Genomic DNA, 144179 nt, shown 5'->3' with positions numbered 1-144179 from the left:
TGAAATGTTCACTCAGGACTGCAATCAAAGAATTACTTTTAGATTCTTGCAGTCTGGTTGTCACTGAATAAAGACTCTTAAATTACAAGACATTGCAGCGACTGTCATTTATGTGAGCCTGCAACACTTTCACCTCAGTTAACACTATGTATAAGGACAAGTCAGAAAGTGTTGCTAGGCATGTTCCATGTTACAGAGGCATATTTGATTACATAAAATATGTTACAGTATGTATCTGGTTTCAGCAGATGACCGCAAGCAAATTCTCTCAGTAAGACACTGGCCCTCGTCATGTTTAAGTATTTTTTAAAAATGGTCCAATCCAAACAGTGACTTCCAAGGGGGATCTGCAGTGCCAGCTATAGAAACGGCAGAGGGGTCAGCTCAGAAGGTTGCTTACTTGATATGAATCCCACTTGATAATGGTGTATTATTATGGATCCTATTGGGCAGGAATTTGTTGAGAATGGTTTCTGTCTATGTTCCAAAGGGAGATTAGTCACTAGTAGTCTATCTTGGAGGTGTCTTTGCCTGGTTTGGTGTCAGGCCCAGGCTTGCTTCATGAAGCAAGTCGCTAGATTGCTGTCCTTGTATATATCCGGGAACTGTACGTGTAGAATCGATGTGAGCTCTTTGAATGGTTGGTAGAATTCCTGGTGAACCCATCTGGTCTTAGGCTTCCTTTGGTTAGGGATGTGTTAATGTTGTGACAAGAGAAGGAAGAGAAGAATATAGAAATAGAAAGAAGATATACTGAGAAACAATAGCTTCACCCTTTGATATTTTTGTTTATTAAAGGTGTCTATGATTTTGTAGTAACACTCTTGGACTTAATTTATATTGTTAAACTTAATGATCCTTTCCAATATGACAAATAAAAATTATATCTTTTCAATTAGAATTTCATTGTCTTGATAATTTTTAAGTAAAAAGCAAACTAGTTACCACTGAGTCCATTCTGACCCATGATAGTTCTAGGCATATCAGAGCAGAGCTGTAATTCACATGCTTTTCAAAGACTATGATCCTTTGGAAGTATACCACCAGGTGTTTCTTCTGAGAAGATTCTGGGTGACATAACCATCAATCTTTTGGTGAGTAACTGACCACTTAACTACGTACATCAGCCAAGGACTAATCCATTATTTTTTCTTTCCCTAAACCAGTTTGAATCAAGGAGTATTTATACAGGTCCTTAACAATTTTATAGAAACGAAGATTTAAATTCCTAATTTTCACCTATTCTATTACTGCCTTTTAAAAATAAATAAGAGCTGTATTGAAATATACTTCATGTATCCAACATGTCAACACTTCACATTGTCCAATCCAGTGGTTTTTGGTTTATTTTCAAAGATGTGCAGTCACCATCACTGTTTAATTTCAGAACATTCCATCACTCACCCTGTGTTAGTCAGAGCTGGCCAGAGAACCAAATTCAGGGAGACACTCATATGTGTAAGCGAGAACTTTATATCAAAGAGAAATTGTGCATTAAGAAAACATCCCAGCCCATTCCAGATCAAGTCTATAAACCCAATATTACTCTATATGTCAATACTAGTTTATACATACCTCTTTAGACTCACACAGCCATGCAACCATGTTGAATGCAGGAAGATCACAGGCTAGTGGGTGGAAAGTCTTATGGATCCAGTGATGGTGGAAGCATCTCAACACTGGCATGGGTCTCCATGTGGCTCCTCTAGCTCCAACATTCTGGCTCTACCAGTGTACTTCCATATGGCCTTTCAACAGGAATGTCTCACAGAGAGTGTCTGTGTTCCACCTCCATCAAGTTATTTATCTCCTTTGTGCGTCCAAATGAAGTCATCAAGCTCCGACCTAATTGAGAGCCTAGACTCCACTCCTTCGCAAGTTGATAGGAGATTATGTAACTGCCACACCCCCCAACGAACTCAATAAACATTTATAATTACTTCTCATTTCCTGTTACACCCCAGCATCCGGTAATAGTTCATCTACTTCCTGTTTCCATGGCTTGGTTTGTTCTAGATATTTTATATAAGTGAATCACACAATATGTGACCTTTGTACCTGGCTTATTTAACATCATATTATGTTTTTAAGATTCATCCACGTTATACCATATATCAGTACTTCCTTTTTGGTGACTGTATAATATTCCATTGCACATATATATGACATTTTGTTTATCTTGTCATCAGTTGTAGTAAAACTACTGTAGCAACTCAATGGTTAACATTTTCAGAAGCTCCTCAATTGTTTTCCAAAGTAGCTTTATTATGTAATAATCCAACCAGCAATGTATGAAGCTTCCAATAGCTCCATATCCCTGGCAACACTCACTTATCTTCAAAAGAAATTTGTTTGTCTTTTCAATTCCAGTCATCAGAGTGCTAGGCCACTGCAGCTTTCATTTGCATTTAACTAATGACATTGAGTATCTTTTCATGTATTTATGGGTCATCTTTAAGGAGTATGGGTGGTGCAGTGGGTTAAGCATTAAGCTACTAGCTTTAAGGTTAGCCGTTCAAACCCACTAGCCACTCCTTGGGAGAAAGATGTGACTGTCTGCTCCCTAAATAAATACAGTTTCAGAAATCCTAAGGAGCAGTTCTCTTCCAACCCATTGGGTTCTATGAGTCTGAATGGACCGGATAGCATGGCTGGGAGATTTGCCATTTTTATGTTTTCTTTTAAGAAATATTTGTGCAAATTTTGCCCATGTTTAGATTGGGTTATTTGTCTTTTTATTGCTGAGTTATGAGTGTGTTCTCTGTATTGTTCCAATTTTAGCATAAGTGCTGTCAGCAAGCAAAGGTGTTACTTTGAGGATGAATGTGTGCCTGACCCGAGTCATGGTATTTTCCATTGCCTGATAGCCCTGTGAAAGTCAGACATTGAATAAAGAAGACTGATGAAGAATCAAGGCATTTGAGTTTGATGCTGGAGAAGAATACTGTAAGTATCATGGACTGTTAAAAGGACAAACTTACCTGTCTTGTAAGAAATAAGGCCAGACCTCCACTCAAGTACTCCCTCAATGCAAGAATACTTTGTTCTATGAAACTGGCATTCCATGATGCTCACCTTTCTGACACAATCGCTGAAGACAAAGTGGGTGCATAAGCAACTGTGATAATGAAAGCTCTTGGTGCCCGGCTATCAAAAGATATAGTGTCTAGGGTCTTAAAGGCTTGAATGTAAATAAGTGACCATCTACCTGAGAAGCAACAAAAGCCACATGTAAGAAGAACACCAGCCTATGTGACTACGAGGTACCAAAGGGATCAGTTATCAGGCATCAAAGAACAAAAAATCATATCATTGTGTGCTCACCTTCCTGATACAATTTCTGAAGACAAATGGGTGCATAAGGTAAACAAGCGGCCATTTAGCTAAGAAGCAACAAAGCCCACATGGAAGAAGCACACCAGCCTGAGAGATCACGAGATATCGAAGGGTTGAGGACTCAGGCATCAAAGAATAAAAAAAATATATCATTGTGAATGAGGGGGAGTGCAGATTGGGGACTCAAAGCCCATCTTTAGGCAACTGGCCATCCCCTTACAGAAGGGTTGCGGGGAGGAGACGAGCCAGTCAGTGGGCAGTATAGCAATGATGAAACATACAACTTTCTTCTAGTTCTTAAATGCTTCCTGCCTCCCACTATCATGATCCCAATTCTACCTTACAAATCTGGCTAGACCAGAGGATGTCACTGGTACAGGAAATCCAGGACAGATAAATCTTTCAGTACCAATAATGAGAATATCAATACCAGGAGGGTAAGAGGAAGGTGGGGTAGAAAGGAGGAACCAATCACAAGGATCTACATATAACCCCCTCCTTGGGGAATAGACAACGGAAAAGTGGATGAAGGGTGATGTCAGACAGTGAGGGAGGAGGGGAAATGAGGAGCTGATGCCAGGGGCTTAGGTGGAGAGCAAATGTTTTGAGAATGATGAGAGTTATGAATGTACAAATGTGCTTTACACAATTAAAGTATGTATGGATTATGATAAGAGTTGTATGAGCCTCCAATAAAATGATTTAAATAAATAAATAAAACACTGAAGCATGAGAAGAAAAAAGTAATTAAAAAAATCACAATTAAAAAAATAATAAGGAAGGCCAGAATGCTCCTTGTAGGCAAGAATGGCAAGATTTCATCTTACATGTTTGGACATGTTGTCAGTAGAGACCAGTCCCTAGAGAAGTACGTCATGTTTGGTCAAGTAGAGGGGCCACAAGAAAGAGGAAGGCCCTTAAGAAGATGGATTAGGTTGAGAATGAGGGTGTGTGTGCAGAGTGGGGAACCAAAGCCCATCTGTAGACAACTGGACATCCCCTTACAGAGGGGTTACGGGGAGGAGATGAGCCAGTCAGGGTGCACTGTAGCAACTATGAAACATGCAACTTTCCTCTAGTTCTTAAATGCTTCCCCCCCACCAGAAGATGTACACTGGTACAGATAGGAACTGGAAACAAAGAAGAAGATGGATTAAGCCCGTGGCTGCACCAAACAGCCTCAAGCATGGGGAAAACCGTGAGGATGGCACACCTGGGTGATGTTTCGCTGTGTTGTGCATAAGGTTGCTATGAATCAGAACCAGCTAGATGGCATCTAACAACAAGAAGAAGGCTTTAATTATCCTGGACACTAGATATACTAGAAAAACCCTTATGTAATATGTAAATATCTCCTCTCATTCTGTACGTTGTCCTTTCCCTTTCCTGATGATGACATATTTTATAGCATACAGATTAAAAATTTGATGATGTCTCCATGACCTTGTTGTTTGCTCTTCTGGTGGCGTATCTGATAAACATAGACCTAAGCCAAGATCATGAAGACTGGTTATCATTTTTCTTCCAAGAGTTTTATAGTTTTAGCTTTTGTGATCTATTTTAAGTCCAATTTTTGTATATGGTGTGAGTAAAGGTAAAAGCTTTGTTTGATTTTTAAATCATTTTATTGGGGGCTTATACAACCCTTATCACAATCCATACATACATCCATTGTGTAAAGCATATTTATACATTTGTTGCTCTCATCATTCTCCAAATATTTGCTTTCTACCTGAGTCCTTGGTATCAGCTCCTCATTTTCTCCCCTGCCTCCACATTCCCCCCTCCCTCATGAACCCTTGATAATTTATATATTATTGTTATTTTGTCATATCTTACACTGTCTGATGTTTCCCTTCACCCATTTTGTGTTGTCTGTCCCCCAGGGAGGAGGTTATATGTAGATCCTTGTAATAGATTCCCCCTTTCTACCCCACCTTCCCTCTACCCTCCCGGTATCGCCACTCTCACCACTGGTCCTGAGGGTTCATCTGCCCTGGATTCCCTACGTTTCCAGTTTCTAACTGTACCAGTGTACATCCTCTGGTCTAGCTGGATTTGTAAGGTAGAATTGGGATCATGATAGTGGGTGGGGGAGGAAGCATTAAAGAACTAGAGGAAAGTTGTATGTTTCATCGTTGCTACACTGCCCCTTGACTGGCTCGTCTCCTCCCTGTGGCCCTTCTGTAAGGGGATGTTCAGTTACCTACAGATGGGCTTTGGGTCCCCAATCTGCATTGCCCCTCATTCACAATGATATGATTTTTTATTCTTTGATGCCTGGTACTTGATCCCATCAACACCTCGTGAGCACACAGGCTGGTGTGCTTCTTTCATGTGGGTTTTCTTGTTTCTGAGCTAGATGGCTGCTTGTTAACCTTCAAGCCTTTCTGACCCCAGACACTATATCTTGTGATAGCCGGGCACCATCATCTTTCTTTACCACATCTGCTTATGCACCCATTTGTCTTCAGCGATCGTGTTGGGAAGGTGAGCATCATGGAATGCCAGTATCATAGAACAAAGTGTTCTTGTTTTGAGGGAGTATTTGTGTAGAGGCCCAACGTCCATCTGCGACCTTAATACTAAACCTATAAATGTATGCACATAGACCTAGTTCCCCATCCTCATATATAAATATATTTACATAGGTACATGCCTGTATTTAGACCTCTATAAATGCCCTTTGCCTCCTAGCTCTTTCCTCTAGTTCCTTTTACTTTCCTCTGGTCCCACTATCATGCTCAGCCTTCATTTGGATTTCTGTAATTCCTCTTGGTTACATTGCCCTTGATCAAGCCCTACCAGGGGATTCTTACACCTTCCTCACCACTGATTTTGGATCACTTGTTCCCTTGTCCCTGGGTTGGTTAACACCACTTCCTTTCCCCCACCTACCCCTCTCCCATGTCCCCCTGGAACCATTGGTCCTATTGTTTTCTGCTCCAGATTATTTAGCCAGCCTATCTTATCTAGATAGACCGCGTTAAAAGTTTTAGAACCATTTTTATAAAACAGAAGAATTCTTAGGACACCTCATCAGCATATTTTCTCCCTTAGTTTTAGCCCATTTTCTTTCTACAGAGGTTTGTTGACTCCTTCATTCCATTAGTGTTTGTTGAGCAATTAATCTGTGCCCCGGCAACTTGAGAGTGCAAAGGAGTGTTTTGAATAGTTTCCATTACTGAGGTGCTCACAGTGGAAGAACAGGAGAAGACAGAGAACAAGGGACAGTTTGCCAGGTGGACAAGGGTAATCGGGGAGAGGTGTCATTCCAGGAAAAGTGGATGCATACGCAGAGCCGGTCACAGATCCCATGAGGATAAATGGTGCATTTGCAAAAGTGAGCATGGGGTTGCTATCAAATATGTGGTTGTTATCATGCAATGTATCACATTAGGGATTTGTGATGCGATTCTGGAGGCAACAAACAAAGGTTAAAGCCTAGGAGGCAGCGGAGATGAAGCAAGGAGGGGGATTCAAGGAATATTTAGGAGAGTCAGATTGATGAGATTTGGTGATTGCTTTGATTTGGAAGATACAATGAGATGCCTTCCATCTGCATTCTTAAATGTAAAGGGTTTCTGGTGCCACTTGTGACATATCGCTGGATCAGCACCTGTTCCTTTCTGTCCCTCTCCCCCTCCGCCTGTTCATCCTCGCTCTCCTTCTTGTGTTCTTTCTGCTTTCCTTTTCCAGCACTTTGGTAAATTTATCTGGACCAGTCTATTTCAAGCTGCAGAGAGAGAGACCCCAGAAAGGAACCCCAGAGCCCAGGACTCGTCCTTCCCAGCACTGCTTCCCAGCCCCCCTCTGGGGAGGCTTCTCCCTGTGTTGAGGACGCACAGATCCCACCAAGGCAACAGCATTTGCTTTTCTGCCTGGTTCCTTGGGAAAGAGCTGCGTAGGACCAGCACACAGATGCTGCACACGGAGGAGATGCTGCTTGTTAGCACAGGAAATGCAGATAACTGGCATGCTTCCTTTCCTTGGCGCTCTGAAAACAAACTGCCATGGAAGGCAGCTTTCCCCTCAGTGCAGCTGTGGCTCCCGGCACTCAGTGTCTTCTCCGGGAATGGAGCTGATCCGGGAAAGTTGACAAGAGAGAGACAGTCCAATTGCATCTATAATCCAAGAGCCTTTTAGAGGACAGGGCATCATACTAAGTTCTTTCCCTAGACCAGGTAGGAAGGAACGTCAACAAAAAACCCTCAATATGATGAAATCAGAGCTTCACACAACAGCTTTCTAGAATTTAATAACTATGGTTTTAGAGGAAATTCAATGGAACTTTGAGCACCACTGAGTTGGTTTTTTTTAAGCCTTGTGCTAAGTGTTATGAGTGGAAGTAGAATGATGATGGAGACCGTCCCTTCCATGAAAGAGTTTACCATCTATTGAGAGCGACGTCTAACTAACCAGCCATAGAACAAAAGAGGATCACATAAGAAGGTATGGGGAGGAACAATGATGGGTTATTGCATATGGAAACCCAAACCTGAAACCTGTGCTGTTGATTCCATTTCACCCTGACTCACGGTGACCCTGTGCCTTACAGAGTAGAAATCCATAGGGTTTCCTGGACTGTGATCGGTAGGCAGTTCTTCTGTGTTGCCCCTGGGGTGTTTGAACCACCCACCTTCAAGTTAGCAGATGAGCCATAGTCATTTGCCCCCTCCAGGGACTGTGTGCACATAGAAGGAGACACTCATTCTAAGTGGTCTTTAAAAGAAAACTTTACAGAGAAAGTACTGCTTCCGTGGATTATGAAAGATGAGATGCGTTGAAGGAGGAGAGGGATTGGCGTGGGGGTGGGGAGTGCAAGCAGGATGGCGAATGCTGAGGTAGGGAAAGAGTGTGTGTGGCTGGCGAGGTGCCATGAGGAAGATAAGGCTGACAAGTAGTTCAGAGTCAACTCATGGAGGAGTCGAGTGCTATGTGAAGTAATCTGAGGAGCCACGGTGGCGTGCAAAGAATACTTTTAGTCGTTCTTAAAGGTCCTTTGCGGCTGCTGTGTACTGCCTAGTGGATTCCAACTCTTTCATATAGGGCTTTCTAGGATATAATCTTTCCTGTCATTAAGAAAGGTGCTTGCCAGGGTTCTCACTCTCCCCATACTTACACCATCTGTACGCTGAGCAAATAATCAGAGAAGCTGGGTTATATATAGACGCATGTAGCATCAGGATTGGAGGAAGGTTTATTAACAGTCTGTGACATATGCAGACATACCCTTGCTTGCTGAAAGGGAGGAGGATTTGCAGCACTTGCTGCTGGAGATCTAAGATCACAGCCTTCACTACGGATTACAACTTTACAAGGTAATGAAGACCAACCTCCTCACAACTGGACCAATAGGTAAGACGATAAACAGAAGATTTTGAGGATTTCATCTCGCTTATATCCACAATCAGTGCTCATAGAGCAGTAGCTAAGAGCCCCAAGGACACACGGCATTGAGCAAATCTTCCACACAAGACCTCCTGAAAGGGTTGAAAAGCCAGCATGTCACTTGGAGGACTAAGGTGCACCTGACCGAAGCCAATTTATAACACAGATAACAGAGGTAAGGAGTTTAGCTAGGTTGTCTAAATTACTCATGAATCAGAGCTGACGGAATGGAAACCGACAGGAACAAAGCTGCGACATCAAGTAAGAGTTCCAGCCTGTGGGAGGCCAGAGCTCACACTGCTCCCACGGAAATACACTTTCCCCGGTGTGAAGAAAGGCTCAACCTGGCGAGCTATCAGCGTGATGTGTGGCTGCCTTCAAGGAGTTAGATCATCTGCTATCTTTAAGGTTCGAGGTTGCACCGGGCAAAAGCTACCAGCAGGAGGAGAAGTCCCTGAAGAGGTCTGGCCCGGGGGCAGGGGCGGGGGTGGCGGGCTTCCTGGAGGCAGCTGAGCTCCAGCTGGGTTTTACTAGAGTGAAATGAGAGGAAATTCCAGCGGTGGACAGTGTATGACACCGCCCAGAACCTTTCCAGGATAGAACTTATCCCCTCAGGAATTTGATGTGCTCTGGACATGACCCTCCGCCGCCAGCCTCTATGGAAGGAAACACACTCAGGCAGGACCTCCTTGAGGAAGTTCACACCCATGGGCCAATTGACATCACACTTACTACCAAGGGGTGACTCTTCTGGCTCTCCCAGCTCTCCAGCAACCCCTGTTATCATCATGAGGCCTCCTGCGACGGGCATCGAAGCCCAACTTCTTCCTCTGCCGATTGACATGCTCCTTCCCTCCCCTTCCCCCAGGTGCCCACCTAAGATCAGACCAGAGCAGACCAAACCAAAGCCACTGACACAAGGTCTAGTTCAATTCATAGCAACCTTATGTAGGCGTTGCAAGACAGTAAAGTATGTATGAGACCAGATCATCTCATCTTCTCCAGCAAAAACTGGTGGGTTTGAACCACTGACCTTGTGGTTAGCAGCCCAAGGCCCAACTCAGTAACGCCATGAGGGCTCTAAGCACTGTCTTGGAGTCATCTTTCTGGAGACCCAACCTGTGGCATCCAAGTGACCTTGAGAACCTTATACTGGAAAGACTGAATCCTATGGATGCCAGGGTGCTGCCTCTCTGTTTAGCGATCAGGGCAGTGAATAAGCTGGCATACACGTTTGAAGAAGAACATCACAGGAGTCGAGCTAAGTTTTGAGAAGACTTGACCTCATCTTTGTTGCAAGTACTAATAGTCGCAGCTGAGAGGGCAGGGGCAGGGAGGCCGATCTAGGGCAAGTCAGTTTGAGACAAGTTTTGACGCCCCTGTGACCCACCAGCTGGTGGTAATAAATAAGAAGCTGAATCAAAAAGGTAGAACATGGGGATGCGAAAGAGGAGCTCATTTGAGACAGGCGGGAGGCTGACTGTGTGGGAGTGAACAATGGCTAGGAGACAGAAGCTGGGTTTCAGCCCCGAGGGCCTGGAGGCTGATACTGTCTTTGAAAGGAACCAGGAAGTATTTTCTCAGAGTCCTGGGGGACAAGCTTCTGGAACAGCTCTGGTTTTAAGTTGTAGCCTTGCTGCTACGAGGGAGTGTGTTGGCAAGTCACTTCACCTCTCAGCGTCTGACTGTTGTTGCCTTTTCATTCGTAAAATCTGGGCAATGCCGACTTCATAGTGCTAGTTATTGCAAGGGAAAGAAATGAGAAATATCACAAGGCATTTTAAAATAAGCTAATAGTTCAGGCAGTCTGTCTCTGGGTTACAAAAATTCTTACAAACAGCTCAGCCCTCACCTCCCAAACTTATATGAAAAATTTGAGGTAATAGTTGGCAATAATGAATAGACACCACTTGGCTACATGCATTTAAACATGATTATTATTACACTGTATTATTATATAATAGATATTATAGTGTATCTGAAAGTGTTCCTTTAATGGTTTTTAATGCAAATAAACCCACCCACTGCTGTCGAATGGATTCTGACTCAGAGCAGGGAGACCCTATAGGGCAGACTAGAACTGCTTTGTAGAGTTTACAAAACTAAACCTTCATGGATGCAGGCTGCCTCGGAAAGGTACACTCTAGAGCACAAACTAAGACAGACCTCTGACTAACTGATGTTAGATACGAACCCTATACCCAACTGTGCTGACTTAGGAGTAGAGCTCATTGATCATCTGAGGGTGGCCTGTATTCAGTAAATGGTAACGAGTTGGTACAGTACAATCATTGCTGTGTGAGAGGCCTTCAGGAGAAGAGAGCGCGTGGAGGAGAGAAAACAGTTGAGCTGGCCTGGGAAGGCTCGGGGGACCACAGTTGGTTAGGATATGGCTTCAAGGGCTTCCGTGTTTAGAAGCCTAACCCTTCTGAGGAGTTCTTGGGAGATGCAAGTGGTTAAACGCTGCTGCTAATGAAATACCGCAGTTTCCTTCTCCCCGAGGAGCCTCTCGCAAAAGGCCTGGTGATCTACATCTGAAAAAGCAGTCTTCGAAAACCCTCTGGATCCCAGTTCTGCTGTGACTTGAAGGGTGCAGAAGTGACTTCGTGGTAACTCACCTAACATCCTAATCACAGAGATGAATCCATTTATCAAACTGTCTCTTGCTCTTGAGAGTCGATGTGTGTGCCAGGCATGAAAACTGCTGATAAATGTCTTTCATACCCACAAAAGGCCAAACGATGCCCTCTCTATTATAACTAGTTTACTAGCAGCCAATTCTCCTCAGGTTTTGGCAGCTTATGGTTCTGCTTTCTCTAGAGATCTGTCATTCAACTACAGATCAGTGGGTATTGTCCTGAATGAGCAGTTTTTCTTTTTGTTGTATCTTAGAGACAAGAGGACTGCAGAGCCATTTGGGGAAAAGAGATGTTTCTGGCTCTTTGCTTTCCCAGAATGTACAAGAGTTTTAATTGCCTTTCTTTCCCTGTGTTTGTCTTGTTTCAGTGTGTAACTAGTGAATCTTTCCAATATTAGACCATGGCTAAGAAGACTGGTGGACTTCATGGTTAAACTTGCTGCTGGATTTTGTTTGTTTGAACTTCTCTGAGGTCAGCCATGGGATCAATTGCACAGGAAGCTAAACAACAGGAAGAAAGACAAAGGAACCCCGTGCCACCTGGTGCAGGAAGCGGACTGTCCGACAGTGATTAGTAGCTGCACTTCTTCTGCCTTGGTGCCCGACAGCAAAGCCTATGTTCCTTTGTACAAAGGGATTTTTTCTTGGCTTTTCATGATTCAGCTGAAGTAACTTAAGCATTCAGATACTTATAGTAGTGTCATCAAGACTCCTTATTATATGCTTTAGGAAAATTGTGTATTTGATGTGATACTCAACGGTTGCAGGTTCAGGCATGAAACCTTCAAGCACCTTGCCAGTTAACCAGTTACCAATAAGTGGATTCACTTATGGCAACCCACATATGTCAGAATAGACCTGCCTTCCAAAGAGTTTTAAATGACTCAGTTGTTGGAAGTAGATGGCCAGTCCTTTTTTTTTTTAATGCTCTAATAAAAGTTTATTTAAAGATGTTTAAATTTGAATGTCACTTAAATTTGGTTTTTAAACTTTTCATTGTGAATTAGGTGAAAGTTTACAGAGCAGAACATCAGTTCTACAGTCAACATGTCACACAAATTATGTTTCAACGCATCCATTGCATTTCCCTCAACGTGCCCCTGCTCCGCCCACTTCTTCCCTGCGTTCCCTTTCCGCTCCTCTGTCTTTTCCCAGCCCTCTGAACTTTGTCCTGTTCCCCACGAGATCTTAAATGATTGGCTATTCTGACACGGAAGTGAGTTCCATTCCAGGCCTGATGGATGGCTAAAGGTCTTGGGGAGGGCGGAGGTGGGGTCGTCCCACCACTCTCTATAGGATTAATAAGCCTTTTATAATTTTGAATTTTCCCCCACATTCCTCTTACACTCTGTCCAGGACCTTCAAATTCATTCCTTTTAAGAGCACTTGACAGTGGGAGCCAGATAACACCTCCTTCTCTTGTGGAACCTGATGTTTGTGTGGTCCTCATTGTTTCCCTGTGTCTTTCAATTTCTACCATCATTTGTTCCCCTGGATGGGGAGAGACCCACAGGTGCACTTTAGATGGCTGCTCACGTGCTTTAAAGACCAAGGTCACTACTCACCAAAGTAGGCTGTAGACCACTGCCTTTGTGAACTACATCATGCCAACTGAACTTGATGCTCCTTGAAATTAGGGTTCTGATCTCCTTAATCTAGCCATTCACTCCCTCAAGGTATTTGGTTGTCTTAAGAAGTTCATAATGGTAGATAGCTAGAGGCAGAATTAGGCTTGTCCCTCTACATGCCAACGCCTCCCTCCCCCCTTACAGGAAGTTGGAAGCTGCCTAAGGCTGGAGGGCATGCGCACATTAGGTTTGTGAGACAGGAAGCCGTAAACCTGGGTGGGACTCCATCTAGGCCAGGTGAATTTAATTCAGCCATTGGGGTCGACCACGCCTCCCAATGGGTGGAACCCCCCTGAAGTCTCTGTGGCTCCCTCTCCCAGGGGCTGCCACAGTTCAGCCCGGCCCGCCTCGGTCCAGCTTGTGTTCCATTTACTGTAATGCCCGAGACTGCTTCTAATCTTTATAAAACTCACTTGGATCACAAACCAGGCTCTGATGTGTGTAAATTATTTCTTGCGTGAAGCTATAGCCGGAGGAATTTTCCACTGGGGAAACCTCGCGATCACTGTTCCTCCTTTATGCTCCATCACAACACTGCGTATCTTTGCAGCAATAGTAAGTACACATATGCAAATGTCCTGTGAAAACTATATATGTATTGGTGGATACATTCCCACTTTCCCGCCCACAGCTGTCAGCCTGCATGCCTATCCACTCTTAGATCATCACTCGTGCACAGCTGTGCATGTAACTGTTTCCCTCTGGTGCCTTTGACTCTTGAATGCCTCCCAGTGTCAGTCTTTTCTTTTGAGAGGCTTTGGGCATGCATTTCAATCTTGAGGTAGTTTATTGTGCGAACCTGGCCGATAAACACAGGTGGGGTTAATGGAAGGGCGGAGGGATAAATGGCTTGGTGAGCCTCGCCTTTCTAGTTCTCGGGTCTCTTGTTTGTGATGGTTGGACCAGGGCAGCTGCCTTAGCTGGCAAGGTTCACTTCCTGCAAGACATCCCCAAGGAGAAGCCACCTGGACCTACCCCGATGCAACCCTGGTTGCTGGAGCATTCGTGTGGAGATCCCTGTCAGCACTGAGATGCTTACATGTTCACTGACTTGGCTTTCCTCCTGCAGTCTGCATCATTGTGTCTGTTTTGTAAGATGGAGGATTGTTGGCATCGTTGTGTCTGTTTTGTGAGATGGAGGAGGATTTTGTGGCCTGGTGCTGGACATATGGGTTAATGGGTCAATGTTGGACTTGTGGGCTTGGGCAGCACTGGGTTGGGATGTTTTCTTGATGCACGCTTAACCTTTATATAAAACTCTCTCTTATACATGAGGTTCTGTGGATTTATTTCTCTAAAGTACCCAGACTAACTTAGACTAACACACTTTTGATTAGCGTCTAAGTGCAGTCACTGTTTACATCACGCAGAGACTTGGGCACTTTGTTGCTCGATTCCACTGAGTTGATGCGGACACGTGTGGCCCCTTGTATGACAGAAGGAAACTGCCCAGTGCTGTGCTATTCTCACAAGTGTTATGTCTGAGCCCACTCTTGCGGCCACGGTGTCAATTCATCTCCTTGATGGTCTTATCTTCTGCTTTACCAAGCATGATCTACTTTTCCAGGATTGGTCTCTCCTGCTAACATGTCCAAAGCACATCACCATCTTTGAACCTAAAGAGCATTTTTCATGGACAGATTTCTTTTCTTTTGGCAGTCTCTGGTACAATCATTATTCCTTATAAACACGGAATTCAAATATATCAATTCTTCAGTCTGCCTTATTCATTGTTCAACTTTCACATGCATATGGGGCAACTGAAAGTACCATGATTTGGGTCATCTTCAAAATGACATCCTTGCTCTTCAACACTTTAAAAAGGTCAAGTGCAGCCGATTTGGCCAGTGTACTACACCACTGGATTTCCTGACTGCTGCTTCCAGGAGCATTCATATTGGATCCATGTAAAATTAAATCATTGATTATGAGGGAAAGGCCAGGTTTGATAGGTGCAATTGTACATTTAAAATATATATAAAGATTATAATAAAGTCATAGAGAGGATGAGAGATAAAATGGAGATTGAAATAATGGAGTCAGACACATTTCATGGTAGCATGCTCACTCAGCCTTGCTTGGTGGTCCATGTGGAGATGGGAGAATGGAGGGCAGGAGAGAGGGGGAGGAGAAGGAGGAAAAGTGGAAAGGGACCAGGGAGCAAGGAGGCGGGATGAGGGGGAGAGGATGTGGGAGTGGAGAGACCAAGGAGAATCTTTCTTGCTAACCCAGGCTTATATACCTTTGGGGGGGCATGCAAGCTCCCTAATTACAGGTAAAGACATACATCACAGGAAGGAGTTGCACTATAGGTTATACAGCAAAGAGAGGGGGACAATCTAGGGATATATATACAACAGGAAGGGGAGGGATTGTGGGCACATCTGTGACAAGAAGATCGGATCCTAGATTCTGGATGGCAGCCTGACTTTGGATGTCACTGAGCAGGTTTGACCTGTTCTCTGGATCTCCATAGAAGCCATTATCAGCTGGGTGTAAACCCCACCTACAGGGACCAAACTAGTGGTCACAAGCCTTTAGGGAGAAGTAACCCATTGTCCTTAACAGCAGGGAGTGGCCCTATCTGTGGTGGGACCAGACAGTAGTCTGGCAACTGACTGCCTTCAGGGAGGTAACTCGACAATCATTTACCATTAGCTGCAAGCAGTGTCCTAAGTCTAACATGTATTTGGGGGAGACGACTTGGGAGAAATCTTTCTGTTTCCCACAATTGACAACTTCAAGTTTTTCTCTGTTTATCAAGATGTTGTCTATTTGTCCAGTTTTGAGGATTTTGGTTTTCTTTACAATGAATTGTAATCTATACTGACGGCTGCAGTCTTTGGTCTTCCTCAGCAAGTGCTTCTAGACCTCTTTGCTTTCTGCTAGCAAGATGGTGTCACCTGCATACGCAGGTTGCTCATAAGCCTCCCTCCAACCCTGCTGCCATGTTCTTCTTCACATCGTCCAGCTTCTCAGACAATTTGCTCAGAATACGCAATAGTGTAAGGACTAGACCCTGAGGCATGCGTCTCCTGATTTCAAACCATGCAGGAATCTTCTCTTATCCCATGACATGTTACATATGAGCACATAAAATGTCCTGGATTCCCCATTCTTCAGAATGCCTTTGCATGGTCAGTAAAGCACAAGTAAATATCTTTCTGGTGTTCTCTGCTTTCAACCAAAATTCATCTGATATGAGAATGTCCCGAGTCCTTTTCTGAATCCAGTTTGAATCCAGTTTGTCATGAACTGCTGCAATTGTCATCGAATTATGTCATCAAAAATTTACTTGCAAGTCATATTAATGATATTGTTCACTAATTTCCACATTCTGTTGGGTCACCTTTCTTTGGCATAGACAAATGAGTGCTTTTAATGCTCCAACAGCTTGTTAAACATTTCAATTAGTGGTACGCCAATTCCTGAAGCCTTGTTTTTCTAATATCTTTAGTGCAGCTTGGGCTACTACTTCTCATTAGTTCTTGATCCTATTATCTCTTTTGAATTGATTTGAGTGCCAGCTAATTCTTTTCAGTACAACGGCTCTGTGTATTCTTTCGTCTTCTTTTGAAGCTTCCTGCATCATTTGATATTTTGCTCATGGAATCCTTCAACATTGCAACTGAAGGCTTGAATTGTTGTTACTTCTCTCAGACTGAGATATACTGAGGATAGTCTTCCCTTCTGGCTTTCTAACTCCAGGTCTTTGAACAAACACGTTAGTAAGTAGTGGGGTGGGGTTGGGGAAGAGCCTGAATTAATAAAATAAATATCAAAATATTTTTTATTAAAAGTAGTTAAAAAATCTTACTAACAAATTCTACAGAATGGAATATTGCCAAGTTAGGACATACCTTAACTGGATATGATAATTTTTTTTGAAGAGAAGAACAATTGGCTACATAGAAGTAGGTGTTTTTCTTTCTTCTACACTCAATACATATCTTTTACTGTCAGAGTTTTCTCTTGGTTTTGGGTCTGTAGATCCGATAGCTCTACACCCACATATCACAGGGACCCCCATGCCCACCGTGTCTCATACTGAACACAGTGTCTTCACTTCCCTTTTTCACCCCTGGTCTTCCACTCACTCACTCACTCACTCACTCACTCACTCACTCACTCACTCACTCTGGCAAGCCAGAAACCCAGAAGCCATTCTTGGATATACTTTTCTCCCAATTTCCACTCTACGTCGATGACTATTTTAGTTTAATTTTATTTTCTAAATGGGGAGAAACTGGGGCAGCCAGGTCCTCAAGGCATGGTTTAGAAAATGGCCATCTTTCAAGAGTGAGTTGCCAAGGGCAAGATTATTTCAGATTTAATAATGCATTCATTAGTCAAATAATGTTTATTGACCACCTAAACATCCCAGGAAGCCCTTGTGTGGTACATTGGGTTAAGCATCAGATTGCGAATCTCAAGATCCATGGTTCAAACCCACCAGCAGCCCAGTGGGAGGAAGCTTAGGCAGTATGCTCCCATAAAGAGTGAATCACAGAGTGATTCTCCTCTATTCTATAGGGTTGCTGTGATTTGGCATCGACTCAGTGGCAGTGGGTTTGGTTTATAAGTACCAGGGAGATGGGACAAAGTCCTCACCTTCAAGAAGTGCCCAGCCTGGTGGGAGAGACAGATTGAAAAGCAGATGATTGCTAAAAATAGAGTAGTAACCTGGTATGGCAGTCCTAAGGCAATTCTTCACAGTCTAGGGTCAGGTAATCAATGGGGCAGGCACTGGCTTCTAAATGCATTATAATTTAAAATTGCATTTCCTGGCCTACCCTTAAGGTTGAGCACCATTGTTTTCTCTGTATATGATCCATTTTTTACCATTTATGGAAAAATCACAATATTAAAGGTAGATACTCTGAAGCAAATAGAGAAGTTGTCTGATGTTCTTTGAAGAATTGATTTCCTAAATCACACACACATATCCTGACAGATAAGGTTTGGAATGTTTTCTTGCAAATCCCCTTGTTTTCTGCTAATCTGTACCTTCCCTATGGTAAGCAAGCTTCCTTCTTGCCCTCAGGGAGGTCAGCACGACATGATAGGATTTGTATGTTCAGGCACCATCCTCCTCTTTAATCATGTGGAGTTATTTTTTGGTCAAAACTAGAGAGAAAGTCTACACAGACGGACAGAGGGAGTTACATGTAGGCTTGCAAATGTGAGAGCGGTCCAGGGACATGGAAGCATTAGAGTATACAAATATTGACGAGTAAAGTCTGGTTTCATATTCCGTTTGAGAAAGTTATTTAGATAAAACTACTCTATGGTTGTGAGCATGACTCTCATTCATGAAATATTAAATGCATGGCCTTCAAGCCCAATTCAACCTTTATATTGCTTTGCCAGGTGGCAGCCCAAATGACCCAAGAGCTTGGCCGAGTGCTTTAAGTTTTAAGTGGCCAGCAGACAGATTAGAAGCTCCTGTAGATGTAGGGGACGGAGGATCCAGGCCGTGGAGTTAGAAGCATCTCTGCGTGTGAGTCTTGCCTCTGCATTCATCAGCTGTGTTTTAGTAACCGATTCCGTTCACTTCTCGAGGAGCCCTGGCTGCCTCGGGGTTTATGGACTGGGCTTCTAGCGGCACCAGTCAATACTTCAAGATGATTCTCCTTGGGAGAAAGATGAGGCTTTCTGCTCCAGTAAAGAGTTGCTACCTTGCCACCCCACGGGGGCAGTTCTACCCTGTCTCATAGGGTCACTATGAGTTGGAATTGACTTGATGGCAGATAGGGTTCTTTTAATCCTTTTATTGAGAACTCTTACAGATATTATAATATTTCATAATTCAATCACATCAAGCAAGCAGTAATGCACAGTTGCTACCACCATCAGTTTCAAAACATTTTCTTTCTGCTTGAACTCCCAATTATCAGCTCTCCTTTGTCCCCTCTCTCCCTTACCATACCCCCCAGGAACCTTTAAAGAATTTTTTTGGGCCACCTCTTACACATCCAATATATCCATTCACATTCAATCCTGTTGTTAGATCCCATAGAGCTGGGTCCCACAGTCATCAGCGCTCTCAGTTCCCTATTCACCCCCCCCCCCCCACTCTCTTCCTGTGCCCTGAGTTTTTGGTTTGGGACTGGGTTTTCTCATCTGCAAAATAAGGGATGTACTTCCTAGTTCACTGATGTACTCCAAAGATCAAATACCATAATAATCAACTGATTCCCAGATGTTAGGTACTGTTTGTATATGTTCTTCTTCACTGTTTTTTATTTATTTTTTATTTATTTCCATGCCGTACACACAACTCAACAAGGAGCCTTCGATATCATCGGTACTTGTTCACATTGCTTTTTTAATTCGGCAGTTCTCAAAGTGTGGCCCTCAAACAAGCAGCATCCACATCACCTGAGATCTTGTTGGAAACATAAACACTGAGCCCAGCTTAGGTCCCTGGGTGGTGCAAATGGCGTGGATTTAACTCCTAACCTAAAGGTGAGTAGCATGTGCCTACACAGTAGCTTCATGGAAGAAAGGGCTGGCTATCTGCTTCCACAAACAGCACAGCCCAGAAACCCTACGGCAGTTCTATTTGGTAACATGGGGGGTGGAGGGGTCTGGTCTGGGGTCAGAATGGACTTGACAGGTTTGGTTTGATGTCAGACACACTGCCAGGGAGGTCCAGGGGCCTGCTTCACTTCAAGGTGATTCTAATCGGTGTGACGTCTGAGACCCACTGAAAGTGTCTTTGTTAGGCTGGTCAATAGAGAATCAGGTTTGGTGACAGGAAGTAAGTGTATTTTAATGATGTAAAAGCTGTCTATCGATATTGCAATCTAGATAGGCAAATGGATGGGACTAATGTTTATTAGTCGTTACCAGGGGTGAAGGAGTGCTGGTGGCATAGTAGTCACCTGTTGGGCTGCAACTGCAAGGTCAGCAGTTCAAAACCACCAGCCACTCAAAGGAAAAAGATGAAGCTTTCTACTCCCGTAAAGAGTTACAGTCTCGGAAACCCACAGGGGCAGTTCTACCCTGTCCTGCAGGGTTGTCCTGAGTCAGAATCAACTCAATGGCAATGAGTTTGTTTGTCTGAGTTTTGTTTGTACTATGGACCAAGGAGAGGAGGGAGAAGTCACTGCTTAGGGGGCATGGAGTTTCTGTTAAGGAGGGTGAAAAAACTGGAAACAAAGCAGTGATGGTTACGTAACATGGCAAATGTAATGAGTCGCTGGATTGTACATGTAAAAACTGTTGAAATGACAGATGTTTTGTTATCCATGCTTCATAACAAAAACATGTATTTTTAAAGCTATCCAAAACTGCAGGGTGATTTCTATCCAATGTTAGTTTTCCCCATAAAACAGTAAAGAAAACTGTTTCGAGCAGGAGAATGGTTTCCTTTTATCTATTGAAGAAGAATGCAAATTTAGCTTGATTCAGGAGTTTACATAAGATCCTGGATTGCCTACACTGAACTGAGTCATCCTTTCTTCAGCTTTTGGTCTATAAGCATTAATCACAGCCTTTATACACTAATGATGACAACACTGTCTACTCGGTTCTTGAAAGATGTGGCATGATGGCATCTTGTCCTGCTATTTTTTCTGATTACAAATATTTTCATCTTATTTAAAGGCAGTACCATTTGCCTATTAAGAGCCATAATGGTTCCTCTTAATAGCTAGGCCCATTAATCCATCTCTGTTTATCAGTGTGGAGCCCTGGTGGTGTTCTGGCTGTCGACTGGACTGCTAACTGCAAGGGCGGTAGTTAGAAACCACCAGCCACTGCGCAGGAGGAAGATGAGGCTTTCTACTCCCTCAAAGGTTTAGAGTTTCAGAAACCCACTGGGGCATTTCTACTCTGCCTTGCAGGGTGGCGGTGAGTAGAATCTACTCGATGCCCGTGAGTTTGAGAGTTTATCAGTGACAATCACGAGGCTCCACAGGCATCAGAAAGGTCAGTTCTATCAGTTATCAGGCATCAAGAACAAAAAAGCATGTCTTTGTGTGTTCACCTCCCTGATACGATCACTGAAGACAAATGGGTGCATAAGCAAATGTGGCGAAGAAAGATGATGGTGCCTGGCTATTAATGCTTCCTCCACCCCCACCCCCATTATCATGATCCCAATTCTACTTTGCAAATCTGGCTAGACCAGAGGATGCACACTGGTATTGATAAAAACTAGAAACTCAGGGAATCCAGGGGGGATGATCCCTTCAGGACCAGTGGTGTGAGTGGCGATACTGGGAGGGTAGAGGGACGGTGGGTTGGAAAGGGGGAACCAATTACAAGGATCTACATATAACCTCCTCCCTGGGGAACAGCCAACAGAAAAGTGGGTGAAGGGATATGTCGGACAGGGAAAGACATGACAAAATAATAATTTATAAATTATCAAGGATTCATGAGGGAATGGGGAGTGGGGAGGGAGGCGAAAAATGAGGAGCTGATGCCAGGGGCTTAGGTGGAGAGCAAATGTTTTGAGAATGATGAGGGCAATGAATGCACAAATGTGCTTTACATAATGATGCATGTATGGATTGTGATAAGGGTTGTATGAGCCCCTAATAAAATGATAAAAAAAGAGAAAAAAGTTACTTTTAAAAATAAAGTTTTCTTGTTATAAAAAAGAAAGAAAAAAGAAAGGTCAGTCTTACGACCAGAGTTTCAACCCATGGCAGACTTTTGTCAGGTCTGTTTCTCATACACTTTATTTAATTTTTTTTATTAATAAGAAGAGTTTAATTTACGTATTTTTCAAAATCTTTAACCCAACTAATCTTAGAATCAGAAATAACAAAATACAAGCATAATTGTATATCTTAATGAATTTTCAAAAAGTAAGCATTTGCATCTGGAGTGAGAACCAGAATGTTTTAGGAAAAGGAACACCACCCCCCACCTCATTGTAGTATGTTAATGTTAAACCTAGGATAAAGAAGACTTTGTTATGGCTTATTATCTTTTTAAAAAAACGTTTTATTGGGATAAAATCCACATATCATATAATAGTTCAATCATTCTCATAGACTTTCATCTTTTTATCATTCAAATTTTGTGACTAATCAACATTAATGAACATTTGTACCTGGTGTATGTATTCAGTTCTGTATGTGATGTTCTGTGTTATTGACTCTTACTAAGCCTCTTCTGAGAAAGACATCAATCAACCCCAGGGTGCCTTCTGATGCCTCGTATAAGCTTTGATGTTCATTTGCCCTTTGCTGTTGAGAAGGAATCCAATAAACATGAATAGATTCTATATGTAAGGTACATTCCTTAGGGCAGGGCCTGATGCTTAACAAAAGAGTGGTAGAATTTTATTTCGGTGAGTTGAAAGAAGCACTAAATGCTAACTGAATGAGTAAGTCAACATTGCTGATAAAGAGGAGATTATTTGTTGTACTGGGGAGACATGTGTGCTGGCTGTGGTGTTGGAATTTGGGCCCCCATGAAGGACAGGTTTCAGCATAGCTCCCAAAGACAGGTTAACAAGAGAGGCCTGGTGTCTGCTTCTGAAAATTAACCAATGAAAACTCTGGATCACAACAGAGTATTATGTGAGATAGTGCTGGGAGGTAAGCTCCGAGGCTGGTGGGCACTCAAAAGACACAGCAGCTACATTGAACTCAAGCACACCAATGACCATGAGCAGTGTTTCCAGTGGTTCCTGGGTGACCATGAGATGGAGCTGTTTTCATAATGACTAACAACAATAGCATTAATTGTAATATACTGTGTTACTCTAGGTAGACTAGAAACAAATTCAAAAACATGCTTATGTGTATAAGGGAGAGGTTTATATATAAGAGCAATTGAACATTGAGAAAACATCCCAATCCAGTCCAGTTCAAAGTCCTAAGTCCGATATCAGCCCATATGTCCGACACCAATCCATAAAGCCTCTTCAGACTCAGGAAACACATGCAATGATGCCAAATGCAGAACAATCACAGGCCAGTGGCTACAAAATGGTGGTAGAAGCATCTCAGAGCTGGCAGGGGTCTCCACGTGACCATTCCAGTTCCCAGGGCTGCATCAGGGTAGGTCCATGTGGCATCTCCTCAGGGATGCCTCGCAGGAAGTCAGCTTTGTCAGTAGAGAGTCTCCAAGGGAGTCGCAGAGAGAGAGAGGTGTCTTCGCCTCCAAGGAGGAAGTACCAGATTTCCTAGAATTCTCAGGAGAAGGCCATGCCCACACAGAAGTCTCATTGGCTATCTCCAGATTGACAGCCTAGACCTCACCTCTACATTCTTAATCCTTAAATTGACACCAGATTAGGTGACTACCACATACACCAAATATGAAACGCACTGCCATCAAGTTGGGTTTTCCAAACTGAAACTCTGTGGCTTTCTCCCAAGGAACAGCTGGTGCATGAGCAACCCAATGCTCAACCATGATGCCTCAGCAACCCTATGTAGTTGCTATATCCCAGATATAGCCGATGGTAGCCTCATCTTTCTCTCAATGTGGGGCTGGTGGGTTTGAACTGCTGACCTTTTGGTTAACAATAATGCTTACTCGGAAGTGCCACTAGGGCTACAGTATCAATTGCACGGCCTAACCAAAAATAACCCCATCTTTTCCTGATGTCTTGGTCTTTAAGCCCGTTGCCTGGGTTATTTGGGGTGCAAATTCAGAAAACTGCATTGGATAGAATGTATCAGTGTTAGTTTCTTAGATATTGTGTCCCACTATATTTTCAGCTATTAAGTTATACTAATTTATACATTGATCATCCTACTTTTGAATGAGAAGAATTCAGACCCACAAATTATAGGATATAACAAAAAAGGTAAGAGATATTTTTAAAAGAATTAGGCATTAAGGCAGTGGTCCTCAACCTTCCTAATGCTGCAACCCTTTAATGCAGTTCCTTATGTTGTGGTGACACCCAACCATAAAATATTTTTTGTTGCTACTTCATAACTGTAATTTTGCTACTGTTATGAATCGTGATGTAAATCTCTGGTATGCAGGATGTATTTTCACTGTTACAAATTGAACATAATTAAGGCATAGTGATTAATCACAAAACAATATGTTATTATAATTCATGAAGTGTCATTTTACCTCCAATACTGCTGCTTTCAACACAGTAGCTGCTTTTAACAGAGTGTCTACTTTCAACACAGCAGCTGCTTTCTACACAGTAGCTGCTCTTTGCATAGTAGCTGCTCTCTACATATGTGTGACTGGCCCACATAAGTACATTATGGCACCAACCCTGTCACACACACCTGTATTTGTATGGCATGTGTGTGATGGGGTTGGCACAATGATGTCATCACACCGGGTACTCCGATGTGGGTGTATCTGCATGTGGGTAGACCCGCCTAGAGATGGATAGAGGAGCGGTGTCTCAGTTTCTAATACTATCGGAAATATGTGTTTTCCTATAGTTTTAGGCAACTCCTGTGAGAGGGTTGTTCAACCCCCAAAGGAGTCACAATCCACAGGTTGAGAACTGCTGCATTAAGGGATTCCCAAGGGAAGCTGTGTATAGACCCATAGTGTCTAGTTAGGGATGCATTGAGCTGTCAATCATAATCTCAGTAGTTTGAACCCACTAGTCACTCTTCAGCCTTTAAAACAGTGGTTCTCCACCTTCTTAATGCCGTGACCCTTTAATATAGTTCCTCATGTTGTGGTGACGCCCCAACCATTAAATTATTTTTATTGCCACTTTATAACTAATTTTGCTACTGTTATGAATCAGGTGACCCCTGGGAAAGGGTAATTCTTGCGACCCATGGATTGAGAATCACTGCAAAGCTTTGAGAATCCAAAGAAGGCAGTTCTCTGTTCTACAGGGTCACTGTGAGTAAGCCTGGATTAGGTGGCAGCGGGCTTTTCTTTGTGGCATGCGAGGCTGTGCCAAACATACAGAGACCACAAGTTGGATACTGCAAAGGCGGAACACAGCAGGAGAATGGTGGAAAATAAAAAAGAAAATTGAAAAGGTACATATACCGAAGGTCTGAGGACAATAGTTTTGAAAATGTAAATGTTCATAGCAACTTTCACGAATACTTGGAAGGTCTAATTGTTTCCTCTTCAAATTATGCAGCAAACATTTCCGAACACATTTTAATATGTAGAAACATTGGCTAATTCATGTTAAATGTTTCAGAGGTGAGGTTGGCTTCACAGTTCTTTATAAGACAAATTCTAGCTTTTAAGAATTTCTGTGCACAGGTGGAGAAATTGTACCATCTTATAATAAGACTGGGACATTTGGGTTTCAGAACATTTGAATCTTCACTTACTGTCCCAAACTCACTACCAGTCAGTTGATATGACACAGCGAACCTAGAGACAGAGTTGAATATCTCCTGTAGGTTTCTGAGGCAATAAATATTTATGAAAGCAGAAAGTATTATCTTTTTCTTGTAGAGCAGCTGGTGGGCTTGAATAGCCGACCTTGGGGTTAAGAGTCAAATGCATAGCCCACTATGCCACCAGGGCTCATTTGTTGTATGTAACTCTTATTTCTAGCCTCTTTTTATTCATTCATTTATTCATTCACTTATTTATTTATTTGAGGGTTGGAATCAGCATTTTATTTCAACTTTCTGTTCTTTTTAAAGAAAATCATTTTATTGGGGCTCTTACAGCTCTTAGCACAATCCATCAATCCATACATCCATCCACTGTGTCAAGCGCATTTGTACATGTTGCTATCATTTCCAAAACATTTTCTTTTTACTTGAGCCCTTGGTATCAATTCATTTCCCCCCTCCCTCCCTGCCTCCTTCTCCTCATGAACCCTTGTTAATTTATAAATAACTTTTCCCCCCCATGTATTACACGGACTGCTGCTTCCCTTCAGCCACTTTTCTGTTCATCCCCCTGGGGTGGGATTGGGGGTAATATGTTGATCATTGTGATGAGTTCCCTTTTTCGTCCCCCACCATCCTCTTCTCTCCTGGTATCACTACTCTCTTATTGGTCCTGAGGGGGTTTATCTGTCCTGGATTCCCCGTGTTGCGAGCTCTTATCTGTATCAGTGTATATGCTCTGATGTAGCCAGGTTTGTAAGGTAGAATTGAGGTCATGACAGTTGTGGGTAGAAAGCATTAATGAACTAGAGGAAAGTTGTATGTTTCATCTGGTGCTATACTGCTTCCTGACTGCCTAGTCTCTTCCTTGTGACCCTTCTGTGAGAGGATGGGCTTTGGGTCTCCATTCCATCCTCCCCCTCATTCACATTGATTTGATATTTTGTTCTGGGTCTTTGATGCCTGATATCTGATCCATCGACACCTCATGATCACACAGGCTGGTGTGCTTCTTCCATGTGGGCTTGTTGCATCTCAGGCAGATGGCCACCTGTTTACCTTCACCCCTTTGTCTTCAATCATGTTGTTTTCCCCCTTTTAAAATAACAGATTGGAACTCTCTGCTATTCAGCTACTGATGAAGGTGAAGTGATACTTGGGGAAAAGTCTACCTTCCCATGCAGTTTATACTGTTCAAATATATCTTTGGATCAAAGGATACCATGTGAATTATGATGTGACCTAAATATTTAGTGCAACACAAAATGCTTTAAATAAAGCCAGTGTCCACTTCCTCCCTAGCTAACACTGCGTCAAAATATCCTGATTTTTTTTAATGGGAGAGTAGAGTGAAGAGTGGTATATGGCATATGTTCTATATCTCAAAATCTAGAGTTTATGAGAGAAAACTATCATCCGCATTTGGAACAAGCAGGTCAAATACACCCAGAAACACCAAAATGTGTTGGCCAGTAGTATTTGTTATGAGTCTAACATGTGCCAGTGAATTTGCTAAAACCATCTAATTGGATTCCTACAAAAACTCTGTGGCAGATATTATTTACATTTTGTAGATGACAAAATTTTCTCTAGATGAAACCAAAATGGACATGTAATTAATGTCTGATGCTGGTAGGCCCAGAGAATCTGGAAAGAAGCCCAGTAAGCGTGCTGCTGGTTCATGAACACGGCATCCGGGGAATGGAGTACTGGCAGGTCTGCATTTTGCCCTTCTCACGCTTCTCTAGTTTCTAAATGTCTTCAAAGAACCCAACACAGTTTTCAAATGGCGTTGGTGAATTTTGTATATATAAGAAGGCAACTTTCTGAGATCCAAGGCTCAAAGGTTCGGTGAGATGGAGCGTTCAGGTTTTGTGGGTCTTACAGAGCTCTGGTGGTACATGGGCTAAATGCCTGCTGCCTCAACGGGTTGCAGGTTTGAGTCCATCCAGCTCTGGTGCAGCGCTACTCTGTCACATGGAGTCACCATGAGTTAAAAATGAGCTTGATAGCACCGTCCAACAGTAAAGGGGTAGGAAGTGTACTGATCATATGCACAGGGTTAAAATTCCTGAGTTTGATGGAGGACAGCAAATAAAATTAAACTGCTCCCTTTGTCACTCTCAGGTAGTCTTTAGAATGTCAAAATAAAGCTAGGTAAATTGTTAATTTGCTTCAGTGAGTTCAATGGAAATCCAAAACTATATCCTGCTAAGATTTTTTAGATAATACAATTTTGTGGAGAAAACAATGGACATTAGAAAGAGGACACACACAAACAATATTCCCATTCTATTAGAAGAAAATAAAATTGGAAAGGATTGACATACTGTGCTGAATTTCTTACATTTCTTCTTGTTTCCTGACAAACTAGATGTAGTCAACATCACACTCGATTTTGAACACAGAAATATTTTAATCTCGGGTGCTGTCTTGTATAAAATTATTTGGTAAATTCATACTTTGGATCAATGGCCTGCTGAGTAACAATGATTTTAAAAATTTATATCCTTTTGCAAATTGTATAAAATTTCTAAACTCTGCTGATTTATTTTTAATTTGTCCAATTATCTGACATAACTCTGCTTTTAAAATGCCACCTTGAGTTTGTGACACGGTCCCACCCTTAGCTTTTTGCCAGCGTTCTGCTTGAGCTTCTTCTTGGCTGCATCCGCTTCAGGAGCAGCTATGTCATCTTTCTGGTGGGAACTGCTGTTGAAACACGCCCAGAGTAAGAGAAAATTGGATGATCTTTGGCTTTCCACCTTTTGTCCATTTTCAGATTTTCTTCCAAACGTGTGCCATCAATGGGATATATGGCCTTAAAACGGTGGACGGCCAGTGCTTTCTTTTAAATATTACCATCAGGAATTCTACTGGATTTTCAATATCATTCTTGATATTTTATGAAGGGGTTTCCTTGGGACAAGGTTGGGAAAAGGAAGACTGTCTATCAGCATGCTAATTTTCCTCAACGGACACAATCTCTTTGTCTCCAAATCCTCCTCCCACCCCCCAATTCTTTTAAAAGATTGAAAAGTGAACAACTTTTAACGATCACCTGCTGAACAGATCACAACTCCTCACTTTGGGGCTAACTGTACTCGCAGTTTTGTTAAATCAAGACTTGGGATTGGAGGGAGTCTCAAGGAATCTTTTATGAATACTGAGATACGGAATCAAGTGAACACCACAAAATGTGTCTAAATCTTTTTAGACACTCTAAGCACTTGATGTGCAATTTCTAGGTTAATCCTTGAGATCAAGGTCAAATATGTACAGCTAATGCCCAAAGTTTAATTTATAATGTGTCTCTTACGTCAAAATTCTAAAACATCATATTAATTGTTGTGACTATTTAGTATTCTATAAGGTTTGAATAAAAACTTCATATAGAACCTTAGTAAGTTATGAAATACATGCTATTCAGAACTTTTAAAAGACTGTTATAGGCACTTCTACTAAGTGAAATTAAGGAACTTTCGATAAAGCTATAGAAATAGACTCAGTGGACACCTTAAATTTCATTGTACTTCCCTGTTTTCATGGTTGACCAGTGGCAGTGGCAAATACTGCTAGGCACTACATGGAATGACAAAGCACAAGACTTAAGAGATCTAGGAGCGATCTGTATGTTTTTAGCACAGAGGGATTCTTCGACAAGGATGCTGTCAGAATTTAATGGTACACTGATGTACAAAGTCCTCTGCAAACTGATTTGCTCATGTTTCATTGTACAGAAAATCCCACCTCAGTGTATGCAAGCAACTCTTTGATTTTCAAACTCACTAATCCCCATGGAAGGATGACCATCATCATCACTCCAGCACAATTAACCTTTATAGAGAAGCCTTAGGAATGGGGTCTCTACTTTTAAAAATGTGTTTGAGAAACTACTAGCCATTTAATATTTTTCCTAGTTCATTTACTATTTTCCCATAATTAATCAAAGGAGCTATGCTGGCTTTGTGGCATAAGCATTTTTTAAAAATAGGATTACTGTAAATCGGAAATGACTTGGTAGCAGTATTTGGTTTATAATTAATCAAAGAGCTGTAGTAGCACTGTGGGTTAAGCTTCAACTGCTAATTGCAGTTAGTAGTTCAAACCTACCAGTCACTCTGAGGGAGACAGACGCGGCTGTTGGCTACTGTTGAGATTTAGTCTTGGAAACCCTGAGAAGCAGTTCTACCTGTCCTCTAGGGTTGCCTAGAGTTAGAATCAACTTGTTAGCAATGGGTTTGTTTGTAACATGTAAAAAGCACCCCTAGGAACTTTGCTTCAACTCATAAACTCTTCACAACTCAGTGAGATGCGTGCACTCATCATTTTTTCTTTTAAAAATCATTTTACTGGGGGCTCGTACAATTCTCATCACAATCCATACACCCATGTGTCAAGTACATTTGTTGTCATCAGCATTCTCAAAATATTTGCTTTCTACTCGAGCCCTTGGTATCAGCATTTTTCCCCTCTCCCCGCTCCTCCCAGAACCTTTGATAATTTATACATGATTTTGTCATGTCTTACACTGTCCAATGTCTCCCTTCATCTACTTTTCTGTCGTCTGTTCCCCAGGAAGGGTTTATATGTAGATCCTTGTGATTGGTTCCCTTTCTACCCCACCTTCCCCTTCCTGTATCTCTTTTCTCATTATTGGCCCTGAGGGGTTTATCTGTCAGGATTCCGTGTTTCCAGTTATCTGTACCAGTATCCTCTGGTTTAGCCAGATTTGTAAGGTAGAATTGGGATCATGATAGCGGGGGTGGGGGTGGAGGAAGCATTAGAGAACTAAAGTTGTATGCTTCATCATTGCTATACGGCACCCTGACTGGCTCATCTCCTCCCCGAGACCCTTTTGTAAAGGGATGCCCAGTTGCCTACAGATGGGCTTTGGGTCTCCATTCCACACTCCCCTTCATTCAAAATGATATTTTTGTTCTTTGATGCCTGATCCCATCGACACCTGATTACACAGGTTGATGTGCTTCTTCCATGTGGGCTTTGTTGCTTCTGAGCTAGATGGCTGCTTGTTTATCTTCAAGCCTTTAAGACCCCAGATGCTCTATCTTTTGATAGCCGGGTACCACCAGCCTTCTTCACCACATTTGCTTATGCATCCTCTTTGTCTTCAGCGATTGTGTTGGGAAGGTGAACATAAAGGCATGTCAGTTTAATAGAACAAAGTGCTCTTGCATTGTCACCCATCATTTCTAAGCACTTGGCTTCCCTCATAAAGTCCTCACAACTCAATCAGATGCGTGAGCGTTATCCCTAATCACTGCTTTCACCTCTATTCAATGCATTCGATGGATTTTGGTATTTTCTCTGATTGCCATACACCAGATCTCTGGAGTGGTTATTACAATACTATAAAGTACTCTTGTGCTTTTCTAGACTTTGGAGGAGAGAAGGTATAGATTCATAATTCTCACCCCAGGGATGATGAGAAACAACCTATGGAGCACCACACTGAACAGGAGGAAAATGCTGTGTCTATAGCCACAGACCAACAAGAAAGACGAGGTTACCCAACGCTCCAAAGCAAATTGCACCTAAGCATGTGCTGCAAATTACATCTGAGCATGCGCCTGGGGTCCCTGTTTACCTTGCCTCTTCAGTAGTTATTCCCCTAAAAGAGCACGTAAACTTTCCAGGTGGCCAACCACATCGACTTCAACGAGCTTTGGCGTCAGCGTCAAAGCATGTGGCTTGGACATGGCTTTGGGATCATTAACCTTTTGGCACCGTGTGTCTTTCTCCCTGCTTCCAAAGAGTTTGTTCTGGGTTCCCTTCCTTTGGGATTTGCTAGGACACTAAGCATTTGTGAAATCTGCTCATACCTAGAAGCTGTAGTGCTGTGTATTATTTTGCATTTTTTACGAGGGTCTTGGGCACTTGCGCCCTTGGCAGGAGCACTAATTTGGGGATTTAAAAGTGCTGGGGCCGCTCCATGGAAGTGATTTTGCAGATGGTCCTGTTTATTACACCGGAGACAGCTTGCCTGCGTGTGGAGCCAGCATGCTGGGTGGCTGCAAAGGGAAACTGGTGGCTGAAGTTCTAGTAGCTACATGTTAATTCAAGCGCACAATGTGCTTGAGCTCCCAGGAGTTTGTGTAAGGTAGGGGTCACAGCAACATATTAATTTGTTTGGGGCACAATGGCAAAAAACTTTAATTAACTGAAAATTATCCATGCAGGAGGGGGATTAACTTCAATGCTGAGCGCTCCTTAAAAATAGGAGCCGACTTAAAGCTGTGGGTCCGGCACTAATCCAATTATTGAAGGCCTTACACAGCACCATGAATAGTATGCTCTTTTACATGAAAATTTGAAAGGCCCAGAAAGGGAACCACACGGGAAGAAATAACAGGGCCGTGTCATGAATTTCTGACATGTGGCTTCTTTGGGCAATTTTTTTCACTTCTCATTAAAGTTTCAGTGGATTCTTCTCTCAGCACTACCACCAACCCCAGTTTCCACACTCCTCGAGACAATAATTCACTCACAAAGGAAGCACATCTGCAACTTCATTAATAACCAACTGTTTTTTATTAGGGCATATACATTTGTGAAAACTGTACATTATACATTTTGGTTTCGAGGATTATAAATAGAGGAACTCATAGGTAGGGAGTTCTTTTTCACAGCAAGAAACTTTAAATAACGAAAGTCGTGGTTTATTAAGGTACATCGACAGACCTCATGTGATGTCCATAATGTAGTGTACAGTGTAACAACCCGTTAGAAAGAGCCTCTCATGTAAAATACAGCTGTGCACGTTTTAGAAAAATACCAACGATTTGAGCTTTGTTTTTAAAAAAGCTTATAAATCATACATATATTTATAAATGGAACCAACATGCTCACCTTATAAACATATCCTTTAGTTATCTGTTACCCTTTTTTCCCCCAAAGCGATACATAGTTTAAATAAACACTTAATAAGATTAAATACTTTATTTAAAAAACAACCACCGCGCGTCTTTCCCAGCATAAGGAGCTACGGGGTCAGGAAGGTGCAGGGAGAGTGTGGAGACCGACCGGAACTTCAGTGTTTGTTCTGGGGTAAAAGCGGACTTCCTAAATCAAAAATTCAAAGCAAAATGTAAAAAATAAATCATATACAAGTTGCAAGTCTCATGTGCGTGCTCTCCCTCTCTGCTTTCTTCTTCATTCCCTATTGGTCACATCCAGGACTATCCACCTATGGTACTTCTGCAAAAGCCTCTCCCAGGGCCAGGCCAGGCCAGCGTTCACCAACGCACCAACTGTCTGTCTCTTCGGCACTGCGAAAGCAGCTCCCAAAGTGGAAAGGCTCTTTGACTGAGCCATGCAAGTCTCAGAAGTAGTTAGAGACGGCTCCTCCTCTGCAAAGTCGTGTTTTAAAGAGACTGAGTAAGACACCTTTCCTCTCCCAATTTCTCTTTTAAATAGTACTCTGTTTTATGATGATCATGTAATTACTGTAAGTAGGCATGCATCTGAGTAAGGAAGAATAAATTATAAAATAGCCAAAATCAGATTATGTCAGAATAACAAGAGACTTCCCAAAGACAAATATTTAAATTAAAAACATCAAAGCCTTTAAAATGTGAAATAAAACTACAGATGGACTTGGAGAAGTGTGAAAGGCATACATGTCAAGAAACGGGGGTTTCACAAGGCTTTATGCTCTACCTGTCTGCATTCAACGAAAAACTTAGAGCTGGGGTGGGGGTGGGGGGGGGGGAGAGCAGCACAGCTATAAATAACATCTTGCTTAACTTTCATGGGAATTAACATAGCCACTGACAAGATTTTATTTGGTTGTAAAGTACGTCAGCACGGAAACTGAATCCTCTCAGCACTGATTACTGCAATCCATGCACAATTTGGACGACAGTTCTTAGAACGGCTGTCTTTCTGCTTTGAAAATCTAGTACCTCTTAAGGGTGTAACTGACGCCCCAGTCGGGTCAAAAGCATTTAAAATGAGATTATGCCTTAGGACGATGGGACGCCTTCCACCGGCGAGCACTTTCAAAGCTAACCCACCGTTGACAGGTTCAGGAGCACACATGGCGTGGTGCACACTGCATTTGTGTCCAGATAAACACAGTTTCACCAACATTCTGTTGTTCTGTCCGTTGAGGTCCAACAGGTGGGCTTCATCTGTCCGGGACTGTATGTTGGGTGCCGCTCTACCTCAGATTGAAATAAACAGCAAAAATGAACATAATCGTGCACAAGCAATGCAAACGTCGTTCCCAGAACATTCCGGGAGATGTGAAAGCAGCAGGTCACGGCATAAGACTGGTGAGGGGTGCTGCCACCTACTTCTTCTACCGAGATAGGAGTGAATGTTGGAAGCACTTCCACGGCAACACAATCCTGCGAGCGCATTCTGTGAGCAGTCCTTTCCCAGCTCCCTACTGACAACGTCAGACGGTAAAATAGTAAGGCAGCTGTTGACTTCCATCAAAAAGAGAAAAACAAAAATCAGCTCCATACAGTCCCAGTTGAGTCACACTCTGCAAGGGCGGATGGCGTGGCCTGATGGGCTGCTTCAGCAGATTTCAGAAAATTATAAGGTTTTGCTCTCCAACATGGCTGTTTGCTTCAGCCCTGATAGGACCCCATAGCTGCAAAGCACTCCCAGGGGGAACCGAACAGGTTCTCTGGCTGAATTTTCCAAGTTGCCTCTCTCTTGCAATCCCATCCTAATTGCAAGCCTCCTTCCCTGTGTCTGAGTTTGACTGAGTGAGGTGTGCTCCGTAAAAGGCAGATGACAGCACAGTAGAGAATGGCGGGCTAACCCCACTGCTTGACATGACTTCACCGAGGGGTCAAAACAATTCTATCATGAGGAAACCCTGCTGAATCACATCCAGGCACAGCCAAAATTAAAGGGAAGGGCAATAGGTAGTTGTAAAAATGAAAATTTGAATCTGAGACAACAGTATATATTGTTATCTTCCCGAGAAATTAAGGCTGTTTTCTTACCTGTCCTCATTCCAATCAAGTCAGAAAGTGAACAAAAAGAATGGCTAACCCGATATTCAACAGCATGACCAGGACAATCATGACTGAATTTGGGCCCTGGAAAACAAGCAAACAGAATAAAACAACTAATAACTTTTCCATGTTAACATCAATATATACATTAGTTCACACAACCGTGCATGTGTGTAAAACAAAGCAAAAGACTAAATAAAATCTTAATAATGATAGAAACTCTAAAAGGTATAAAGTGAAAACAGCAATGCTATGTAGTAAGATGGAGCCAGGTCTGAACTTTCCATTAGGGACTAGTATTGATTTATTCTAAAACTGATCCTATACAAAAACTTTCACTTTGTTCTTTCAAATTGAAAGATGACACTTTGGTCTCTCGGGCCCAGGGACTTAGGAGCTGGATCTCGTCCCTTTTGTTGCTACAGCGTAATTCCGACAAGGAGGCCCTGGAGCTCAGACCGGCAGTTGCACGTGACAGTGAAATCTGTAGGACAATAAGCCTCCAAAGAAAATTTCAGAAAAAAACTCAAAATGCACTGTTCAGACTTGTTCCTGGTACCCTTTTGGGTCACTTTTCCATCTTGAAAGTTAAAAACTGCAACTTGGGAAGCCAAACACCTTCAGAAGTTATTCTGCAGGTCTAATTCCTCTTTTTTTCTGTTGGCAAACTCCCCACGGCAGACATCAGGTTATGTTTAACACACTGTAATCAGGTTGACTCGATGGCAGAAGGTTTGGCTGGGTTCATAATAAAGACTACATAGCTCTTTGTTTCTTTAAACAAAAAAGCAAAAAAGCTCCTCTTACCCATCTTTTCAAATCTTTCACAAAGGCAAATTCTTGGTGTTTACTATAAAAAATAATACCTAATTTTTAAAAAGATCCTTTTATTGGGGGCTCTTACAGCTCTTATAACAATCCATACATCAGTTGTATCGAGCATATTAGTATGTATGTTGCCATCATTATTTTCTGAACATTTAGTTTCATTTTTTATTATAAATAATTTTATTGGGGCTCTTACAACTCTTATAACAATCCATACCTCCATGATATCAAGTAAATTTGTATATACATTGCCATCATTATTTAAAAAATATTTTCTTTCTGTTTGAGCCCTTGCTATCAGCTCCTTATCCCGTCCCCCGCAGCTCTCCCCCTCCCACCCTCGTGACCCCTTGATAAATTGTACATTATTGTTATTTTCATATCTTACACTCACCACTGTCCCCCCTCCCTCACAGTTTCTGTTGTCCCTCCTCCCCGTAGGGGTGTGTGTGCGTGATGTGTTGATCATTGCGATCGTTCCCCCTTCCCCCCCTGCTCTCCTCATCTTTACTTCATTCTTAAATCGCACTGAAAGCCCTCTGAACTGGCCATTAAAATGATATCCTTTTAATTGTCCTTAATTAACAGATGGGGCAACAATCATATCGGAACATTAAAAAAGACAATATTGAAACAATGTTACAAGCTCCTTTGGTGGGGGGGCGACTAGACTGGCCCAACTGCTCATCTACTAAGGCCTGTGATTGCCGTGCTCATGCAACCAAACGTCAGCACTGCCACTGCGGCATCGACCCCTGGGGACACTGGAGGGGTGGGGCAGAGCTGCCCCTCTGAGGTTCCTGCTACGTCTTTAAAGGAACAGCAGCCTCACCTTTCTCCTGAAAAGTGGCTGGTGGATTCAAACTGATAACCTGGGGGTAGGAGTCCTTGTCGTCCATTAGACCACGAAGGCACCTTAGAGTATCAGGAAAAGCTAGATCCAAATCAAGTGTTGATCCTGACCAGTTGCTCTTTCAGAAAGGCTGGATCCCAGCTTACTCGGAGCCTTTTCAACTGCGGCTCATTTGGAACACTTAAATCCCAGGACTTTTCTGACTCAGAACATAACTGAGGGAATCTTCCATCAGCTTAATTCAGGATGGAGATTCTTAAACTGCAATGATTTCCACATACTGTGATTAACTTTTCTCTGTGTTAGAACTTTGGGAATCATTTTAAAACCTGATTTTAATTCACAAGTCCCAAAGGTAACTCGATGATAAGAAAGATGCAGAGAAGCAGACTCTGGGTCATAACAACAAAGAAGTAGAGTTTTGGTTTTACGGGAGTCCCACGGAGAGAGAAAAGAAAAGTCAACAACTTTTACAGTGCCCTGAACCTGTAGCTCTGCTCCGTAAAGACGTTTTTGTAAGGCTCTGTGATTTTTCTTGAACCCTGTCGGAGTCTGTATAGTCTCTTGGCTTAGAATTTATTATCTTCCTTTGAGTTCTTGCTTACGCGTCCCTTTCCTGGCCATCCAGATACAATGCTCACGCTGTCAGCACTAACGGTTCCATCCACGGAACGCTCACACACACACTCACACTCACACACACACACACTCTCACACACACACTCACACACAATGCTCACGCCGTCAGCACTAACGGTTCCATCCATGGAACGCTCACACACACACACACACACTCACTCACACACACACACACACACACACACACTCACACACACAGTTATACACAAGGGGGGGGTCACAGGTTTTGAGAGAAAAATTTTGTTATTGCCTAATTTTATTTTTCCTTAAAGATTTTGAAGCTACTTCATATTGTTACCATACCAAAGTTGCTCCATTTATAAAGCTATTTTTAAAGAGGATTCAGCAAAGCTAGGAATTAACCGGCAATAAAAGGTGCCAACAGCAACAGGTGTAAAAGAAAATCTGGAAAGTTAGGTTCAGTAGGCAGATAGCAAGACGTGTCCTCTGTGTTCTTCAGCTACCTGGGCTGGGCACAGCCTGGAGAGCTTTCAGATAGAGACCATGAATATGACTGTGGTGGCCAGGGGGAGCTTAAAATAGCAAAGGGGAAACAATCACAACAACCCCCCCCCCAACAAACAAACACCAAAACACCAACAAACTACCCATCTTGCTTTTGTTTTTCAAGCCTGATTGGGACAGGGGCAATCCAAAAAGCTATCATGGGGCAGTGTCCGTCTTGATCGGATGCCGACCTTCTGAGAGGTGCAAAATAAAGCAGAGAGAGTCCAAGACAAGCACAGAGGTTAACCCCACAAATGAATCTCTCCTTTGAAAGAGGGACTGCCGTTTACTGAAAACTGCGAGGTAGTTTCTGCTGGCTGGCTGGGTGTGGTTTATGACGAAAACACAAAGAGCGCAGTGTGCATTTACTGCTTTTACTATTATTTATTCTGACATGATGTGACTGACAGAGAGCTTTAGACCTCGCATCAGTTCGAAGACCAAGTAAATCTCAAAGCACACGTGGGTGCTGATCTGAGCTGTGAAAAGCGCAGGCAGGTTTCAGAACGGGCCAGGCTTGGATTGCAAGACCCTTCGCTGCTCTATTTAGATAACGTGGCTCAAAGTTCCCACCAGAACTTCCATGCTGTAAAATCCTACAAAGATTTTGGTACCACGCTGATAGCACTCTTGTGAGGCGGAAGTCACAGCTTCCGGAGGAAGGCTGGAGAGTAATCCCGGGGAGAGGCTCCCTGCTCCTACAATGCATACAAGTAACGAATCTGCTCTAAGATTTAGCCTGCGTCCCAGAAGCCTTTCTGTACTTCCAGGAGATCAGAACCTCTAGCATCATCGTGAGGATGAATCAAAAATCCACGAGAAAAGAGTATCAGTTTCTGCTTTTAACTAGAACCGGGTTGAAACAAATATAAACCACAAGCTTTGGACTACCTGCTCTATGCCGGGTATTTTGAAAAGAACTTTGTAAGCATGAATCCATCTGGTCTGCATAATCCTGTAAGTCCAGAGAAAACCAAGGCACAGAGCAGGGAGGATGCAGACCCAAGCTCACAGGGAGGATGCAGACCCAAGCTCACACACAACAGAGCTGGGATTTGAACCAAGATACTTTGGCACCAGAGCTCCTGCTCCTCACAAGTGTATGCTGTGCCAACGACGGAAGCTGGTTGACTGGAATTCCAGATTCTGTGTGGTCGTCACCCCCCCCCTCGCCCCCCAGTAATGACTCTGATTCAAACTGGATTTCTTGCTCACCCCAAGAAAAGCACAAATTAACTAATTCTGGTTTCCCCCCAAACATCGGCTCTAGTTTCAATGGATTTTCCAGTTGTTATCTGTCTAAATTACATGGCGTCTCTCCATCTCAGAAGTGTATGCTGCATATTTTGAACTGGCCTAAAACGTAAACGTCTTTATCGTGCCAGGATGAATGAATGAATAAATAGTAAAAGTGAAGGCAGTTAATATGCACAACTGAACACTGAATCGCGTGGTGCTCTCTGCATGTGTTTCACGTGCGCCTGCTCATCGACTACCTTTCGGACCACGGTGGCCTCTCCTCGCCCAGGGGAGAAAACGGCTATCAGGAATGGGAAAGGCACAGGGAAGACACGGTTGAGGGTGAGATTTCCACAGGAGGGTGTTTAGTCCATGCTGAGATCTGTTTTCAGCCTCAGCAGAGGCAGGTGGGGGCAGGGGAGCACAGGGCTGCTCACACTGTCTCTCCCCATAGGTATGGGGCCAGCCCCAGCCGCCCCAGGCACCCCAGCTAGTGGGTGCACACGCAGAAGCCACATGATGCATTTTCGGATAATGAGGCTACACATTTAGCAAGTATTCCCACTAGCACTGTTGGAGGGAAAGACGGCTGTGTTACTCCACTCAGCCTAAGACACTGGCAACCACCTTTCTGAGAATTCTGCAGGCTGACTGAATCTGCCACCAGGCACCCAAAGGAACAGAGAAGATGGCCCAGCAGTGTTTGGGCTTGCTTCATCATTTTATTAGGGGCTCATACAACTCTTACCACAATCCATACATATACATACATCAGTTGTATAAAGCACATTTGTTCATTCATTGCCCTCATCATTTTCAAAACATTTGCTCTCCACCCAAGCCCCTGGCATCAGCTCCTCATTTTTTACCCTCCCTCCCCACTCCTCCTCTCTCATGAACCTTTGATAATTTATAAACTATTATTTTGTCATATCTTGCCATGTCCGATGTCTCCCTTCACCCACTTTTCTGTTGTCTGTCCCCCAGGGAGGAGGTCACATGTAGATCCTGGTAATCGGTCCCCCTTTCCAACCCACCCTCCCAGTATTGCCACTCTCACCACTGGTCCTGAAGGGACCATCCGCCCAGCACAGAGCTTTCTGGTCCAGTAAGTACTACCGTGAGTTAGCAGAAGCCTATTCAATGATGGTAACCGGCATCTGCCAGAAACTTGAACTTGCACATCCTGAGTCATATCAAGACCCAGTGATTTTAAAAAAAATTATTGAAACATTTCAGTCCTCATTTGGGGAAGAAAAAAATGTTCTGGCAACAAAGCATAGCTGGCTAATAATATAAAATTCAAACTATTTATAATTCACAATGCCTAGAAAAGATGTACAACTGGAATGCTTCTGGCCGGGGACTCCAGGTTACACAGTTTGTGCTTCATTTCTGCACTATTTTACTATCATCTAAGGATTTGAACATCACTCTGTTCAGCTACTCATGCTGGGATCCCAGATTCCATAGGCTTTTCCCCTGCTTTAATTTTAGTTTGGTTTCTTTTGGGTGTTAAATTTCATTTCTGTTGGTCAATAAGAAGTGTTAAGAATAAAATGTTGAAAAAAAAAGAATAAAATGTTGACTTCTGTGATGTCACAAAGATGAAAAGAGTGTGACTTTATTTTAAAAAGCAGCTTACGATCCCCCAATACAATGATTAAAAAAAACAAAACAGCAAGGGTTTTGAGGCTTTGGCTCATGTCATCGGGTAGTAGCAGTTGCTACAGAGGACACTGTTTGGTAAAGTAGGGGGAGATGGTGCCGGCGATCATGAGAGATGTCCTCAATGAGACGGCCTGACAGAACAGCCGCAATCAGTGAACTCAATCTGCCAACTGTCATGGAGATGGTTTAGGAAGGGCAGCATCTAGTGGATTTGAACAAAGCTGCCATGAGTTGGAGCCAACGGAAGGGCAGCAACAAGATACGCACGCTGTCCCTATTGTCTAGCTCTTCCGTCTACGGCTGCTACGGTCAAAGGGAAGGTGAAGTCTCTGGATGACAGGGGAAGCCCCACATCCATTTTCAAGGTCCCCATGTGGATTAAGCCTCTGGTGAATCCCCTCTGATCAGTGACAGGATGTAAATAGCCATTGTTACAAATGCAGTTAAGCTAAAATTTTACACACCACCATTTGATCTCCCTTTCAACCCACTGAAAATTTGTTCTATTTTCAATAGTTTCTGCTTTCTTTTCAATGGCGGTTTTCCTCTGTTTTATTTTGTTATTGGGTTTTCCAGGATGGGTAAATCAATAGAGATAGTAATTGGATTAATGGTTTATTGGGGGAATGGCAGGGGAGGCTGGGGGTGGAAATGAAGAACTAATAACAATGAGCCCGGGAAAGATAATGTTCTAAAATTGCTTGTGGGGATGACTGCACAATTCTCTTTAGTATGACTGAACTATTAAATTGTCAATGCAGCTAACGAAACGGTTAAAAAAATAAAGGTAGAGACTCCTTGCTATCTGTAGCTGGAAATGTGGCAGGCCCTTTGGCAGTAGCTGTGACTCCTTCTTAGCCAGCAGAGCGTTAGCTACCCTGATCAAGCCGCAGAGGTGCTGGGAAAACGCAATGCTGTAAGCAGAGGGAAAGGGCTTATGGACAGGAATTAGCTCTTCGGTGGGTGGCTAAGCGACTATGGAGGAGTGTCTGCCTGCGAGCTACCAATGTGTTAAAAGCTTTATTAGAAACCTCTGTTGTTTCACGGGTGACCACGCAATTCTGATTCATAGAGACCGACAGGGCAGAGCAGTAGCCCTGGCCCCACGGGTTTCTGAGACTAAATCTTGACAGGAGTAGAACACCTCACCTTGCTTCCGAGGAGCACCCGGGGGTTTTGATGTTAACCTTGTGGTTAGCAGCCCAACCCATAACCCACTCTGCCACCAGGCCTCCTCCCTCGGCTGTTAGCACCGTGCACAGTAACCCATGCTGTTCCTAGAAAGAACCACAGCAGGAAGGAGGGGGGGGGGAGGAAGAGAGACTTCTTAAAAAGACTTACTGAATTGGCTTCTTTTTCCAAAGAAGAGCACGAGTTGTTGCTTGCTGGATTCTTTGGTATGGCAAGGTCAGACTTCTTAGCTTTTGGCTCAGCTTTGCTTTCTTTGGCAACTGGTTTTGTCACAGATTTAGGGGGACTCCACTTGTTAGGTGGGGGCTTGTGCACCAGTGCTGAGGACACCTGGCTGGACCCCTCGCTTTCCTCGGCATCTTCCGGAGGGTGCTGGGGTGCGTTCAGCTTCACGTAGTAGCCGTGATACTGAGAATGCAGCTCCCCGTTGCTGGGGTTGGGGACGTGATGGCGGCCAGAGTACTTGGACTGGGGTACCGGGGCTCCCATCTCCTTGGAGGGTGCCTTTGACATCAAGGGCTTATTGACGATGGCGGTCACCTGCTCGTCAGCCACGCTCTTTTTGTCTTGACTGAGTCTTGCCCCTGAGCTGGGGTTTTGCTTCTTCATGGGCTTTGGGGAGGGGCGCTGGGGAGAGTGGCTTTGTCTGGGACTTGGCTCAGGAGACTGTGGGGGCGTTGTACCTTTGCGATAAAAGTGAGGCGATTCCTTTGGGGATGGTGGCTTTTCGGGTACCTTTTCTTCTGGATTTTCTTTAGTATCTACACCTTCCTGCAATCTCTGTTTGATGTAATCGGGGCCTGCAAAAACGAAAAAGAGCAAAAGAAAGAAAGTGAAGCCACGGTCAGAAGCTTGCCGATGAACACTTCATAATGGTACATTTATGTCAACTGATGTAGACATGCCCACATTTTCTTTGTGTCCGATTAAACTTTCCCCCCTTTTCCTCTTAGCTATACTTAAAAGGTTTTGACTCCACATAAGCATGTTTCATTCCCCAATTGAAAACAGTATATACCACCATTTCTATTATTCAGAGACACAAAGGTTGAAAAGTTCTGACTGCCCAAAGAATTGCACTCTGCTTACCTACATGCAGAGCCCTGAGGGGACTTCACGTTAGTGGAACACTGGCACCCAAACTGTAATGATCCTGCTCATTCAAATTGTGTAACAAAACGAGAACGCCAAGCACTGAATCTATACACCTGAATAAAGAAACAAGCGGGTTTTTTTAAAATGTGTTTGGAAATTTAATCAAGTATGTGACCTGCAGGTTCCATAGCTGTCTCGATCCTTCCTCAACGGTCACGTAAACTTCCTAATCAGGAGCACGCGCTTGGGTTCCGTTATACTACAGACTGCGACTTCCGTGGCTTCATTTCCTGGTTGGGAAAACTAGGGATTCCTATCGGCAGGGTTTCCCAGAGTATCACAATGGGACACTGTGGCTGTCTTTGGTTCTATATTCTGATAGAGATACACTCCCCACCTCCGAATGTTTCAAGACTTGTTTATAACCATTATGTTATTTTCCTAAGAAGCAGCAATTTAAGAAAAGTGACTCTTTGACACATAAACCACCCCCATCACTCCCAACCAGGGGGACGAAGAACAGAAATATGGGTGAAGGGAGATGGTGGTTGGTGTAAGATATGAAAATAATAAGAATTTATAATTTAGCAGGGGTCACGATGGTGGGAGGGGAAAAAAGAGGAGCTGATACCAAGGGCACAAATAGAAAGTAAATTTTTAGAAAATGATGACAACATGTGTATACATTGATGTGTGGAATATTATAAGAGTTGCAAGGACCCCCAATAAAATGATCTTCGAAAAACAAAGAAAAAAGAGAAGTGACTGGTGTGTTATGATGGGAGGATTTGGGGGGCCGGGGGGAACAAGCGGAGTCGTGGCACCACAGTTGGAACGCTTAAGGAAGTCAGAAGCAAAAATCAACCCCCCGTGACCTGCAGCCGATTCCCACTCAGGCAAACGTATCCAGGGTGTCCCCCGCTGTACAGGAGCATATGGTCTTGTGCGTCCCCTGGGGCGCGGCTTGTGGGTTCCAACTGCTGACCTTGTAGTGAGCACGTAACACGTAACACATAGCCACCTATGACGTGGGCTCAGTGGCCTGGAGAGGGGGCTGTGCTGGGGCTTTCAGAGTCAGAGTTTTAAGTCTGTTCCCCTCCTAGGTGCTTGTGACAAGGCCACTGGATCATCAGGCTGTGACACCAACCATCATCACTAGATACAAGCTCCATGCAGTAGACCCTCCTCTTCACAATTGATACCAGCCGGCAATATGGTCTCTTGAGTAGTCCAGGGAGACACCTTTCCCACCCACTGCATTGGCTCAATTCCTTCTCCCTTCAACCCAGTCAAACTCAAAAATTTATAGAGGAACTTTTGAAGTTAATGACCTTTAAGTGTTTTTTTTAAAACAAAAATTCCATGATGCCTCTTTACACTTGTAATTGGTTTTCCAGTGAAGGCTGGAATAATAATTTATGGTAATCAGGCCATTTGCCAAAAATGTAGAGCCTTACCAAAATCCTAGGTGTCACTATCCTGATACTACTAAGGTGGAAACAGAGCAGCTTGAAAGCTGCGTGTCACAGAGCTCCTGTGCATCCTGAAGGTGGTCCTGTCGTGTGGAGGCATGTAATGTGAACGTCAGAGCTGCGGGCCGCTGAGTTTTCATTACCACAGCTTGTAATCAGATGGCTAACCGTACAGTGTTTCTCGTTCTCCATCCTAATTTGCCCCTCAGGAATTCTAGTTTCCCAAATGTGTCCAAATGGCAGGTTTAAATTAAAATGGCATGCATCCGTTTGTGAAGAGGAGGGTCAACTGCATGGAGCTTGTATCTAGTGATGATGGTTGGTGTCACAGCCTGATGATCCAGTGACCTTGTCACAAGCACCTAGGAGGAGAACAGACTTGAACCTCTGACTCTGAACGCCCCCAGCAAAGCACATTTCCAAATGTGGTTAAGTGCCCCTTCTCCCATTTTAAAAACTGGCCGTTATCTGTTAAATCCCACACAAAGAGATGGCGGCAAGGATTCTTAGTCAAGGGGCAAGCATTTTACTTGAATGAAGAAAGGCAAACACTCAGGACAGCCACAATCAATCGACAGCGGGGAGCATTCATTTCAGAATTCTTTCTTGGTGCCCTGGGATGAGAACGTAGCACACAGAGAAAGCAGCAGGAACGAGTGATGCTCCCGCCCCCTCTCCCACCCGCCCCCGCCCCGCCTTACTTCTTGAGACTCACTGAGAACATTTACACTGGATTTCACGAAGAAGCTCATCACTATGCTTTGGGAGAATAATGTCTACAAACTCTCGTCTGGGATAAAATATGTTCTCTGGTCGAGTACAAAGGCAGTGTCTTGTTTACATAAGGGGCTTCCTTCCACAAGCTTTCGAAAAGAATCAAATCAAAGATATTGATATATTTCCTCTCACCTTTCTACCCAAAGTGTCATCTGACTGAGGCGGCCTGACTTGCACCTAGCTGTTATTTCATTTTAAAATACTCCTGAAATCCCCGTGTAGGCATGATAGAGATGTATGTGCACAGATCATGAAGAGTCCAGGCCGTAGAGCTGAGGGACACGGGTAATTCAATAAATGTGAGTATAAGAAAAACTATTGATCATAATGATTTAAATTAATAAAATGACTTTTAAAGGTCAGCATTTTAATAAAATCTCCCAATACCTGCATACAGAACACAAAAAGAATGCTCCCTGCCTCTTAATTTATACTACCCACCACTCATAGGCCAAGTAAGGAATAATTTGGTCACTGGAGGAATGTGTATTAACAGACCGATGAAGCGATATTCTGGATTCCATTGATTATGCAGCTTGTTAAATCTAGTAATTCTCAAATATCAGACATCTGATCTGCTGCCTCTTTGATATAGTTTTCTTGTCCCAAGTATATCAGGAAGAGCAATTCTAACACTGTTACTGATGTTCACTCTTCTAAGATGTGTCTTTCAGGCATATTCCCTTGGATTGATCTAAAGGGCCGGTGACCTAAAGAGCTACCTAGAATTCTTCTAGGACCAAATTTCATATGAAAAAAAAATCTTTTGTTCATGAGGGTGCTGGGTGGTGGAAACTAGTAGAACTTGACTAGTGACCTAAAGGTTGGGGTTAAACTCACCCAGAGGTGCCTGGGGATGTGCTGCTGTAAGCTCACAGCCTGGGGAGCCTCACGGAGTGTGTCTATAGGACTGACTCGTGTTGGAACAGACGTAATGACAGCTAACAAGACGACTACTGTTGTGCATTTAAACATGCCTTGGTTCCCGAAGCAGTGGCTCCTGCACCTGTGCTCCCGAGAACGACTCCCAATAAAATGATTTAGAAGAGAGAGAAGCACTAAGAAAAATCTAGCTAAGGCAAAGCCTTCTCCTTAAAACCCCCAAACAAAACTACATCCTTTCTTAAAACCTATAGTTCACCTTCTTTCTAACAATGATGATTAATTAATTTGACAAGAATTAAATGAGGCTGATTTTGTTACAGGCTTTTTGGATATTCAAAGTATTAAAAAGTCTTCAAGAAACTACAAAACAAACAAAACCATCTGAAGGGAACACCTTGGTATTTACCAAACGCTCCAAGTGATTCTGTGGTACCCACTCACAGGTGCATGAAAGAGTGAGAAAAAAAAAGTCACATGGAGGTGGACCTTGGTTACATTTAACCCTTGAAGCACAGTGGTCACATGTTGGGCTGCTAACCCTATAGTCGGCAGTTCAAAACCATCAGAGGTTCCATGGGAGAAAGATGAGGCTTTCAACTCGCCCCCAAAGAGTAACCGTCTCAGAAATCCACAAGGGCAGTTCTACCATGCCCTACAGGGTCACCATCAGTCAGAGTTGACTCGATGGCAGTGAATTTCTAAAGAGGTGGACTTAACTCCAACTTTATGCAACTCAATCTAGTTGGAGTGGTTCGGCCATAGCACAGGCCACTGAGGACGGCCAGCCCGAGGAGGACACAGTTCAGTGTTGCACAGTAGGGTTACGTGCTTTAGAAACAAAACCTTTAGGTCAGATGGCAGAAGTGTTTGCTGGACTACTTCAACTTGGAAGGCCCTGGTTGAGCTTGCCACTTGTTCTGCATAATAATCTGTAACTGTGATGGCAGAAACACCAAGTTGATGAAATACAGTGGTCCATTACAAGGACTAGTCAGAATCCAGCCAGGGAAGGAAAATATACAAGGAGAGAGAGTGGCTGCAGTCCGCAGTTTCCTTTCTTTTGGAGACAGTGGCAAAGAATTATAAGGGATTCCCCCTCCCAAGAGATTCCCCCCATGCTGGGGAATCATGCTGGGAAGTCGGACACAGTTCTTCAATTCCCTGACATGTTACCTAATATTAAACAGCATTCGGCACACGTCATCCACTAACTCTGAAAGGTTGATTGTTACAGTTGGCAAAAATGCTCCCACCAGATACGGCAGATGGCTAACAGCAGGGCATCGAGCTAGTTCTTCGTAGGTAAGCCTCAGTGGGTTGGAGGCGGGCAGGAGCACCAGGAAGATACCCCAAACACATGTCCGCAAGGACAGTGCCCAAATGAAGTGCTTTGTAGCACCAGCAGTGGCCTTTAGATAGAAATTAGTTGTTTACAATGGAGGCTGCCAATCAGAGAGAGGACAAGGCTGACAGGTTCTATGACAGCGAGTCATAGGATCCCATTTCTATTCTGTGTGGAAAGACTGTCTCTTTCCCATGGGACTTTATGGCGACATCCGTAACCATGTCACAACTGAGAACCCAGAGAAGGGAACACCTGCTGCAGAGCCTTGTACACACGACCCATTTGTGAAACTGCATATACTCTAAATTAAGTGTTAAGAACCAGTAATGTGTGATGTGATTGAACTATGAAATGTTATGGTATCTGTAAGAACTTCCAATAACAATTTTTTTAAAAAAGAGAGAACCAGAAAACTGGAGAACTATTCGTGTCAATTGATAGATTACTCAGATTCCTTTTTTCTATGAAATATTTTATGTAGAATTTGGGGTTTGAAAGGTGAGTTGAGAGTCATCTACTCCAGCACACTTCCCTTTTGAAACTCTGAATCTTAAGAATGACAGGCAAGGGTAAAAATGATACCAAGGGCTCAAGTGAATAGCAAATGTTTTGAGAGTGATGATGGCAACAAATATACAAAGGCGCTCGACCCAATGGATGGATGTACAGATTGTGATAAGCGATTTACAACCCCCCAATAAAATGATTTAAAAAAATGACAGGCAATCATTTAAAGAAAATACGCTTTGATTTCTAAAGACCTCTGATTTATGTCAGAAGTAGCTAATAGCGATCCGTAATCACTGATACTATGAAAATACTGCAGTGTTCTCCTTCACAAGTGAATGATCGGTGTGTTGTGAGAGCATGCAGCCTCAAACACAGCTCAACAAAGCTGACTGAGGATGTTGCCCAGGGAGCAGGCCGACTATCTCCCAGAGGGTTCAAGGTAATGAAGGTGCCCACGACAGGGCAGTGTTTCTGTCTTTTTTTTCCATCAGCGATCAGCTCCTTCCCATTAGGACCTACACAACCCATCCTTGTCATCCTGTGGTGTCTTGAGCCTTGTCTTGACGCTTGGTGGGACGTTGCAAATACGAGCAGGTTTCAGTGGCGCTTTCAGACTCAGACAGGCTAGGAAGAAAGTCCTGCTGATTTCCTTCTGAAAATGAGCTAACTAGAACCTCCGGCATCACAAAGAACACAGCCCGCCCGGACTGCAGGCTTTGGATATGTCATCAGGAGGAATCAGCTGTTGAAGGAGGAAGTCAAACTCGATGAATCAGGAGGTCAGTGAGGGGAAGGGCACCCCAGTGAGGAGAAGGAAAGGCACAAGAGCTGTGCTAATGGACTTGACCGTGCCCGTGACTGTGAGGACATGTGGGATCAGGCAATGCTGTATCACGGGCCCAAGCCGGCTCGATGACAACAAATAACCTGCAGTGGTCTACCTACACACTCACAAGCATACAGCTGAATACCTTTTAATTACTTAAGACTTAACAGTGTGAGCGATAAAGCAATCCCAGGTGGCTACGCTTCCCCCTTGGTCTTTAAGTGGCCTGTGCAGCAGTGCGGTTCCGCACGGAGAGGGTGTGATTGAAGAGAGGTGCTAAATATCTGGAAGGATTACTGAAAATGGACAGCTGACCCCGATAGCATCCAAAACACAGATGCTCACAGACATCCCGCCTCCCAGGCGAACCACTTCCATGCACGACACATACCTTCAAAACAAGGGGAGCATTTACATCTGAGCTACGGCAATGAAGTGAGTGGCGAGGAACAGGGCTTGGAAGCCCTTTTAGAAAACAGCTATCTGATTCGATGCCCGGGGAACGCAGCCTGGCAAGCATGAGTTCCCCTCCCGGGGCAGGTCAGTAATCTCCGTACAGTATACAGAAGGCCTTCTACGCAGCTGCTAAAGGGAGCGCTGGCCGTGGGTCAGAGCGGACTGCAGCCATGGCCCACAGCTCTTGTCCTCAGCAGGCTCGCTGTCATCATCACTGATAGCACTTATATGAAGCTGTTTCAGGAAGAAAGGGTGGAGTTTCATTTCCCCACAATTTGTTGTTGCTGCAAATGCTTTTACACACCACAAAGGCTTTTACACACCACAAAGGCTTTTACACACCACAAAGGCTTTTAAAAGCCACTTAGTGTGGGAAACTGCAATGGTCTTCTGTATCATTTACCTCTTGGTAGCACCTCATGGAAAGCGGTCGGGGCCCTCATTCTTCAGCAGAATGCACACCTACACTTGTCATCGAATTGTCATCTACAGACAGCAACCGGCAGTTTGTTTTCTTTCACACAGCTCAAACCCGGGCTGTTGCGTGAAAGGGCCTTGCCTATAATGGCAGCGGTTCTCATGGGCAGTACTGCCAGGGAGGAGCAGCACAATTACTGCTTCCTACCGTTTGTACTCCCAGGGCGTTCAATTGATGAACGCTGGGACAAAACCACAGGTGCTGACCCAAGGTCAAACCAATCCAAACGCAGCCTGCTGCCGTGATGTGGATTCTGATCCACAGTGGGACTGCTTTATCAAGTTTACAGGAGCAGACAGCTTCCCCGAACTGCTGACCTTGGGGTGAGCCACCTCACGGGGAACCCAGTGCATCCTCGTGGCTCCTCACACTGGTATCAGGACGTGTGGGATCCTGGCACTAAAATGATGATGCTGACAATTTCTGCCAGAGGGCATTGGAAGTGGCAAGTTTTCTTTCTTAACAATATATATGACTATTAAATGAGTTAAATTCAACCCAATGGTATAGAAACGATGCACCGCTAGACAATATCCCATTCCCACTGGTTGTCTCCCATGGGTCTGAGTAATGACAGAAGTCGCTCGATGATGACCGCAGCTGTCAAAAGGCCGCCAGGCTACCCCTTTCCGGGCCCGTCTCAGAGGACAACCATCTCTTCTTAACCTGGCTGTTCACTGTCTTCCTCTGCAGAAAAATCACGCCCTTCCTGTTTCGATATGTAAATATACGGCAGGCGAGTGGCCGGCTCTTAGACGGATCGCGCTATTCTCTTCACTGTGATTCACCTTGTTCATTTGGCCACAGCCACGCTACGTGAGTTCCAGTACAGTGTCACCTTCATCTGAAAAACATGTGTTGCACACTTGTGTTGTGCAAGGGGCTGGGCTAGGGCTAGGGTGCTAGTTAGACACTTGGATTGACTGAAAAGCAATATGGAAAAATAAGCTTTCCTATGTAAGTCCATTTCCCTTTTATCAGCATTTTAGATTCTATTCCCTTGGCTAGATTAATGATACTATTATTAGATATCCCAAGTGTCCCCTGCAGATTACCTATTTCTCAAGAGCCGGATAATGTTACCCCTGAAGTGGACCAGGGAGAGAGATATATATATCCCTTAGATATATGAATGGATTTTGAGCTCACACTTAATTGTACCAGTCAGTTTTTCTGACTTGGCCTCATTCACTACTTGCTCTCTTGAAGCGATCATTGAAGATATATGTGTTATAGCAAAGTATGATGAAGATAGCAGGTGGTGCCTGTCTACCAGAAAGACTAGTGTCTGTGGTTTTAAAGGCTTATATTAAAACAAGCAGCCATGTAAGTGAGGTGTCAGCTAAGTCTACAAGGAAGAAGCACACCAGTCTGTGTGAACCAAGGACTACAAATAATTAAATCCAAGACCAGAAGAGGGAGTTGTACTAATTTAACTTATGAGCACCTGTTTGCAGACGCAATGAAAGCTCAAAGTCTATTTGTAGAGTACCCACAAGGATTAAGTCTCTACTGAACTCGCTGTGGCCACTGACCAGGGATATGACTGGTTTCTGTCTTCAGACTGCCTTAGAAAATGGATTATGGCAGATACAGTTAGTGTGGGGCCATCTCAGTTAACTTGCTAGGCTTTGACTCAGTATAAGGGCTAGTTAGATAGCCTTCATTGTTATGTAAATGTTCGCTCACAGCTCTCAGAGAATTAAGAGAGCTAAATTGTGAGAACTTCTTACCATACTTTGAAAGACTGAAAAAAATTCTTAATAAATTTGTTCAGCTGTTCTTGAAGCAACTTACCAAACAGACATTTTTTTCTCCAAGTTTACCAATAAGGTTACAGGCTCAATTAAGCCGCTTTGCCCTTCAGGCTTCTTACACTGTATGATTTTACAACCTTGCAATTGTTTCTCCTGGTTAACTTCACTCATTCCTTCCATGCTGGATTTAGATTTTGGACTTGTTAATTAATGCTACAATGTGATTGGAATGTAACTGATTTCTGTGTAACTCCTTACCTATATAATGTAACATTGCATGATTGGGATTTGATTAGGAAACATTTGCAAGGGGTTTAAGGGAAACATTTCATTGGATGTTGGTCAGCTTAAAAAGGATATTTTCTATACATTCAAAGACAAGCTTGAGGCATCTCCTGGCTCTGATATAATTAAGCAGTTGGTGAGTGGCATGGAAGGGTTGGACCCGTGAGCTTGGGTGCAAAGTATCTCACGTAGCTTAAGTTCCAGTCTGACTGTGTTGTTTATCATCATAATTGTGATGCTTGCAGTCTCCTGTCGCTTCTAAAGGAAGCTGAGAGATGTGGGAAAAAAAATGTTGCCTCCGTGACACTATCGAATCTTAAACCCAATGCAGAGAGGGGAAATGTGGGATACTAGCACTGTAGGGAAATAAAACTGGGACTTACTCCCTGACTTGAATGGAGGGAAATCTGGAAGACTAGAATTCCACGGCTGGAAGACTGCCACTCTGGTAGTTGGTGATATAGTCCAGGTACATCTTCCTGCAGTTGTCTAAGTTTTCCAAACAGCTTCTCCCTTAAAGCTGTGCTGCAGAGTGAGCACATGGTTGATTCATTCTCCCTATGGAAGCAGACATTCTTATTTGGCTCTATTTTCTTCCCGCTGCGGCACCCAGCCCCTCTCATACCTTCCTCCAATAGCAGATGGGCATAGGGGACTTTATCCTCCATGCCTGAATTCAAAATGTTTGCTATAAGCCTGAATTTTGGGCTACATTAATTGGATTATGAAGATTTGACAGTTTTTAATGTATAGAAAATAGCCACATCGCCCATGTGACTTTTGAATTTTATATATAAAAACAAAAGGGGGACTTGTGGGGGTAGATCACAGGCTTACAGACATCCTCCCTGAGGGCAGTTAGTCACCAGACTACAGGGTAGGCCTTGCTCCCTGCTGCTGGGGACAATAAACTATTTCTCCCTGAGGCCTGCGACCAACCAAATGTTCACACTCTACCAATAATGGTCTCTATCAGTTGAGCCAGGTAACAGACAAAACTGGCTCTGTGACATCCAAAGTTAAGTTATCTGCCCATCTTATCACATGTATACCCCCAATCCCTCCTCTTACTATTACATGTATGTCCCTAGACCACCCCCTCTAATTATTGTATTGCCTATAGCACAACCCCTTCCTGTGATGTTTGTCCTCACCTGTAATTAGGGGGCTTGCATGTCCCTAGAGAATATAAAGCCTGGGCTAGCATTAAAGCTCGCTCTCTCTCTCCCTCCACGGGGACCACCAAGCGGGGCTGAGGTGAGCATGCTACCATGAATCGTGTCTGACTCTATTTATTTCAATACTTCACTTCTATCTCTCATGCTCTCTATAACTTTACTATGATCTTTACTTATTATCGCTGTATAATTGCGCCTACCGGACCCATAATGATGTGTTAGGGGCTGGCTTCCCTGACAAGTTAGCTTAAAAATTTAACACCTTACCATTTGTTTTCCTTCTGACCCATTTTCAATTGGTTCTAGTTTTTATCCTCTGCTTTTTTTAGGATTGACTTTCTGTTGTTGTTGTTGATGGGTTTGTATTGTTTGTTTGCATGATTTCCTTTATATGAAATCCAGGATAATTAAATCAATAGAGACAATAACTAGGCTAGTGGCTCTCTAGGTCATGACAGGTGAGGTTGGGGAAAAGTGGGAGCTACTAACAGTGGATGAGAGAATGAGGAAAATGATCCCAAACTGACTGTAGTAATGATGGTATAACTTTTCTGTGTGAATAATTTTATTGGGGCTCTTACAGCTGTTATAATAATCCATATATCACATGTACCAAGCACATTTGTACATATGTTGCCATCAACATTTTAAAAATATTTTCTTTCTACTTGAGCCCTTGGTTATCAGCTCCTCTTTTTTCCCCTGCCTCCCTCATGATCTCTTGATAAATTATAATTATTATATTCATATCTTACACTCTCAGCTGTCTCCCTTCACCCACATTTCTGTAGTTCGCCCACGGGGCTGGGGAGGGGTGTTAAACATCGATAATTGTGATCAGTTCTCCCTTTCTCCCTCCACATTCCCCCTACCCTCATGGTATTACTACTCCCATGGTTATTCCTGAGGGGGTTTCTCTGTCCTGGATTCTGTGTGTTGAGAGCTCTTATCTGTACCAGTGTACATGCGTCAGTCTAGCTGGGTTTGTAAAGTAGAACTGGGCTCATGACAGGGGGGTGGGGGAGTGGGTGTGGGGGATGAAGCATTAAAGAACTAGAACAGTGGTTCTCAACCTTCCTGATGCCGCGACTCTCTAATACAGTTCCTCATGTTGTGGTGACCCCGACAATAAAATTATTTTCATTGCTACTTTATAACTGTAACTTTACAACTCTTATGAATCAGGTGACCCCTGTGAAAGTGTCATTAGACCCCCAAAGGGGTCCCGACCTACAGGTTGAGCACCTCTGAACTAGAGGAATGTTGGGTGTTTTGTCAGTGTTATACTGCACCCTGGCTGGCTTGTCCCTTCCTGTGACCCTTCTGTGAGGGGATTTCCAATTGTTTACAGATGGGCTTTGGGTCTCCATTCTGACCCCCCATGTTCACATTGATACAATTGTTTGTTTTGGGTCTTCTGATGCCTGATCCCATCGACACCTCATGATCATACAGGCGGGTGTGCTTCTTCCATGTGGGCTTTGTTAGATGGCTGCTTGTTTAACTTTAAGCTTTTAGGACCCAGATGTTATATTTTCTAATAGCCAGGCAGATGGTACAACTCTCTTAAACTATAGAATTGTATCACATACAAGGTGTCAGTCAATAACTTAAGAATTTTTTTGAGTTGGTCATGTTCATCAGTGACTTTTTCCTCAAAATTTGTGCAGTGATCTTTAAAAGGTAATGCACATAAAGTGCATTATCTCCCGACCAAATTCCTTTGAGCTTCAATTTAGGTATGTTTACCAAACAACAGTCACTATTAATTACTGACTCTTCTCATACTACTAATGCTGGGGTTACATGTGCCTCTGAATTTAGGGTATTTTCTATATTGACTTCAGTATTGCTAACAGTTTCTTGGAATCAAATACCTCTTTTAGATTCTGGTTTCATTTGACTATAGCTCAACATTTGTTATTTGTGTGTTGCTTGGCAGGGAATGGGGAGAGAGGAGATACACTGGCCAATGACCCAAATCCCTAGTGCTACATTCAGACTTCAGATTTTTGTTAACACATTCTCGTACTTTTTGTGGTATTGGTGGTGTAGGGCCAGTGAATTAATTAATGTGGCTCTTCTAACTGAAGTCTCTAACTCTCCAAATGACCTTTCTTTGCATGGGCCTGGTAAGAAGATGGTGGTGGTGGTGGGAGGGGAGGACGCGAGATTATGATAGGATTAACTTGTATGTGTGAATAGGATTCTCTGGCATGTTGTCCTGTTGTGTATAAAATGAGTCCTCTGAGAAGCAGGAGGAAGGGATGTCCTTATCAGCAAGAGCTACGAGCAGAGTACTTCCCAGTCCACATAAAGCTGAGTGCTTCAGTGCAGGGGGGCTGGCTTGGGGAGTGGTATGCCCTGGGCACTTAAATGGGGAAGCTGGGTTTGTTGACCCATAAAAGTGGAGCTGAGTGTCTTCAGGCTAAGGTTTACAGGCTAAGGTTTATAGGGTGCCTCTCACCACCAAATAACATAGGGAGCTGAGTGTGCTGAATGAATGCTTTCAGGCTGAGGCTTATAGCAGAGTGGTAGGCCCCTTTGGGCATTTATTAGCAGACTTGACTGAACTTTGTAACTGTGTTCTGATAAACAACTCAGCCCTGAGCATGTCTCACTGGTATTACAACTTACCTTTGTTTTAAAAAATCCTCTAAGCATGAATTTTGCCTGTGACTTCTGTGTGGTCATTGCAAGGGCTATTACAACTCAGAGAAGTGAAACAGAGAATACGAAAGCATGCCAGCTGGGACTCAAGAGGCACCGGGCTTGTAGTTAAACAAAGAATGATACAAATGATACACAAAAACTAGAGGCCAATGGTTTTGCTCCTACATTCCTTCCCATCACAGGAAGACGGGTCTTACCTGGTTGGTAGAAGTCAGGTGACAGCTCCCTGGCCACAGCTCTCGCGATATCGCACTCCTGGCGGGCGGCCAGTGCAGCTTGGTCAGCAGCATCTGCTTTCGCCCTTGCATGTGCAGTCCTGCACAGGACACAATAGGTCAGTCAGCAAAGGCGGCACCCGATGCATGAAGCACAAACAAGCAAACCTTCTACATCAGACGGATGCTCAGTACCATTATGGCTCAACACCTGTAATGGCAGGCTTCAGGACCCTACCTTTTGAGGAACATAGGTATAGATGGACTCAGACCTTGCTAGAAATGAAAAACACAAACAAGATATCCATCTGCTGCCAACCAAAGCTGGGTTTCCCAAACCCTCTGGATGAACTCTATTGACTTTGGTTGACATTTCCTCCCAAACTTACGGAGAGCAAAAGAAAATCTATGACTTAATATAATGCTCACGATTTTCAGTGCTATGATAAAAGCAGTGTAAGAATTTGATTCAAAGAGATCTGCCCTGTGGTGTGCTGGTCAATTGGCTTGGAAACGAGACAAAAGCCCAAGTGATAACTTTGCCAGCTGTGATCAAGTTGATTCATAGTGATCTTGTGTGTGTCAGGGTAGAACATGTTTCATCGTTTTCGGTGGCTGGTGTGGGAGTAGACCTCCAGGGCTTTGCTCTCCACGGACCCTGGGTATACTGAGACCTTTCAGTAGCAGGCTCTAGGTTCCCAAACCCGACTCATCATTGGAATCACCTGGGGATCTGGGGAAACTAGATCCCTGGCTTTTCCTCCTCGAGATTATTTTAATTAGGTTTTAAATGGAGACACCACCCCCCACCCTCAGCACCCCGCCAACTGCCCAAAACAAAAAACCCCACCCAAACCTCTAGGTTGATGCTGACTCATAGTGACCCTGCAGGATAGGGCAGAAGAGTTTCTGAGACTCGAACTCTTTACAGGAGTCGAAAGCAGAGCAGCTGGCAGTTTGACCTGCTGGCCGTTAGCTTAGCAGCCCAATGCATAACCACGGAGCTATCCTGGCTGCGAAATGAAGCCCAGGAAAGTGTCATTTCACCAGACCCTCAGGTGATTCCAATGCTCAGCGGAGTTTGGGAACCCAGGTAGATTACCTGTTTGCACTCAGGAACTTTGTTCATCGTTGTGTGCGGTTGATTCTGCTTCTACAGGGCGGAAATCTTTGCAGGAGATTGCTAAGGGTTTTCTCCCATGCTACAGCTAGTAGGTTCCAATCACTGAACTTTAACTTAGCTGCTTGCTTTAACCCTTGCACCATCAGGGCTCCTTGCAGGCTGATTTGTTGTTGTGTGCCGTCTAGCTGGTTCTGATTCATAGCCGCCCAAGTACAACAGAGCAAAACACTGCCAGCCCCTCAGCCATCTGCACAATCGTCGCTATGTCAGAGCCCACTGTTGGCAGCCATGTGTCCATCCATCTTGCTGGTGGCCCTTTTGTGTTTTGCTCTCTACCAAGCGTGACCTTCTCCAGAGGCTCGTCCCTCCTGATGACACGGCCAAAGTAAGAGAGACAAAGATTCACCATTCTCATTTCTTAGGAATATTTTGTCTGTACTTCTTCCAAGACAGACTTGGCTACTTTTCTGGCAGTTCATAGTTTATTTACTATTTTTGGTGAAGAATGTAATGCAAGGGCATTCGTTCTCTGATCTTCATTATTCACTGCACAGCTTTTGTGTGCTTATGAAGAAACGGAAACTACTACAGCGGGTCAAGCACAATCTCTGAAGTGCTAGTTTTGCTCATTTTTTTGCAGCAGATTTGTTCAATACGATGTCATTTGACTCCCGATTGCTGCTTCCATGGGCACCAATTATGGACCCAAATAAAATGAAGTTCTTGACAACCTCACCATATGCTCCATTTATTATGCTGCTTATTGGTCACGAGAATTTTTATGTGAAGGCATAATCCATATTGAAGGCTGTACTCTTGAGTTTTATCAGCAAGTGCTTTCAGCAAGCAAGGTGTGCCATCGGAAGTTGCAGGGGGTTAAGAAGTCCTCCTCCAGTCCTGCTGTTCCAGCATCTCGGATTCTTTGTGCAGCGTCCACATGGAGTGTGGGGAAAGAAAGCAATCTTGGTGCACACTCTGTCTGATTTTTAACCATGCAATATACCCTAGTTCAGTGCAAACAACTGACTCTTACTCTGTGTTCGGTTTCCATAGGAGCACAGTTAAGTGCTCTGGAATTCTTATTCTTTGCAATGCTGTCTCTAATTGGTTCTGACCCTTTCCATGGTCAGGGAAACAGCTTTCTGCTGTTCTCTTGTTTCGGCAACGAAGCGTCTGATATTAGCAACAATACACTTCACTTCATGCCCCGTTGGGAATCCAGCCTGAATTTCTGGAAGTTCCCTATCAATATATTCTGCCATCATGTTTTGAATAATCTTCAGCAAAATTTGTGCTATATTAATGAACTGTTTGATAATTTACACATTCTGTTAGATCACTTTTCTTTGACTTGAGCACCGGTAAGGTTTGCTTCCAGTCGGATGGCCAGGGAGCTATCTTCCAATTTTTTTGGCATAGAAGCGTGAGTGAGTAAGCAACTCTAGAGTTGCACCCATTTGTTGAAACATTTCAACTGATCTTCTGCCAATTGCCAGGGTCTGGCTTTATGCTGATGCGTTCAATACAGCTTGGTGTTCTTCCTTAAATACCATCAATTCTTGATCATATGTGGCTTCCTGAAAAGGTTGAATGGTGACCAATTCTTGGTACTTTGTGTATCATCTTGTATTGATACCTCCAGTGTCATTCTGTATTTTGGCCATGGAATGTTTCGTTTCAATGTAGCATCCCAGGGTTTGGCTGTTTTCTCTAGTTCAGCTTGCGAGCTGCCTGTTCTCCTTTGGTTTAACTACAAGTCTTGGCAAGTTCATCATAACACTACACAATCCGAAATCTTCTGTGTAGCCCTTTTACTTCATCCTTTCTTTTGGTTTAGCTACTCAATGTCCAAGAACAAGTTTCAGAGTTTCTCCTGAGACCTATTACAGTCTTTTCCTTCCTTCCTGTGACCTTTATGACTTTACGGCTTCGTCACTTCTGATGTTCTTGATGTCATCCCATAACCTGTCTGGTGTTGGGTGCATAAAGTCTATTCTTGAGATGGTCTCTAAATTTAGGTAGGATATATGCAAGGTCCTCTTGGACCTGTTTTAATTTTCTTCAACTCAACTTAAACTTGCATATGAACAACTAATTGCACATTCTGAAGTCTGCTCCTGACCCTGTTCTGATTGTAGAGTTTCTTTATTGTCTCTACAGATGTTGCCTGATTTCCATGGTGTAAATATTCCCACCATGATAGATTTCAAGTTATTATACTTGTGCAATTGAACATAGAGTTGTGAAGGGAAACACATATTTAGTTTTAACCATCCTAGAGGAGCAGGCTCTAGCACACTGCTGCATCTGTCCCGAGCACATGCTCAGGAGGGCTACCAAGGAGCGTGCTTAACTGCTCTTGTACAAAACCAAAAGGAATCAGGCAGAGCGGGCTTTTTCAGTCTTTCAGCCTTTCCTTGGCCCATCTTCACGCATTCAAACATTTATCCACCTGGAGGACAAGGGCTAAGAAGAGAGCTAGGGAAAAGAAAGGGTCTTCTTATGACAGTGGTTCTCAACCTGTGGGTCGTGACCCCTTTTGGGGGCCAAACAACCCTTTCACAGGGGTCCCCCGATTCATAACAGTAGCAAAATTACAGTTATGAAGTAACAACGAAAATCATTTTATGGTAGAGGAGGTCGCCACAACATGCCCTGGTGGTATTAGGAAGGTTGAGTCCCACGGTCTTATTTTAAAAAAATCATTTTATTGGGGGCTCATACAACTCTTACACAATCCATCCATACATCAATTGTATAAAGCACATTTGCACATTTGTTACCCTCATCATTCTCAAAATATTTGCTTTCCACGTAAGCCCCTGGAGACCCACTGTCTTATGATGACAGAGGCTTTATATGTGGATTAAGTGCCAATAAAACTGTAAAAAAAAAAAAAAAAGGACATGTACAGTAAAAAAAGAGAATTTTAGGCTAACCATTTCCAAAAGGAAAGACTTTGTTCAATTACCATTCAGATGATAATTATGGGCATCTATTTCTTATAACTTTATAAATCCTCTATTATACCTTTTAGTACTGGGGAGGATTATAGGAACTCTGTAATAAAAAGTCTAAAAGAGTTGTTTGAACTTATTTTAGAGACACAGATGAGACGAGAATTTCAGAAATGGCATTGCGTTCTAGTTGGTCTAAGTACAGAACACTTAGACCAGGTGGCAGCTGGAGGCAGCCAGCAAACTGAATGCCTGAGGCTACAGGGAAAGAAAGATGGAGAAGTTGACCAGGGGCCTGTGGGGCTAACTGGTAGGAGGCTCTGTTTATGCAATTTTCCAACTTTCTCAACTGGGCTCATTTCACTCCTACTCAGACCAAGTTGAACTTAGAGAGGGCTTCATGATCATTTGCACTTAAAATTTTTTTAATCCTCTGTCATATTCCCAATGCCTAGAGCAACTATGTGTGAAGTACAGGATATATAGTTATGTAATACAGGACATACAATATTTTGTGAAGGGTCACTTGGTGAATACAGGATTTGAACAGCTAGGTAGTTGCTAAAAAAAATAAATGTATCCATGTTCCAACATCACACTGTTGTTTCGGAATCATGGAGCATGTTGTAGATGGGCCTTTGTCGACAGATTGTTGGCCACAAAAGGGCTGGGTGTAAAATGGTACAAAAACCAAGAGGGGAAGAGCACATTCCTAAGTGGCAGGCTGTATGTAGTCGCCCAGACATGGATGGCTATGATCTTGGTAAGAGATGATGCTTTAGTCCTGTGTGTTTTGGGGTTTGAGATTCATGTATACAATCTGCTATGTTCTTTCAGTTTCTCAGAATCCCAACTGTTTTTTTCCCAGAATTATTTTCAACTCTATCTGCTATTCTTAGCTAAAGCCTAATTATGTCTGTGATATTATTAATGAAATTGAAAAGTCCAGTTATGCTGCCTTGTAATATCTGCTGGCCCCTCTATGATAAATTTATAACACTCAAGTACAAACAATTTATTCTGATATACGCACAACACCACCATTGTCAAATAAAATGGTAGAATTTTCACCACCACTTTTTCACAATATGCAATCAAAACAGGGGAGAAGGGATAAACACAATTTGATCTTTCTACACATATATTTTACAAGTACAGTGTCAGTGGCACTCTAAGTGACATCTCTACTCAGGTATAGAGTACCTTTGCTTTTTGCTGGCTCTTTCCTGTAAGATCACACAGGAAGGTAGGACCCTTCCATCCACTTTACCTCCCTTGCTCTGAGATATTGCATAGTGCTCTGTCAGTGCAGGCCAACCACATTCAAACCTGAAAGCAGAGGTCTGTTCATGAGCTTTGGATAGCCCTGGGTTGTAAACCAAAAGCAGGAGAGAAAAGGCACCCCACCTGATGTTTGCTTTGTGTGTGTCTAGGTCTAGCCCAGGGCTAGAGAAATCTGGGCCCAACTCTGGTTCATGTTAATGACTTCATGCGTTCAAATCTTAGGCTCAGTTCCAATGCTACACACACCCCTTTATCAGACGCTGGTAAGCTGTACCATTGTTTATTGTTCCCTAGGTTTGGATTGGGGATGGTTCGGGTCAGTCAGTCTAGGCAGAGAGCCTGAAGGTCATCACAAATCTCCAAATACCATTGTCACATATAATTTTTCCCATGAGAAAAAAGAGAAATTTTATTATGGGATCAGCTGTAGATTTTCTTTTTATTTCTAAAAAACAAATCTAAGTTTTGTTGAGAGTTACTACAGATGGGTGAAGACATTCATGTCCAGAAACAGAAACGATGTTGCAGAGACCTGGTCTTGGACCGGAGTCCCCCAGAACCTCATAGACTCCTTCCTGGACATGTAAGTCACGCAAAGGTCAATTGAGAACAGTGGAAACAGTGAATGTGGAATTTCTGATTGCAAGGCATTGCCTGCATCTAAAAGAAAACTTAATTACCAATTATTTTTCAAATCAGAAATTTGATAAGTATCTAAGTTTTTTATCCCTTTAATGACTGAGTGTTTTGTAAGCAGTTATGCCCTTTTACTGAGAATAAAATAATCTGGCTTTTCAATTTTTCTTAAACCAAATAATGATTTTGCAAAAAAAAAAAGATTCAACCATACATTATAAAACTATATACAATATTCACAAGTTTAGCTATTTCTACTTTTAAAAATGTTCTCTTTCCAATAAAATGCTTTAAAACTGATGTTTTTGAACATCTTTCCCCCACATTTTTATATACTAAGTCAAATTTAATTTACTGATTTCTTAGGCAAAGGCTAGATTCTAATTGATTTAAGGGAAAATTGGTCAAATATAAAGGGTTAAAAGTAATTGGTTAATATTTAAAGACATAATTTACTTGGAGGTGCTAGTATATAAAGAAAATTTATCAGTACAATTTAAAAATCTGAGCAATTGCTCAAATATCCAAAGTTCATGGGGCCTGGTTATCAGAAAAAAATAGTACTAGGGGTCTTAAAAACTTGTCTTAAAATAAGCAGCCATCTAAGTAACGTGTCAGTGAAGTCCACATGGAAGAACACACTAGCCCATGTGACCCAAGGATTGTAAAAAAAAAAATCCAAGATCAGAGGAGAGAATTGTGTTAGAGTTTAAATTCTGAGCCTCCAGTTTGCAGACAGCTATGGATGACAGCAAAAAGTCCAAACTCCATTTGTAGTGTCCTCATGAGGTTTTCCGAGATTGTAACTCTTTACTGGAGTTGAAAGCCTTATCTTTAATGTTTTCTTAATCGCTTTATTAGGGGCTCATACAACTCTTATCACAATCCATACATACATCATTCTCAAAACATTTGCTCTCTACCTAAGCCCCTGGCATCAGGTCCTCATTTTTCCCCTCCCTCCCCACTCCCCTCTCCCTCATGAACCCTTGATAATTTATAAATTATTATTTTGTCATATCTTGCCCTGTCCAACGTCTCCCTTCACCCACTTTTCTGTTGTCTGTCCCCCAGGGAGGAGGTCACATGTAGATCCTAGTAATCAGTTCCCCCTTTCTACCCCACCTTCCATCCACCCTGCCAGTATCGCCATTCACACTACTAGTCCTGAAGGGATCATCCACCCTGGATTCCCTGTGTTTCCGGTTCCTATCTGTACCAGTGTACATCCTCTGGTCTAGCCAGATTTGTAAGGTAGACTTGCGATCATGATAGTGGGGAGGAGGAAGCATTTAGGAACTAGAGGGAAGTTGTGTTTCATCGTTGCTACATTGCACCCTGACTGGAAAGCCTCATCTTTCTTCCATGGAGTAGATCCTGGTGTCAAACTGCTGTCTTTGCAGTTAGCAGCCCAATGTATGACCACTACAGCACCAGGCTCCTTAGCAGCAAATAGCTGTCCTTTATTTCATGGCAAGGGCTCCTACATTCCTTCCCTCTAGAGGTAGTATCAAGTTACACAGATAAAAATGCACAGGAAGGGGCATGATATGTCTATTAAAGTTTAGTATATGCTTTCTAAGAGCCCAAATTTTCCCAGGATATTTTATCGGGATACAGGCATTAAAAGCATCAAGTCATGGGCTACGATGAACCTACAACGTATACATCACACACTTCCTGTTAATGAAGTCAACTTGCATTGCTTTACCGATCAGAAATGACTTCAGAGAACCAGAATTAATATCAGACCTTTGACTTTTATCAATGGCAGCTAACAGGAATCAAGATTCATACAAGTAATGTTTATAAATCTTTTATAAAATTTCCATTTTTAATGATGAAAAATCCTAGGTGATAAATTTATTAAGGGTTTAGTGCCAAGCAAAACACGGGTCTTGGATGATAAACTGGAGTGCTTCCTTCTAACAGCAAAACACCCAATGGCCTCAGGGCGCCTCTGACTTGGAGTGACGCTCTAGTCTTTCGGAGGCTGTGCATCCTCACAGGGCTAGATCGTCTCATCTCTCTCCCACACAGCAACTGCTGAGTCCAGGCCACCAACTGGAAGCTCCGCCGCTGACCTGACAGTGTCACCGAGCGCTCCTTTTCCCTCATACAATGAGAACTAAATGATTTATTGTTGTCTCTTTTTTTGCTAAGGGTACCAGGAAACCTAATTATCCTCAACATACGTGCACAGTGATCTTCTGTAGAGCCAATGTCAGGAATGCTCTGGTGTAAGTGAATCATCATCAACACCCTGCAAACGCTTTTTGGAAACTGGTAGGATATTTTTAAAAATCCTGGATTAACAAATTCTTGTTATACTATTTTTTTCCCTGAACCTTAGTTACTCACAGTGTCGCTAATACTCAGGGGACATATGAAATAACCTTGGGGGAGAATCTACTTTTCCATCTCTTTCATAAGATCCTCCCCTCCTTCCTCATATCCAGTACACTTTCAACTTTGACTAGTAAGTTTTAATTGTTAAGAGCTTTACAGACTATTTCCTAACACTTGACCATAAATTTAATATGTTTAAAGGCAATGTTATCTGATACCTGGGCTGGCTCCCACGCACATTTCGAATCTGCTGTTAGAATATGTACCAAATGACCGGGCTACCTTTCATTTTATTCTAGGCTTTATACAGTCTGAGGGGCTGCCTTCCCTGATAAGGATCCAAATGCATTAAGCAAGGGATTTTATTTTCCAAATGACTTTGGGAGAAGAAACTCAAAACCAAACTCACTGCCACTGAATGGATTCCAAATCATAATGACCCTACAGGTCAGGGTGGAACTGCCCCCATGGGTTTCTGAGACTGTCACTGCTTATGAGAATAGAAAGTCTTGGATTTACTCCCTTGGAATGACTGGTGGTTAGGAAGTACAACAAATAACCATTATGCCACTGTGATAGTTACATAATCTGTTGTCAATTTGAGGGTTAAGAGTGTATGGGTGGAGTCTAGACTGTCAATCTGAATATAGCTAATGAGACCTCTGTGTGGGCATGGCCTTCCCCTCAGAATTCTAGAAATTCTTGTATTTCCTCCTTTGAGGTGGGAGACATGCTCTCTGTCTGTTCACTCCCTGAGAGATGCTCTACTGACACATGGCGCTAGGCTGATAGACCGTTCCCTGGGAACTGGAGGAGCCACGTGGAGACCCCTGCCAGTGCTGAGCTGCTTCTACTGCCTCTGGATCCACAAGACTTTGCACCCACTGGCCTGTGATCTTTCTGCATTTGGTGTCATTGCATGTGTTTCATGAGTCTGAAGAGGACTTTATAGATTGGTATTGGACATATGGGCTAATATCGGACTTATGGACTTGAACTGGACTCGGCTGGGAGGTTTTCTCAATATTCAAATGTTCTTGTTTATAAAGCTCTTTTATGCACACGAGTGTGTCTATGAATTTATTTCTCTAGTCTATCTGGACTAACACAGCCACCAATGTGGGTCACCCTAATACAAAAAACATTGTTAAAATCATTACTATTAAATGAGACTGAAACTCAAAATATAATTGCCTGATGTGTAAGGAGTAAGCAAGCATCCTAAGTACCCAGAGGAAGTGAGAAATGACCAAAGGTTAGGACCCAGCAGTACCAGTCGGGCACAGTAAGGTAACAGCAAAGAAAGAAAGAAATCACTAATAAGCATTTCAATGAAAGGAGTGCAGAAACTCTGGAACGTGAAATCAGGCTCCATGCCTGTTCTGCCAGCTCTTAAGAGAAAGCCTGACACCGAGATTGTCCTCAATAGTGTCATCAGTGGCACAGATAAGTGACTACAAAGGGGATACCAATAAACCACACCCCCAAGCTATCTAACTGGATATCCAGACGTAGGATATTCCTACAGAGAAAGATTTGCCACTGGGGAGATAAGATGTTCGTTTTCAGGTCGGTGCAACTGCAAATCCCGAGCATGTGCAGCTGACAAGAGGGGCTGCAGTGCAAGCGAGGCGTCAAGGTGAGACACACGAAAGTAGGCACTATGACCACAGAGGATGGTAAAGGGTGGATGTGCCCACCAGATCAGTGAGCCAACACCACAGCGAGTCACGTCTAAGGAAAAGATGTGTTTTAGGAGGCGGGGAAGGTAACAGCCAAGTCAACAGGAGGACGAGAGCTCACAGGTAAAAGACGATCTTCCAGCCGAACCAGGCACAGTGTTTTGAGGAAGCCTGCGCTCTTCTTAGGAATTAGGGGGCCATGCTCAAATGTGGCTCTCTGTGCGTCTGCATTGTCCCCTTCTCGCTGCCTGGGTGGCTTCTGTGCCTTCGTGAGAGAAGCGTACAGATAGTCTGAGGACGGCATGGTTTGTCAGGTGAGGGCTGAGACCAGACTGCTGAATTGGAATGAGACCCTTGAGAAGGTGGTGCTAGCAGAGAGGGCACGGCAGAAGTCAGATTGCAGGGAGCTGATGGGGAAATGGCGAGAGGAAGTAGAGGAAGCAGGTGTGTGTCACGTGCTAGAGACCTATGACCCGGGCGGAAGCAGAACATTTGGACAATAGCCAGAAGGATTAGGTGTGTCAAGTGGAAAGATGGCTCACAACTAAGGAAAGAGGACCCCATGCCTGAAGGTCAGAGGCATGATGCTCAGAGTGCAGAAAATGAACAAAGCCCTGAGGGCAGGCTGCTGCTGGAGGCAGGGCCTCGATGAGAAGAGAGACTTCCAGATTGGATGGCAGGAACAAAGGTGGGTGGGGTGGGCTGAGAACACAGATGAGTTGATGAATTATTTTCTGGTTCTTTGTAAGGCCATCAGCTTGATGAAAGCTAAGAGTATTATGGGCTTTGGAGCCAGACTGATCTGGTTTCAAAACTATATATTGATTGCCAGTGCCACCTAAGTCTCAATTTCCTTACCTGTAAGATGGGGGTAATAATACCTGGAAGAGCTGTTAGGGGACGAGGAATGATTGAAAAATCATTCAGTAGTTAGTGCTAACCGGAGAGTGTTTAAATAGATAAGCGACCATTATTGGTCTTTTGGGAGGGAGAACCTGGGGTTTTACTGGAAAGAGCACTGCATACAAGTTCTAAGGGGCGGGAGAAGGAAGAGTAGGATTGCTGAATGGGACCAGGAGAGTCTGAGGGCAGGCCCACAGGGTCCTGCATCTTTCGCTAACAGCGCTATCTCTCCCGAGAGAGGCAAAGAAGGCAGAAGGTGGCCCTGATTCAGGGTGAGAGACTGGGAGCACAGGGGAAGAACACATGGAATCACAGTGTGAGTAGGGAGAAAGTACAGACAGCCAACGGTGGCCTCTGGACCAGATCATTGGAAGGGCGTACATTCCCATCAAGAGGACGATGTGGAAGTGTTTTGAACCTTCTAAAGTTTCAGGTGCGTATTCGTAGTGGCCTCTGACCCGCCGATGGTGAATTTTGTGTTGCTGCGGCTGTGAGCTGCAGCGGAGTCGGCCTCCAATTCCCGGGAAGTCCATCCGCAATGAAACAAATTGCTGCCTGGTCCTCTGCATTCCCAGAATTAGGTGTGAATCGAATTGTCAAAGCCCACGGGTTTTCCTTGGCTGGATCTTGGAAGCAGATGCTTAAGTCTTTCATCCCTGTCTCTCAGCCGGGTAGAGGCTGTGCACGGGGTACGTAGGCCAGGAACCACACACCGGGCTCCTGCCTGCAAGGTGAGACCTCTGCCACTGGGCTGCCCCTTACCTGGAGTATACTTGACATGGTACTAAATACCGAAAGGGCCGTCTTTAAACTTTTAGTAAAGGGGCATTTGATAACAAGAAGGTGGGCCCAATTATTTTTAGTGGATGTACAGTCTATAAAGCCAATTGGAAACTAACCATCACCACTGTCTTCTCTTCAGCAGTGTAGTGGACACACCTGGACGTGCATGGTAAGAACTCTGCAACCTGGAGGCCCGGGGTCTCTGGGGCATGCCTGAGGGTTAGCACCTTACCGCTGCTTTCACATCCGCATCATCATTCTTCCGCTTCTTGTCCTTCACCAGTGGCTTGGCTGTGGGCATAGACTTAACGATGGGGGCCATTACCTGGTGGGAGCCAGCCTATTTCCGCACTGGGTGACTGAATCACAATGACTTAATCTCCAGTGCTGTAAATGCCCATTCAACGTACACTCTGTGGAGCTCGGATCATTCCACTTTGTAAATATTTATACATTAAAATAAATTAAGCGCACACCACTCAGCACTTAAAACTACATGAACCTTTTATAAAAATACTCTGGGTAAATAAAACATCCATTTTCAATCTCACACGAGCTGAAGTTCTCTAGAAATCCCAAGCCTAGCTGTTCACCACTTCATTTGATTCTATCCATATGTGTCTGAATGCGAAATAAATGCATTTATTCCTATATTGGGCCTTGGATGCTGACTAGAGAAACACGAACTTCCTAGAGATGCAAAATCATGCCGTCTCTGTCATTTTCACTGTGCACGTCTTGAAGTTGCAGAGTTTGGGAGGGAAAGGCTTTGTGGAGACTGCTGACATCGCCAGACAATAGTTATTCTCTCAGCAAACTCATTTTATTCATTTCCTGTGTTAAGGAGGACCTGTAATTCGGTTACTCCATTTCACGGAGTCCCTGGTGGGTGCAAAGGGACAATGCTTGGCTGCGGAAAGGCTGGCCATGGCAGCCCACCCAGAGGTGCTCAGGAGAAGCTGCTCTTGCGAAATCAGCCCCTGAAGACCCTCCGAGGCACAAGTCTCCTTGCACACACATTGGCTCACCTCGGCAGATACATGGGCTCACCTGGGCTCACTCAGACGGTACCTTTAAAAAGTTTTCATCCCTGTTCTGTAACAGGGAATCATTTAGTTCCTCTAAAAAGTCCAGGGCTACTTTTGCTTTAATCCTTCAGGGTTCTTTGTTTCCCTTTGACAACGGCTGTTATGGATAATAACACGACGGAGACCAAGGCTGGTTCTGATGTGTGTTAGCCTTTTGGTTTTGAGGCAGCAGCTTCGGAAAATTATTGCTTTATCAGCACAGTATAAAAACATAATTAGAAGTGGAGGAGCCTTTCCGAATCGGTTTGGTTCCTTCCTGCAGCCAGACAAGCATCCCTTGAGTGGGGGGTTAATCCTCAGGCTGAAGAACTTTCTGAACATCACACAGGGGGATGAACGGGGTGGAACACAGGCCTCCTCATCTTTCGAATACCGTCTGATACAGCTGCTCTGCAGAGAGATTTCCCTATTACTCCTCCGTTTTCCTTGAACGAAGTTCCGTTATTTAATGTTCTTGTTATATTCATTAACTATTTTAATTGTGGCAAAAATATACACAATGAAACAGTCTCCAGTTCCACATCTTCCACATGCGTAATGTCAGCGCCATTGACTGTGCTCTTTGCGTTGTGTAACCATTACTGCTATTCTTTTCCAAACGGTTCCACCACCATTAACATCAAACTCAATGCTCCCTAAGCACAAATGCTTCCGCCTTCACTCGTGGTAACCAGTGGTTAACTTTGGGAGGTTTTTTTTATAAGTAGTTTTCTTGATAGAAAATTCACATGATTTTCATTCTTTTTGCTATAAAAATCCATTTATACTGGTTGTTGTACCTTCCGATACTCATGCTTACTCTGAGCCTGTTGCCCTGTTCACTTCTCGATACTATTCTTGAATAGATTTACAACTCCTATTGGAAATGCAAATTTTGAGCTCGCCTCTCCCACAATTTTTTATCTAACCCCGTTTTGGCTGACTTCCAAGTGAAACAGCACAGCTGAGAAGGCACGGCACTAAAGCTTGTAAGAAAGACTGGGTTTTTCATCAAGGTTATTCTGTAGATAGAACATTTTTAGGTGGCTTTATCCAAATCAGTAATCAACATTTCCGAGTTTAACAGGAAATATGAGAAAATCATCCAGTTCTTCCAGAATTCTTAAAAAGAAATACTTTTATTTTTCCTTAGAGGGGATGGTGGGTGCTCTGAAAAATATTTCTGTCCTGATTTTACCTACTGTCAGCAGCTAATGCATTTAAACTGAAGGTAGAAAGTACTCATCTCAGTAGGCAACAGAGATGAGAACACCATAACTTATTCAAGGACATGGCAAAAATAGAGGCAGCAACAAATTTATAAACCGGCCTATTTGTTGTTTAGTGCTTCTAGATAAAGGTACCACTTCGTACAATTGGGAGTGGCAAAGAAAGTTTTGAAGATGAAGGTATTTACATGGATATAAAAAGGTACATCATTAGAGATTGTGATAGAAATGCAAAGTAAGAATCAAATGAAGTCAGAAAACTTGTATGAAACTCTTTGGTTGAAATACCAGGGATCCTTTCTTTCTGTGTAGTAGATTGATATGGATCCGCTTCAATATTATGGTGCTTATAATAATGCTAGGGATATTCTGGACCAGGAGCCTGCTGTCTGTCTGGGTATCTACTCTAAACTCACACAGTGAACTTTTAACCTTTATGCATGTCCATGTGGAATGAATTTATTCTGTGTCCCTGGATGCCACAACTGTCAGCGGGATTGATGGAGTCCTGCTGCAGTCCCCGAGGAATGCATGGTCTGCCTCGGGAGCGCCATTCCTTAGAGACAGATGTAGTAACTTCCATGGAAATATTCTTCACCAGTAAGAGCTTCAGATCAAGTCCAAAGACTCGCAAGAAGAATCCCAGGCACTGGAGGAATGTTGTGCATCCCAAGAACAAAGGGAAAATATAAGATGTGGTTTCCACTTAAGTTCTTCCTTGAAGGCCAGGAATTCAGAATTTACTGATTGTCTTCTTGTAACTATGGGGATGTCAGATTACATTCTGGACGGGGCAGGGACCCGGAAGTGTGCCCTCCTCAGGCTGGAGGACTGTGTAGTAGTCTAATTCAGGTCTAGGGCTCTACCTACTGCTTGGCTGAGAAGGGATGACAGCTCGTAGTGTCTCCAGACTCGCTGCAGATCACTGGGCTGTCATTTCTAGAGATTTGCTGGGTGTGCTCGCTTTTAGCAGGCAGCAGATCCCTGGGCCTTCCCTCCTTTTCAGCACCATCAACTACTCGACTGAAGTGTCAGCAGACTCGGCCACCACAGGACAGGCCTTCATCTTACCAGTTGACCCTGTCCTTGTCTGAATCGAGAACGTGAAAAGCTCCTTTGCACGTCAGGCAGGGGACACTGCAGCCCTAAGAGGCTCTCTAGAAATCTGGTGGGAATCTGTCAGGCACAATGACCAGGATCACAGTAATGCTGAACAGACACAACAGGGGATGGAAACTTTACACCCTACGCACATCACAATCTCCACTCTGGTAGGAAAGCAACGGGGGCTCACAGGGCCCTTCTGGTGGTGGCCTTTGGGGTCGGCTGATCAGGCACCTTGAAAAGATGAGGGACATTATTGGCAGACGAGGCCAATCAGGAAACCAGGATGGTCGGAAGAAACCCATCCTAAAAGTGCTTGGAAGCTTGATGGCTCCCGCTGCCTGTAGACAGAGCTTCCTCCAAAGGGGCACTGGACTGCCCTGGCCAGTGCCGATCATTTTGCAGAGGTAAGCAGGGCAGTTAAGCCTCTTTCCAATCGGGAAAAGGGCAGAAGGCAGGGCACACAGGAGCTGGGGGTGGTGAGGTGCTTGTGGCTCCCCCACCCCGTCCTCAGGCGTTAAGAATGGGTGCTGTTCCCTTCTCCCCACTGACATTTCCACAGTTCCTATCACTTTGGGATTTTTCTCTCCTAAACTAATCGCTCCTGGCCCAGCTCTCTTATTTTAACCCCCTCCCTTTTTACTGCTGCGCACATCCTCCTGCGGATGTCCAGTATTCCAGTTCTGATCTCTTCATGGTTAACTGTCGACACTACTGCCCTTGAAGAACACCTCCCTCTACTCAATGCTTTATAAATGTCTAAGAGGAAGGACTGGCAACCCACTTGTGGAAACTGCCCAAGAGACTGCTATGGATCAGCACAGAATATTGTCCAATAGATGGGAAGCAAACCATGAAGCCAGGCAGGCTCGTGATCATGGACGTAGAGTGGGACCAGGCAATGTCTGTTTCACATGGGGCCTCCCTGAGGCTGAGCGACTTGGGGGCTGCAGCAGCAGCACAGATATGTTTAAAATACCACACGTGCTACTCCAGGCACACACGTAAAACTCAAGTGTCTACGTTCATGAAGTAAATTCAGTATTTATCACATGTTTCATGGCACGCCATCCTACGATGACCATGCTACAGTCCTATAGGTAGAACCCAAGCTTCTTGTCCCTAAAATTTCCGAAAGATGGTTACTGGTAGCAATAAGGATTTGTGACTATGAAGTTTCAATGCACTGCCATTCGAGGTGTCACGGTATTAACAGTTCAAATGCGTGCTCTGTGTGTCAGAGTGAAAAGATAAAGGATCTGATGCTGGTCTGCGGTAGACACCACTGTCACACACTTCCTGAGTCCTGGGCCACTGTAACTGAGACTTTAATACAATGTCTAGCTTCTCAAACGTTTACTCATTAAAATAGCATTCTTCCATGCCAACAGCGTTTCCACAATTTTGAGAAGATTTAGATGGTGTCTGGCTACCTACCGTCAGCTGCTCTGAAAGGGATCGTATTAGAAATTCCAGAATAGTGTGGGATAGAAAAAAAATGTGTAACAAAAGTCAAAATCATAAAATGAAAAGCCCAGGTTTGCTGAAGAACCTCAAGACTACAGTGCTCTTTCAGTTCTGGAAAGTAACTCAATTTTCAGCCAAAAACAATGTCTGTAAGGGGAGCAATCATATGAACGAGGGGTGTACCCTGGAGAGTCATCAACCACTGAGCTCCAAGGATGGGGTTCACCCAGGGAAAAGGTTCAGAAAGGTGAACAGTAGAAAAGACATGGAGACAGGAAACGGGGAAGCGGTATAGCCATGTTACATAGTGGGGACTGCAACTAATGAGATGGGGGAAATGTGTATGGATTGTTGAGTGGAAAACTGATCTAGTCTGTCAACCTTCACCCAACACATACACACACACACACACATACACGCTTTTGCATGGCACCAGAATAATTTCAGAACATAGCTGGTCTGAACTGTTTCTGAGACTGGCTGAGGAGGACACTAAGTGTAAATAAATACACAAACATTTAAAATAGGAATATAGAAGGAAAGGAAACCTGGGGCACAGTGGTGAGGTGCTCACCTGACAACTGCAAAGGTGAGTGGTCTGCGCCCCCAGGTGTGCTGAGCTCGACGTGGGGGTCTGCTTCTGTAAAGGATTATGCCCTGGAAAGCCTGTGGCGCAGTTCCACTCTGCCCTGGGGTCACTAGCTGTTGAAACTGACCTGCAGGCAGTGGGCTGGGCCTGTTGATCAGATCCAGGAGACCTGTGATGGGACTGCCCGGCTCTTCGGGCTCTGGCAGGCTTTCTGCTCTGACAACATACCGTCAGACCGCTTCTGATCACTCTTTGTTCGTGGAAATATGGGAGACTCCCTTCTCTGTCAAGGTTTCACCTTGCCCACATTCTGGCACTTACAGGATTTGCTGCATGACATTTGACTGGGCTACGTGCACCAATAAATGTCAACTATTTTGAAAGTCTGAAGGTTTTCATTTGGGCAAGTACTCAACTTCAACGATCTTCTCACTAGTAAGAGATGTACTGTTTTTGGAACCCAGGAAATGTGAGAGTGAAAATCTAGGGGAACGAAAAAGCAAGTCACCAGCAAACCAACCAGCAAAGCGTAAGGAACGAGTAGCTTACTGCCAGGCCCCAGCTGAGTCTCATTCAGAGCAACCCTGAGGACAGTGAACCGTTCCTTGGGGTTTCTGACACTGAACCCGCCCAGAAGCAGATCTTTCTCCTGTGAACAGCTGGCAGCCTTGAACCACTCACCCTGTGGTTAGTGCTTAATCCACCACACCACCAGGGTTCCTTTAGAATATTAGATAAATTAGATATTTAATTTAAATGATTAAATTTCATATTAGATAACATTAGATAAAATTCATTTACTTACTATTGACACTGATCTGATAACTAGTTAATTCAGAGATGCTCATAATTTTAATTGTAATTGCATTATGTCCTGCACCAGGCTTCTTTGTCAATTAAGGCTCTATTATAGGGCTATTTCCTAATTTGATTCATGACTTAAACATGTTTTCTATGCCTGGGAAACCTAATTGCAATGGTGTTGCCCTTGACTCTTGATGAGACGTCACTACGACTGGATTTCAGAATCCAAATTTAATTTAAAAAATAATAATACAGCACACTTTATTCAGCTTTTCAAATAACCTTCTAAGCTTTTCAGTGGTTCACTGGTCTTCTCCTTCCTCCCCTGGAAACCTGGCTGGACTGAGATTTAAGTTATCCAGTGGGGCCACGGCCGCTGCTGCGAACTGCAGCCTTCAACGCCCTCTCAGAAGCCCGCTTTGCTCATCCCTTGGCCATCCTCTGGCAAGGAGCCCCACTCCCTGCCATTTGTCACTTGGTCTAGGCTATTTTAATTCTGGACACGTTGGGGTAGTAGGCTATATTTAAATTGGCCTGCTCTGTGAAGAAACACGGCAAATGCACGTGCCACCTTTTCCTTTTCTGACATGATCCAGTTGTGCTCTGGCTTTGGCTCATGCTTTGAGAGACTGGGGCGCGCTACCCACCCCTCCCCCCACTCCTCAGAAGTTTATCACTGTTCGGGGGATGGTGGGGGGGTCTTCTGGGGGAGAAAGTACCTGTGGCGGGGGCCCATGGGGCAGGCACTGAAGATTGATGAGTCCATTGAGAAAGTGAACAATAAATAAAGGGAAAGGGACCTCGCTCATAGGTGACCGAGGGTGAAGCTAACATTGCGTGAGTTACTTTTCAAACACCCATTTCTAGACCCCTATGTGAAATCTGTCCTAATGCATGTCCTGAGGTAATCTCTTTTTTCCACCCCATCTTGAGAGAATCTTAAGAGAAACTATATGCACATAAAAAGCCAGATTTCACTCAAGTCTCTGACTTAGTTAGTGGACATGCTGAGAAACACTTGGTCTACATGGTCCATCCACGGGCTAGACAGGAAGTCTCTGGGTAGTATAAATGGTTAATGTACCTGGCTTATAACCAAGAGATTGGCCGTTCAACTCCACCCAGACATGCATTGGTAGAAACAACTGGTGATTCACTTCCCAAAAGGCAGCCATTAAAAGCCCGGCTGATCAAGGTTCCACTCCTGACACATACGGGTTGAAATGAGTCAGAATCGATGCCACAGCAGCTGGTACCAGTGCTGGATGCTGCTGGGTGCATTGAGTTAGTTCTGACTCACGCGACCCCATGTTCAACAGAAGGGTAGAAAGCATAGATTCTCCGCTGCAGCTATAGTGCTTCCCCGGAGCACTTGTTTTCAGAGATGCCCTCTTATCATGATAAAATAAATAAAGTGTATAGAATGCCTGTTGCTGGGATCTTACAACCTTTCCACGTATTCCGAAAGCCAGAATTATGAATCTGGCATGAACTAGGCAGACAGATAGCTTTCAGGGAAATATTTTACAAGTTGAGAACTCTTGCCTCAAGATCTTATTGTACATGAGGCTTGTATTGATTGGCTTGCTTTTCAGATATTGGAATTAAAACATAGACTAATTATATACTACTCATCTAGGAAATCTACAAGAACTGAAATTAAAAAAAAAAACAAACTAACAACCCAGAATGTCTGCTTACTTAGTTTTACTTGGGCTGTTCGAATTTGCCTGCTCTCTAATTTCTACTGCAGTTTTTTTGCTAAATCAAACTTGATCACCAAGTAGCCAACAGGTAGTAAATAATAGACTGGGTTTTTGTTTAATGGAATAAACAAGAAAACTATCTTAGAAAAAGCAAAAGAAAATAAGCCAGATTAGGCAATTAACATGAAACCACCTTTAAATACCCCAAACAAGCAAGGGACCATTAGTCGACCACAGGGCTACAGATAATCAGGATTAAAGACTTCCAAGCTCACGTGAATAGTAACAAAACAAATATGCAGACAAGGACTGAAACAGAGATGCTGACTTTTACAGGCATGTGCACAAGTACCACTGAACATAATTGAGTTTTCAATATGAGGACACAAAGTTCAAAAGACACCCTGCAGTGTTCTGTTTTCAAAGACATCATTCCAATTTCTAACAAAGGGCATCCTCTTTCCTGAATGTATTCCTGGCTCCATGGTATTCTTAGATCAGAAAATGGATTAAGTCCTTCCTACTTTTTGTTTTAAAATTTTTTTCCCCCTTCAAGATATTCTCCAAGCTCTTTCTCAAAAGCAGCTGGCATGAAAAATAGAATCTTCCCCCAAGAACTAAGCACACCTAACTGTATTTACCAGTGGGCCATGTATTTACAAGTCTGGATTGAGAAACTACCATGGAAATGTTGCCAATGAGCAAGTAATTATCATTATATCACAAGAGATAATGGGAATGTAATGTCCTCAAGGAACTTCAAATTCTTTAATGTAATTGCTCTAACAGTCATCAGGATTTTCATTACGTGAGGACTTTTCCATTCCCCACTCTGAGAACACACAGCTAGGAGACAGAGTGGTCACCAATAGGACTAACTTTCTTAGGTCAGAATGACGGCAGGAAGGAGACTACCCACTCACTACCCAACAAACCTGGGTTCTTTTAACTATCTCGGTGATTACTATTAGCCCCTTTCAGGACAAAGAGTCCTAATAACTTCGAGTTACCTGACCATCATATCTTCGGCTCATGTAAAACAGATACACAAACAGATCCCACACGCCCCAAGGTTAACATAAACAAGAGAGCTAATGGGCAGTTACTTCTAAGAAGTAATAACGTTACACCCTGGGTGGTGTAAATGGTTAACGCATTCAGCTGCTAGCTGAAAGGGTGGGGGTTGAAGTCCACCCAGAGGTGCCTCTGAAGAAAGGCCTGGCAATCCACTTCTAAATAACATCAGCCACTGCAAACTAAGCAGCATCTACTGTGATTCGCATGGGGTTAGTGGTAGTCAGAATCGATTGGAGAGCAATGGTTCTTTGCTGTTTCTTTCTAAGAATGACTGAGCAAATGAGGAGTTATGAAAAAGTATCACACTTCTTAAGAGGAGAACTGATAGGATGAACAGGCTGCTCTGAAGATGAGCTGCTTTGAGCAGGAGGAAGACTTGCTCTTAAGTCAACTCTGCCCTCGGTTGTGTGGTGTCAGCCCCCAATCCTAGCAGTTACACAGCAGTAACAGGCTTCTCGTTGTTGTGAGGCGTCATCACGCAAGTTCCAACTCACAGTGACCATGCTGACAAGTATCGTGCTGAGTCCATTGTTGCAGCACTGGGTCGGCTCATCCTGCTGAGGGTTTTCCTTCTACCTTGCCAAGCATCATGTCCTTTTCCAGGGACTGGTTTTTCCTGAAAACAAGTCTAACGCACATGGGACGAAGCCCGGCCATCCTTACTTCTAAGCAGCATCCTGGCTGTACCTCTGCTGAGGCAGACTTGTTTGTTCTCCAGGGAGTCCACGGTAGGTATTTTCCATATTCTTCGACAGAACCGTAACTCAAATGCACCGAGTCTACTCTCGTCTTCACTGTCGAGCGTTCACATGTGCATGCGGCAGTAGAAAATACCATGGCTGGGGTCTGGTGCACCTTCATCTTCAAAGTGATATCCTTGCTCTATGACATTTTAAAGAGGTCTTGTAATGCAGATGTGCCAAATGCTATAACTCATTTGATTTCTTGACTGCTGTTTCAATGAGCATTGGTTGTGGATTCAAGCAAAGTGAAATCCTTGACAACATCAATCTTTTTGCCATTGATCGCGATGTTACCTATTGGTCCAGCTGGGAGGATTTTGGTTTTCTTTCCATTGAGTTGCACTCCATCCTGAAGGCTGCAATTCTTGATCTGCATCAACATGTGCTTCAAGTCCTCCTCACTTTTAGCGAGCAAGGTTGTGTCATTCGCATATCCCCAATTTTAGTAAACTTTTCTCCAGACTTGATGTCACTTGGTTCTTCATTTAGTATAGCTTTGGAGATCATTAGCTCAGCAAACAGATTGAAAAAGTCTGGTGAAAAGATACAATCCCGATACACATTTTCCTGATGTAAAACCATGTAGCATTCCCTTATTTTGTTCCCATGACTGCTTCTTGGTCCATGCACAGGTGCCGCAGAAGCACAATTAGTGTTCAGGAATCCCTGTCCTTCTGAATGCTATATGCAATTTGCTAGGATCCATATAGTCAAATGCCTGGACATAAAACAATAATTTTTTCTGGTATTCTGACCCATGTAATGTCAGCAATAATATCCCTTGTTCCATGTCCTCTTCTGAATCCGGCTCGAATGTCTGGCAACTCCCTGCTGATACACTGCTGAAACCATTGTTGGAATATCTTCAGCCAAGTTTTCCTTGCGTATGATATTAAAGATCCTCTTTGATAATTTCTGAATGCTACTGGGTTGCCTGTATTTGGAATGGGTTCAAATATGGATCTCTTCCAGTCAGTGAGCCAGGTAGCTATCTTCTGAATTTCGCAGCATAGAAAAATGAGTGCTTCCAGTATTTCATCAGCTTATCGAAACATTTCAATTGGCATCCCATCAGTTCCTGGAGCCTTAGTTTTTCACTAATGCCTTCAGTGCAGCCTGGACTTCCTTCAGTACCACTGGCTCTTCACTACATGCTGCCTCTTGAAATGGCTGGGTGTAGACCAGATATTTGGGTGCAATCTGTATATTACTTCTATCTTCTTTTGATGCTTCCTCTATCAGTCAATATTTCACCCGCAGGACTTTTCAAGGTTGCAACTGAGGCTTGGATTTTATCTTCAGCTCTTTCACTTGAAATAAGCAGAGTGTGTTCATTTTCTAACTCCAGAAGTTTGCATGTTGCGTTTTAACAGCACCTTGTCTTCTCGAACTTCTCCTTGAAATGTTCTGTTCAGTTCTTTATTTCTTCCACTTGCTTTAGTCACTTCATGCTCAAGAGTATGTTTCAGGGTCGCTTCTGACATCTACTTTTTTGAACTTCAAAAAGTTCACGACAAAATGGAATGGAAAGAACGGGACTTTTCCATAAACTTTTGACTTGTTCCTTACACGAGAGTAAGTGAAAAAATAAACGTATTGCCACTAGGGTTGTAGTTCATACACCGATGGCTTTTCCCAAAGCAAACCTGCTCAAATGTCTCAGCTACCAAGGGATGGCTGCAGACAAGTACGCTCAGTAACACGCATGATATAACTTTGTTTGGCTCCCTTCAAGAAGAGTCCAATCTAAAGAGTGGCTTCTTATTTTTTTAAAAAAGATCTTTTTTTTTAAATTAGGGGCTCACACAACTCTTATCACAGTCCATACATACATCAATTGAGTAAAGCACATTTGTACATTCATTGCTCCATCATTCTCAAAACATTTGCTCTCCACTTAAGACCCTGGCATCAGGTCCTCATTTTTCCCCTTCCCTCTCCACTTCCCCTCCCTCATGAGCCCTTGATAATTTATATATTATTATTTTGTCATATCTTGCCCTGTCTGACGGCTCCCTTCACTCACTTTTCTGTTGTCTGTCCCCCAGGGAGGAGGTCACATGTAGATCCTTGTAATCGGTTCCCCCTTTCCGACCCACCATCCCGCACCCTCCCAGTATTGCCACTCACACCCCTGGTCCTCAAGGGATCATCCACCCTGGATTCCCTGTGTTTCCAGTTCCTATCTGTACCAATGTACATCCTCTGGTCTAGCCAGACTTGCAAGGTAGAATTCGGATCATGACAGTGGGGGGTGGGGGGGCATTTAGGAACTAGAGGAAAGTTGTCTTTTTCATTGTTGCTACATCGCACCCTGACTGGCTCATCTCCTCCCCGAAGAGCGGCTTCTGATGGGGATCTTCTGGGTCCGTTCAATTCAAGGCTAGAGCAGTCAGCTAGGTTTCCCCCAAGGGCACAAGATGATTCCGACACTTACTAGGAAGACGTTTTAAGAAAGGTATAAACTGTACTGGTGAGTAAAAGTCTGGGACAGTTGAGCAAGGTATGTTCTTCCTCCGATCACCACAATGTACCTGCTCAGTTCCCGGGGTAGCAGGAGCTATCTTATGAGAATTTCATTGGGAAAGCTTACTCCATCCGCACTACAGCCCCGATCTGGCCCACTCAGGCTTCTTATTCCTCAAGTAAAAAACCAACAACTTAACATGATCATGATTGCAGTGCTTGAAGGAGCCAGAACTGCTGCTGGGTAAATGAAAACCTGCAGAATTCTCAAGGGGAAGGGGGTTATAGTTTGAGATGGAAGCACCCCCTTCAGAAGTGTGCAGATCTAGGTGGATGATGGGTCAGCTTCATGTTCTGATAGCTGTGTTTCATACAGGCCCCAGTCTAGGCCATTACAGCAGGCCTTTTCCACTTGCCCTCGTGTGCTGGACCTCACTGGCAGGATCAGTTCTAAGGGCTTCATGTCCTTCCCCTGCAGTGCACGTGAGTTTAGAGCCAGTGTGCAAAAAGAGATCATTCCACTGAAGGGAAGGACCGTGTGCACAAACATGTCACCCTTACAAAGATGGCGAATGTTCAACCGGCTATCTCACTTCAATTCTATGGACTACAAGACAGACATACTCTTCCAGATAGGAATCTTCAATTTCTCTTGAATTAACACTCTTCCTTTCAGTATGGGCTGATGTTTGTATGTAATATCCCTTTTAGCCAAAATCAACATCTTTTTTTTTTAATTAGGGGCTCATACAACTCTTATCACAATCCATACATATACATACATGAATTGTATAAAGCACATCTGTAATTCTTTGCCCTAATCATTTCAAAGCATTTGCTCTCCACTTAAGACCTTTGCATCAGGTCCTCTTTTTTCCGATCTCTCCCCGCTCCCCCCTCCCTCATGAGCCCTTGATAAGTTATAGATTGTTATTTCATCATATCTTGCCCTATCCGGTGTCTCCCTTCACCCCCTTTTCTGTTGTCCGTCCCCCAGGGAGGTCACATGTAGATCCTTGTAATCGGTTCCCCCTTTGCAACCCACTCAGCCTCTACTCTCCTAGTATCACCCCTCACACTCCTGGTCCTGAAGGTATCATCCACCCTGGATTCCCTGTGCCTCCAGCTCCTATATGCACCAGTGTACAACCTCTGCTCTATCCAGACTTGCAAGGTAGAATTCGGATCATGGTAGTGGGGTGGGGGAGGGGAGGAAGCATTTAGGAACTGGAGGAAAGCTATATTCTTCATCGGTGCTACGTCGCACCCTGACCGACTCATCTCCTCCCCTAGACTCCTCTGTGAGGGGATCTCCAGTGGCCGACAAATGGGCTTTGGGTCTCCACTCTGCACTTCCCCCTTCATTCACTATGGTAAGGGTTTTTTTTTTGGTTTTTTGTTTTTTGATGATGCCTTATACCTGATCCCTTTGACACTTCGTGATCACATAGGCTGGTGTGCTTCTTCCATGTGGGCTTTGTTGCTTCTGAGCTAGATGGCCGCTTGTTTATCTTCAAGCCTTTAAGACCCCAGACACTATCTCTTTTGATAGCTGGGCACCATCAGCTTTCTTCACCACATTTACTTGTTCACCCGCTTTGGCTTCAGCAGTTGTGTCGGGAGGGTGAGCATCATAGAATGCCAAGTATTCATGCATTGAGGGAGTGCTTGAGTAGAGGCCCAAGGTCCTCTGGCACCTTAATACTAAACCTATAAATATAGACACATAGATCTATTTCCCCATCCTCATATATATATTTGCATGTACATGTCTTTGTCTAGACCTCTATAAATGCCCTTTTCCTCCTAGCTCTTTCCTCCATTTCCTTTGACTTTACTCCTGCCGCACTATCATGCTCCGTCCCCACCTGGGTTATAGCTATACCTCTTCTTTATGTTACCTTACCCTTGATCATTCCCCATCAGGCCTGCCACTCCTCCCTCACCACCAATTTGGATCCCATGTTGTTCCCTTGTCCCTGGGTTAGTTAACACCACTTCCTTACCCCCCACCTTCCCCTATCCCAAGTCCCCCCCGCCCCGGAACTGTCAGTCCCGTTGCTTTTCCTCCAGATAGTTCATCCAGCCTATCTTATCTAGACAGACCTGCAAAGTCAACATCTTAAACTTAGTTAAAAGGGCAATCAAGTGACAAGTGATTGCCAGGGGCACTAGCTTTTAAATGATTTTACACCAAGGTAAGATGATTTACCAGGATGCGACATCTCTTTACACACTTGTAAAATGCCTTGCTGTCTTTCACTGTGGTTTCCGCTGGTGGCACATGCCAAGCCCTCTATACCAGGTATTTGACACCCTTGGTGGTGGCTATTAAACTTGACTGGCAGTCCACCCTGGGGCACATCTGATGTCCCATCCTGATCCCTGCTGGGCTCCTGCCATCTGGAGACTCTGCCTGTTCTCTCCATACCCATTGTCATCGGCATGTCCTTTGTTGTGTCAGGATTCATATTTGGCACTGAATACTCGGATACCATATAATCTACAGTATACTGCGACAACCCAGCATAACTGTACTCTTTGGCTCAGATTAGCAATAGATATTTCATGGTCGCCCAGGACTGGCATTAGATGTAGACACAGTACCCGGTCTGCATGGAATTCAAAAGTACCAACCGAACAGCATCTCCAAAAACATTGTATTGGAGTGCACACAAAGTTGAGTGTCTTGCTGTCTCATTCACTCTTACAGGTGTTAAGGAAGCGAGTTCTAGGGCCAGAATGGATGGATGTGAAGTCACCATCGCTCACTGGCTTGAAACCAGGGCAGGTTACTCAGCCTCTCTCTCTCAGTTTATTCATCTGTAAAATGGAGCAATGGTACAGACCACCTCACAGGATTGAAGATCAGACATACACATCCCTGAGACCTGCTGATGTAGATGCAGTCTAGCACAATAAACCAATTGCCCTTGAGTCGATGCGGACTCATGGTGACCCTCTGTGTTGCAGAGCACAGCTGCTCCATAGGATTATTTTGACTGTGACCGTCCCAAAGCTGACTGCCAGGCCTTTCTTCTGAGGCACCTCTGGGGGTGTTCAGATCACCAACTGTCTATATAGGAATCAACCACTTAATGGTTTGTATTATACAGGGATTTCAGTATATAGCAAGCAATCAATATTAATAGTTACCATCACCATCATAGATAATATTTATCCATCTCTTTAACTTAAAATTCTAATTTGTGTTTGAATAATATAGCCAACAAACAAAATATTCAAATTCATTGTGATCAAGTTGATGCCTATAGGACAGTGTACAACTGTCTCTGTGAGTTTCTGAGACTCTAATTCTTTATGGGAATAGAAAGCCCCTTCTTTCTCCCATAGAGTAGGTTGGTGGTTTTGAACTTCTGACCTTATGGTTTATAGCCCAATGCATAACCACTATGCCACTAGCTCACCTCAATACTTTCACATAGTGCAATAAGATAAACCCAAATTATGTAGAAGGTCTTCCTTTCACTTCTTGTTCTCTCACTTGTGCGTTAATCCAGCTACAGCTAACCAACATTACTGTTTATTGAAGTTTTCCAGATATAAATGTACTAAAGAAAACAAGGATATAATATTTCTATCATCTCCATTTTTAAACGAAAGAGACAGGACATTTCTACACCTTCCAGAAACGTAACCAGAGAGCAACTGACCAAGTCTAGAGGATAAGGCCATGGTATCCAAACTATCATGTCCCTTTACCAGTGGGACGTAGTAATAACTCCCAGAGTGTTAGAAAACCATCACCTGCAGGGGCAGGAGAGAGCTGATGGGCTTCCTGTCAGAAGATCTTCCTGCTGGGTCGTGACACCACCATTTGCAAGTTGAGCTAATTATTTAAAAATCAATATACTAATTGTGAGGCTGTAATGAGTTGTGAGCACAACACACAGTTATAACATGTTTTACCGTATACACTCGCATACAAGCCGAACTTTTCAGCACATTTAGATGCAGTTTTGTGGTAAAAATTAGGTGCCTCGGCTGACATTCGGGATGGCTTATACTCGAGTATATATGGTAGATTTAAGGCTACTCTACCATGGTGACAACTAGAGATAGATGCCAAAGACACAAAGTCCCTACTTGTGACGCAGTCACTGCTCTGTCCAATGACTTGTCTAAAAACACAAAGGCGGGGAGGAGACAGACCAGTCAGGGTGCAGTGTAGCAACAATGAAACACGCAACTTTCCTCTAGTTCCTAAATGCTTCCTACCCCCCACTATCATGATCTCAATTCTACCTTACAAATCTGGCTAGACCAGATGATGGACACTGGTACAGATAGGAACTGGAAACACAGGGAATCCAGGACAGATGATTCCTTCAGGACCAGTAGTGAGAGCGGCGATACCTGGAGGTTGGAGGGAAGGTGTGGTAGAAAGGGGAAACCGATTACAAGGATCTACATACAACCTCCTCCCTGGGGGATGGAAAACAGAAAAGTAGGTGAAGGGAGATGTTGAACAGTGTATGACAAAATAATAATAATTTATAAATTATCATCGGTTCATGAGGGAGGGAGGGAAGTGGGGAGGGAGGGGAAAATGAGGAGCTGATACCAAGGGCTCAAAGTAAATGTTTTGAGAATGATGAGGGCAATGAATGTACAAATGTGCTTGACACAATGGATGGACGGATGGATTGTGATACGGGTTGTACGAACCCCCAACAAAATCATTTCTTAAATAAATAAATAAATAAATAAATAAGCCAGAAGGTCTGCATTCCCTGAGGCAAGAAGACTCGGCATGGGCTGAGCTCTCTGCTTGGGTTTATCTTGCTGAACATCACTGTATTCCAGTTTCTTTGAAAGCAGGTCTAAAATGTAAACAGTCACTTTTACCTGGAACTAGGCTTTAGGCAGCGGTTCTCAGCCTGTGGCTCGTGACCCCTTGGGGTCAAATAACACTTTCACAGGGGTCGCCCAATTCATAATCATTGTAAAATCACAGTATGAAGTAGCAATGAAAATAATGTTATGCTTGGGGGTCACCACAACATGAGGAACTGTATCAAAGGGTCGCAGCATTAGGAAGGTTGAGAATCACTGCTTTAAGGGCTGAAAATAAATGAGAGGTAAATCAGGACTTAGAGGATGGTCCAGGAGATTAGGGGCCTTCTCCACTTTCTCTGTAAACACGGCCAACAGACTTCCTCACCTGTGTGCCTGACACACGCCGTGACTGGGCCCACCTCTTTCTCTGAGGTCCGAGCAGTGGTTGAGGTGACTCTTTGGTTTAGGAGCACACAGTGACCTCTGTGGGTTTCCCAGACAGTCAATGTGTTCAGGAGTAGAAAGCCCAGTCTTCCTCCCACAGAGCTGTTAGTGGTTTTGAACTGCTGACCCCGCGGATTGCAGCCAGAGACCTCTATATTCGAGGTATATTCAATGCCTTATCTGCAAAATAAAGGGTGAGTCCCTGGGTGACAACTGGATAAGCATTTGCCCACTGATGGAAATATCGGTGGTTTGAAATCACCTAGAGAGACACCGTGGAAGAAAGGTCTGGAACAACCCTGTGCACAAATCGGTCACGGAAACCCCAAGGAAGCATGGTTGTACTTTGACACATCTGCGATCACCACCAGTTAGAACTGACTCCATGGAAACTGGCTCAGGAATGGCCCAGTCTGACTCGTTCCTTCCAACAAAATTCAATATATTCTCTCCCTCCGATATAAAATCAGATCGAAAGCTCTGGCACAACAATCTCCGAGTATTTGACTTTCTGCCGTCACCGACGGACAGTCCTCAACAAAACCTGAAAACTCTTGGCAGACAGTTTGAAAGCCACGGGGGGTTGAAAGAGTTTTCCGTCCTCTTCAATTTGAATATTCAGTAGCTGCGGTGGCTGCTGCGACACTTTTAATTCTGGGGAACGTCATGTATTATATATAACAGAAAGTACACCCTTTTTAAATCTTAAAGTGATGAACGTCTTCCTGCTCAGTCCGATGATGATTATTTTTTTTTTTTTGCTTTAGTGACTAAAGTTAAGCGGCATCGATTGAAGTAGGGAGGGGGGAACATATCTTTCCTAACACTAGTAATAGAGAATCTGAAACAATAGCCTCTGCACAGCAACCAGAGCAATTGAGAAAAGGAAAAATGAAGAGATGATGGGCTTCAAAAAAGTTCACAGAAAAATGGAATTAAGAGACACACTCTTCCCCACACAAACTTTCTGAAGGCAATTCGTGTATAGGAGGGCAAGTCAAAACATACTGCTATAAATCAAAAATATTAAAATGTGAAGCCATGGTTTTTCCACGTGCCCACCGTCTGGGTCTACACACGCTGAAGATCCTGCTTTCACCTCGAAAACCCTTCCTCAAAGAACTCTGCGTTCTCTGATTTCGGTGTCCTTGGGGGTGGGGGGGTGGGTCCAATCATGCTCCTTGTAAATGTCCCTTGAGTTTGGGGAACACAAAGACGCGTGAAGAGGCACGATCAGGGCTGTAGGGCTGGCCGGGTAGTTCATCAAAATCCTCAGGATGCAACGCAACATGAGCAGGTGCATGGGTGTAATGGATGAAATGACTTGGCATCACTTTGCTGCCTTTTCCTCTCCACTCTATTTTCTATTTTCTGAAGACTTCTTCCTCATAAGCTTTGTAACCATCCTGTGTCCTTAGGGAAAACCTATCAAGATTAGGACTTTAGGAACTGCACCTTCCAACGCCACCACAAGCCCCCTCTATTTCCTTCTGAGCTGACTTTTCTATCTTGAATTAACTGGCTTCACAAATCCTCCCAGAAGCCACTGTTTTGATTGGGCCTTTTTGTGAATTTACAGAGAGGACTTATCTGCAACCATCCACTAATCAGAGATGTGTTTAAACATGTTTTGCTTGGAATTAATCTGCGCGTGTGTGAACTGGAGCCCTCGTAGCAATCCACTGTGACTAACCCCGTGTTCGTAACAGTACAGACCAAGGAGTGTAGCAGGGGATGCTTAAGCATATAGCATCAGGCTCTAGGATTCACAGTTGATTGACTTAAGAAGCGTTACAATGACATAATGCACAAAATCTAGATATGGAGAAAGACCTCCGAGCTCATTTAGTTCCAACTCATTTATGTAGCTCGGGAAGCTGAGGCCTAGTTTCTTTCTCTCTCTCTCTCACATACACACAGAGAGAAAATGTTTTCATTATAATGACCCACAGTCACAATGTGGTAGACGGCATGAGAGCAGAGCCATACAGAATGCAGGGAACAAACACCCCCAGCAGGTTGAGCAAACGAGATAATCACTTTGCCAGCCATAGAGAGGTGACGTGTGTGTGTGTGTGTGTGTGTGTGTGATCAGCATGGGGCTTGAGATGTCATCCTGAGGAGAGGTGTGTTTTAAATGACTGTCACAAATGGGGCTTTTCTTCAACAAGGCAGACCCTGACATTTGTTTTTAATTTTCAGCTCTGTTACTGATGCTGGTACCTTTCTTATCAGTGAGAAAATATACAGAGAATCGAAAGCAGGTGAAACAGGGGAAGGGGTGGGGATAGGCAGTACAAGGGAAGGGAAGGGAAGGGAGCTATGCAATCCGTGCTGTGGGCTTGCTGAGTCAAAGGCAACTTACCTGCATCAGTAACTATTTCAACAGAAAAGCTATTTTAAGTCCCTGAAACTTGAGAATTCAAAAAAGCCCGGGAAACCTGATGGGGCAATTCTACTGCCTTACAGGACCACAATGATTGGGATCAACTCCGTGTCGATGGGCATGTATATCATGTGATTGTATTTTACTTATACATGCATATGTGAGGTTTTCTACTCCCATAGTTTCAACCTCAGAAACCTACAGGGGCAGCTCTACCCTGTCCTCATAGAGTGAGTCACTATGGGTCAGGCAACTAGATGGCAGTGAGTTTGATTTGGTTATTAGATTTATATTATTCAAAATCAACCAAACCTTTGGCTACTGAGTCAATTCCAACTAATAGCAATTGAATAGAACTGTCCCATCAGGTTCCACACTGCCAATCTTTTGAGTGACAGCCAGTCTTTTGATCACTTTGCTACCAAGACCCCTAACACATAATTAATAATCCCCAAATGAAACCGGCTGCCACTGAGCTGAAGCTGCCTCATAGTGACCCTGTGAGTCTATGGAACCAGGCAGCCTCGTCTTTCTCTCATAGAGTGGCTAGTGATTTTGAACTGCCAACCTTGGGGTAAGTAGTCTTACATTTAACCCACAGCACCACCAGGGATCTTTAAATATCTACATTCCTTGAACTTTGCTGGATACTTTATGTACAAAATTCTTGTGTGGAATGCTCCAACAACCCTACAAGGTTACTATTTTACTTTATGTGCCGCTGGGTCGTGATGTGCCCAGAGTACACATGAGTAATCAGCAATAAACCCAGGCAATGTTTAATTCAAAATCTACACGGTTTTCTTCCCATTACACTGTCTACCAGGTAAGGGGGACATATGCAAATTATGATAAACACTTGCATTTAAATCTTAAATCCTCATAAAATGAACTCTTATACATAAAAGGTGATTTGTATCACTTCAATGCTCCAGAGATAAAACTACTAAACAACTAAAATGTTCTCGCATTGTTGAGCCATCTAGGCCTGATATTATCCTGCCCTGGGTCAGAATGTCACCAGTGGTCAGGTCACTTTGGCATGCAAGGCTGGCCTAATATAGCAGGAGCAAGAATCCACAATGATTCATCAGTGAGCCAGCTTGGTTAAGAGCTGAAAATACTAAGTGGGCAGATGTATTTACCCAATTATTTCAATTGAACCTACCAGCCTTAGTTTCCAGCACACCAAAATAACCCCATTCTACTTTAGAAGCAAGTGACCATGGACAACGTTGTAACTGAAGCATGACAAGAACAACCTGTTTCATGAGAGTTCGTAAAAGATGCTAAATGTCCTACTGATTGCTGAAATTCCAAGTACCAAGCCTCCCTGTTGTGTCTGCCAGCTCTGTCCTCATCTGTTCTGTGTGGTTAGTGGGCGCTCCATCAAGCCTGACTTGACTCACTCCACAATTATCCCCTCATATTCAGACATCAGTGAGTGATCTTAGGGCATGGGCTCAATCTTCTTGAAGATGGTTGGAGTTGCTTCTCCTACTTCTTGTCCTCGTCTTCTAATGACTGATGCCACTTCCCTGAATCAACCTTTCCCTTCTCAGGAGACACTAATGGCAACTGGGGACACTACAACAGGATGGAAAATGAGGAGAGTTGACATCAATATTTCCCAAAGTGGGTGATACCGTCTGCTGGGGGAGGGGCACTGGAACGATCCCAGGGGGCTGCCAAAGCAAATATCTCCATTTTGTTCTGGATTACAGGCTACAACATGAATGTTTTTAATTGCCGGGGGCAGGGGAGGAGGGGTAAGTTTGGGAACCCATGAACTACACAGAAGTTGCCAAATGGGCGATCAATTAGAAAAACCATCTCATCCAATCAGAAGTTGGGAGGCCTGCCTTAATGTCCCATCAGAGAAATGCTAACCCCCAAACCCAGTAGTCACTAAGTGGATTCCAACCCATGAAGACCCCATGCACGCAGAGGGTTCCACGCCACAGGGGTTCCCAGGGGGCACCGTCCAGGAGCAGATCTTCGGAGGCCAGTCTTCTGAGGGGCGTGCCTCTGGGGCAGGTGGGACCACCACCCTTTCTGCTAGTAACCAAGCACCCAGCTGTTGGCGCCTCCCAGGGCCATCACAGATCATTCACTCCTTTAGTCCTTCTCCAACTACCCTGGATTTACAGATGAAGAAACCAAGCCTTGGGTTAAATAACTCGTCCAAGGAGGCTTTAAGAGGTCGACTCCAAAGCATGTGTACTTCCAAACTCCATTGCCTTCAGGGAGTACTGGTGCTTGTCCTTTTGGGGTTTACTGGTCTGGACTCTTGTGCCAGGTTTTGCCCATCAAAGACCCGCACTATGACTAAGGAAGAGGTGTGACTATTTGATTCTACAAAAGAGCATCCAGGGGCTCTCTGTCCAACCACAGAATGTACCCCACATTCTATGAAAAAGTGCTAGCCTTCTTGCGTCTGTGACATTACGAAATGCTGAGGATATTTACCCTATGGCAGGGCCAACAGTATTTTAAACTGTACGACATGTCTTATGGTAAAAATTTTAGAGGAAACATATTTGCGTTTTGAACAGGTCCCACAGTATTTTACTAAACTGTATCTTGGTTTTTAAAATTTAGTTGAATAGGATGTTAATTGCATCATTGCTTATGAAAGAGGGGTCTTTGAGTCAGTCTAAGTGTTCAGCACTGGAACAGTAAGCAACATATGGCACATGCATACTAGGAAGTGGTCAGAGTCAGTAAACCAGGTGTGGACCTCATCAGGCCAAACCTGTTGCCTTGAGTTGATTGCCACCCTCTGAACTACAGGGCAGAGGAGAACTAACTGCCCCCAAGGGTTTTCCATGCTGTAAATCTTTATAGAAGCAGCCTCCTATCTCTTTCCCATGGAGCAGCTGGGGGTTTCAATCATAGACCTTGGTTAGCAATCTAGTACTTAACTGTTGTTAAGTACTTAGACGTAACAGTATAATTCTTTAAAATAGGGAAGTCCACAAAATGTTATCAATCTATTAAATCATATACAAGAAAAATACGAGCTGTGTAGCATAGAGCCACCGATGTAAACCAAAAAACTCCAGAAACCAACGTATTTCTCACTCCGTCCATAATCAAAGACAGATAATAAACATACATGACCGAGTGCTAGTAATGGGGAAGGAAATGGGCTAGAAAACCATGGTGGGGAGAGGGGGCACGGAGAGAGAGAGAGCGAGAGGCTTGATTTTTGATCCTGTACAAGGACAGGATGTGAGAAAGACGGAGAGGCGCAGCAGGAAGTGGATGGATACAACTGAAGAAACCAGCTCACAGCTGCTTCTCCATAGACATGCTCACTTTGGTCTTTGGGTTTTACTTTATTTTGCATTGGTCTAACAATAAACAATCAAGAGCCCCTGAATGGCACACATGGTTCATCGTTTGGCTACCAACTGAAGTGTTGGTGGCTTGAATCCAGAGAAGTGCCTCGGAGAAAAGTCCTGGCGATCCACTCCTGAAGTCACGGACCCACATGAAGTTCTCTGGGAGCCGACTCACTGAGAAATGGTGAGCATCTGCCACCGTTGGTTTGGTCAACTTTAATGAGTGCAAACAAAGCACGCGCACATGTGCGCGCACACACCCCCTGCACCCTCCCCTTCGGAGCCCTGCACGTTTGAATCCAATCCTTGGATCTATTCCTAGAAAAGAGGCTTCATTTACTTTTTAAACACCACACAGACTGCAAAATACTGCTAGCACAGAATCCAGAGGTGAAGGGAATGCAGAAGAACAGGGACCCGTGAGTGACTGAAGGAGTCTTCCCCCTTCCTTCCTTGCCCCTCCCCACCCCCCACGCCCCCCGCAGAGCCCAGTCTCCCCTCTGTCCAGCAGCAAGGGCTGCTGGACTGGGGCTGGGGAGAAAGCCAGGGGGTGCTGAATGAACTCCTACTCTCCCCTGACACATCCCTATAAATAAGTCTGCTTGCATGCATAACACATTTTTGGAACGGTCAGCTGAACGCTCTCCCTTAATTCTCCCTAGAGACCAGACTGCCTCCTTCTCCTGCTTCCCGAAACCACCAGGTGCAGGGGCAATCCCAGGACCTGGAGGCGAGCACTCCACCTCGGACGGGAAGCCCGGGGATGGAGACCACTGCGTGTGCCCCGGGTTTGTCAGTATTCCTGTCCAGCGCTGATAAGGCTCCTCCACTGGGCATTGCCTTATTTAGTCAGACTCCTCTGCTCCAACACCGGTGCACGGGGACAACTGCGCGTGCTATTACGGGTCTTTCTCTTTGCAGTTGTCTGCTGACACACCAATTAAAAAAAAAAGCATCGCCAGGATCTAAGGAGCACTTGCTTTTGCTACCACCAACCTCTCTTCGAAGAATGGGCATGACAGTGATGACACCATGAACAAACCTGGCTGTGGTTACTTGGCAGAAGAATGCTCACGAGGAACACTAAAAATTACCTACTAGTTTAGAAGGCTGCCCACACTCCCACCTTCTTCGTAACACCAAACAAATCACTGTATTTTCTATTGGTCTGGCTAACCCACCATTTTCTCATCAAGCGGCACCACTTCTATTTCTAAACACAGTATTTTAAAACACAACACAGGAATATTACACTGGAAGTCAACTGCACCAAAACAAAACGTGGACACATATCCATGGATAGGGGTCAACAACACGATAAGCGAATTCTTTTCTAGAAGAAGCCTGGCATCCGAGTCAATCTGAGTGGCTTAGAGCGTGAAGCAGCTCTCTAGGCACTGCTGTGGAGTAAGCTCCCATTTAGGTCGGGGGTAGAATGCTGCCCTGTGAGCCACAAGCTTACATCTGCGATGTCAGAATCTACTGGGCTTCAAAACGGAAGCGTTCTCTTTTATAAGCTTACTTGACAGTGACACCTGAATGGAACGGACATGAGACTATTTCAACTTCTTATTTCTCCTACTGTGTGAATATTCATGTCTTACTGGAGAATTAACATGATTACTGGGTTCTGCTTTAAATCCTTTCTCTAAGGGTATTGGGTAATATGTGGTACATGCATGCTGTTTTTCTACAATCCCATAAGTTCTGAGTTTTACAATATGCCTAGAGTCAAAGGTGTTAGATAAGAATTTCTGAATTTGAAGTGCATAGCTATCAGTGTAAAAGGGGACAAGATGTGTATCTGTATGTATAAACAGAATCACTTTCTCAAGATATTTCTAACATTGCTTGCCTTTAGTGAGTAAAACTGAAGGGCTGGAGTCAGGAATGAGGGGAGACTTATGGTTGACCACACCATTTTATGACTTGTCTATTCATACACATAAAGATGGTCCAATAAGAATCAATGTAAGCTAAAAATCTGATACAGAACTGGTGGTCGCTGGACTACCATATAACCACCACCTCAGTGTCTTCTTGCTTTACTGAGACATGCATTAAGCTGGCAGGTCTGGTTCTGCCACTGTCAATGAATACCATCACAAGGTTTGTCTTATAGCCAAAAAGAAAAGAAAAACGGCCTTTGTGCTATGGATGACAGCCAGAGCCCAAAATCTATATGCAGAAACCCCAGGTGGAGTAAACCTCCGGGGAATCCCCTCTGACCAATGCATCAGCTTACAAGGTAAATTGAAAAGCAACATCACCATCTACGACACCAGACTGATCAACTTAAAACAAACAGTGTTTAGTGGGCAGTGCTCTATCTCCACTGTCAGTGAGTTGGATCAGCCCTGCTTAGTCACCACGAACTCGTTTGTGTGGGTTTTTTAGGCTTTGGAGGTTTATTTCTCGTTTGTTTTAAAATCCATTTATGCATGCCCAGCTCTTTCCAATGCGGCTGTCCCTTCCTCTCAGACACTGTTTACAGTTCATTTCTTCAATGAAGCTTTTATATCCCCGACCCATCTGTGGTGCCTTTGATTATGCCTGCAACTCTGTAAAACCTGTGTAGCTGCCCAGGTGCATGTTTACCTTTCCGTCCTACCTCCTCTACGGCGCTGGCGAGCCACCAGAAGTGGGATAAAATAGCCTGGCTTTAAAAATGTACTTGGCCCAGTCTTTCTTATACCAACGGCTAATTATACCGTGTGTCTACCTGGCGCCCTGAATGAACCTTCCAGGGCCTATCCAAATAGAAGGTGATAAATATTTGCTGAGCTGAATGGAACCTATAAAATAAAACCCTTTCTCAGTGGCTTTATAATTTTTTGAAAAAAGTATTTTTAAAGGCAGGCCTTTGCAGGTTTAAATATTCCCTGCATTCACCACTAAACTCATGTGATTGAGAGAAAGCTCTCTGCTGCCGGGAGCTACCATGAATTACTATTCCCAGGTAGCGATGGATGCCCATATGGTGAAGAAATTCAGTTCCATTTGGGTGCTCTGGTCCACTCGCAATAAGAAATAAGGTAGGGAGAGTTATTTTTAAAAATTACCTTTGTCCCCTGTATTGTTAAAGGGGAGAAAATGTCTACTGGTCGTGATGGGAGTTCTGGTGGCACAGTGGTTGCATGCTGGGCTGCTAACCAGAAGTTCAGCAGATCACACCCATCAGCCGCTCTGCGGGGGGGGGGGGGGGTGTGTGTGTGTGAACGATGAGGCTTTCTGCTCCCAGAGTTCTAGTCTCAGACATACCTGTCAGTCTCCTCAGCTCGCCTGCACTGACTGTGCTTTCGGCCTCACTGGTCGTGTTCAGACCAGGAGACCTGAGAGTCAAGCCCTACAAAACGGGCGCACGATTGAGTTCCTAACAATCCAGCCCTTATGATTTTCTTGTGACGTGCCCCTCAGTCGGTTCCGACTTGAAGCGACCCATGCACAACCCGCTGCCAGCTCCCGCGCCATCCTCACCACAGCGTTACACTGGCGCCTCACTGCCGCGGCCGTGCGCCAATCAATCGTCTCGAGGGTCTTCTCGTTTTTGCTTCCCATCCGACTTGACCTAATATGATGGCCTTTCCCTGGGACTAGCTTCTCCTGATCCTATGTCCAGACGACTGACTGTGCTTCGTCTAAGACAGGTTTGTTGGCGGCTTTCTCACGATCCTTGATCACTTCAAACTGAGCTCTGCAAATGGGCGCTAGGCTGCATTACGGTGTGTATTCATTTAGCAATTAACCAGTGCTTTTTTGAAGGCAGACTTTGAAGAAGTGAAATTCCATGCAACGCAGTAAAGTTTCCTTCTAGCTATAAATTTTATGCATGCCCACAGATCTGGCATGGGTAATAAATCTCCATATTCAAAACGGCCAGAAAAGGACCAGTGCCCATCCTCTCCTTTTAACCATGGAAGTGAACGCTGCCAAAGGAGTTCTCAAAGCAAAGCTAAAGTTTATACACTTTTCAGGAGGTGTTACTGCTTTGCTTTAGTTGATAATCAAGTGTTTTTGTTTTTTCCTAACTAGAAAACCCTTGGCGACGATTCCAAGACCATGTCCTGACTTTATAGACGCCATGGGTGCTTGGCTGTGTCCTATTTGCTAAACACTGTGAGGTGTACACCTGTGAAGACCTGCCTCCACTTACATAGGAATCCCTGGGTGGCCAAGGGCTAACGTATTGAGCTGCTAGCGGAAAGTTTAGAGGCTTAAGCACACCAAGAAGGGTTGCAAAACAAAGGCCTGGCAACCCCCTTCCAGGCCACTGGTCACTGAAAACCTCGTGGAGCTCACCGTTCCAGCTGGACACAGCGGGGTCACCAGGAGGTGGAACTGATGCCTGGGCAGCTGCAGTATAGCCTTGCCAGTACCAAACCACGGTCAGTGTCTGATGCTCAAGGACCAGGGAGGAAGACGGAGGGGCAGGAGGCATGGGCCCCTAAACGGGAGCTTTGATGAGACCTGGGTTCATCTTGCATTCCTCATGGCTCACAGAAGGCTTGGCTGCCCACTGCCCTCTCCAGCAGAATTTCAGCTGCACCAGCACTGACTTCTTTGTCTCACCTTACCACACCGCACCATGAGCACCTAAAGGCCAAGGGTGGCTTTCAGATGCCTGTTTCTTGACTGATTTGCATGAAGTCTGCAGCGAGTTGGTTCTCTATCATAAACTGGACCAAGAAATGAGTTAAGGGTACAAATGAGTGAAGTCATGTTGGACATGCAAGCCGGTGGGTAATAGGTTAGAACAGTTTTTCCCCAAAGTGGGTGATACCACTTCCTCGGGAGTGCTGAGAGAATCCATGGTTGGTGGGGGGAGGCTGAAGAAGCAGAGACCTACACTTTATTCTGGATGATGAGCTATAGTTCAAATGTTTTTAATTGACACTGTAATTTTTTTTCTGAAAAGGAGTGGTAGGTCAAGTTAGTTTGGGAACCTATGATCTAGAAGTGGAAAAGAAGAGGCAGAGGTGGACAAGAGGCAAGAAATAGAAAGAGAAGGAGAGATCCTCTTTTGAGGAAGTGAAAGGCATTTTCTAGAGAGAGAGGAACGTGTGTGCTCCTCAGACAAAACTAAATGCCAGGAAGGTATAAGATCATTGACACCTATAATTGTAATAATATTCTTAGGACATTTTACTCATGTGTTTTAGAAAAGAGGTAGTGAGTATTTTAAATGTCTAGAGCTGACTCGGCTGCACAGCTGACGTTCCAGGAACGTCTTTTGTACATGGAATGAGGATTTTACTTAGGAGTTTGCTGTATGGCAAACACGGTCTCACCCCCAGGTGCAGGGATCAGTGAGCTAGGGGAGAGGAGATTCAGTGTAACAACAAAGAGAGCCAAAGAAAGCCAACTTCTCCCAATATCAGAGGACCCACTAAACCAATAGTCCTCCATTAGGGACATACACTTCCTACAGAGACCGTCCTGCTGGCTGCATGTAGTGAGAAAATGGAGCGACCGTTCAGATCCAATTTTCACCACTTTACAGAATGTGAAGGAAATTATTTTGGTGGCTTCATAGGACTGTGACCATGGTAATCACTGACCGACTGGATCCATACATAAAGCCGAAGCTACAATCCACTTCCACTCAGAGAAAGACCACCACCCAAAACTGGGTCACAAGAACACACGCATGAGGCTCTCAGAGACTTAATGAAAACCAAAGCTTTGAATACATTTTTTAGAAAAGGTAAGCATTCCCAAAGGTGCTTGCCACATCTACTTGAGTATAAGCCAACCCGAATAACAGCCAAGGCATCTAATTTTACCACAAAAACAGCATAAAAAATGTGCCGAAAGCACTGAAAAGCACAGACGATCACATGAAAACGTCATTTCGTGGGAGAGCTGGAAGGAATCATGTTAAGCGAGGTCAGCCAAACTCAAAAGGACAGGTATAACATGAGTCCCCTGAGGTAAGTACAATCAGCATGCCAGGAATAGAAGAATAAACACCTGTCTCGCAATAAACGGGTGGAAGCTTAGATAGTTGGAGGGAGGGCAGGCCACACCTAAGGAGGGACATGAGAGCCCAGCAGAAAGAAGGGGAAGGGACAAAATAACGAGGTATAAATTACCAAGAGCACATGAGGGAGGGGGGAGCGGGGAGGGAGGGGGAAAAAAAGAGGACCTGATGCAAAGGGCTTAAGTGGAGAGCAAATGCTTTGAGAATGATTGGGGCAGGGAATGTATGGATGTGCTTTAAAAAATTGATGTATGTATATGTATGGATTGTGATAAGAGTTGTATGAGTCCCTAATAAAATGTAAAAAAAGAAAAGAGAAAAAAAAGAAAATGATTAGGGCAAAGAATGTACAGATGTGTTTTATACAATTGCTGTATGTATATGTATGGACTGTGATAAGAGTTGTATGAGTCCCTAATAAATTGTTTAAAAAAAAAAAGAAGGGGAAGGGGGGCAGGTGGAGGGAGAAGCGAGGTGGGGAGAAACTGAGTGGATGGCATGGGGGGGAAACAGGGCACTAACCCACCCAGGGCGAGAGTACTGGTTGTGTCCCCACAGAACTGGAACATGCATACGGACCCCACCATGACACGCCAAACCAAGAGGGCAACATAACGCGCGGAGGAATCCACAAAGAGGCTGGACCAGACGCCGGCCCCAACCAGAATTAGTCTGACCCCTCCCCCCATCGAAGGGAGTACTACAGAAAATGAAAATAGATCATCTGGTGTGGGAAAGGAACTGACCCACCACACCACACCCAGAAGGAAGCTGAAGCAAAGGAAGGAGGAAGAACGCAGTGGAGCACTCCTGGGCCCACCAAGCTCAGAGGGCGACAGCCCGGCTCGAAGGGCCCAATGTACAGAGAGGACCATATAGCCGGCCCCACGGCGAGATGCGACATCCTGCACTGACCCATGGCCCTACATGGGACAGCACTTCAGACACAGTGGGGGATGTGCGACTGAGCTGACCCCACCACACTGAGGCAAAACAATGGGGGCGTGCAATGGGGCGGTGGGGGAAGCAGCGCAAGGTGGTCCCAAGGGAGTATAAAGGATGGAGTTTGGGGCCAGGATGTGGCACCCCATGAGACCCGTCTGGAAAACACTCCTAAAGGTCAACAGACCTTGAACTACTAACAGGCTTTTCTTTCTTTTTTTCTCTTCTTTTAAATTTTGTATGTCAGTGGCGTTTTTGTTTGTTACCCTGTTGGTGTTGCTGCTGTCGTCGCCATGTTCTTATGTGCCACTTTGGTGCTGTCAAAGCCGTCCCCAATTTTATGCACATATTAATTTATCTGCAGGTCCACCTAAATAAGATAGGCTGGACAAACAACGTGAGAAGAAAATAACAGGACCAATGGTCCCGGAGGGACATGAGAGTGTGGGAGGTAGGGGAAGGGAGGAGGTGTTGGCTAACCCAGGGACAAGGGAACAATGAGTGGTTCAAAACCAGTGTCAGGGAGGACTGGTAGGGAGTGACCAAGGGCAAGGTAACTGAAAGGAATTACTGAAACCAGAATGAAGGCTGAACATGGTAGTGGGACAGGAGGAAAGCGTAAGGAAATAGAGGAAAGGAGTAGGAGGCAGAGAGCATAAATAGAAGTCTAAATACAGACAGGTATATATGTAAATATATTTATGATTAGGGGGAAATAGACCTATGTGCATATATTTATAAGTTTAATAGTAGGGTAGCAGGGTGGACATTGGGCCTCTTTGCATGTACTCCTTAATACAAGAGCACCTTGATCAGCTAAACGGTCATTTCATGATACCCACCTTCCTGACATGATTGCTGAAGACAGACGTGTGCATAAGAAAATGTGGTAAAGAAAGCTTATGGTGCCTGGCTATTGAAAGATATAGCATCTGGGGTCTTAAAGGCAAACAAGCGGCCATGTAGCTTGGAAGCAACAAAGCCCACAGAGAAGAAGCACACAAGCCTGTGTGAACACGAGGTGTTGAAGGGATCAGGCAGCAGACACCAAGGACAAAAACCATTATCCAGTGATCACCTTCCCCACATAAACACCAAAGATGAATGTGTGCATAAGTAAGTGTGGTGAAGAAGGCTGATGGTGTCCAGCTATTGAGAGATAGAGCGTCTGGGGACTTAAAGGCTTGAAAGTAAACAAGCAGCCATCTAGCCCAGAAGCAACAAACCCCACGTAGAAGCAGCACACCAACATGTGTGATCATGAAGGGCCAAGGGGACCAGGTTTCAAGCATCAAAGGGGCGGGGTGGGGTGGTGGTCATATCATCGTGAATGAGGGGAATGCGTGATGGGGACCCAGTGCCCATCTGTAGACAACTGGACATCCCTTACAGAGGGGTAGTGGGGAGGAGATGAGTCACTCAGGGTTTAGTGTAGCAACAATGAAACTCACAACCTTTCTCTAGTTCTTTTATTTTAATCGTTTTATTAGGGGCTCTTATAGCTCTTATCACAATCCATACATACATCAATTGTGGAAAGCACATCTGTACATTCATTGACCTCATCATTCTCAAAACATTTGCTCTCCACTTAAGCCCTTGGCATCAGGTCCTCATTTTTTCCCCTCCATCCCGCTCCCCTCTTCCTCATGAACCCTTGATAATTTATAAACTATTATTTTGTCATATCTTGCCCTGTCCGACGTCTCCCATCACCCACTTTTCTGTTGTCCTTCCCCCAGGGAGGAAGTCACATGTAGATCCATGTAATTGGTTCCCTCTTTCCAACCCACTCTCTCTCTACCCTCCCAGTATTGCCACTCACACCACTAGTCCTGAAGGGATCATCTGCCCGGGATTCCCTGTGTTTTCTGTTACTATCTGTACAAGTGTCCATCCTCTGGTCTACCCAGACTTGCAAGGTAGAATTCAGATCATGATGGGAGGGTGGTGGTGGTGGTGGTGGAAGCATTTAGGAACTAGCTTCCTCCAGTTCTTAAACGCTTCCTCCCCCCAACTATCATGATCCCAGAGGATGCACAGCAGTATAGATGGGGACTAGAAACCCAGGGAATCTAGGACAGATGAACCCCTCAGGACCAGCGGTGAGAGTGGCGATACGGGGAGGGAAGGGGGGTTATAAAAGGGGGAACTGATCACAAGGATCTACATGTAACCTTCTCTCTGGGGGAAGGGCAACAGAAAGGTGAGTGAGGGGAGATGCCAGGGAGTGTAAGATAAAATAATAATTTATAAATTATTAAGGGTTCATGAGGGAGGGGGGAGCATGGAGGGAGGGGGAGGGAAAAAAGGAAAATGAGGAGCTGATTCCAGGAATCCAAGCAGAAAGCAAATTTTGAGAATGACGAGGGCAATGAATGTATAAGTGTGCTTTACACAATTGACGTATGTATGGATTGCGGTAAGAGTTGTATGAGCCCCAATAAAATGATTTTTAAAATGTGCTGAAAAACTCAGCTTATACATGAGTATATATGGTATATAATTGGAAACTGTAAAATAATGATCACAAAACTTAAGAACACATCAGGAAGTGGTACTCCGTGCCAAGCTGCTTCTGTTGTACTATTGCTTCCCCTCGCCTAGTTTTGTCCCCTTTTCTTGTGGTCTTTGCTTGGCTCAGAGGCACCCCTTGTTGCTGCCTACTTAACTCCTCCTGCTTCAAGAAGCAACCTGAACAACCCTTTCACCTGAAGGCTTCTCCTGATGCTCCCACATGGATAAACCCACTTCCTTTACCCTTCACCCGGCATTTCAATAGGAGTCCGAGAAGAACCTCAGGTTATGTCCCCCTTTGTATCAGAGAAATTGGTTCTATTTCACTGCTAGCTGCCTGAGAGCCAAAACTATCTCTTAGTCACCTGTGGACCCTCAGAACACCCAGCCATGGCTACCGAGAGAAACTTGACTTGCTGTAATAAAGTGCAGGGGTCTAGGCCTTCCGGCCTACAGATCAATCTCCACATGCCAAGTGGGTCTGTGAGTACTGATTTCTAGTTCTCTATTTTTACCTTGCTATTAAATAGCAAAGTAATATAAATAAGACTTTCCCAGCTTAAAAAAATTAATATAGTTATAGATTCAACACTGTCAACCCCAAATATCAGTTAGAATCCCAATCCCATTTGGAAATAGGGTTTTCTTTGTTAATGAGGCCATATCAGTGTAAACTCATTGTCACTGAGTCAATGCCAACTGACAGGGACCCCAGAGGACAGGACAGAACTTCTCCTGTGGGTTTCTGAGATTCTTAACAGGAGTAGAAAGCCTCATCTTTCTCCCGAGGAGTGTGGCTGATGGTTTTGAACCATTGGCCTTGCAGTTCCCAACCCAACACATAACCACTATGCTACCAGGCATGTCAGTGTAAAGTATGCCCTAAACATAATCATTTCTGGGTTCTAAGCAACAGCACACACACAGAGACCAACAAGTACGTACGGAGGAAGACAAATGCCACGGCGCATACAACTGGCAAGGCACTGAGGGACACTGGGGCTAAAGAAGCAATCCTCTTGCAGCCAGAGAGCCTTCCGCTAGAGCGGTGCCCAGAGTTCAGCCTTCTCGCCTCCTAAACTGTGAGAAAATAAGTGGCTGTTCTTTAAAACCACCACCTTGTTATAGCAGCATGAAGAAACTAAGACAAACATACACAGAGTTTGCCATTTTAATTATTTGGAAGGGTGCAATCCAGTGAGAATTTTACACTCACCACGTTGTGCAGCCTTTACCAGGAGCCATTTCTAAAACGTCTGCATCTCTCCAAACAGAAACTCGATGCCCTTGAAGCGGTAACCCCCACTGCTCCCTCCATCCACCCCAGCACCTGGTAACAACTAATAAGCGCGTCTGTGAAAGTGCCTATCAGAGAGATTCCATATACGTGGGATCGTACACTATTTGTCCTTTTAGGCCTGACTTCCTCCTCGGCGTAGTGTGTTCAAGGGTCTTCTAAGGTGTGACTTGTACTAGGAGCTCACTTCTCTAGGATGCATCGAACTCCTATTTCAAAGGACTGTCTCTTCTGAGGACATGCATTGTGGAACGAAGAGCATGCATTGTGGGAAGCAAGAAAAGAAACCGTGTGGAAAAGGGAAGTACAATCAAACTCTGCTCGGTCAGGCAGGAGCCAGGACAAAGACACAGGTGTTCAGCTAAAAGCAGTTGACATTTCCATAGCACACAACCTGCAGTGCCGAATCAAGTTGGCCTGGGTCTCAAACAGAAAAGCTGCATCACACATGTCTGTCTTTATGTCCACAGTGTGCACACACCCTTCAGGAATCTCAAACAGAGGTGTGGCTAGGTATACTGCAGATCAAATGTTGCCCTTCCCATGTGGGAGGTATTATGAGAAAACGATTCCCTAACCACAGGATTTGGTAGAGAATCTTTTCAATTTGTTCTCTCTCTTTCTCTTAGAGGCCAGTGAATGCCAAAGACCTTCCACTCAACTAATAAGCGAACAGGCATATTAATTGAACTTTACAAAAGCATAACAGTGCTTCACAAGGATGATCCTATCTTCATCGTCGTTGAAGTCGCTGAGTTGATGCTGTCCACCCCAAGTCCAGGGTCTTCATGGTTGTGACTTTTCAGAAGTGGATTTCGAGGCTTCTCTGCTGAGGTGCCTCTGAGTGGATTGGAATTCATCAACCTAGCAGTCAGGCTCTTAACTGTTTGTGCCACCCAGGAAAAATCTTGGCCTTAGATACAACCCATGAGCATCTTCTGCACGCCCCCTAAAAAGGTCACCCTTGCACAGTGTGTGCTGGTGCTAAGCATAGTTCCAAGCATTTTAGACATGCAGCCCTGGGAGGAGATATGATTATCGTTGTTTTACAGATGAGGAAACTTTTTACAGAGGAGGCGTGGCGAAGTCAAGTCAGTTGGCTGCTGCACGGTCTATGCCCTTATCCACTGTACCATAATGCGGAAGGGCTTCCGGATCAGTTCCCGACCTCCTCTGAGCAACACCGAGCGCTATTGGGAGGATTTCTTTGCACAGGAAAATGTGAAATTCTCTTCTGAAATCCTCTGCAAGGCAGTTCAAAGTCACTTCTTCCTTGATTTCTGGCACGGCTAACTGGATTCTCAGCTCACTATCACCAGGTTGATTCAGACTCAGAGCGACCCTGTGGCTTTCCCAGACTGTAACTCTTCACTTGAGTAGAAAGCCTCTTCTCCAGAGTGTTGCTGGTGGGTCCATAGTGCTGACCTTGTGATCAGTAGCCCAACATTTAAGCACCTCCAAACCAAAGTCACTGCCAGTGAATTGATACCAACTTAGAGAGACCCTGTAAGTCAGGGCAGAACCGCCTCTGTGGGATTCTGAGAATGTAACGCTTCACACAGTAGAAGGCGCCATCTTTCTCCCGAGGAGTGGCTGATGGTTTTGAACCGATGACGATATGGATCATAGCCCAAAGCATAACCGCTATGCCACCCAGGCTCCGGAGAGCTGATTTAAAAGCTTCTCTTCCCAGAACCAGACAGAGCAAATGAGGGAGACACTGTAAGAGAGCTGAAATGATGGAACGATGCCAGGTACATGCCCATACCGCTAAGTTATTTCTGTTGGAAGATCCGGGGGCCAAGAGACAGAGACCTCCCATCTGTGAGCTGGTACTTTCTGAAGAAGGGACCTCCCTACCAATGCATGGACCAGCGCACTCCTCTGCTGCAGGGCAAAGCTAAAAACACAATGGTCAATTTCACTCTGGTCTGTAGGAGGGGAGGGACGTGGGTGGCCAGCTGAAATCTAGGGGCGCTGCTTTTAATGTGGGCATCAGAGGCGCACTGGAACTCACTGGTCCCCACAGGAGCGGCAGAGCGAGTGAGCTTAAAGGCCCAGAGCCAGGGGACCAGTCCCATGGCGCTAAGAGTGCCTCAGCTCTCATGGCTTTTGCTTCTCTGCACACTTCGGGCCACTGAATAGTGAAACCAACGATATAAACCGACCTTGTTCACTTCTCTCCATTTTAAGGAAGCTTCTGAACGCGCTCTGGGTAAATAGGGAGAGGAGCCAAGATTAATTCGGCCACAGTGGATGAAATAGGGCAAACAGCAGGCTTGGGAGCACCTGGCCTGATTCACAGAAGACTAAACCAAAGTGAGTCGGGAGGAACTCCTTGCAAAAGTCCTGCATCAAACTTGCTCTCCCCACGTCTTTCTCTTCCTCTTTGGAGCAAAGTTCTTTTCTCAGGTTGCTCCTTGAGAAGGCTTGAATCGCACGCAGCTCTCTCTGGTGCGGTTTCAAGCTGCACTGCTAGCTGCCTACGGTCCCGTCTCCATCTTGCATCAGACGGTCCCCGAGGAAGGGGACCGGCTCATTTTCTCCCAGGACCTATGTCAGACTGCTTCACACAGAGCAGGCACTCATGGAGTGTTGGCTAACGTGATCGTAACAGTGACTCTAACACAAAACCTTTAATACCGCCCCCCCGCCACACACACACATAGCATTTATCAACTATATACTAATCTCAGCGCTTCAAATTTATGAAAGGGAGGAGGGGCTCATAAAGTTCGTGGGAGATGGCGGGAGAAGACAATGGAATCTTCCCATGCACTTTTTGGCAGCAGCTTGCCCAGTGCTCACAGTAAGCTTGCAAGGGAGCTACCACCGTGCTTACCTCCGTGTTACAGATCAAAGGACGCGGGGCGTGGAACGCTCAACTCACTTGAATAAGTCACCGATGCCTCAGTGGCAGCGCCGGGCTTGGAACCTAGACTAGCCTGTCGGCAGCACAGTTTGTGTTTTCAGCCACGAATTCCATGAACGGCCTCACGTGCTCTAATTCACACATGCATGACGACAAAATTTTTGCAAGGCAAGAAGCAAGCCTCATGTCTGAGGGGCTGGCCCCAATCTCAACTATGTGGACAGTCCCCTCTCCTGGCAGAATAATTCACTTCAGAGGACAGCACTGAAGCTGCAGCTCAGGGAGAGGGATAAGTCTGATCAGAGCACACGGGGGCGAATGAAGACGGAGGAAGAAAGGGTGGAGCACATGCTGGCCCACCAAGCCCTGAGGACGATATCCCCACTCAGAGCAGCCAATCCACAGAGAAGACGATATGGCTGGCCCCACTATGAGACTCAGCATCCCTCACGGACCCATAGCCCTAAAGGGGACTGGAGATACGCTGTGGGAATTGTGCCTGGTCTGACCCCACACACTGAGGAAAAACACTAAGGGCGTGCAACAGAACAGCAAAGGGAGCAGAGCAAGGAAGGTCCGAGGGAACACCAAAAATAGACTTTGAGGCCCGGGCATGGCACCCCATCAGCCTCGACCTGAAAACACTCTTAAAGGTCAACAAACAGACCTTGAACTATTTACAGGCTTTTCTTTCTTTGTCATTGTTGTTTTGTTTTGCTCTGTTTTATGCATATTATTATCTCAGCAGGTCTAACTAGATAACAATCTGGAGGAGAAAACAGCAGGACCAATGGTTTGGTTCGGTGGGGGGTGGGGGGTGAGAAAGGGGGTGGCGGGGAATGGAAAGGAAGTGTTAATAAAACCAGGGACAAGGGAAAAACAAGTGATCCAAAATCGATGGTGAGGAGGCCTGGTGGGGCTTGATCAAGGGCAATGTAACCGAGAGGAATTACTGAAACACAAATGAAGGCTGAGCATGATAGTGGGACAAGAGAAAAGTAAAAGGAAACAGAGGAAAGAACTAGGAGGCAAGGACATTTATAGAGATCTAAGTAAAGGCATGTACATATGTAAATATATTTATATATGAGGATGGGGAAATAGATCTATGTGCATATATGTATAGGTTTAGTATTAAGGTCGCAGATGGACATTGGGCCTCTACACAAATACTCCCTCAATGCAAGAACACTTTGTTCTAGGAAACTGGCGTTCCATGATGCTCACCTTCCTGACACGATCGCCAAAGACAAATGGGTGCATGAGCAAATGTGGTGAAGAAAGCCGATGGTGCCTGGCTATCAAAAGATATAGCATCTGGGGTCTTAAAGGGCTGAAGATAAACAAGCAGCCATCTAGCTGAGAAGCAACAAAGCCCACATGGAAGAAGCACATCAGCCTGTGTGATCATAAGATGTCAATAGCATCAGGTACCAGGCATCAAAGAACAACAACAACAAAAAAATCACATCATTGTGAATGAGGAGTGGAGACCCAAAAGCCCATCTATAGGCAACTGGACATCCCCTTACAGAAGGGTCTTGGGGAGATGAGCCAGTCAGGGTGCAGGGTAGCAATGGTGAAACATACAACTTTCCTCTAGTTCCTTAATGCTTCCACCCCTTCCCTCCCCCAACTATCATGATCCCAGTTATACCTTATAAAGCTGGCTAGACCAGAGGATGTACACTGGTACAGATCTGAGCTGGAAACGCAGGGAGTCCAGGACAGATAAACTTCTCAGGACCAATAATGAGAGTAGAGATACCAGGAGGGTAAGGGGAGGTGGGGGAGAAAGGGGGAACCAATCACAAGGATCTACATATAACCTCCTCCCTGGGGGATGGATAACAGAAAAGTGGGTGAAGGGAGACGTCAAACAGTGTAAGACATGAAAAAAAAATTTTTTTAATTATCAAGGGTGAGGGAGGGAGGGAGGGAGGGAGGGAGGGTGGGGGAGGAAGGAACTGATCCCAAGGGCTCAAGTAGAAAGAAAATGTTTTGAGAATAACGATGGCAACAAATATACAAATGTGCTTGACACAATGGACATATGTATGGATTGTGATAAGAGTTGTAGGAGCCCACAATAAAATGATTTTAAAAAAAGAAGAAGCAAGCCTCCTCATGCTCATGCCACTCCCTCTCCTTGGAAAGCCTTTCCATCTCCTGTTCGCTAGTTACTTAGTTACTGGTCTCAAGACCCGTTTGAGAGTCCATCATAGAAGCCTTTTGATTCTTCCAGTGTGGGTCCCTCTGATGGACGACTGTTCACATATCCTGTACTCTATTTCACTTAGCCGCTCACATCATGTAACCCATAACCTGCTGTTTTTCTCCTCAGCCTCCTGATCTAGAATGTGAGCTGAGAAGCAAGGACTGTATTTTCCAACGCTTTAGCACATAAGAATCGAAAAGCTAATTGTTGGTTTCTTTAGTGTCTCCTAAGTGCTTCTTGCACCACCCATTTGTCAGCCTGTTGAATTGCTTGCTGCATGTTGCTGTGGTTGGAAGCTATGTCTACAGTGCTTCAAATACACCAGGGTCTGTGTACAGACAGACAGACGGGGGTGGTGGTGGGGTAGCCCTTGCGATCAACTCCCTAGATTAGCCAATGGAAGCCGTAAGGGATCAGGCAGAAGTCCCTGAGACCATGCTACAAAATGAGTCCCATTGGTTGAAAAACACTACAAATATACGAGGGAGCTTCCAAATCGTATGGGAAGATGGAAGTAAAGTGACAATAGACTCAACCGTATGAGTGACCATGAGATAGCATAGGAGCCAGGCAGCACTTTGCTCTGTCGCAGGTAAGACCACCCTGAGTCCGCACTGACTACAGGCACCAACAGCAAGTGTTCCTAACTGTGCGGAGACATTCACTTACCACTGTTCTCCAAACTCCTACGAGCTGGGTACCAAAGTCTTCCCATTTTCTTTTTATTTTAGATGTAAAATGCAAGGCTTAAATGGTAACATAGTGAGACAACAGTTTAACAAACATTCTCATCTCTGCTCAAACTTTCCAGGGTCCTCTGGCATCCTTGGTCCCAAACATGGGATCAGGTCAGGCCCACAGAGAACAGAGGACGCTCTCCTGCAGGTTCTCTGCAGGTGGGTATCCAGGGAGTCCCAGAAATGGGTATATTCTCCAGGCTGGGAACCAACCAAAACTCCAAAATTGGCACTCATTCATCTCCATGTCTTATAGTCCTTGAGATTTCCTCTGAGCCCTGGAAAATCCATGTCACTCATTCTGAAGGACTTTCTATAGGAATCGTGACTTACATTATGCTGAATAGGTTTTACATGCAGGAATCTCAATGGGAAGATATATACACACATTTCTTGAAAAATATAACTAAGAGATATGGACGAGGGCTTAAGCATTGGGCTGCTAATTGAAAAGTTGGTTCAAACCTACCAGCCTTCTGGAAGGAGAAAGATGAGATATTTTGCTCCCTTAAGAGGCAATTCTACTCTGTCCTATAGCTAACCAAACCTACTGCCATTGAGTCCAACTCAGATGGACCCTATGTAGGTCTTCTGAAGCTAGAAATATTGATGGGAGCAGTATTTATTTCTCCCAAGGAGCGACCGGTGATAGATTTGAACCACTGACCTGTGCTTAGCAGTCCACCAGTTATCTGACATCACCAGGGCTCCTTTACTACCAGGAGTCACTGTAAGTCCAAGCTGACTCGATGGCAGTATGTTTAGGTTTCTACACACACAACCCAAGGAGTTTCAAAATGTGTGTGGAAATATTGTGGGGAGAGGTCAGAGGCTTACAGACATCCTCCCTGAGGGCAGTCAGTCACCAGAATATAGGGTAGGCCTCGCTCCCTGCTGCTGGGGACAATAAACTATTTCTCCCTGAGGCCTGTGACCAAGTGTTCACACCCTACCAATAATGGTCTCTGATCAGTTGAGCCAGGTAACAGGCCAAACTGGCTCTGTGACATCCAAAGTTAAGTTGCCATCCTAAATCTAGGATCCGCCCGTCTTGTCACATGTAAACCCCAATCCCTCCTCTTACTATTGCATGTATGTCCCTAGGCCACCCCCGTCATTACTGTATTACCTATAGCACAGCCCCTTCCTGTGATGTTTGTCCTCACCTGTAATTAGGGGGCTTGCATGTCCCCAGAGAAGATAAAAAGCCTGGGCTAGCATTAAAGATTTTCTCTCTCCCTCCACGTGGACCACCAAGCGGGGCTGAGGTGAGCATGCTACTATGAATTGTGTCCGACTCCATTTATTTCACTACTTCTCTTACTTTACTATGATCTTTACTTATTATCGCTGTACAATTGTGCCTGCTGGACCCATAATGATGTGTTAGGGGCTGGCTTCCCCTGACAGAAAAATGGAACTAAAATATAACTTTTCCATGGCCCTTTACGAAGCTCGTGTGTGTACACACACACTAACTTTAGAGTATTGAGCTGATCTATGTACTGTCAGAAACCTGATCCGGCTTTAGCCTCATAGTATACATTCTAAACTTCTAGAGCAGAACACCAACTCAAGGCGGACACATCAATTAAAATCAAATACAGAGAAGCCCAATGCTTTCAGGCCTGTGGGCAGTCCCACACGAGGTACAGGAAAGAGATCATTCTTTTTACTAGCGCTCTGTCAACTGCAGCTTCAGCTAATCCCACCTCAGGGCAACCCCGCGGTGCGAGCATAGAACTGCGCTCTACAGGGTTTTCAAGGACGATCACCAAACCTTCCTTCCCAGACATCTCTTGACTCAACTTGACAACTTTGGGGTCAGCAGCTGAGTCTGTTTCCCTGCTTGCACCACCAGCGACTCCATTAGCTAGTATGCGGTATAAATGCTAATCGGCATAAAGGAAGCCACTGGGATGGCACCAGAACTTCAGTCATGAACACCTGGTTTATAGAAGACTGTGTGACCAACATTCATCTGCAGGGTCCCCCTGAGGACTGAGCCTCCAGTGAATCTCCCGACAGCCTCCAGGGACACGGGCGGCCTTGTTAGCCGACAGAGAGCAGTGTGAAGTCCACTCTGGCCGCTGTTGTTGGGCGAAAATGTTAGCCCTTATCTCTCACTTGACCCATCTTAAACCCATATTACGGTTTTCAATATTTTCTGCTTTGTTTTAGATTGAGATTTTTCTGTTTTGTCTAGTCACTGTTGTTGGGTTCTGTGGTTTGCTTCCTGCTTGGAGTTTGTATGATTGTCTGTACATGAAATCCAGGACTGGTAAACCTATAGAGGCAGCAGCTAGACTAATAACTACTTTAGGGCGTGGCAGGGGAAGTCGGGGAAAATGGGGAGCTAACAACAGTAAGCATGAGAAGAAAATGTTCTGAAATTGATGGTGGTGATGATTACACCGCTCTTCTTAATAGGATTGAATGATACATTATTTGATATATGCCTTTGGTAGATATATAATCGTTTGTCAATTTGAGGATTAAGAGTGTAAGGGTGGAGTCTAGGCTGTCAATCGGATCATAGCCAATGAGGCCTCTGTGTGGACATGGTCTTCTCCTGAGGATTCTGGGAATTCTGGTACATCCTCCTTGGAGGTGGGAGACGCTTCTCTCTCTGTCACTCCCTGGGAGACATTGCAGCAGATGAGACACATGGAACTAGTGCCCTCAGTTGGAGAATCCCCATGGACCTACCCTGATACAACCAGACCTCCGAGGCCAGAGAAGCCACATAGAGACCCCTGCCAGCGCTGAGATGCTTACAACGCCATGGGACCCAAAGGCTTTCTACCCACTGGCCTGTGATCATTCTGCATCATTGCAGGTGTTTCATTGAGTCTGAAGAGGACTTTATAGATTGGTATCAGACATATGGGCTAATATCAGACTTATGGACTTGATCTGGACTGGGATATTTTCTCAATGTTCAATTGCTCTGCTATATAAATCTCTTTCTTATACACATACATGTGTCCATGGATTTGTTTTCTAGTCTACCCAAACTAACACAATGCCAATAGTATATTATGGCAATAAAACTATTTTAAAAAGAATAATAATGATGTTCTTTCCTCTTATTGTGCAAGTAAACACTGTATTCTGGGTATAGCTCCCAGAGTTTATACTAAAATTATTCCAGCAATTATAACATTTGTGATAAATTAATAGGCAAAAACTTCTGGTAACTGTATGGCTCTGTAGCTTGTTAGTTCAATGCTTATTAAGTCAAACCTCTAAAAAGTATTTGAAGCTTAAGTGAGGAGAATTCTATACTAACTACAGAGAGATACAATGGATGAGGGTGAAGGTAGAATTCCTTTCTTTTTTAAAATAATTTTATTGGGAGCTCATACAACTCTTATCACAATCCATACATACATTAATTGTGTAAAGCACCCCTGTACATTTGTTACCCTCATCATTCTCAAAACATTTGCTCCACGTAAGCCTCTGGCAGCAGCTCATTTTCCCCCTCCCTCCCCGTTCCCCCCTCTGTCATGAACCCTTGATAATTTATAAATTACTATTTTGTCATATCTTACATTGTCCGATGTCTTCCTTCACCCACTTTTCTGTTGTCTGTCCCGCAGGGAGGAGGTTATATGTAGATCCTTATAATCAGTTCCCCCTCCCTACCCCACCCTCCCTCCATCCTCCTGGTATTGCCTCTCTCACCACTGGTCCTGAAGGGATCATTCATTATGGATTCCCTGTGTTTCCAGTTCCTATCTGCCAGTGTACATCCTCTGGTCTAGCCAGATTTGTAAAGTAGAACTGGGATCCTGATAGTGGGTGGGGAGGAAGCATTTAGGAACTAGAGGAAAGCTTTGTTTCATTGTTGCTACACTGCCCTCTGACTGGCTGGTCTCCTCCCCGTGACCCTTCCATAAGGAGATGTCCAGTTGCCTACAGATGGGCCTTGGGTCTCCACATTGTACTCCCCCTAACTCACAATGATATGATTTTTTGGTCTTCGATGCCTGATACCTCATCCCTTCGATACGTCATAATCACATGGGATGGTGTGCTTCTTCCATGTGGGCTTTGTTGCTTCTCAGCTAGATGGTTGCCTGCTTGTCTTCAAGCCTTTAAGACCCCAGACGCTATATCTTTTGGCAGCAGGGCACCATCAACTTGGGAAGAATTCCTTTCAAGGGAGTAGTTAATATGGATACCTCTTTCAAACTCCCAGCTATAAAAATGTCCTCAGAAAAACACTATTATGCTCAGCCCATTTTGTGTTCCTAGTCATCTTTAAACATCTCCTTTGTATCCAAAAAGCAAACTCATTGTCACTGAGCCAATTCTAACACACAGCGACTTCATAGGACAGGGCAGAACTGCCTCCGTGAATTTCTAAGATTGGAACTCTTTATGGGAGTAGAGAGCGCCTGGTGGTCTCAAACTGCTGACCTTGCAGCTAGCAGCCCAATAAGAAACCACTAGCCCCAGGGTTCCCCTGCTTGGTGTAGAGCCTGCAAATATATCAACTTTATTTTAAAATACAAACGAGTGCTTTGTTTCTTCAACAAAGGCATTCCTGGTTAACTGTCATGTTTTAGAAATTTACATTTCCAACTCAAAGTTCTCACAGAGGTGAAAACCAGCAAAGCACGACTCAAGGCGATCTCTGATTTTGACTGAGTAATTCACACATGAGCAGCTTATGATGTAAACATTTTAATTTTGATTCACTTAAGAAATGCTCACTATTTAGGAAAAGCATGTGTTTCTTTTCTTTTCCTGGTTTCCCACTTTATGAGCAATAAGAGAAACCACTGATGGATTAGAACAGAAGAGCCACATGTCACCAGCACCTTCGGAGAAGAGAAATTCGACTGCCTAACTGCTCATCAAGCATCTGACATCCACCTGCTTTCTAGCGAGGAGGGTGATTCTTTGGGACAATTGGTCAGGCCAGCTGAGCAGAGAAGCCTTCTCCAGGAGGGGCTGGCCACAGCCTGGGATCTGCAAGCAGTCGGAGCACGCTCCCGTACACAAGCTCCCTCTGGAAGCCATGTAGATTCTTTAGTATGAACTAGCGAGCGGTCACAACAAATTGACCAGGGTGAGGCCATTTGAGCACAAGAGGTAAATTCTGCATTGGGGCGGAGACGGGGAAAGAAATGAATTACGGTACGTGTCATTGGGGCCCATAGTAAACACAAAACTCAGTTTTCCTTGGTTTCGTTCCTTAGCTAAACGCAAGTGGGTTTTGCAGGCCACGCCACTCCCTCCCGTGCCCTCCTGGCTCTGCATGGGGAGAATGGCTGCTGATGGACTTCTGGTGGCACGGCCCTGGACGAAACGCTTCGTTTCATTACTAAGACAAGCATCTTCCTGCAAAGTGCATGCTAGCTGCTGACCCTATTTTGCACACATTGCAACTAATAGAAATCTTAAATGCCTTTTCTAAGGCACATAATATCATAAACATTAACTCTGTTCTCTTAAAGTAAAACTCTAGGCACAGAACTGCTGGGGACTGGGGTTAGTCTACAAAATCTTAGTAATAGAGGAATGGTTACTTTGAGTTTTAGAAAATGGAATTCTGTAATGAGGACAGAAATCACATTTATTGATCATTTCCAAATTACGTAAACTTGGTTTGGTATCTTGCCTCCTGTTGATCTGACTATAAAAAAATTCCCAGCTTCTTTCTCGATGTGAGTCACTATCTCTGACTCCCCTAAGCCCTTTCTCTACCCCAACAGCCTCGACTCACTTTCCTACCAGCTTCTTACTATAAACCAAAGTGGTAACCTTTTCTTTTTTTTTAATTTATTTTATTGGGGGCTCACACAACTCTTATCACAATCCAGCATCTATTGTGTCAAGCACATTCATCATCATTCTCCAAACATTTACTTTCTACTTGAGCCCTTGGTATGAGCTACTCATTCCCCACCCCCCTCCCTCATGAACCCTTGATAACTTATAAATTATTATTTTGTCATGTCTTACACTGTCCGATGTCTCCCTTCACCCACTTTTCTGTTGTCCATCCGCAGGGAGGGGGTTATATGGAGATCCTTGTGATCGGTTCCCCCTTTCTACCCCACCTTCCCTCCACCCTCCCAGTATCACCGCTCTCAACACTGGTCCTAAGGGGTTCATCCGTCCTGGATTCCCTGTGTTTCCAGTTCCTATCTGTACCAGTCTACATCCTCTGGTCTAGCTGGATTTGTAACATTAAAATTGGGATCATGATAGTGGGGGTGGGGGTGGGGGGGAAGTATTTAAGAACTAGAAGAAAGTTGTATGTTTCATTGTTGCTACACTGCACCCTGACTGGCTCTTCTCCTCCCTGTGACCCTTCTATAAGGGGATGTCCAGTTGCCTACAGATGGCCTTTGGGTCTCCACTCTGTACTCCCCCTCATTCACGTTGATAAGTTTTTTGATGCCTGATACTGATCCCTTCGACACCTCATCATCACCCAGGCTGGTGTGCTTCTTCCATGTGGACTTTGTTGCTTCTCAGCTAGATGGCCCCTTGTTTATCTTCAAGCCTTTAAGACCCAGATGCTATATCTTTTGATAGCTAGGCACCATCAGCTTTCTTCACCACATTTGCTTATGCATCCATTTTGTCTTCAGCGATTGTGTCCGGAAGGTGAGCATCATGAATGCCAGTTTAATAGAACAAAGTGTTTTTGCATTGAGGGAGTACTTCAGTGGAGGCCCAATGTCCATCTGTGACCATAATACTAAACCTATAAATATATGCACATAGATCTATTTCCACATCAGCGTGTATAAATATATTGACATATGTACATACCTATATTTAGACCTCTTTAAATGCCCTCTGCCTCTCAGCTCTTTCCTCTATTTCCTTTTACTTTCCTCTTGTCCCATTATCATGCTCAGTCTTCATTTGGGTTTCAATAATTCCTCTTGGTTACATTGCCTTTGATCAAGCCCTACCAGGTCTCTTATACCCTCCTCGCCACTGATTTTGGATCACTTTTGGTCCCTTGTCCCTGGGTTTGAATACTAAACTTTTCTATGGGCTGGTTTCATTTCCTTTGTTAGCTCTTAAATGCACAACACTTCACATACCATTCTCACGAGTCTCACTCCCATCTCTTCACTCCTGTTCTGCGTGAAGTATCCATATACTGAAACATTCCTTATCCTCAGTGTCTCCTGTCTTATTCACTGGTCCACTTGGGCTACAACTAACTACATGCCTAGCCTTCTAGCTTTCATTGCTTTGCATACAATCAGGTGGTCTTTCCTGACCTTGGATCAGTTTGACCCATCCAGGTGTTTACGCCTGCAACACTTTATTTATGTCCTTGAGCCTCCAGTGCCTGCTGCTTGTAATCCACCTCGTGCATGGCAGCTCAACCCTTCTTGTCAGAAGTCGTTTTCCTCATGTCACTAACTTCCCCAGGACTCTTGAAACGGTTCCGTGGAGGGTTGCGTAACACCTGATTAGTGCCTTCGCGATCCTTTAATAGTCGAACACCCTTATCTAAGAATTATCCTCCTCTCTCACCATGACTCAGCTGTGTTCTGCACCGCGCGGAGTCTCTGATGATACACACCAACCCCAGAAGGAGCTGGAGTGTATTTTTGTACACGGTTGCGGCTAAGACTCCTCAAGACAGCAAGGAGCTCCAGAATCTAAATCTGACAATAAGGTTAGAGCCGCCACCTTGTGCCTCCGACTTCCATAGTTTCCAAAACAAACAAACAAAAAAACACAACAAACTTCTTTGCTGTAAACCACGAGCATTATTCTCCAGAAAGTTCATAAGCAGAGCTACTGTTGCTTCCAGAACTCTACTCAGGTTCTGGTCTCCTTTTTTCTGGGCTGGGCGGAATCTGGGAGGAATCCAGTAAGAAGGGCGTGTTTGCTTTGAAACACCCGTTTCTAGGTGCTGGGAGTCCTGAGGGCACATTCACAGACTCCAGAGTGAGCACCGATGACCTCTACGGCCTTGAAATGGCCTCTGAGTGCTTGGCCAGCCTCTCTGCTACTCTTCCCTGCTGGCGAAACCTCCATTTGTCTGTGTGACAAGCCATGCCTTAGCTTCCCTTCAAAATCCTCAGATTCTTCATGAAGTCACCCCACCCCAGTTCTGACAGGCACCAGCTACCCTCTGGACCATCTCTCTAATTTCCCCTTTTCTCACTAACAGGCATCTATGTGGGGCCAGCACTGATATATAAAAGGGCTTTAAAAATCCTTAAAGAAATGGAATTGAAAGATAATGGAATTTTCCCACGAACTTTTTGAAGCCCTTTGGTCCGCAAGCTTTTTTATAGCTGCTGTTATGGGGGGGGGGGGGGAGGCCTGTGTGAAGCTCGTTTTATTTTCTATCCTCTGTTGGCTTACGCCTTCTATTTCCCTCGAAATATCTTTAAGATCTTTATTATTGGGGGCTGAATACGGCTGAAAGCTCTGGAACTGTTACAAATATAGCAACTGTAATTTAAGGAAAACTTTCAAACAATAAAATTTAGCAACTGGATTTTAGCACCACAAAGTTAGATTCACGGAAGGTTCTGGAGAAAGACATGCAAACCCGAAGTCTGCTGCTCTGCTCTGACCTGTTTTCATTGCTAGCATTCAACATCAGCCACTGCTTTCTCGTTATAACCATCCCCTGCCAGCAAGTCAATTCCGCCTCCCGGCGACACCATAGAGCAGGGTAGGACTGCTTGGGCTTCAGAGACAGCCTCGTCTTTCGTCCGGTGTGCTGGTGGGGTCAGACTGCTGACTGCGCAGCCAATCGCATACTTAACCAGAGTGCCTTTATTCCATAACAGTCTTCCAATAATTCCAGCAATGCGCTGAAAGTTGTTCTGATTAAGTGAACCATAAGGAAATCGCTTTTTAAAAATTAATGTTAAGTTCATACAGGAACGTACTAAACAAATAGCACATATGGCCAAACAAAAAAAAGTTTTTAGGAATGATTAGTAATCAGTAGAGTCTTTTTAAAATTCTGATAAGTCTAGCCATTTTTACATTTACCTAAACTGCTTTGACATGACAGTGAGTGCGGTGGATCAGCAAGCGCCTGACCGACCCGCAGACTGAGAGCCTGACTGCGCTCTTTTGCCTCATTGAGTATTACCTACCTGCACGACCTGAGATTGTAGATGGGTCCAGGCTACGCTTGCTTTCTCCTTTCAGGTTTAGCTCAGTACGAAGTGGTTACCTACTTTTCAATACTTCTTGGATAAACAAGAATGGTTGCTATGCCTTTTTGCCTCTCCTGCCACCTGTGGAAAAACCTCTGGTAAAAGGAGGCCAAAAAAACCGCACAAAAAAACAGCAGCAGGTTCTGAAATTCAATCTTGACTGCATCTAACCTCCAGTAGATGAAATCAGTGACACTGCCAATTTGGGGCAGTTTCTTCATGAAAGAAGTAAAGTTAATGGGAAAGCTTAGGAGCAAGAGTACTGTAATCTCTGAGGTGCCTTTTTGCAAAAAGGATTTGAAATAACTTGTGAAAAAACATTTGAAGAACAATGCCCACATGAGTGGCTGGATGTAGCCACTAAGAGCAAAGACAGCTAAGGAGTCTATTATTTCCAGATTAACCAGGATGAACACGAGGCAGAAGAGGAGAATTAAAACTTACTTATCTGGAATATTTTGCCCAAGTCCTTGAGATAAAACCTGGGAACAACAACTAAAGAATGGTTCTGATGCTTCTGGAATGCTTAAGGGTGCTTTACAGTGGGGTTGGGGTTTGGGTTAGATGGTCCCAGCTACAATTTTGTTTCCCCCAGGAAGTAAAAACAAGGACCCTGTTCCTTATGGTCCATCACCTTCTGATTGTGGGCAATCTGAAGTCGCAAAAGTAAAATGCCAGTGATGCTCCACTGCTTTGACTAAGTGAACAATCCGAGTAAGGAGCATTGCTGACATTTCCAGGTGAGTTCAGGTACAACACATGCTTAAGGGAGGCATGTTCACACACAGGTGTCTACGAGAAGTCTCAGACAAGGACCTCTGTGCTAAATGGGTCCAATTGCCCAATCCCTATTTTACTGGTTAGTGCTATGAATTTAATTGTGTTCTCCCAAATATGTGTTCCTCTGGACCTGTGGATATAACCCACTTTTATGTTAACAAAGTCATAGCAGAATAAGGCATCCCACCTCAAATTTAATCACTTCTGAATTATAAGGAGCATTACAACTCATTAGTATTGGTGTATTAACATAGCAGCAGCAAGGGGGACAACAGATGCCACATGAAGATCACTCAAGAACTCCAGGCCTCCAGATGCTGAGACAAGGATGTTCTCTATGAGCCAGCAGAGACAGCCTATCCCTAGAACCGGTGCCCCAAATTCTTGCCTGCTAAACTCTCTGTGAAGAAATAAATTTCCTTTTCTTACAGCCTCCCACTGTTATCTGTTACAGCAACACTAGGGAATTTAAGACAATTGCAGAAGGAGACCCAGAATGATTACTTGAGTAATGTATTTGGAATAATCCCCCATATTAGGTAATAAATGAAGCTCTTCTTTAACCTTATTCAGGGATATTAGGACATCAGACACACAAACATCTCAGACCTTCCTCTGTTCCTCACCCACCATCCGGTTGATCAAATCCTGCCAAATTTATCCCTTGTTCTCTACCACCCCTGGACTTGACTGGGCCTTTATCATCTCCCCCACAAGCCAGGCCTCCAGTTGGTCCTGCTTAAATCCATCCTCCACAAAGCAGCCAGCTCATCCAGCTCAAAGGCAGATAACTCCCTACTCAAATTTCTTAAAGACAACCCTATGCCAACAGTAGACAGACCACCAGGCTTCCAAGCATCTTATCATCTTCCTATCATAACCAATTTACACTTACTAACCTCTAAGCTAGACTTCACCTAGGAAGCTGTAAATGCAGACTTCTGAGTCTCACCCAACCCAACCCAACCCAATCCAGTGCCACGGAGTCAATTCCAAGTGGCAGTGACCTTCGCAGACAGCATGGAACTGCTAGTTAGGGTTTCTGAGACTCCATCTTCACACCAGCAGACAGACTCAACTCTCTCCCAGGAGGCGCGGGTGGATTTGAACCACTGATCTTGCAGTTAGCAACCCCATGCTTAACCCACTGTGCTATGAGGTCTCCTTGGTCACCCTCACTTCTCCCACAAACCAACCAACTCAAAAACGCAACCACACCACAAACTATATCCACATTTTAAAAACCCAAAATCTATTGCCATGGAATTGTAGAGCCCTGGTGGCATAGTGGTTATGAACCTGGCTGCTAACCAGAAAGTCAGTAGTTTGAATCCATCAGCTGCTCTTCGGGAGAAAGATGAGGTTTTCTACTCCCGTAAAGATTTATAGTCTCTAAAATCCAAAAGGGTCAGTTCTACCTGGTTCTATATGGTCACTATGAGTCAGAGCCAACTCGGTGGCAGTGAGTGAGAACTATGGAGTTGATTCTGACTCTCAGAGACACTGTATAAAGTTTCCAAGACTGGCAATCTTTACCAGGGAACACATCTAGCCTGGCTAGTGGATTTGAACTGCCAACTTGCCCTTAGCAATTCAATGCTTACCTGATAAGGCCACCAGGGCTCCTTTCATCCCACCCAAGGGAATGTTAATTCCATACGGGGTACAAGGCCAGCAATCTGCATAAATAAGCACTCCTTGGGATCTGGGGCAGGGATGGGTGGATCACAACAAGAGAAAAATTCTTCTACCTAGCTGCTTGTCATTCTCACCTTCCCCCCACACCTGTACTCCAGTTAGGCTCACCCTGGACGTGCCTTCCATCTGGATGAGTGCTTCTTCATCGCCCTGATTCACTCTGCTCAGCTCGAGCTCACCCTCCCTCCCCTAACGCCCCAGGTGTGCTGAGTGTGCCTCTCTCTCTTACCTGCTCAGAGCTTCCTTCTTAGAATTTAGTGAACTGATATTATCTGTTTATGTTCCTCTTGCCCATGCGATCTGTGGCAGAAACAATACTCTATAAAGATTTGCTCAATGAAACAGTGGCAACATTACACACTGGACTGTATGGATAACACTGCTCTTCTACAGACCTCCATTTCTGAGCCCAAGGACAGTAGAGGAGATAAAAACTAAAAACCAGACCCCAACTCTCAAGACCTGGTAGGGGTTAAAGGCATGGGCCCAGATGCTATGCTCCCTGCTTCTAAGCCTGCCATGTGCTCGCTAGTGACTAAGGCCAGGATGCAACCTTTCTATACCTTGGTTTTTTATTGACTCACAATGGAGCTTCTGGGGAAAGAATAAGATGTGTGTCAAGCACAGGCCCAGGCCTAAAGTAATCCCGGAAGATGAATGCCATCTATGTTTGCATCTGGCCAAAGGTATCACTCAAATTATTATCCTCTGCAATTGTACTTGGCTCATCAAGATAATGGCAATTGTACTTGGCTCATCAGGTACATGGAAGTTGTCTACTATGCATCCTTGGATGGCAGAAGGGGTTAAGTGATTGGCTACTAACCAAATGATTGGCAGTTCAAAATCAGAGGTGCTTTGGAAGAAAGGCCTGGAGACTGAGTTCTAAAAATTGGCCACTGACAGCCCGATGGGACCCATGAGGATACCATGTGTTGGATCATCTTGACAGCACCTCGTGGTTTACCATGCTTCCACATGGGGCAACACTGCCCCAAACGTTCATTTCCAATAGAACACCTCCCTTTAAGGTTTCCATATACAACTACTGCTGCTACCCAAAACAGTGCCTTGTAGGCTGTAGATACAGAACAATATCGGAACTCAGCTCAACAAAGCCATCAGTCGCCTGCCCTTTATCATTATACAACTCTTGTACCTCTCCTGTAGGTTCTGCGGATAGGTTTCCAGAGATACTTTATTAGGCTTGGTTAATCTGGTCTATACTTTTTATGGATCTCCAGCTTAATTAAGAAGACTCACGGGGACCAACAGGAAAGGGCCGAGGAAGTAGGGGGTAGCGTAGGGCGAGGACTCCTTGCGCAAGAGTCCTTGCAAGGTGTGCCGAACTCGCCGATGCCCTGGCCAGGCTACACGCTTCCCTGTGGGCACCTCCAACCCACAGTTCCCTGCCTTCTCGGCACCTGCTACTCTGTGCTGTGGTGCTGGGTCCCCAGCAGGGTGTTTGCTCCAAACGACCGACTTGGTTTCTTATTCATCTCTGTATTTCCAGGGCGCGTGCCACGTTTGGGCAAGGCTGGCACCAAACAAGCATTTGCTGAACAATGTTTCTTTAGCATAATAATTTGTGAGAGTGATCTTGTGTTCTAATACGTTGCCAAGAAAGAAATAGTCCCACAGATCTTGTGCAGTGGGGAGGCCGTGAGCACAAACCTTAGAAAGCATAATTTCCCCAAAAAAGCCCCAAAGGCTAGAAATCGCCATCGCTGACTACATTGGCATACAGCAGCTGGTTCCTAGTCTCTTCACGTGAAGACTGCTTTATTTGCCTCAAGTATCAAGTAGTGAGAATCCTTTCTCTGTGGTACTTTCAATGTCTTTGCTGCTCAGGGTTCAGGTACAAGACGTACTTCTCTGAGTCCTGGACTCATTTCTCCTCTTGTCTTTTAAGCCAGCATTCCAGAAGTTGAATAACTAAACTCATCTTCCTCCCTAAACCTGTGCCATCCTCCCTGGTTCCTGTCTGAGGAAACACGCCTTCCATCCATCTAGTTGGCCAAGCCAGAAACTTAAGGGTCACCTCGACTCTTCCTATTCTAAGCTCATGCCTTGGTTTAGTCAACCATTAGGTCCCAGAGTTCGCTTTGGAGATTCTCTTTGATATAATTAAACCTTTCCATACCCACCACTACTGCTTAACTTAGCCCATAACCTTCATAACCTGACTCCAGTTTCATCGACCTAAACACCCTCAATCCCTATGCCACCTGAAATCAGAGATCTTTCTAGAGTTTACTGTATAATTCTTCAGGCTATCCATCGGAGTCTTGGTGGCCTAGTGGTTACTCACTGACTCACTAACCTCAAGGTCACCAACTCAAAACCACCAGCTGTTCCATGGGCGCAAGACGAGGCTTTCTATTCCTGTGATCAGTTACAGTCTGGGAAACCCACAGGGCGGGTGCTCCCTGGACTGTAGGTTGCTATGCGGTGGACTTGCCTTGGTGGCAGTGTGGTGGGATTGGTTTTTTGGGGGGTGGGGGTTATTTTGTTTTGAGTGTGTGACTTGTCAATGTTCCTCCCTTGTTTTGGGGAAATGTCCAAATGCTTCCTTGTAAACTGACAGACCCAAAACCACATCAGTTGCCTTGGGATCAATTCACGTCAGAAGTTGATCACAAGCTGCTCGCCAGGCAGCTGAGTGGGTTCAAACTGCCACCCTTTGGGTTATAGTCCAAACCTTAACCATTGCGCCACTCGGAGAATATGAGTCGGTCAGCACCTGCTTATTGTTCTACCTCACCGCTCAGCACCCTCTGTGGGCACCCCTTTCGAGTCACGCCATGTATTTTACGGTACCCCACAGCATGTGGGCATGGGTCCTTTACACCTAGGCTCCAGATTCTTCTGGAAAGCATCTACTCATCCTTTGGCTTTCATGCTGGAAGCCAACTGCAGAATCTTGCCTTCAGGCCCCAATGTTAGGTGTGAACCCCTCCTGTGGGCTCCCTACGCTCACAGCAAGTTACCGGTCATCTCTTAGGGTAACCGTTTTTGCTATCACCCCAACCAGATTACACCAGGGAAAGGACTGGGTCTGAATCATCCTTTTGTACTTACACAGTAAGTAACCGACTAATAGTAAGTGAAGGATTAAAATTACTATTTCACCAAGACTGACCTCACATCAAGCAAAGTGGACTGGCAACCTTGTCAGTCTTCCCTGACCATCCTGCTGACAGGTAAGGACTACAAGCACCATCCTTCTAGGGAATATGGGTTATCAGTCACCCAGCTGTCAAAAGTCAAGCATGTGGCTGCTTGACTCCCCCAGTCACTCAAGGGAGTAAAGACCCGGTGATTAGTCTTCATAGACTTCCCCCTAGAAACACTATGGGGCAGTTCTATTGTCCTGTGTGGTCAGTGGGCAAAGTATCAAATTCCTAGCACATAAGTAACAATGATGACCTAGCAGTGGGTGGTCAAACTGACTTTCAAATCACTGGCTTGAGCAAAAAGGGGGAGATCGGGGTTGGTGCAAGTGACCAGAATAGGTGAGAGATCAGGGGAAGCTCATTAGCCTTACCCTTGAATCCTGAATTTCTGGGGAGATTTCCTTTGGGTGTCTGCACTAATGTGACCCCCCCCCCCCCCCCCGTGTATCTCAATGTCCTCCTCTAGCTGAACCATGTGTGTGGAAATCAAAGATTAGTTTAAGAACACCCCAGCCCCACCCCAACACATTCACATGAGTGAAGAACATTTAACAAGGACTTCAAGACCTAGCAATTGAGATCAAAAATTGTTTCATTTGATTGATTTGATACATAAAAATTCTAAAAGGTTTTTAACCATATTTAAAAGTTTTCTAAGAGTAACCAACCACACGATAATACAATTATTTATTAATTTCTGCCATAATCTATTATTTAAAAACAAATTAGAGAATCATTCAATGTACTTGACTTGACTTGGATAAATGTCTTCTGGCACACATGGAAACGCTAAGAAGATTTGACTTCCCAGAGGTGGGCTTCATGGGGGGCAATCTTAAATCCTTAGATGTTAATTAAATCTCTGAGGAAGCAGCTTATTTTGAATTTAGTGTATTATTTTTTTAAAAAGGGACACCCGCTAAACTAGAAGGTGAAATTATTACGAGCCTACTTGGTTTTACTCCCCAGAGACAGTTGTACTAAAGCTGAATGACTTACATCAATGCCGCTGGCATTTGTTGGAACCTGCTCCTAAACACAATGTTCATATTTCATCTATAATAAGAAAAGCATCTCAGAGATTTGCAAGGCACTGGTCTTGCAAGCGCCCAGTTTGGTGTCTTGAGTAAAGTGAGATTGGCAGAGTCAGCTTAATCCATAATGGAAAGTTGGGAGCAGGGTGCCTGGGCTGCCCAGCAGCTGCTGCTCTAAGGAGTCCCTGGCTACACTCGCAGGCGCCCAGGGCCCTGCCACTTGTCCCTAAGCATTGTTCATCCAGGTCACTATTGAAATCCACCCTGTGCAGATGGGACGTACTCTCAATGCAATCACACCCTGAGGGCTCCCCAAACACACTATGAACAGGATTTTCATTTCCAAGGAAGCTGCACTAAAAGTGAGCTGACTGCTTTAACTCACCTGTTTCACTCAGCTATTATGTTTCAGAGTAAGATGAAATGAGCTCTGCTGAAATATCTGTGTTTTAAATAAAATAAAAAGTCAAAACCAGGCCAGTGTGTGCCCTGCAAACCTAGCTTATCTTCACTCTAAGCCCACCCCACTCCACTCCCTGCACTGATCTTCTCACTGGTTTCTCCAAGCAGATCTAAGTATTGTCTTATAACTTACTTCATACAGAGTAGTGGTTCTCAACCTTCCTAATGTCGTGACCCTTTAATACAGTTCCTCATGTTGTGGTGACCACCTAACCATAAAATTATTTCCGTTGCTATTTCATAACTGTAATTTTGTTACTGTTATGAATTGGGCGACCCCTGTGAAAGCGTCATTTGACCCCCAAGGGTCACGACCCACAGGTTGAGAACCACTGATATTGAGCATCTTCTCCTTGCCCTCCCTGTTGATTCATCATCCAGGTTTTAAAAAATGATGTTGCAAATGTCTGGCTAACTGCACAGTGCACCCATTTATTATGGCCCAAGACTAACCTTCATTCCATCTGTATTGACTGAACCTACTTGTTCATCATGAAAGCAAGCCGACCTTCAATGGCATTAGCACAAGGGATTAATCTCTAAAACCTACAGAAAACTTCAACACCCCAATATGTAAGAAATGGATAAAGGACATGCACAGTTTATCAAATAACACAATCAGGTGTCAACAAACATAGGAAAAAATAAATATGATCACTCGCCACCCAAGAGATGAAAATCAAGACAATAATGAGATACCTCATCCTGACAGCAATATCAAAGTTTGAAAAAGCAGAAAACAACCAACACTGGAGGGGGTGCGGAGAAACTGGGACCCCTCCCACCACACTGCTGGCAAGACTGTGAAACAGTACACCCACGGTAGTTAGTGGCATGACACGTCCTCAAACAATTGGGTCTAGAATTAATCTTATGGTTCAGCAATAACGCTACTTGGTATATACTCTACAGAAATCAAGAACATGGTAGAAGCAGACACGAGAGCCCCCATGCTCATTCACAACAGCAAGAAGACACAAATAACCTGAACTACCATTGGTGGAGGAATGGATAAACAAGCTTTGGTACAACGCAGAAAGGAATCTTGCACATTGTAAGGGAAAAATGAAATTGTCAAGCACTTCCTGGAGGGATTTGGAGGACATGAGGCCGAGCAAAGGTAGGTAAAGGAAAAGGGAAAAATATTGTGTGAGATCATTAGTATTAAAAAAAAATCAAGAACAGGTTTTCACACCCCTAGAAACAGACTTTGATAGCTACCAGGGAGGGGAGGGGAGGCGAGGGGAAGCCACAGGTTAGGCGGCAGGTTAGGGCACGGGCCAGCAAACTGCGGCTTGCGAGCCATTCATGGTGCTTTCAGACTGCACTTGTGGCTCTGAAGTAAAAGTGAAACATTTTAAAGGATATTGTTATCATTAAGTTTTATTGGCACATAGTTTACATGCCATATAATTCAACTGTTGGACCATATCAAGGAGAAGTGTACAATCTTGACCATGTCATTTTAGAACAGCCCCACCTCCACCACCATGGGTAAATCGCTTTTACAGTAAGTTGTGCCCTCAGTCAGTTCTAGTGCTTCCTCCTCCCTCCCAAGGATGTTACTTAGATAACAGTGATTTCATTTATTTGTAAAAGTCTATTTTTGTCTCTCAAATAATTTTTACATAGTTGTGAGGGGCAGGATTGGCCTTCTGTCTCAAAAGGTTGCTGACCCTGGGCTAGAGCATTGACAGGTTATAAACTTTAATGAAGGGGAAGTTGATATACTATTAGAAGATGAGAGAAAGGGGGGAGAGGAAACCAGAACAGCCAATGGAGGGGTTGACACATTGTTTACATTGTTGAATGCATAGACGATGAACTGCTATGTAAATCCCTGTCTAATTCCTAACAAAAAGCTTGAAAAATAAGTAAATAAAACCAGCTAGCATCAATGCCTGTGAGACTCTGAATGAGCCTAGCAGCGGTTTTTAATAAGAGCTCTTTAGAAACAAGATACCCTAAGAACGTTCGATCCAGGTTCTCATAACATAACTTGTCCCCGTATTATGTGAAAAATGACCTGTTATGGTGAAGTGACACCAGGAGGGGAAGGTGTGGGGAGAAAGGGGGAATCGATCATAAGGATTCACAAATAACCTCTTCCCAGGGGGACGAACAACAGCAAAGTGGGTGAAGGGAGACAGAGGACAATGTAAGATATGAAAATAATAATCTATAAATTATCAAGGGCTCATGAGGGAGGGAGGGGGGTAAGGTGGGGAGGGAGGGAGAAAAATAAGGAGTTGATATCAAGGGCTCCAGTAGAAAGAAAATGCTTTGAAAATGATGATGGCAACCTATGCACAAATGCGCTTGACACATGGATGAATGTACGGATTATGATAAGAGTTCTAAGAGCCCCCAATAAAAGTATTTAATTTTAAAAATGGTGAGGCGATATAAAATCCTAGCTGAAGAAACAGGGCTGGGCACAGCAGTTTCTCTGTGTTCCCCAGTTCGGCCTCTGGAGGATCAGTACAGCCATGCTCAGTCCTTTGCTTGGTGGCAAGACCTAGCCTTTTGGGTTTATAGCTGCTTCCTCTGCAGGCCCCCAGAGAACAGCAGGTGGCTGCTGCCCCACCAACAGGTCCTGGGCTCCTTGATAGGGAAGGGAGAAGGTGAGCGGGAGTTAGGACCCACAAAAAATGGATATACTGTGGTGAAGAGGAGAAAACATGCATTTAAATTATAATATGCAAAGGGACAATGTTGGTCCATACGAACTTACTGGATGAACACGATAGAAAAAGTGACCAGGGATGTCAACAGCCTTGCTCTCGACAGAAAGCCCCGGAAAGCGGTCGAGTGCAGATGGAGTTAGGTTAAAATGTAACACCGTATCATTTGTTCTCCCTTTTGACCCATTTTAAATTTGTTCCAGTTTTCATTATTTCGACTCTCTTTTGGATTGAGGTCTTTGTGCTTTGGATTGAGGTCTTTGTGCTTTATTTTGTTGTCCTTGGGGGTGGGGGTTATATGATCTTCTTCATCTGAAATCCAGGAAGGGTAAATTATAGAAACTGTAGCTAGATTAACAGTTTCAGAGGGTTATGGCAGGAAAGGCTGGGGAGGAATGGAAAGCTAACGAAGAAACTGCTCTAAAATTGTGTTGATGATTGTACAACTTTTAAAACAGGTTTAAAATGTTAAAACTGTATGATATGTGAATGTCAATAAAACTGCTACAGAATTTTAATAGGAAAATGAAAAAACAAAACCACAGCCCCCAAATTAAGAGTAAAAACTCAATGACCATTTCTGATAGTGCCCTCAGAAGGGTACTCCAGCACAGCGTGATTAAACATCGGAACCCATGCCAGCGCCTTTCTCCTTTTCTCCCGTCTTAGAAATTAGAATCGCCCACTGACTGTGGATTGGCTCTCCACACAGACCTGGGGCTGGGGAGGGGTAAGGGTGCCTTCATGCAGACCCAGGTCTGCACACTGGTGGCCAGGAGTGGCTGCTGTAACTAACTCTTCCTTTTTCACCAGCTCCTTTTCTGATTCCCAGACTTTCTTTCCCTCCCAGACTTTCTTTCCCTCCGTCTCAGACTAGTGTCTCTACCTCCTGTCCATGTTAGCTTTTGAAACCTGTCAACAGTCACTTTGAAACCATATCCTGGAGGACTAAAACCCTCGCTGACCACCGCAATTCTATAGGAGGGGATCTTCAAAAAACTTGTTGAAAAATGGAATGCAAATGGCAGAAATTTTTCTACACACTTATCTTTTAAAAAATCATTTTATTGGGGGCTCTTACAACTCTTATCACAATCCATACATATATCCATTGTGTCAAGCACATCTGTACATTTGTTGCCCTCATCATTCTCAAAACATTTGCTTTCTACTTGAGTCCTTAATATCAGTTCCTCTTTCTTCCCCTCCCTCCCGGCTACCCCCTCCCTCAAGAATCCTTAGTAATTTATCAATCATGATTATTTTGTCATGTCTTACACTGTCCTCTGCCTCCTTTCACCCACTTTGCTGCTGTCCATCCCCCAGAGAGGGGGTTATATGTAGATCCTTGTAATCGGTTCCACCTTTCTCCCCCACCTTCCCTCCACCCTCCCAGTATTGTCACTCTCACCACTGGTCCCGAAGGGTTCATCTGTCCTGCATTCCCTGTGTTCTACTCACTTTTCTAAGCCCCCTTATGTCAGGAGCCATGGTGGGGCCCCGGTTAAGCGCTTGGCAGCTGTGAAAGGCTGGCAGTTGGAAGCCACCCAGCAGCTGCACAGGGTCAAGATGCGGCTATCTGCTCCCGTCCAGATTAGAGCCTGGCGAGCCTAGGGAACCAGTTCGTATCTGCCCTTCAGGCCCACTCTGGGTTGGGAAGGACTCACCAGCAGCTGCTTTTACCTGCGTAGTAGGATGTACAGTGTACACCACTCTCTCACATAGCCCTCAACACCACCCTGCTGTGAAACATGATGCAAACATTAGCCTGGGATAGCAATGTTCCTGAGCCCCACTCTAGGGCCTGAGTGTTCTAACCAAGCCTCTGGAATTTAATGTAGAAGCACTGGTTACAATAGATCCACAAAGCGTCAGGCAGCAAGACCCAGACATGGAAGAACGGACTGACACAAGGGTCTCAGTAGAGAAAGTAATGCTCTCACTAGCTGAAAAGTCACACATTCGGGGTGTTTTCTTTTCTTCGGAAATTTCTCTACTTAGTTTAACAGCTTCTTTGCTAAAACGACTTCCAAGGTGTTACAAGGAATTTGTTTTCCAGCAAAAGTGGTGTACAGTAGCAACCGACCTTAACCAGAGCCCCAACAGCAAACACCCAGAGAATTCAGTAGGAAAGTTCCTCTTGAATTGCTTTAGAAAGACATTATGCTCAGTAACATTATGGAAAAGAAACAGATAGGCTGTAAACTGGAATTCTGACTTGCAAATGAGGACAGAAACCCTTTTGTCTAAGAGGATTTAAGAGTTCCAAACTACAAGCCCTTCACAGTAACCTGGCAGAGGCTGAATTTTCTCCTGAAACAGGATTCCCATGATAGAAGGGGATCCCTAATGGCTACAGTGTAGGGTTGACTTTGGGTTGTAATCACCAATCCGTGAGATGTGAGTGGAGGTAAATAATTTTTTGAGGATCTGTTTTATCAATCACAGCAGTCTCGTTTGTTAAATGATTAATATTGGAGCTATATTGGAGCTTAAGGAAAAATGGTCAAAGGAAGTGGCAGGACAAAAAAACTTACAAAAAGAATAAAAACTTGGGATGTTAAAAGGGGGTGGTGCTGGGCGGAGACCAGAAAGGGTCGAGGAGGCTGAGTCTGTCAGCCTGCTCCCATAATTCACACAGCCTTGGAGGTGGTGTGGCGTGGTCCAGGGCAGTGGGTTTGGTTTAAGATCTGACTTGCCACCTATGTGCTGATATCATATCCACGGGATGCACCCGTTATTGCAGTAGCAAGGGTACAAATGGACTTCTCGGAGTTTCCATGTAAGAGAATCACTCATGCACTGCTAGGCCAGCTCATTATGAAAAATAGGGGCAAGGCAGCTTTGCTTAGCCTTCAGGCACCCTTAATGATGCTGACTGAAGGAATACGGCACCTTTAGCATAGACTTGTGTTTTTTGCCCTTCTCTGACAAATGGTAGCATGGGGAAATTTACCTTCCGTCAAGACCTAAAGACCCAGCAAAACTGAATGGAAAGCCCTGGCAGTGTTCACATCCCAAGCAGTGCGAATATAATTCACCGGGTCCTCATCTATTTACCAGAGCAGCTACTACTGCAGGAGAGGCTGAGCACAGAGCGAGCTGCCGCGGGGTCTGTCTGTCTTTCCCACTGCAGTTGAGAGCTAGCATCAACCTGGGACACAAGTGCAGTGTAGACTAGCGGGGCGCGGCGTCTAGACTGAGCAAGGTCAGTGTGGCTGGAGTTGGAACTGGCCAAACGTTTCAAGAAGAACCTTTAAAGCGTGAACCTGAGGGGAGGTCATCTAAGGCCCGGCCAGGTGGGCGCGGGCAGGGCACCCAGGGAGTGGAATATGCAAATACTTAGAACAGGAGTGGGGTGGGGGTGCAATGAGTAGGGGAAGGCTGAGGCCACCACTCACACGGGGTCTTCTTTACTTAAAGCCTCCTGCATATTCAAGTGCCATGGGAAACCACCGAAAATACTTTTAAGTAGGAAGTGTCCTGATCCGATTCACATTTAAAACAAAAGATGACTGGCTTTTGTGTGAACTGTCGCGGAGGAGTCGCGAGTGGGAGAAAAGCGCCCCGTTTGAGGCTGCTGGAACAATCCCGCAGGAGATGGCACGCCTGCCTGGGACTAGTTTTCCACGGCAGCGGAAGTGGAGAAGCAGGAAGATGGGCAATGTGCATGTGGAATGCAAGGGGGTGCTTCAAGAAGTTCGTGGAAAAGGGGAAGGAAAGGGGAAAGGGATTTTCCCGCAAACTTCTTGAAGCCTGCTTCTAACGTTGTTATTTAAAATCTCCATCTATTTTCTTATATGCCCTTACACGAAGTCGCTTAGAGTTTTCTATAAGAACCATGTGTTTCTGTGGTTGTTTTTAAACGAGCTCTTTGAAATTTCCCTCAAAAGACTCTGGGGGGGGGGGGAGTGGAAAGGGAAATACAAGGAAACACAAGTTATCTATGAGTTGATAATGGTGACTGCAGCATACCAGTCTCTACATTATTCTTAATTCTTTTTGATAATAAAAATAGCAGTAATTTGTATCCTATTTAATCTCAAAGGTCTTTTTTTTTAGTATAGCTTTAAAAAACCAAACACTACATGAAAAGTAGGTGCTGCCTTAATATATAAAGCCCAAATTAGGGGCATTAAGTCCCACCTTTACTTTGAACAGTGATGCAACAAGCGCATCCACACACACCAGGTCACTTGCCCCACGCGTCCCTCCACATTCTGTCTGGTTGCTTCCTTCCCTTTCTGCCTGTGATGCCCATGGTGGGCAAGGGCTGGAGTAGGGAACAGGCGAGGCTCCCTCCTGACATCACCTGTCTAGGTGCTGTGGGCACCACCTGGAAGGCACTCGTGGACAGGAGAGGCTGTCCTCCTTGTTAAAAGTTTGAGGAAGATGGAGCTGCCCGGCCAAGCAGCCTGCTAGGTCAGGGAGCCTAATCACAGGCGCGGAGGGAGGGTGGAGCGTGGAAACAAAAGAAAGCAATATAAAACAAGGACTACTATTGAGTAGATGCCCACTCATGGCGACCCTCAACCGAGCTCCAGTTTTCACTGGCTGAACTTGCTGGCAGCAGACTTGCCTTTGGAGCTGCCTCCGAAGGGTCTCAGACTTCCCACCCTTCAGTTAGCAGTTCAGTGTGTTGAGCACTATTATGAACTCCATCGCTGCGCTTTATTCTCCTTCTTCTAAGTCGAGACAGTGAAGCAAACACTTGTGGTTCTCGGCCACGCAGGGTGCTCTCTCCCAGTCCTTTCACCATGCATTTTCTACCCTTGTGGTGACAGTGGTTACTTCTGAGGCTCAGGTCATACAAGACTGTGTTTGCTGATCTCCTCTGTAAACGACCTGCTCATTTCCACCCGAGGGTGATTCTCTAAGGCTCACTTACTATTTGCTCTTGTAACCCAAGGCTTTTCCAGAAAATCCTCCATAAAATATCTTTCTCAAGAATGGTAATGTGTTTGGGATACGTCTCTCAAAAAATTACTGGATGCGAGGGTAGAGGAGATAAAAATTTACCAAATACGAAATACGAGCAAAATGACAGGAATACTTTAAGAAATACTGGAAGCAAGTGCTAATGGAATGAAAACTGAGCCCCTATCAAGTGCAATTGAAGAGACGGGGCAGGCTGATCCTGAGTCCTCTGAAAGCGAAGGGCTTGGACTCTCATACAGCTGAGACATGGCGCTACCCGATCCTGCCTGGTATTTTCATGCGAAGAGAAGTCAGCATATGCACTAAGCAGCACTCCAGGGCTCCAGAGTCTGCTTTATCAGTCATCTACCAAAGGTTACATCCTGAAGGCAGGACAGCCGTGGGTGTCCAGGTCCAGCACGCAGGTCTCAAGATCTCTGAGTCTCTCTCTCACGGCCCTCCAGTCGATTCCGACGCACAGAGACCTAATACGACAGGGTCGGACTGCCCCTGTAGGTTTCCGAGATTGTAACATACACCGCCTCCCCCAACAGTTGTATCGGCATGTAATTCATGTATCATGTTGATTCAAAGATTCAATCATATCAACATTTGTGCAGTCATCACCACAAGCAGTTTTAGAACATTTTTCTTTCTTCGCCTCATCGGTTTTAGTGCCCATTTCCCCTCAACCGTCCCGCCTTAGCTCCAAGGAGCCATCAGAGATGATAAACTCTACAGGGCTAGAAAGGCTCATCTTTCTCCTGAGGAGCAGCTGGTCGGTTTAGGATTGTTGAGCTTGCACTTCACACCCAACCCATACCCACTATGCTACAAGGCTCCTTCTCTAAGGGTGGCTTCCTAATATATAAAACAGAGCCGTTGGGGTTACACCAGGAGCACAGAACCGACTCAGTAAAAGAGCATGCATACGAGGGAAATCAAACTGTTTGCTAAATCTGATTAACATAATACTTTGGGGGTCAGAAGAAAAACCTATAGAAAAGTGTAAGGGTCAGTAATTCATTAGTCCCCCTACAATCTGCACCAGCGGTTCTCAGTTTATGGGTCGCAACCCCTTTGGGGGTCGAATGACCCTTTCACAGGGGTCACCTGCTTCATACCAGTAGCAAAATTAGTTATGAAGCAGCGATGAAAATAATTTTATGGTTGGGGGTTCACCACAAGCTGAGGAACTGTATTCAAGGGTCCTGCATTAGGAAGGTTGAGGAGCACTGGTCCACACTCTCTCAGTGTGAACCTGCTGGAACACTATCTGCAGCTACTGTTTTATCACGGAAGTCTTGCGTCCTACTGTAAACGCCTGTTCCTTGCAGAGAGGGTATTGCTGGAGGGAGGGAGATGGTTCGAAGGGAGAGCCATTTCCCTAGGACGAATAACACAAAAGTCTCTGAAGCACTAAACAACCAAAACCAAGACAGAAGAATGATGAACACTGTCTGGACAGACTGTCAAATGGAAATGACTGATAATTACTGACCACGTAGCACCCTTTCTTGTTAAGGATGAACTGGTTACTAGGAGCCCCGTCGTCGTTCCCCAGCTCTTAGTGTGCCATGACTGGTCTTTTTAAAAACACATACATCAATAACGAGAATTGCCGGAGGGGCCAGGAAGAAGGAAGCATATAGTCAAGGGTTATAAAGGCCCACGGTTTGTGGCAATAATAAAGCTAAAACTTGTTCCCCTGAGTGGCAATCTCTACTGTATCAACAGCAGCTTATTTATTTATTTTTAGAAAAGGTTGGTTATTGTTGGTTTTAAAGGCAACAGAACGCTAAACTCAGAGGTACCATAAGGGGACTGATCCTTCAGCTTACTCCAAAAAACAAGTCAAAACTCTGCATCTGAAACCTTCAGTAAAGCCAGGGATCTAGGAACGGGTCTAAAACTGTAAACTAAAAAAATATCAGAGGCCAATTGGAGTGTTTTTCAGTAGTGTCATCTTTAAGAAGTCACAAAACGGCTCAAAGTAGGGTTGTAAGCCAAAGATTTCTTGAACAGAAACCATGTATCGTAATGGTACATCTACATCAAAATGATGTCGACGGGGAGTGTGGCTTAGATGGAGTTGGATAAGAGTTTTACGAGGCCTGGGTCATCAGGAACATCTTTAAGCCCGGCAGTCCTGCGGTTAGGCAGATGCCAGCCCTTTCTACTCATCATGAAAGTGAATAATTTACAACATCATTGACTAGAGCATCCTTCACAGGTTGTTTCCTCATGCCAAGGCCGGACTGCCTCCACTGTAACAGTACGATGTAAGGTGAAAATGGAACGGAAGATTCCAGAAGTACACCTAGCAGAGTGCTAGTGCGTCACCAACGGTTATGTCCCCAGCTCTCAAAGTTAGCAGGCAGCCAGGGAAACCAGCAAGATGCTAGGTGCCAAACCCAAAGCAAGGAGATCCAATGCTTGGTGAGCAAGGTCTACCATGATCTGAAAGAACAATGCTCGCAGAGAGGACGGGAGAGACCCTCTGTGAAAGCTTAGGCTGATGAACAAGAAATATTAACTTGACAATTGCTTGAGTTGCAAATAAAAATGGAATCTCTCATAAGGGCTTTTCACCTAGCATACACACGAAGTGCCCTGCTGGCACTGTGGGCTCAGGGTTGGGCTGCTAACTGCAAGGTCATGGGTTCAAACCAGCAGCTGCTCCATGGGAGAAAGACGAGGTTGGCAGCTCACAGAATGATTTACAGCCTCAGAAACCCTCTATAGGAGCATGATGAGGTGGAATCAACTTTTGGCCGGGAGTTTGGTTTTGTGGTTGTGCATTCCCAAGCTTAAGGAGTTCTTTCCGGTAGTGAAGTGGTTAAGCATCCCACTGCCAGTTGACAGGCGAGTGGTTTGAACTCAGCAGCGACTCCGCGCGGGGGAATATGTCTGCTTCTGCAAAGATCACAGCCTTACCAACTACTCTCTGTAAGGTCACGACGACACGGTTAGCAACTCCATGGCAGAAGCCTCTATCTATGCACATGGTAAACATCCAACACCCTGCAACCAGTGTTTCAGCCACTCGACTGCCATCGCGTCCATTCTCACTCGGCCACCCAGTCAGCCAGAGCAGACTATCATTCTTGACAGGACAGACGGTCTCATCTTTCCCTCGAGGAGCGCCTTGGTGGGCTTGAATCTCAACCTTGGGGTCAGAAGACCAACCCTTAATCCAGTATATCGCCAGGGTTTACAGAAGTACATAGTAGCCTTACAGTAAAGGCCTTCAAAAAAGGAGAGAGATGTTTTACGAGTCGGGAAATAGTAAGTTAAACCATATGAAATTGTCGTACATCAGAAGGTCAAGTGTCAGCAACTTCATTTAGCTCAGTGAAGTAAACATGTCCGTTCATTTAATGCTAACAGTCAACACTTACATGATCTTTTATTTTCCTTCTGTGGTCTCAAAGAAAAAGGTTTACTTTTACAGAATAGTATGAACATTTTTTAATAGTCTATGCTAAATTTATACCTCAAGCCGCACAAAACTGTGGACCTACTTCAATAAGCCTAAAATACAAAAATGCCCATTTGTAAACGTTTTCTTGTGTCTCACAAGTGACACCATCCTGAATAAAATTCTGATGGCAAAGCGTTCCTCCATGCCTTTCTTCATGCTTGAGCTCTGCTGTCCGTGGTAAACTTCAAGCACCCTTTCCTTCAGGGCCCACACCCACCCTACTCTCAATGTTACTTCCTTCTCCTGCTGCTTCTTCAGCCCTTCGCTGCAGCTCTCCTTTCTACCAACCTTGGCATTTGCAGAGTCCCATCTGTCCGTGTCAGGCTCCCACCATTCCTTCCTTTTAATACACAAGTGAGCTAATCTTTGCTGCATAGAATATGGCCATTCTTGGGAGGCTCAGTCTCCCGCACTCCTCTTCCATGCAGATGAGATCTGCTATTTTAAAGAAGACAATTTCAAGCAGATCGGAGCATGTAACTGTCCATTTGTGCCATACTGAACGCCTGTGGGCCTTCTCAAAATCTAGCTCCCGTGTAAGGGCTCAAAAACAAGAATCTGAATTGTATGCACGCATGAGGGAGTTGTACACAGCTCATCTCATATATTCAAATACACAAGCAGTCACTGCCATCGAGTGAATTCTAATGGGCTATACTTAAAACTAGGAAGCGCTGGGGCAGTGTTGGAGATTAAAAAAAATAGTACTTCCAATTTGGCAGTACCTGATTGAAGTCCCTTATGCTATTCAATATTATCGAAATAACCAAACCAAACTCACTGCCATCAAATAAAAGCTGACTCATAGAAACCCCATAGGACAGGTTAACCTCCCCCCTCAGCCCCGCCCCCAAGTCCCAAAGACTAACTCTTTAAGTGAACAGAAAGGCTGGTCTCTATGCAGCCGAGTAGCTGCGGGTTTCGAACTGCTGACCCTGCAGATCACAGCCCAACGCACAATCAACTAAGCCATCAAGAAGGGAGCCTCGAATGGGCCTTCAGCATTTCTGACGCTGGAAAAATAAATTTCAGAACAGCATGGATCCATTGTGGACACACTCTACCGGGCAGAATCATTTTCCGCACTGATCCCTGGTTGCTGGGCGAGGTCGCCGGGGGACTGACAGACATGGAGCATCTGCGAGCCCATTTGACAAGCCCGGCAAAACCAGCGGCCCTGGAGCTACCTACCTTGAATTGGCTATTTCCACTTTGGTTCTTGCCATGGCGGCTGCCCTTTGCGCGCCTTCGATCGCTCTGTCCACCTTCTCCCGCGTTTTGGTGTTTCTTATTGGTATGAGCTGCTTCCTTATTCCACGCACCAGAACGTTATTTTTGTATTTCCCCTCTTCTTTGGAGCCATCGGGGAACACGGTGCAGCCGTACCCGTGCCTCTTGTTATTTGCCCATTCACCTTCGTACTTCATGCCGTTGGAGCGCTCGCTGATGCCGAAGCCGTTGCGCTTGTCGTTCTTCCACTCGCCCATGTAGGTTTCCGTGGTGGTGGCGTCGACATGGTCTTCCACGGGGCAAAAGTCGCAGTCCACGTCGCCGAAGCTGATGGTGGAGTTGGCGTCGCTGGAGCTGATGCGGCTCATGGCCGCGTCGCTGCGCACCGAGCTGCGCTTGCTGGAGATGGACGACTTGGACTCGGACTTGCGGAGCTTCATGCTGCCCAGAAGGGAGCCTCTCCGGAACAGCCCGCCCTTCTTCTTCCCGGACGGGAGCTCGGAGTCCGCGTGGAAGTTGAGCACGAAGCCCCCGCGGGTGCCCGCCGGGCTGTCGGCCGCGGCCGCGGCGTCGTGCAGCACGCTGCCGTTGCTCTGCTCGCTGCGCAGCGAGGCCAGCGAGGTGCGCAGCGGCGAGCGGATCACCGTGGCCATGCCGTAGGGCACGCTCTGTCGCACGCCGTACCCGTGCCGCATGCCGCCGGCCCACTGGCCCTGGTAGGTACCTTCGAGAGATGGCGAGAAAGCACAGCGTGAGCGGGCGCTGCGGACGGGGTGCCGTGGTCTGCACACGCGAGGATGCGCCCCTGCCCTGGGAGCGCCTCCACTGGGGCGCCTAGGCCTGGGGCAAAGCCGCCTAGAACCAAAGTCAAGCCCTAAGCGATAGTTTTCATCCCTTGTGAACTCGCTCTCTGTAATTTAAGGTTTCGGGGCTTTAATGTAAATTGCATAGGGTTTTCCAATCGCCTATCACTTTCGCTTAAAAAAAAGCATACGGGTGTTTCGGATGAAAACCTCTACTTTCTGATATAAAAAGTGATCATTAGAAAAACACTCCTCTCTCCCCCCTAAAATTAACATATCAAAAAAATTCCCTCTTTGGAAGGTAATGCAACTTCAGAAGACCAAATGAGGCTTTTTTGGTGGATTTTATTCTAACTATATACTACGTCTTTGGACAAACCCTAAATATGACTTCCTGGTTAATGCCAGGATACCATCCCAAAAAGCACAAGACTGGAGAGCATTCTTCTTCTTGATCTGGTACTTGACCGTGTGCTTTAAATGTTCTTCTCAGCTCCCTACCTTGTTTAAGGGTAAGAAAACTCTAAAGTTTGGATTATGAGTTAAGATTGGGTGAAACTTTTTAAGAATGACTTGACAAACACAATCTATACTCTGAATTATGGAATCATTAGGAACTACTTGTCAAATCTTTTTTCTCCTTATCTTTCTCTTCCTGGGTTTTGCTGCTAAATCGTGAATCATGTTGTCGAGTGGCCGTGTCTTGGGAGCAGGGATTATTACTGAGTACGAGAAACACAAAATCCCCAGACTCCTGGTTTGTGTGGCCTGGGTCTGTGGGAACTAATATAGATTTGAGGGGTTTAATGACTATGGTAATAGTAAACTGCCATGGTAGCTGAACAGAGTTTGCACCTTTCTCCTTTGAAGAACTGAGATCAGGCCAGTGGAAATAATCCACTTTGTACCATTATGACAAGATTTTCTTGACACCAGATCAGATTTTTCGAAGACTTTTGTACCTTGTCACAGGCTAATCTCTAGTTTTTATCATTCGTTTTCAGTATGTCTGTTAAATAAATAAGCAAAGATGTTTTTAAAAAACAAAACAACCAGGTGTGGCTTTTAATATACTTTTGGGAGGAAGAGAATGCTAAAAATAGGAAACTAAGAATTTTCTTTTAAAAATCAAGCCCATGTTTTCGAATGAAAGGGAAATGCACACTATATAAGGAAAATATCAATTTTGTTATAGCACCCCCCCAGGAGAAGCTATAAGGAAAAATGACACTGTTAATTATTTTTCTAGCACTCATAATAATTCACAATGGCATGGAAAACAATTCATGACTATAGTCTGCCTTGATCCCTTTAGCTTCTGAGTATATGGACCCACTTTTCTGCCACTGTGCACTTGCACAGATTTCTGCTGAGTGATAAGCATTTACTTTTAAAATACCGAGTAAAATGTCAGTGATTATATATCATTGTATGAACAAAGTGTATTTTGTTGCCTTTAACAATTAGACCATGTCTACAGAATAAATTTTTTAAAACAATTTCAAGGGTGCCTTATTTCTATACATGGATCGATTTATTGGATGGACATAGCCAATAAATAGCAGGTTGACAGTGAAATAATAAATGGGTCTGATATTGTGAGGGTCATGCCCGGGATAAATGTGAAAATCCTAACTTGACATTTACAAAACCCTGAGGAGGTAGATGGGCCAGGCCCTTCTCAATGGGATTAACCCCAAAGGTTAAGATAATCATATGCCAATTCACAAAGCTTCCTCCTGAATACTACACACACACCCCATTCACTTCCCCCCCACCCCCAGAGAAAAATACTTCCCTGCCCTCAAGTCCTTCAGAGGCTAGAACTACCCCTGTGGGTTTCTGAGATTGTAAATCTACCAGAGTAAAAAGTCTCATCTTTCTCTCCGAGTGGCTGGTGGTTTTGAACTGCAGACTTTGAAGTTAGCAGCCCAACGATTAACCCACTACTCTACCAGGGCTGAATACCAGTCATCATCAAACACCTCTCAAATGGATTTATTAGGAAAATCTCAATTCTGATTTTTGTCCTCTGCCAAACAAAGTTTAGGTCCTAAAATAAAAGTCATACAACTGGACTTAAACATACTAAAACAAATTACTTTATACTTAGTATTTAGAGATTCTTAAAAAAAACAAATCCAAATGAGAAAAAGGTGGAATGTCAATTGATGAACCTTGTTCTGGACGTCTGTCAACTTCCCAAAAAAAGGAAAAATGTGGGCAAAATTTGTGCACTTGGACTATTTTGGAGTTGAAAGAACAGCTCCATCCAAACATGAGTTTGAAATATGTATTAAGTAATAAAGAGTACTTTGAAGGTGAAAAAAAATCCAATACCATAATTAGATCCTTTAAAATTTTAACATCCTACATAATAACGACAAGTTACTTTTGGTGTAACAAGTTCCAAAGATGTTGTTTGATAGTAGGAATTACAAAAGCAGTTTCAAAAAGTTTGCGGAAAAAATGGTATTAAAAAATAAGGGGATGTTTCCCATGATTAAAAAAAAACCCTCATATTTTTAGTTGTTAGGCTCGTACTATCTTGGTCAGTATTTAATACTGAGGGAAATCAAGTAGTTTCCTTAAATGGGTATCTCCAAGAGTAAGACTCCACTGCCATCGAGTCGATTCTGGCTCATAACAACCCTATAAGGCAAGGCAGAGTTGAACCTCTCCATTGGGTTTCTGAACCCTCAATCTTGCTGGTGTTAGCGAAGTTTCTCATCTTTCTTCCGTGGAGCCGCTGGGGGGTTCAAACGGCTCACCTTGTGTTTAACAGTCCAGGGTGGAACCAAGTATACCACCAGGGCTCCTAAAGTAAGACCAGTATCTAGACTTTCCAAAAAAGCATTGCGTGAACATCCAAGTAGTTTAAGGCAACAGCAATAATAAAGGTTTAAATCTTTGCTAAACTGCCAAGTAGGCAAGGGGGTTACAAAGGCATTGGCCATGTTCCCATGCTTTTCTCTTAAAGCATAGTATATGGTAGAATTCCTGGTAGAAACCTATTTACATTCAAACTGTTAGCAGTTCAGCTGAAATTTAAAAGAGGTTTGCGTTAGTCAATGAAGCTAGGAAAAAGGGCCTGTTTCTTTATGAAGCAGGTGGGCTCCAACTTCTTCCTGCCGCTCAAATAAAGTTCTAATTAGTTCCTCTTGATTCTTTAAATATAGCCGTCCGTGTATTTCACAAGTATAAAAATGATTTTTACAAGCTATGTTTTAAATTATGTTCTGTGATTTTTTTTTCTTTGTGGCAATATACTAGAGGTGGCCACTTGAACTACCTCATCTTGAGGTGGAAGGCATCCGGTTCAGAAAGGATTGCAGCCAAGTTCAGGTGCACCGTGCTAACCTGCAGCTTATTATATGCTACAAAAGGGAGTGGGCACGTTTGCATTTCCTTTAGGAAGGTCACATCTCTTCCTAAATATTTTCAAGAGTTCAATGTCAAGTATAAAAATGAAGTCCATCAGGTCAAAAGCTCCCCAGATTTGCTGGGCACCTAGATTTAGATCGCATAGTATGGTTTTGATCTTAATATTCAGAGGGGCTTCCATGCCAACACTTCACACAAACTCATTAATAAAAAAAAGTTGTGCTATTTCTCATGTGGAGTGAGTACTTCCTCACTCCTCTAGCTTAAACCACCAGAAGTTACAGGGAATCAGCGTTCTCTAAGTCCAACAGAGTATACATGAACACACAGGTGGTGATGGGAAGAAAACCAAAAGCAACCTCGCTGCCACTGAGTCAAGGGTGTGGGGTCGGGGTGGGGAAGCTACATCTCGAGTGAGAGGAGGGAAGGTGATCGTTCCCTATTTTGACTGAAATCTTTGTATGAAGCAAGTTACAACAAAGCGCTTCCACCAGGACGCTCCGTTTGCCATGACAGGCCAAGCTCTGATTAAGGACTTCCTCGTGAAATACAGTGACACCTGAAAGAAAACAGAGTCCTTCCTATGGACCAGCACAGAGTCCATTTTTCAATAGGGATCCGAAAAGTTCTGTTTTCCTAATGGTAGTATATTAGATGAATATCGAAAAAGAAAGCCACAGTATTATAATAAAGCCACATTTAAGGTTGTTTTGTTTTTCAAAAGTTGATCTTGAAACAGAAGGCGAGCTATCCATAAAGCCATGGCGCATGTTCAGGCTTGGACAACACAGATGTCCTTTACTATAACTACGTCTATTTTGATTACTATGAAAGTCAAGAGAGTTTTGTTGAATGAATTTGACACGCCAACAGAAGACATTTTATGTTTAAAAACTCAAACTGAAGTGAGAGAACTAGTCCCAGTCTTCTTAAAAGCGTAGGAAAGAATGAACAGACATTTTAAAAAATGCGTACGTTCCACTTTGGGCATGAGGTTTCGTTAAATAGTAGAACTGAGGCCTGCAGTCAGCTCCAATCACAAACTACAATATTGGTAGGACTGTCAGCCAAGACACACTCTGCCCATTCAGATCATTTGAGAGCCCTAATTAACTACTGTGGAACTTGAGACTCATACAGCCCATCTGAAAGTCGTGGACAAAAGTTTTGTTTTTTAAATAATCAAAAATCATATCCTTTATTTATACTGTAGGATGGAAAGATATCATTTTTGGAAAATCCGACCATTCTGTTGTGCATTTGAAACACTGCCTAAGTGTTCTGAGTGAAGTGTGGCAATTGTATAAGCTTTCATATAAGCACTGGCCGAACTGAGGTGGCAGTGGGCTGGAGGAACCTTTAATTGGATCCCTCTAATGTCCTCCAACTCCGAGTTGCTTAATTCCAAAAGGTGACATTGCTTCCTACAACCCTTTTCAATGAAGAGAGAGTATACTTATTACCAGAAAATATATTTCTCCAAAGCACAAATCTTGCATCTCTCTCTGCTTTTCAAACACAGGAAATCTATCAGGTTTTCACACCTGTTTCAAGTACACTTTCTCTAACTGAAAACGAAAGAGCTCCTGTCTTATTCTAGACACGGTTTACTTGACAAGTACTATTAAATATTGAAACGAGGTGAACTGTGTGTTCACAGCCAAGCACACCCTAGTGCAAATCAGTGTTTCACTACTGCTGCCATTTTCAGAGTACATAACTGCTCACTTAACAGCTAGTGCAGGTTAGTTGAATTCTGAAATTTGCCAGTTACTTTGGCCCCAAAGTTCCAAGTCAGCAAAGACTAAAAACCAGGACTAGAGAATCGAATGAAAACTAGGGGGCAAAGCCCACACCCTCGGGACCCGATCTGCGTCAGGTGGCTGCTCTTCTCCCTTAAGTAGGATGCTTCCAAAGGCACCCCAAATAAGGCTCAATTCCCCAACATCCCAGTTATGGGGTTCTGACTTCTATCTTTAGGCGCCGCGAGGGCCAAGGCTCGAAATACGACTCCACGTGAAACCAATCCGGGGAGCGGGCAGCACCGGTGGCCAGCCCCGCGGCGTGCGCTCCCCAAAGTGGCGATTTCAAACCCGGCAGGGGGAGGGAGGGGTCGGGAACGTAATGTGACGGGCTCAAGTGACAGCGCCCTCGCTCCAGCCCAGCCCTCGCGGCGGCAGTGCAGCGCTGGCACCGGCCAGGTGCGTTCACGCCTCGCTCCCCCGGGTGTGGACGCGCCACTCGCTCCAAGAGTGGGGTCAGCCCAACCCCTGGCGCACCAGGCCCAGCCCTGCGCACCCTGAGGGGGCGGGGGGGAGCGCACCAGGGGGGTGGGAGGCCGCCCCAGGTGTTTTGGCGGGTTTCCGGACACGTGCGCCTCCAGTCCTCCCGCTTCCCCGTAGCCCGGGCCGAGCCCTCCGCACCACCGCGCGCCGGACAGCCGAGCCCCGGCCTGCGACGCCGCTCACCTCCGTCCCCGTAGGTCTCCACGCCGTACCCGTCCTGCAGCCCGTTACTCCAGGTACCCTCGTAGCGGGCGGGGGTGCACAGGCTCTGGCGGACCCCGTAGCGCCCCTTGAAACCATGTGACCACTCCCCCCGGTACATCCACTTGCCCTTCGTTTCCACCCCCAGCCCGTGCCGCTTGCCCTGCGCCCAGTAGCCCTGGTAGGTGTTGCCGCTGGGCCAGGTGTAGCCGCCGACCACCTCGAAGCCGTGCGACCAGGAGCCCGAGTACTCGCCCTGGCCCTTGGGCCCCGTGCAGATGCCATGCCCGTGCGCCTTGCCCTCCTCCCAGCCGCCGCAGTAGGTGCCGCCATCGTCGAAGTCGAACCTGCCGCCCGTCATTCGGGGGGCAGCCCCGGCGCGCTCCCCGCGGGGGCACGGACGCGGGCCAAGCTGGGCACGGCAGGGTGTAGGCTGGGGGTGGGGGCCCGGCGGGCGAGCTCCAGACAGCGCCCCGGGCAGCTCGCGCCGCCGCTCGGCTCCAGTCCGACGCCGCCCCCGTCCTCCCCTCCCCTCGCGCCGCCGCCTTCCTCCTCCTCCTCCTCCTTCGCCGCCGCCGCCGCCCCGGCCAGCGCTGCGCGCGAGAGGACAGCCCAGGCTCCGGAGCGGACCTTCAGCTGCTCCCGCCCGCCCACGTGAGCGGGGCGCCGCCCCGCGCCCGCCCCCGGCCCCGCCCCGGGCGCCGAGGCCCGGCCCCCCGCGCGCCGTCCCCGCCGGGCCCGGCCCCCAGCTGGCTCCTCCCGGGCGGGCGCGGGGACCGGTGCGCGTGGCGCGCGTGTGTGCGCGCCGCGCCGCGATGTCGGGGCGACGGCGAGCGCACCCCGGGGCGCGCCACCAGCTCCGCCCGCCCGTGGGAGGGGGCGGCGAGCCGCCGGTGTTGTGTTTGGGGTTTTAAAATGTGGTCCAGCCCCTGTAAGTTCGGCCACGTGGGTTCCGTGGGAAAACTCCTGTATGCTTGCGTACTTGCCTGCGTGGGGTTTTGTAGTTGCGTTTTTTTAAAAAAAAATCTTTATTTTTTTTGGCATCCCAACGTGTGTTCTGTTACATTTGTCTTGCTCAGCTGTCATTCTAAATTAATATTCCCCAGATATATGTGATGTAAATCTGTGGCAGCCTCGATATAGCTGTGCAGAATGTTCCTTCCCTCCACCCCCTTCCCTTCCAATACACATGTGTTAGCCTTTATTTGATGCATGCAAGCGGCGAGAGGAATGCAGGGTGGAAAGGCACTGGATAAATCGGGCAATTGTTTATTTGTGATAACTAAGAGGATGTTTTTCATGTTGGCCCCTTCTCCCTCGTGTCATGTTTGTTCTTTGAACAACTTTAGAACTTCTTCAGCTTGGAGCTGAGCCCACGAGGCAGAAGGCTCACACTCCGTGTGTTGCAGAAATATCAGAATGCACACCTGGTACTTCTCCCTTGGTATCTGCAGCTCAAGAGAGTAAATACAAAGTTAGCAGGGAGGAATACAGTAAGCCAAACACCGCTCTAAGCTTATGAAGCATGTATGACCTACAAAACCTCCACTTTCCAACTACAACTCTGCTGGTTAAATTTCCTTTAGACAACTCTTTTAATCTTTCCAATTGATTTCACCATCTTCCAAGTGGCATGGACAGTATTTGTCGTTCCACCTTTGCGTTAGGCAATGACTCGGTATATTATAGGTACAGTACCAGGGCAAGAATGAGAGACTTGGAATAACTACATCAGTCAATGTTGTCTGGTGAGAACAGGCATGGGTTTGATCCTGGCCTTCAGAATATTCCGGGGAGACTAGTCTCTGGGGTCACAGTCAGGGTATCTTAGGCTGTTTTGCAGGATACCCATGTTATTCTTTGGGCTGAAAGGCCTTTGGATGAGTGGGTAAGCACCAGATACTGCCAAATGTTCTCTCACCAGATATTTGATAATCAGATAAAAATATAAGGGCCAATATTTGGGAAGACAGCAGGGTACGTGTAGCCTGAAGGACACACACAAAGGGACTGAAATGGATCTTGATTGGCTCTCTCTTAAGACCAGAGCTGGCCTTTCCTGTTTATCTGGCTGAAATAATGAAAGAAAAATCTCCATTTACACAGAACCAAGTCACCAGAGAGAATTAGAAACCCTCAGCCATGGCGCTGCCTGCAGAGTTTCCAGGAATAGTGCTTACCCTAGTGGCCTGAAATAATTAGGCACCTCGCTCAGCATTTT

The 144179-nt window shown here is 44.6% G+C and overlaps 1 protein-coding gene across 3 annotated transcripts; it reads right to left on the bottom strand.

Moving 5' to 3' along the window:
* Positions 1 to 32882: 32882 nt before the first annotated feature.
* On the bottom strand, positions 32883 to 142497 carry JPH1 (junctophilin 1). 3 transcript variants are annotated; one of them, XM_075549557.1, is made up of 6 exons: positions 141941 to 142497; positions 135247 to 136009; positions 55118 to 55236; positions 41334 to 41983; positions 34244 to 34339; positions 32883 to 33712 (listed from the first exon to the last, which is right to left on the bottom strand). In XM_075549557.1, exons 1-5 carry the CDS (start codon positions 142317 to 142319, stop codon positions 34259 to 34261), a joined length of 1992 nt encoding a protein of 663 aa, XP_075405672.1. In that variant the 5' UTR covers positions 142320 to 142497; the 3' UTR covers positions 32883 to 33712; positions 34244 to 34258. The 3 variants fall into 3 exon arrangements, with proteins under 3 accessions (XP_075405672.1, XP_075405674.1, XP_075405671.1); XM_075549559.1 differs by having other exon boundaries at positions 32883 to 33441; positions 141941 to 142496; XM_075549556.1 differs by having other exon boundaries at positions 32883 to 34339; positions 141941 to 142496.
* Positions 142498 to 144179: the final 1682 nt, after the last annotated feature.

The sequence above is a fragment of the Tenrec ecaudatus genome, chromosome 5 (assembly GCF_050624435.1).
Source record: "Tenrec ecaudatus isolate mTenEca1 chromosome 5, mTenEca1.hap1, whole genome shotgun sequence".
In the NCBI taxonomy this organism is placed as follows: domain Eukaryota; kingdom Metazoa; phylum Chordata; class Mammalia; order Afrosoricida; family Tenrecidae; genus Tenrec; species Tenrec ecaudatus.
The sequence above is the reverse complement of the archived record's forward strand: the minus strand, read 5'-3'. Positions and strand labels throughout refer to the sequence as shown.

What these genes read in the sequence shown, in the direction of transcription:
- JPH1 (XM_075549557.1), bottom strand. Translation starts at nt 142,319, where the DNA reads ATGACGGGCGGCAGGTTCGACTTCGACGATGGCGGCACCTACTGCGGC. An exon ending in GGAGACCTACGGGGACGGAG is followed by an intron (nt 136,010 to 141,940) that starts GTGAGCGGCGTC and finishes CATCTCTCGAAG; the next exon opens with GTACCTACCAGGGCCAGTGG. An exon ending in ACCTGACTTCTACCAACCAG is followed by an intron (nt 41,984 to 55,117) that starts GTAAGACCCGTC and finishes TCGTTTTTGCAG; the next exon opens with GCCCCGATTACATCAAACAG.